Source organism: Schistocerca piceifrons, chromosome 5, assembly GCF_021461385.2.
Source record: "Schistocerca piceifrons isolate TAMUIC-IGC-003096 chromosome 5, iqSchPice1.1, whole genome shotgun sequence".
Lineage (NCBI taxonomy): Eukaryota > Metazoa > Arthropoda > Insecta > Orthoptera > Acrididae > Schistocerca > Schistocerca piceifrons.
The window spans coordinates 338,737,329-338,881,507 of NC_060142.1; the positions used below are offsets into that span (position 1 = coordinate 338,737,329).

General features: G+C 43.3%; 1 protein-coding gene across 1 annotated transcript; it reads left to right on the forward strand.

Annotated features, from left to right (window-relative positions):
* Positions 1-45,323: 45,323 nt before the first annotated feature.
* On the forward strand, positions 45,324-110,992 carry LOC124798979 (uncharacterized abhydrolase domain-containing protein DDB_G0269086-like). The gene is made up of 2 exons (XM_047262515.1): positions 45,324-46,020; positions 110,856-110,992. The coding sequence occupies exons 1-2, from the start codon at positions 45,324-45,326 to the stop codon at positions 110,990-110,992; spliced, it is 834 nt and encodes a 277-aa protein (XP_047118471.1).
* The last annotated feature ends 33,187 nt before the right edge of the window (positions 110,993-144,179 follow it).

Consider the following 144,179-nt stretch of genomic DNA (forward strand, 5'->3'; position numbering starts at 1 on the left):
CTTTGTTGGATCTTGTCTATCTCTTTTATCGGTCCTACCTGGTACGGACCCCAGACAGATGAATAGTACTCATGGATCGGTCGAACAAGCGGCTTATAAGCTACTTTCTTCGTGGAAGAATTACATTTTATTATGATCCTTCCTATGAATCTCAGCCTGGCATTTGCTTCTCCCACTGTTTGTTTTATGTGGTCATTCCATTTAGCGTCGCTACAGAGCACACTGTTTCTAGTGTAGGCGTACAGTAGAAATTTATTTTTCTGTGTATGTGCAGTATGTTACATTTATTAGCATTCGGTGTCAACATCCTGAGATATCTCTGTCCGTCAGTTCACTGGACGTTATTTTGCTTATCGTTATTATCTTCTGGCGTTGCTACTTTGTTATAGACTACCGCACCATCTGCGAACAGCCATAAAGAGAATCCAACGCTCTCTTATAGATCGTTTATGTATGCTGTAAACAGTAACGGTCCTAATACCCTTCCTTTGGGTACTCCTCGAATTACGTTACATCTGTCGATTTTGTTCTATTAAAAGTGACATGTTGAGTTCTATCTGCAAGGGTGTCTAGAATCCAGTCGCAAATCTGCTCCGATATTCGATAAACTCTTCTTTTTTCACGAAATGGCAGTGCGGGACGGTCTAAAATGCTTTCCTGAAGTCAAGAAACACGGCATCAACCTGAGCCACATTGTCTACGGCACTGTGGATCTCATGGAGGAACAAAGTGAGATGAGTTTCACAGCAGCTCTGTTTCTGGAATCCTTGATCATTTTCACAGGGGAGATTTTCATTCACCGTAAACGTCATAATTCTTAAGTATAAAACATGTTCCATTATTCTACAACACATTGACGTCAACGGTATAGTTATATAATTGTGTGCATCTGTTCTAAGACCATTTTCAAAAACGGGAATGACCTGCACTTTCTTCCAGTCGCTAGGTATCTTTCGATGCTCAAGCGATCTACGATAATTTACTGCTAGAAGCGAAATAAGTTCTGTCACATGATCTTTGCAGACTCTTATAGGTATCTCATCTGGTACTGACCCCTTAACGCTACTAAGCGACTGTAGTTAATTTTCTATTCCGCAATCGATTACCTCGATATCCGTCATTCCTAAGTTCCTACTACGATTGAAAGGAGGAATCGTTTTACTACCTTCCGCGGTGAAACAACTTCGAAAGACGAAATTCAGTATTTCAGCCTTTTCTCTGTTATCTTTCGTCTCGGTACCAGTGTAGTCACCGAGTGAATGAATACATGATTTTACGCACGACCAAAACCTCTTAGTAGTTTTATTCAGATGAGTTGACGAAATTTTACTTTTAAAGACATTTAAACCTTCTCTAATTGCTCTCCTTACGCTTGTCTTCGCTTCCTTTAGCTTTTGTTTTTCGGCTAGGTTTTTACTTCCCTTGAATATTAGATGAATTTCTCTTTGTTGGCGTAGCAGTTTTCTAACACGGCTATTAAATCATGGTGGGACCGTCCCGTCCCTTAGGACCTTACTCGAAACATACTGTCTAGGGTATTTTGTAGGATGCCTTCTAATTTTTTCTATTTGTTCTCCACATCTCCGAATATTTTACGCTGACTGTTCAGGTTCACTGAAATTTGTATTCTGTCTTTCTTGGTAAGTAAAAATATCTTCCTACCATCCGCCGAAATGAGCAGAGGATGTCCTCACCCCAAGGACTGTTTTGATAGAGGGTTCATCGAGCCTATAGAAGCCCCATGTGCAGGCAGCAAGTACACCGCTGCCCTAGTAGCCCATTCAAATGGCTCTGAGCACTATGCGACTTAACTTCTGAGGTCATCAGTCGCCTAGAACTTAGAACTAATTAAACCTAACTAACCTAAGGACATCACACACATCCATGCCCGAGGCAGGATTCGAACCTGCGACCGTAGCGGTCACGCGGTTCCAGAGTGAAGCGCCTTTAACCGCACGGCCACACCGGCCGGCTAGTAGCCCATTCCTGCGTGTAGTACACCCCTAACCTATTAAGGGGAACCATACAATTCTGCACCCAATAGCGATGGTCGAGAAATTCGCATCTGATTCCGTCGCAGAGGCGTGTGAACCTAGGGGTTAGACCTTCCATCCTGTCTAAACCGGAGGACCATGAACATCCCAGGGTACAACGATACTGTAGCGGCACCACCGTTTAGGATAGGGAAATTTTTAATTGTCGACAGTGCTAGGTTAAGAAAGTTGTGTTTATTGCACCAGTTCATATATTGTAAATTTAAGGTTAAAAGTAGTCACATAATCGGTGTTGAGTTTGAATCAAAAATAGTGAATGTCGGAGGAAAATGTGGGACACGTGCATAGTGCAATTAGTTTTAGACAGGGGGAAAGGAAAAGACTGTCCAAGGGACATCGTGGAATCAAAATTGAGTTTTCAATGTGTTGGAATGCATTGGATCTTCTCCACCTACGAGAATTTGATAGTAGCAAGTTGTTTTGAGCAAGGAGTGTTTACGGAAGCGAAACGAGTAGAGCTCGAAGAAAGTGGAATTTTAATCAATGGAACTAAGTGTAACATAATAGGACCAACCTTACATCTGCCAGCGTCAATTCCAGGAGACATAAAATTGAATGTTATGCAGCCACAGTTGTACTGGCCAGAAACCACTTTAGAGTTTTTGCCAAGGGAGAATCTGACCTTGTTAAATCAAACTCTGGAACCAGGTCTGTAGAGATCCGTAAACCAGTCTGTTATAGAGCAAGAGGGGTGCATATCAGCCGAACAGCCTGTTCAACATGTCGTGCAGTATATGTAAAGGCAATGGCAAATAACCATCATTTTGAGCACCTCTGTGCCAAATGTCATCACAGCCTTAACTTTCTTATGTGTTGTTTTCTTTCTGATCAGGCAGAGAGCCAATTCCAAAAGGAAACCAAGAGTAGTCCAAGTCCCAGTAGATTGGATACTGAGAGCATGAGACGAGTAGGTAAGGGGTTGATCGAGCAGTGGTCGTCCAGTAAGGAATTTTTACGTTTTGTTTTATGTCATGGTTTTAAGGAGGCACTAGACCACATTTAAGTTTTCTAGTAGTAAGTAAGCACGTCTTAAGTGCTAATCCCAACAAGTTTAAGAGTTAGTTAATGGATGACCCGGGGACCTGCTCTTTCTGAAGAGGGGAATAATGTAGCGGCACCACCGTTTAGGATAGGGAAAGTTTGTTTTGTGCGATATTCTGAGCACAAGTTACAGCCAGGTACGGGCCGGATTGCAGTAGGTTATGCTGACCAGCGGTTGCGAAATGGAATGGAGGCCACGGGGGCCATCGAAGCGCTGAAAAGAGTAAACGCAGCAGTTCGAATGTCGCAAGCTATAGGCAGAAGGGGTCCACTGGCGCAACCAGGGAGTGGGGCGTACATGACTCAGAGCGATGTGTTGCAGAATGGAGGCTTGCGGCCGAGTATAACTAGGTTTTGCTTTCTAACGAGATTCATTCAAGAGTGGCAGCTCTCCTGGATGGCGGGGCGTGTCACACTACCAGCGACACACGGCAACAGATGGGGCGTCAGCGTCCCAATCCACAGCTGGTCGTTGGTTCGACCCTCTGAAGCCGATGTGGGATCCACAGGCAGCCAGGGCGGGCCACTCTTCAGGTCGTCTCCCGGCACACGCCAGAGACTTACAAGGCGAGGGCCGCAGGTTCAGACGCCAGAATGGGGGCCGGTCGTTGCCGCGGCATTCCCAGCTACACCAGCTGAGGAAGAAGCAGCAGCGTGGCCGGCCTTGGCTCCCGGCGAAGCAGCGCGGAGTCAACGGGGACGTAGGCCGCTGAGTCGGCTGCTGCCGTAGCCATCCTGACGTGATTGGAACTCCGCAGCTGGCGCACAAGGCCGGCTCAACACAGTGCGTTGCACAGGCCGCTGGGGTGCTACCTCAGCAATGCGGGGCCTGTGACAGAGACTGAAGTGAATGGAGCCCTGTAAAGGAAACAAATAAATCATTTGAAAATTTTCGCTAAGTTTTAATACAACACCTCCTGGCACCCACCCACTACATTTGTTGTCAATACGTCGCATTTGGCGTGTGATAACACTACACTACGGATAGACAACGTAGCCTACACCCTGTGTGGGACGCTAGCTGCTATCTGCAAAACAGCCAATGATGAAAGGAGTCGAGGATGTTTTCAGAACCCAAGCGGCAGGCGTCATTCGTGCCGACATGTGCCACTATATGCAGCCGGTTGCATTCAGTGCGCTCGAAAGCTGCCAGCAGGGCCTCCTTTAGATCTCTGTCGTGGCTCACCAGCAAACATATCGGGTTCAAACTGACATTCCTTCCCATCTTTTCTGCTATTTACCTGAGGGGCTCCCTCCCCCGTCTAACATTGGAGCTCGAAATCACAAGCAGAAATACCCAATGCATTAGTCGCTGGCCCAACATGAGAAGCATCCCGTGATGGCTCAGAGTTGTCATCAACACTGTGTAGCACCTCGTACCCATTGCTGAGGCGTTGGGAGCCAGCCACGCGACCTGCTCTCCCCTTTGCCTTACGTCCTGCGAACGAAAAACCGTCTGCCAACCGCCCTCGAATGAGGATGGTCTGCTCAGATGTTGCGCATCAGAAGATGCAGCGACACCCAGGTCAACAGGAGATTCGGACGGCACCAAAGGTCTCGCAGGGCTCGCCACCAGCGCTCCGATTTCGCAGCAACTTCGAGCATTAGCCAGAAGCATGACGACGGTAGTCAACGCAGCTTGCAGCTGTTTACGGACAGGAGCCAATTTTCCTTGTGTCCACTCCCAACAATCACATTAACTAACCATATCACAGTGTGTAAAAAATAGATATAAGATCTCAAATGGCACTACTGAGTGTGGAATATACAGGGCGTTACAAAAAAGTACGGCCAGACTTTCAGGAAACATTTCTCACACACAAAGAAAGAAAATATGTTATGTCGACATGTGTCCGATAACGCTTACATTCCATGTTAGAGCTCATTTTATTACTTCTCTTCAAATCACATTAATCATGGAATGGAAACACACAGCAACAGAACCTACCAGCGTGACTTCAAACACTTTGTTACAGGAAATGTTCAAAATGTCCTCCGTTAGCGAAGATACATGCACCCTCCGTCGCATGGAATCCCTGATGCCCTGATGCAGCCCTGGAGAAAGGCGTATTGTATCACAGCCGTCCGCAATACGAGCACGAAGAGTCTCTATATTTGGTACCGGTGTTGCGTAGACAAGAGCTTTCAAATGCCCCCATAAATGAAAGCCAAGAGAAGAGGGTTGAGGTCAGGAGAGCGTGGAGGCCATGGAATTGGTCCTCCTCTACCAATCCATCGGTCACCGAATCTGTTGTTGAGAAGCGTACGAACACTTCGACTGAAATGTGCAGGAGCTCCATCGTGCATGAACCACATGTTGTGTCGTACTTGTAAAGGCACATGTTCTAGCAGCACAGGTAGAGTATCCCGTATGAAATCATGACATCGTGCTCCATTGAGCGTAGGTGGAAGAACAAGGGGCCCAATCAAGACATCACAAACAATGCCTGCTCAAACGTTCACAGAAAATCGGTGTTGATGACGTGATTGCACAATTGCGTGCGGATTCTCGTCAGCCCACACATGTTGATTAAGAAAATTTACAATTTGATCACGTCGGAATGAAGCCTCATCCGTAAAGAGAACATTTGCACTGAAATGAGGATTGACACATTGTTGGATGAACCATTCACAGAAGTGTACCCGTGGAGGCCAATCAGCTGCTGATAGTGCCTACACACGCTGTACATGGTACGAAAACAACTGGTTCTCCCGTAGCACTCTCCATACTGTGACGTGGTCAACGTTACCTTGTACAGCAGCAAATTCTCTGACGCTGACATTAGGGTTATCGTCAACTGCACGAAGAATTGCCTCGTCCATTGGAGGTGTCCTAGTCGTTCTAGTCATAGGCTGGAATGTTCCGTGCTCCCTAAGACGCCGATCAATTGCTTCGAACGTCCTCCTATTGGGACACCTTCGTTCTGGAAATCTGTCTCGATACAAACGTACCGCGCCACGGCTATTGCCACGTGCCAATCCATACATAAAATGGACATCTGCCAACTCCGCATTTGTAAACATTGCACTGATTGCAAAACCACGTTCGTGATGAACACTAACCTGTTGGTGGTACGTACTGATGTGCTTGATACTAGTACTGTAGAGCAATGAGTCGCATGTCAACACAAGCACGGAAGTCAACATTATCTTCCTTCAATTGGGCCAACTGGCGGTGAATCGAGGAAGCACAGTACGTACTGACGAAACTAAAATGAGCTCTAACATGGAAATTAAGCGTTTCCGGGAACATGTCCACATATCATCTTTTCTTTATTTGTGTGTGAGGAATGTTTCCTGAAAGTTTGGCCGTGCCTTTTTGTAACACCCTCTAAGTAAATAATAAAGAGGAGAATAAAGAAACACTAGAAACTGCTGTGAATATTTCTCGCTGCACCCTGAGACGGTAAGCACTTGAACAGAAAAAAATTTCTCTGCTGAAGTGGACGTATCTACAGCTACCTGTTACTAGAAACTCTGCATACCGATAAAGCTACTGCACGAAATACATATACTAACTAGAATGCAATGATCGAAACTATTTTCCCTGTACCAGCACGAGATTTGAACTTAGTGGCGTGACGTGGAGCTTTGGCGGGTGGAAAATTACAGTAGTATGCCACCTTACACAGTGATATGCACCAACATTTACGCAAAAACAGAAAGTTACCTTAATTTGCAAACCACTAGTTTACACAGTAAACTACACACATATAGACAACTTCATTGCAGAAGCACCTGAAAAAAAAAAACTAAATTACTGTGTTTCAGGCAAATGCTGCTGCTGCTGCCATCACTACTGGCGCCTCAACTCGGCTCGGCGTCTGTCGTCACGCAAGTACTTCCAAACGATTCTAGTTGCTCCACACTTCGCACACCCATTTTTGTCGCATCGGAGTGTGTTATATGTGTATCATATTACTCTGTTTTCTGTTCTCGTGAATACATTTACATCAAGTGATTGATCTTTGAAGCACTTCAGCTAATAGGTCCAACATAACATTTCATTCCATAAATTACACTTCTCATTTATGTAATTCTGTGTATGAGATTTCAGTGTCGTAACTCTGTCTGCCACTTGGACTGCAAAGAGAAGGGTGCCATTCTGGACTCCTGTCGTTAGTTGCATGTTGTACGCCTACAATCTGTGAATCATCGATATACATGCTTAGTAGTTTTGTAATTAACCGTGGTGAGATAGGATAGAATTTATTGGAAGATTAAAGTGAGGTAAAAGTAATAGAAGTCATTTCTTATTATTACGAGAGCGTGCTGGAAAGCAGTGCTTGAGGATTTCTTATGGGAATATTCTTATATATTTTTAAATAAAACATTATTAATATTTTACATCTTTGTTCTTCATGTGTATACATTCATTTCTCAGATAGTCACCCTCATGACGAACACATTTTTCCCAAAGAATGATCAGTTTTTTGATACCGTCACTGTAGAATGTTGTGATTGTTCACCGAGTCACATCACCTCTGCTTGCACCGCTTCGTCACTACACAAAATGGGGATGTCGAAGGTTTTATTTAAGTTATGGGAACAGATGAAAATCGGATGGGGCCAATTGGGGACTGTATGCAGGATGATCGATGACAGGGAACCCAAGGCGTCAAATTGATGCAGAAGTCTCAGAGGTCTCTGAAAGAGAGGTTGCTCTTGTTTCGACGAACTCTTTGAATTCGAAGTTCGATTACAGCTGGCTATTTCCCAACACAGATATAGTCCCGTTACACAGCGCCATTTAGCTCGCTACAATTTGGAGACCTCTAGTGGCAGAAGGTTGCTAATATGTATAAATGAAGAATAAAGACGTAGAATATTAATAAAATTTGTTTCATTTAGAAATCTTTAAGAGCTTTCACAAAAAAATTCGGAGGCACCACGTCATTGTATTTAGAAACCTGTACTTCATTTCTGGTTCTCTAATTAATCGCATTTTCTCCAAATATGTATAAATGAAGAATAAAGGCGTATAATGTTAATAACATTTGTTTTATTTAAAAAGCTTCAACAGTTTTCACATTAAAAGTTCGGAGGCACCGCCTCCTTTTATTTAGAAACCTTACTTCATTTCTTGTTCACTAACTGTTAGCATTTTCTGTTACGATTTACGTATACGGTGTCGTTTTAAGCGTGTTATTCAACCAAGCAATTGCGAGAACTAGTAGTGAAGGACACTGCTGAGGTGTTTTATACTCTCGGACCGTTTGTATTGTTTTGTGACGAACTGAATCTGAAAAAACAGTACGGTGTCGTGTGTTTAATTATGTATCATTGAAATTAGTTAACTAATCGATAAAGAGAATATTCTCAGATAATGGAACTATTCTTATATATGTGACTTTTATCACTTGATGATTCACTCTATTTTTTTTATATTTTATACTACAGTTGAAGTATGGAAGATAATTTTGGACATCGCCAGGTAACATTCGTTAAAAAAACTACGTGCCAGTGGCGTTCTGAGCCAACGTCATCTGATCATTCGTCTGCTGTTTGTGAAACACGGGAAATTCAAAGAAACTTGAACGAACCATCTGCCGCTACATCAATATTCTGTAAGCCACTTTATCGTGTGTGACGGAGGGTACTTGTGGTACATCTATGACTTCTCTCTTTATTTGTTCCATTCTGAAATGGAAAGGACACCCTTCGGCAAACCTATTTACTCTAAATTTTTCCTGTTTTTGTGACGCTTCTATCTGAAAAAACATATGGCGCACGACTGTTTTTCGAATGTACTCTCTCAGAAGCTCAACAGAAAACCTCTCTGTGACACACAACGACTCTTTTATAATGTCTGCCACTTCAGTTTGCTAAGTATTTCAGTTAAATCTCGCTCTTGCCAACAAACGCGTTGCTCTTCACTGCATCTTCTTTCTCTTTTCTAGCAACTGGTCGTGTTCGAATATTGTTGACAGGCCGTTGTGGTCGAGCGGTTCTAGGCGCTTCAGTCCGGAACCACGTGGCTGCTACAATCGCAGATTCGAATCCTGCCTCGGGCATGGATGTCTGTGATAACCTTAGGTTAGTTAGGTTTAAGTAGTTCTAAGTCTAGGCGACTGGTGGCCTCAGATATTAAGTCCCATATTGACCAGAGCCATTTGGACCATTTGGACCTCAGATGTTATGTCCCATAGCGCTTAGAGCCATTTCAAATACTGATGACTGACACACAGGAAATGATCATTATAATGTTCTGAAAGCCAATTCTTTCACTTATGAGTTAACGTTCTCTTCAGGTTGCTCCAACAGATCTCAACTTGTCATCTGCTGGCTATTCTCAGGTATTTTCCATCTCTTCCTGAATCCAGTGATTTATCACCAGTGGTGTAATACAAAAGTAATGGATATCTGGAATTACGCATTACATTTCTGCGTGATCAGTGTCAGTTACACCAATCTTCAATCCTTTGCAGGTCTTCCTGCATTAATTAAAATTTCCTGGTGTTGCAGCCTTTCCATAGACAACCAGCATCATCTGCAAACAGCCTCGTAGAGCTTTCGTCATTATCGACTACACCATTTATATTCAAGGTGTAACATGTGTAACTCCAGATAATTTTATATGTGATACCTTAATATGTCCACACATCAACTTTTGAGTTGTTTTTTCTCTGCATCACACAGTCTTTCCACAAACACGTAACAAACTTTACAACCTGATGTTTTCTGCTTGTAGTAACTACACCACCAAACGGACATCGCCAGTCATATAGATAAGTCGTTTCGCGTCCATGTGTCCACACTTCAACACCTAACCTGCTGCCAGAGGGAAAGAGACGTTACTGGATGGCTCTTGCCACCTGTATTTGGCGGTACTAAACAGCCTAACAACAAACAACTTGTAATATTTAGGAGAAGCGTTCAGTAAGCAATGCAACACATTTTTTACACCCTGGTTTCCTTTGAAAAAATGCAGAATTTTTTTATGGAACATTGTGGAATATTACCATTCCCATCCCCATAGTTTAGTGTATTTCCTATAGGTCGCAGAGGTATAAGCAGCCATAAAAACAGTGGGGATAACGTAGATCTATTTCAAGCAGTAAACTGTCAGGAGTTTCTTTTATTGGAATGTCAGGGCATTGCTTACAGATGTCTATGGAGACCTGCCAGTGAACAAAAGCGTGGTGAGTCGTTGGCGCGTCGGCTGTCACACAAGCCTGTCCTATCTCCCACTAGCCAGCTAGAAGCACACAGCCGGGACTCTTGCATTACTGCCATGGGTGGATACTCTCATTCGAGGAGACTGACATAGCACAATCAAACACCTCGCTACACAAGTGGACGCCTCTGTTGGTAGTGCTGAACACTCATCCACCAGTTGGGATACTGGAAGGTGTGGGGCCACCAGTTGCCTCTCTGCCAAACAGAAGACCATAAAGATCAATGAAGACCATCTGTGCAGTATTGCTTGAGCGTAATGAGACTAACACAGACAAATCTCCTTCTATTCGATCCGGAAACAAACCAGGAATCCATGGTAGGCCAGTACATCTACTATCCTCCGAAGCAAAAGTTGAAAGAAGCAACCGCAGTCGGTTGTCATGGCAACGGTCTTCTGGCACACTGAAGCGTTTATTCAGATTGATGTCCTCCCTAATTTTGCAACGTTCAACTCTTACCTGTATTGTGCTACCATCAGGAAATTGAAGAAACAACTTCAGTATATTCATCGCCACAAAAATGCAAACCATATTCTCCTTCTCTGTAACAGTACAAGGACTCAAAAAGGCCGCGCAACCAAGAGGAACTCACAACACTTCAATGTTTCATCTCATGCACCCTCCAGCGCAGATCCTGTACCTTCCAAATTGTCCCAATGTAGGATGCACTCTGGCACCCTGTGTGAAGCAGTATGTGGATGATGGGGAGGTTACAGATGCAGGAAGACGTTGATAATGGTACCATGTGTATATATAGGCCCTTGCAATGAGGTGGCATGAGGCCACCATACTGAAAGAAATTATATTGAACGCTATGATTTTTGTAGCCAAAAGAGGGAAGAATAATATGGTGTATTGAGATCAAGAATAGAAAAACTGTTTTCAGAAACAAAGAAATGCATTACTTATTAAATGTCCCTTCTGTAGTTATTATATAACTCTCATATGTTTTTTGGGGCGATCTGATATTGTAATTTATAATATTGGAAGCTAAGATCGCTTGATTTGAAATAGTTTATTTCAAGACCAGTTTTTGACAGTACGCATGCGTTATCCTCAGTTCCTCGGATCTCCCAGAAACATAATTACAAGTCATCTCATCGGTATACTGCGACATATCTCTAAATATAATGATAAAGCTATATACTGGTTTGTTTTACGTATTTTACAACCAAATGCGGAACTGTTATTGTAATTGAGCGTGTTCTCCGAACTTCGACTGAATCATGTATAGTTATATTTCTGGGAGATTCGAGAATTTCATGATGACAGCTACTTATTGTCGAGTCTGGTGATGAAATAATCTGTTTCACATCGAGCGACCTTGGCTGTTACTATTATAAACTATAATTCCTAGTCTGTAAATGATGTAAGTACTGATGTAATGCCTATCAGCGCACCGTCCACAGTCACTAATAGAAATATCAGGACTTACACTCGTTACTCCCCAAAACAACCCCCCCAACAACTTACACTCGTTACACCCTGAATACTGTAAACAGTAACGGCCCTGTAGAGCTTCCTCGGACCTTAAGCTATACGTTTGGAGCTATGTCTGCTAGCACGTGCTGCAACCAGACTTCTGGTCCGGTATTCGACAAGCTGTACTTTCTGCACTAAAGTATAGTGCTGGACTGTACCGAAGGCGAGAGACACGGCGTTTACCTGGGCACCGTGTTCTTCGGCGCTCTGGATCTCACGGACTACCATAGCGAGACGAATGTCGCTACATCTATGTTTGCGGAGTCCGTATTGATTTCTATAGGAGGGGTTCCTGATGCACAAGATGGACGTAACGCGTAACCGTAAAACATGCCCCACAATTCTAGGACGAAATAACATCAGTGATATAGACCTACAGCTACGTGAGTTTTCTTGAAAACCAGATTGATTTGCCCTTTTTTCAATCGATTAGTACCTTTCATTGCTCCATCAACCTGCGGTAGGCTGCTGTTACAAGAGGAACTATCGTCTGTACTTAACTTGTCGACTGCAGGTGTTCCCGTGTGTGATTTCTGTTCTAGAAGTATTAAAAATTTGCATGCAGTAAAGATATACCTTGGTTCCTTCCGATATGTAACTTCTCACCACTCTGCGCGGTTTTAAGAAATTGATCCAATGGGGAAGCTTATATCGAAACAGAGCGATTATATAAAACTATAAAAGTTAAATTGATTTACTGCTTCTCGAATTCTCTATTTGTTAGTAAGTTGGTAACACTAGAAATGGTTGGAGAAACAGCATCATGATGCGAAAAAGGTTAAAAAATTCGGAGTTAAGCATTGTACGTTGAATACAGAAACAAAATTATTCGTACAGAGCCTTTCGACAACATGTAGGTCGAAGCGATAAGTACGGGAATGGCAAAATTGTACGGCCCGCCCCATGAATTTCACCGGGACACGTCGTTCTCATCACGTGCTTCCCTTTATCTTCAAACAATCAAAAGCAAGGGAGATATCTGTCTACAGCGATCTGAAAGGAAAAAGTGCGTGAACTGCAAAGAATAGGGGTTGTTTCAGGACAGAACCTTCCGTCGACACGCAGCAATCATCAAAGTCATTGCGGTGCTGAGCTACAGAATTTTCGCTTTAGCTTGACTAGTACAATGATCTGTCGTAGAAAAGATAGCACCCAGGCAATACGACAGCTTAGTAATCGGCTCAACTCGAGACTTCGCTATCGCCCGTCGGGTTTCAGCTGTGATGTACTCGCGTGGCGAATGACATACTTGGTGGTTTGTTTTGTTTAGGTGTGCTAGTTGTGTCAGCTTACACCATGCTTGTAATTTGAATTGGGTTCATAGAGAGCGTTGCAAATCCTGATGGTATGGGCACGTTATGAATCTACAAGTTTAGTTAATAGAAAATGATGAGTTTACGTTTATTCAGCCACAGTCTTAACATATACAGTCACGACACTCACTGCTGAGAAAATTGTTACCATCTGAAAGTTTGTGCAACTCTACCGGTCAGGAGGCGACAAAGCAGAGGTATAATAATAGTCCGTTTTTAATCATTTTTCTGGTTAATTAGCTAAATAATTACTAAATTATTATACGACATGAATGATCATGAGGCATATGCAAAAACGACCGCATCTCCTTGATTCAGTGGCATAAGCTACAACATAATTATAAAGAAATACTTTCGAATATGTGTATTATTGTAGCTTACTCCACCGATAACAAGATCATACAAAAACACATATTTCATGCACGAGAAAAATATTTTTTTTGTCTGTTCGTAATATGACAGACACTTTCCTTGACACGTAACAACTTTTTGTGGAACCTAATGTTTTGCACAGTCTTACACTTCATCGACTTTTTAACACATAAATACCTTTGTAAATGTAATTACTTTAGTAGATGTGTTGATGATTCTTACCATTTGTGGCTCAGATACAGCAACAATTGTGGAATTTGTTTATTCTTTGTTGGGAAATAGTTTTATTGCTATTTTTTCTTTTATTATCACATGTGTGGGTTGTTTTCTCCAGCTACAGTTGTGTTAGCTTGTCTGCTACATAAAATAATGTTGGTATTGCATTTCATACTGGTTTTCTTCGTTCCATATTCGCTGATTTGACTGGAAGTGTTCACATCTGGGTGGGTTGTTTTCTCCAGCTACAGTTGTGTTAGCTTGTCTGCTACATAAAATAATGTTGGTATTGCATTTCATAGTGGTTTTCTTCGTTCCATATTCGCTGATTTGACTGGAAGTGTAGTGAAGAAAACTTACGTTTTTGAGCAAATATACGACGCCTTTCTGCAAAAAGTCAGGTCTGCTGCTGTTTACTAGCACTTTTTCGGTTCTTAAGGAACACGACATTCTCAAGTAAATACCTTTAGGTTACAAGAAAGTCGTAAATATACTGTTCTGTGACAGCGATTCATACCTACTAGGGTTGATAATGAAGGTAATACATGGCAAATATCCTGCTTTATTCTTCTTGTTGCTGCAGTTTATTGCGGTGCAGACGCTCCTGCTTGTAAAAACCACTCTACAGACCAATATAGACAGTTAAGATTAACTTTCGCTTTTACAAAATCTCGGCGAACTCTACACTATAACTTCCTCGGCGCTTGGGGCGCTGCAATCGCGGTGGGCAACAGGAAAAGAGGTGGATTGTCGCGATTGTATATGATCGACTGTGACTCTGCTTAAGCCCGGTCCACACGCAACGATCTGTCTGCGCAGACATCGGCGCAGATGTCTGTACATGCAAAAGATCGCTGCAAATGTGGTGTATTCACACGACACAAACCCCAACCTACTACTCGCCCGCCATCTGTCGGTGTAGAAAAGAAATATCAGTGGCAAGCGACTACGCTCCCCGAAAACGTCAAAATTTAATTCAGTTATTTTGAAAAATAGAAATGGAGGAAGTTCTGTTGTGGTCTGTGTTCGCAACTTGTGTTGCAAAAAACATTCAGACCAACCGCAGGAAACAGAGAAAGCGGTCAAAATGGTGCAGACAGTGGCTGCTAAAGCGAAAGCAGTTTTGTCACGTAAATTTACTGCAAGAGTTGCAGGGCGAACCTGTTTTGTTTTTCATAATCTCGTGTTCCATTTCCTCGCACATTGGCACTCCAATTTCATCTTCAATTGTACTCCTGCTTGGTCTTGGCGTTTCTTGATCACTAAGAAAGCCAAGTAGATCAAAATACCATAACGTTGGCTGGTATACTTGATCTACTCCTACACCAGATCTTCTAGATTTCTGAACTTTGGATAACTCTTTTCGGTAAACAGTTCGCTGACAGACTAATTTACTTGACTTGCCTTCATGAACTCATCCTTCAGGAAAGCGTAAAGAGCTTCACATGTGTTGGGTATTATTTCACTCAATGCTTGTTTCGATATTGCAGATGAAAATTCCAAATCATTGTAGCTCCTTCCTGTTGCTAGGAATCTTAATGTTACTGCCAGGCGTTCATGAGGAGAAATTGCCCTTCTCATACAAGTATTTTTTCTCATAATATGAGGGGTTACATGCTTTAAGAGATCCATCCGCAAATAATTTCGCCAGTTCGCAACGAAATTATTTTTTTATTACCGTTTCTCTGTTTGCTGAGGCGCCAACTGCCCGCAATTTTTCAATTAGAGCATTGTATGCTGCTGTTTTTTTTATCTCGGTCACTATATTCTTTACTTTTAATCTTCCACAAACATGGGTGGTTTCTATATATTTCAATGAATTCACTTACAAACTCTCGAGAACACTGACGAGTATCAGCCATTTTAATGCCCTGTGCACACAAATACAAACACTAGACTGAACAAACAGCTGTTTCGCTCCAGATTTGCGACGATCTCCTGTCCACACGCTCCAACTTGTCTGCGCAGATGTGGTTTGATCCGACAGATTTGAGAGGTTTCGCTCAAACCTCCAACTCCAACTTCCAGGTTTGCACACACCTCAGGTTGGTGCAAATCTTCTGTCCACATGCAACGATCTGTCTGCGCAGATGTGATGTGCGCAGACATTTGCGCAGACAGATCGTTGCGTGTGGACGGGCCTTTACATTCCCAATCAGCCAGAGCTTAAACATTATCTTTGATGTTATTATTATTATCTTAGTAACGAGAGTAAGCAATGATTAACAACATGTGTGTACTTGGAATTACTTGTAAATGCGTCTTCCTGTCGGAATTTATTCTTCTCAATTTATTTAATGAACATTAATCGTAATACCACGCAAATAAGAAAAGGTGATACTTCGATGATTACGAAATGCGTAAGTCTGCAGAAACTTAATTCTAAATAATAATTGGCTATTTTAAGGTAAGTATAAAACATGTGATATTAATAACTGAAAGTGATTTATGAAGGTGTAGGGTCTAGTGAAGCAGGGGATACAACCCGTCGGCTTTGACCAATGACGTCATACCTTAGTCATAGACAGTAATGTCTTCACTTCGAGGCATAGATAATAAAACTGTTCTGTGTTCCAATAAGCGCTATCATTAAAATAATTGATTGTGAATCTAAAAGCGATCGCTTGGTATTCCTTAAATTATTCATCGTGTGATTTAATTAAGTTAATTATTTGTTTCTTATTCAAACGGTACTTAATATTTTTCGTAATTATATTGAGGTAATTTGGAGTATTAGTTTTTTATTGTAGAACAATTTTAGTATCTTATTTTCGTTTATAGGAATGGATTTGTCTATCCCAATGAATCTTGACGATTTAAGAGAAGCCATGGGCGAAGACATGTTGACCACAACTTGCTTCTTGCAAATGTGTGGTCTCATTGCTGAATACGTCCGATGTCGTGAGTGCGGCGAACGTATGCGCCTCACCAGTGTATCAAGTCGCCGTACTCACGACTTATTTGTATGGAGGTGCAGCAGAGACCGGTTATGGCGATCTATTAGGGCAGCTGATAATATGGTAAAGAGCGATACAATAAAGTAATTCGCCATTTCCAGGTCCAGATTCGGTCATACAACTCCCCTCTAATAGATTTTGCTGTTTTAAATTGCGCTGTGTTGGTGAAGCCATGTTTTCGATATCGCGTTTTGTCCATTGCTTTGACCAGTGACGTTCTGTGTGACGTCTTGAGTTTAGGATGCAAAGGATGTGTACGGTATGGCTTTAGTGACTGGTGTAAACTGTATATTCTGTTTATTCCAAAGAAGAAGTCATGGATCAATGCCGACTGGTGGAATCAGACCATGCGCCAATCTCCAAATGTCTGGCTGCTTCTTTCCGTATGTGGCACGAGTTCCGAGGGTAAGGCTAGGCAGGAAACGAAGGGCACGGCTTAAATTGTTGCGAGAGAAATGGTTTGTAATGTTTTTTACCATGCTTCCCACAAATATTTAGTTGTTTTTTGAATTTGGTACGTCTGTCGATGGAGATGTTAGGTACGAACCTAGGAACACAGCTTAGATTGTTACGAGAGAAACAAGTAGTGATCATATTTATAAGCTTATTGTTAAAGATTTTTTTCTAATGTCACGTCGTGCAGACGCGGCACATTCGAAATGGATTATTTTTGTAAGAGACTTGTTGCAGAGGGTTACCGAGTCTTTGTGGTGGACGTTTAGGTTTGTGTTTCGGTTCATAGTAAAGGTGCAATCGAATGAGAACGAGTCTTTAGTAGTTACGGGTTACCTAATTGTTTCTGGTTTTTGAACTGTTGCTTTTAGTTTACAGTTTGGTATTCTAGAGTGAAAGTTGGGTGTTTGTGTGGAGTTTTGCCTTGGTGTTGTGTTTAAATAATTTGTTGTTTGCAGTGTGGTTTGTGATTGTGTGTGTGTTTTGGGGCCACTTTGATTAAACATTTCTGGAAGGTGACCATCAACGGCCCTCAAGTAATGTACAAAATGTTTGAACATCAACTGCTTTCATTTTAAACCCACATGGTTTAAGCCACAACGTAACATTTGTCATTACTTATATAATGGTTAGAACGTATCAGGAATATCAAAATACGACAAAGGACTTTCAGAAGCAAACATACTAAGTGAATACTGAGCAGTACTGGACTATGATTGGTAAAAACGTTTTTATGATTTTTTTGTTTAGTGTGAGATCGTGGTTTGTTTATTGAAAGGATATTTCTTCGAAATGAGGTTCTTAGGTTTGTGTTTGGTTAGTTTTATTTGAGGGGAGTGGGGCTGGGTGGGGGGGAGGGGAGATATGGAACCGATGTCTTTATTGGAGCTGTATACATATACTGAATTTCGTTATCCTTGTTAGCTTTGTTGGTGGGCGATTGTCTGCATCACTGTCTTCGTTTCAGCTATGTATATCAGGTGAAATTTCCAATACTGATCGTAATGGATTTCCTTCTTTGGCGTGGGGCGGGGGAGGGGGGGAGGTGGTAACACTGTCATCGTTTGAGCTACATAGGTCTAGAAATGCATTCTATTCCTGTTGTGTGTTTCTTATACTTCGTGAGAGCTATTTTTCTATTATGTGACTCTCTTGGAGTGATGCTAGTCTTATTGTAGTATTTTCAGTTTGCCCCGCCCAGAACTCCATAATTCCCGTGGTTGTCCCATTAGTTTCATTTCATTAAGTGACTGAAATATTTCACATCTTTCTGATGTTCGTTTGCGACCATAATGGTCTATCTTGTGGTAGTAATCTTGAAGTATGCCAGAGGCCTGCTATTAAATCTGTGGTTGTCATAATAAATAAAGTACGCTTTACATCCCCGACATAACGTCATAGGTCAAAGCAGACGTGTGGAATCGGAATGTGCGGTAATCACAAATGTTGTTCTTGTTACAGAATTTCGTCAATTTCAGCGACATTTGGCATCAATTTTTGGCTTAAATGTGAGAACCACCAGCAATGAATGTTTGCCTCTATCCCGTTCCCTGAGTACAGTTCCTTCTAATCATTGTATCATGATGGCAGGTCGCTGCCAGAAGTATGAGAATATTTCTACCTTCATACTGACCATTAGACTGAGCTACATTCTACGCATAAGGCAATCAAGGCAACTGAAACTGTTGGTATATCACTTATGCCAGAAACGTAGAGTTTCTTAAAACAAGTTGCCAAAATGTTGAATTGAAATTCCGAATGTGTCATGGATAATTATATGACAGAAAAGTAATAAACCTTGATGCAGTATAATAGAACAGAACCAGAAGACCAGCATACCATAATCAATGTGAAACTATACTGATAACTTGATAACTCTTCCATGGACGGGAGGAGATAAGAATGTTTTCTGTAACTCCTTCCATACTGTGAAAGGGTAGGAAAGCATATTGTACCGTCCATTCTTAAGATTACGTAGAACCTAGCGATAGTAGGGCGAATTAATGCACTGTCGAAAAAGGTTGCGTATTAGCTCACAATTCAAAAACGTTATAGAACAGTATTACAAGCATCATGATAACCACCCAGAGCTCAGTACAACAGAATTTACGGTTCTGAATTTCTCCCTCTCTTTATTGATTGGATAGCCACTGAATTGCTATTTATTTATTTAACGGGATAATAATAATTATTAAAAGGTGGCAATTTTATTTAAGCACCGTTTTTTACTCTTTCGATTGTTGCGAGTCAGCGATAGTGCAATGCTGCTCGCTTTGGAGAATACACATTTTATAAGAATTATTTGGTCCAGGAAACACGGTTGCGATTTAGACGGTATTCGCGTAATTGTACTGATTAAAAGTTATCGTTTCCGAAAGACGCAGGTTCGATTAAAGATGTGTGCACTTTTGCGCGTATAATGAAAATATTCATAACACGTCGCGTAACAAAAAGAAACATGCGAATCATAACCGTGATCAAACGAAGAAAATATATGATAACATAAATGTTCTTCGCTGTTATTCAGGACGGGCTCAGATTAGACCTTGCAATTTTTGGTTATAGGAAATGACAAGACGTTACACTTAGGAGATATTTGTTTTGAATAACTTGTATTTACCTTCTGTCTCTCTCTCCTTTTTACGGCCTTTGTACCTTCACATCGATTAAGGAACTTTTCCTTCTCTACCGACCAGTACGAGAACAAAATTCAGACTCAACCATATGTCTTACATCGAATTATTACATGCTTAACCCTTAACAATCATATATAGTTTCGTAGTACAAACAATGCTAATTTATTCCGTGCACTAGAAAGTCTTTGATATACTGAGCACAAAAATGAAAATAATAAAATTATAATTACATTTTTAATATCATGAGTACTTCTTTAAATCATGAAAATAAGGTTTGACATCGTCGTAATATTAATTTTCATCGTTGTAGCACTACATTGCCCCCTTTGGATGTACAGTCACACTTGCTTGACTGGACGTCCAAGCAGGCTTATTTTCCTTGTCTGTTCTGTTTAAAGTTCACTGTGTTCTTTCACTTGGAAGCATGTGCTTTGTTTACTTTTAAGTCTCAGGGATTTTGAGTTACGCTCCCCCATTCGGGCAAAGGCCAATGGGAAAAACCCCGGAAAAAAACCACGGCGGAGCGAGCACATCTTCCATACCCTCTTTTTTAATTTTCAACATTTGAATATTCACTTTTAATAATGGCACAATTTCGTGATAGTGCTGCTGGTGACGACGGCTGGCGACTTGGTGCACTGCAACACCGATGTCTCGCCCCATCAGTTAAGTCTGCGATGGACTGCGATGACGTGGCACGGTGCGGCAAGGGATGACGGATGATGTTGCTGCAGTATGCTGCCCTCACCGACACGTGTGCTCAGCATCCCAGCATATAGTCACATGAAATTCAAACAGCAGTATCAGTTCCTTAAATTAACATCTAAATTACATCATATTTCACGCACTCTTTCACTCAACAAGAAGAATGTGTGTGTGTTTTTTTTGTAAGGTGTTCGACTGTTTGTGAGTTTCTTTATCATGATGCAAGTCCATTCGTCCTTCCGACGTAACTGACTATCTGCAATTAAAGGTTCATGTAATTCCGTTCCAACATTGATACAGTTCTGCAACGGGTTTAATGATATAGTCAGTAGCAGTTCCCAACACTGTTTCGACTCACCACTGTTGCTGACTGATCGATAGAAACACTTGCTCTTGAGTTTTAGTTTGCCTGGAATGTTACGTCCACGCCATGTGGTCCCAATAACACTCTGAATATTTGGCATCACTAAACACTAGTAGCACAAAATTTGAAAACGAAATCATGGTAACACAACGCACTCATTGAGCGTCCACTTTTGTGTTAAATTTCACTCTTTGGCCAGTGAAATAAAGTTCGTGCGCGTAGAGGATAATGTTCACAGGAAGTCTTTGTTCATAGGTCATCTGTGACATGTTCACTCCACCACGTAGTCACTTGATCACAGTTATCAAGTCTGACAAGGTAAAGTCCTTGTGCTACCCATAAGAATGTCTTTACACAGTCTAGTTACATAATAGTAAATAACTGAATGATTGTACATATCAAATGAAGAACATAATTGTAGTCATTTACGATATAAAAGCAAATCCTAAGTCATATATTTTCTCGGAAAGGTGCCCCTGGACTTACAAAGAATTGTGCAGTGATAAACACAAGTCTGTATATGTTTGTCTGTGTAATGATCTGTTCAGTCATGGACAACATCTTGTTCGCCCTGGTTTATAGCTCATGCAAGTCCGAGCACTAACTTACGGTGGAAAATTTGTTAAACCTATACGTAACTCGCGTAAACTTTACATGTTGTAAGTGTATCCTGTACACAGTCTGAAAGAAAAAAAAAGAACATAACCTGCTCACCCTCGTGAGTTCAAAATAGTTAACAATCAACAAAATGAAACGTTTATTTTCTAAAGTCACTATATCCTACTGTTGTGTGAAATATGAGTTCTGTTTACTGTTCGTAGTTTCACACGCATGAGTTCCTGAAAGTTTACTATATCTCAACAAGTTTGTATTATGTTTGATTAAGTGTCTTAGGGTGGAATCATCTTGAAGCAATTCTTCTTCTCCTTGCTGCAGCTCGGCATCCTTTTCTCCGTCGAACTGGAGCTGAAATTTTCTTACAACTAATTGGTATTCTGTTACTGCTTCCCTTTTCGCGCTGGGTATTGAGTACGTTTGATGACAGTAAATTTCATGGGGAAACGCTTGCATGTCGTACACGTAACCTTTAATTAGTCCAGGTTTTTTTCAGAAATACTTTACGATAATTAGTAAGTGTGTCTAATAATTGTTTTTGTTGGAGACTGTCAAGACCAGAGGATTGTTGTACTTTTTCTACTATTTCAGAGAGGTGGATATTCTCCTCGTCCATCACATCTTCCATGACCGGGAACGTACTGCAATTGAAACTATCTTGAAACCGCCATAAACGTGCGCGAATCGGTTCTATCTTTAAAATTTGACAATGTTTGCCATGCAATTCTTTGGTCTTTACCAAGTCTAACCTGACTCTCGTGTCACCGAAACACATGCTGCATTCACCCTTTACGAGATCGATTATAGTTTCCGTCTCTCGCAAAATATCTAGTCCGAGGAAACAGTTCACGGCTAAATTCTTTACAATAAGGAAGGTGCACTCTTTGGCTCCCATTCCAAAATTAATACAAATCCGTGTCTGTTCCCGAACTAGTTGGGCTTTCTGACTAATGGCTCCTGTAATTCGACAATTAGTGACTGGAAAAACCGGAATCTTTCTAATCTTCTTTAAGTGAAGAAAGAACGATTCATTCAGCGCAGAAACAGATGCTCCAGTATCTAAAATCACCGTAGTTTGAATACCATAAATATCACAAACTATAGCTGCTTGTACAACTTCCCGTTCAAACAAATTAGACTTCTTCCGAAAATCTTGACATAATTCCTCTCGTATATCGACCCCGTCATTATATCTTAACACCTGCATAGTTGAACTACGTTGCTGAGCAACATCAACAAAATTATTCCTACACACTGCATCTTTTGCGTCGTTCGACGCGATCGCTGCTGATTCTATGCGACATACATTCTCATTGTTACTACAGCTGGTTGTCTACACGCTTGGTTGCTCGTTATTACTAACATCATTCATGCAAGTGCCCCCTAGACACCCTGCGACTGACACACGGGAGCAGAATGTCGTTGCATCTAGTTTGACTGACTGGTACTGGTTGATGGTTGCGGTTCACTTACCTCAATGATCTTGATATTTTGATTCGGTGGTTGCCATGGCTGCGCATTCATATGCTGCTGCATGTTATTTGACATATTTGTCTTGTAAGGAGGTTATACATGATTGTTGCTATGATATTGCGGTGGCCTAGGCTGTTGCCATTGCTGTTGTGCATAATTCTGTGGTGACCAGTTATGTGGTGATTGCATGTTTTGCTGATTACTTGAAAAATTACCGCTATTGTAATTGGCGTTAGCTCTAAAATCTCGTTTCCGTTTCTTTGAAAAGTTTCCGTTATTGTTTTGTCCACTATTGTTCTGTGGATAATAATTGTGATTCGGTGCATTACTGTACTGTCCATTTGTGTTCATATTGTGGTTCTGCCATCCTGAATAATTCGGACTATTCCAATGATTTTGATTCCCATAGTAGGTGTTTCTATTACTATTGTTCTTGTGGTTTCGCCCGTTGCCATTACCATTATTCGACGAATTATTCCCATAATGGTGTCTGTCCTCTTCGATAACCAAATCTAAAGAGTCCAGTACAGATAGAAAATGTTCCACGTTGTCTTCAGGAATGTGAAACAATTTCTCCTTTAGATCACGCGGTAACTTCTCCTTTAAAAGAGTCCAGTACAGATAGAAAATGTTCCACGTTGTCTTCAGGAATGTGAAACAATTTCTCCTTTAGATCACGCGGTAACTTCTCCTTTAATATCTTTAAAATATCTCACTCAAGAATTCGTGTGGATAAATACTTCACTTTATCCAGATACGTTTCGAAATATTTCCACAAAGTACTGCCTTTTCTATTAAATGGCTCCGGACTATAAACTTATTTTCCTAATCGTTCTTGTACCCCACGAGACCAATACTTGTTTAGAAAAGCTTGTTCAAATTCATCGAAGGAGCTGCATTGTTCAGCTTTCTGTGTCGCGAACAACGCTGGCTCACCTTGAATATGGGTAATGGTGAAGACAATTTTCTACCTTTCGTTCCAACTTTTTGGCACTATTCCGCGGATCCCTTTGATAAACACAATTGGATGGGGTCCGTTCTTATCATTGGTAAACCTCTGAAACTGTGAATTCTTCACTAAAGCATCCTGAGTCACCAATGATTGTGTATGGTCCTGATAAACGGATGTTACTCCACGTGTTGGATTGAAATTATTGCCCGTCTGGCCCCTACTTTCAGTTAAAGGCGTTTCATAATGATCAGGGTGTATTTCTGTGATACTAACACACTCCGGTGAACTGTTATGAGATGTTTGCATACGTGTTTCATTAAGCACTTTCTGCACGTTTTGTAATTCAGTGTGGAATGAATCTTTGTGTTGTATTCATGTATCAGTTGTGTTCCTGCTCGTTGTAACATCACAGGTAGTTCCTTCTGTATAACAGTACTAATTTGTTTGTCTTTGTCATTTAGCCATGTGTTGAATGTGGTCACAACGCGTTCTTCTTTTTCTTTGCATTTTTGTTCTATTACGTTTTGATTATCAACCGTAAGGTTTTCTATACGTGTACTTATGTTGCGTATTTCTGCTTCCAAAGAAGTGTGTGTTTGTTGTAATTTGTCCACATCCTGGGTTACTTGCTTTACATTCTGTGTCAAGTCATGGTATATTTGTTGCATACTTGAAATGTTGTTCTGTATAGCAGACAACTGGGCATCTATTTGCTGTCGCAGCTGGCGATCGTGTTCTTTTAACCGGTTTTCAAGCTTTTGATCTATCTCTTTTGAGAACTGTGAAAAGCTTAACTGCGTACGCTCGTCTAATTGACTGATGCGTTCATCCAAGGTCCTAATCCGTTCATCTACTCTGCTAATATTATTTTAATCTCAGTTGCAAGCTGTTTAGCAGTTTCCTGTTCACGCTGTATCTGTGACTGTTCCTCTATTTAAACATGGCCGCTTTTTAAGAAGTGCTACATTTATCAATAGTTTTGGTAGCTATATTTATTGATAATATTAATACAGTGATCGATTTTAATATTCAAGTGACATCACAACTCAGTCCATGTCTGAGTAGCTAATAATACTAAACAAATACTAATGTCCCATGATATACAAGATTTTTGTTTGCGCGATTGGTTATTGAAGAACTTCTGTGAGTTATGCCGAATTGTGGTTCCTGTTGTATGCAGAATATTTCAACGACCGACAGAGCCGTGTCCTTCAGGTAGTATGACATTCCCTGACTAGATGGAGTCCAGGGATCGAGTGCACATAACGGCAAAGCTCGCTGCACTCCAGTCACGGTCGTCGAAGCATTTTGCACAAATCCTAACAATTCGGCAAAACACTCGAAGCAGGGCACTAACTACTGTCACGTTCGTAAGAGAGTATCGATCTGAAAATGAAACGAATAGTACAATTTGAAAATTAATGCCATAATTCCTTATAATGAACTAATTAACACTCAGCGGAGCAACACGGATTTCTTCTTCTTCCTGCAGCCGTTTCTGCAGCAGCTCGACAAGGAACACGTCAAGTGTAAACTGACGCTCCTGTTGGAAAAGAACTTATTAGTTTTATCATAGATAGCTCTTTTATAATTCATATATACTTTTTCATATGTACAGATGTTACGGACTGTAACACTTATTAAGAATGTATGAGCCTTTAGATAGCGACAGTGAGTATACATTGTTTGGCTGCAATAGGTACTATTATGCTATGGGTGAACAGTTAAGCTGGATGGCTACAGAGGAATTGTTCCAGGTACATTGTCGCCATGACTTTTTGATTCTCTGTTCTGGTGTGTTCTTTCTCTGGAAAGGAATTAAGTGGGACTGTGACAATTTTTACTAACAGCTGCGGTTTTTCTATTCTCTGACTCCTCCGAAAGCAACATTAGGCTTCGAAGTCTGAAATTCAGGAATACATTTCCTCTTGGTCATTAGGTATTAATCCCAGTTAGCAGGCAACTCGTAGAGCAACCAGACGGTTTGCAATGTTGTCTTCAGCCAGTCACTTGTCTTGAACACATATTATGTCAATATCTGCTCTTACAAGTAATTTCAGCATAATTCTCTACAATTTATTAGGGTCTTTTCCATTCTCAAGCACATCCGTATCAGCATCATAGTCCAGGCATTCTTAACTAACGCCAGACACAACTTCCCGGTTGGTCACTGTTAATTTTAATGATCATCAATAGAGTTGATGCAACAATTTAATCGGCTTTCGGCTAGACTATCAACTTCGTATTATCTACTGCCAGAAGTGGGGATACATTTTGCTGGTAACGTGGAGGAGAGAAGCAGGAGCCTGTGGGATGTAGGGAAAAGCGCAAGCATATCATGCAGCCAAGGAGGCCTGTGAGCAGCCAACCCATTGAGACAACGTGCCATAAGCCTGCAGCTGATAAAGATATACGACTGTTGGAATAGGTGTGACTGAGCAATCATCAGACCAAGTCCGACCTTATATATATATATATATATATATATATATATATATATATATATATATATATATATATATATATATATCACTTTCACACATTGAAGCTACCCTGACTCCTACCCGAATAGGCTACATTTGTAACAAATGCCTTGTTAGTCTGGTGAGAAGACAGTTATATCTGTAATGGCTGTGGCGTAAATGTTATTATATGCCATATTTTCTGTACACGTTATCTTTTTGATCAGAAGGCAGAAGTGAATTTAAGAGGAGACCAGCCATTTATTTTACTTGAAGTCGAGACATGGTAAATTTTAAAAATTTTGTGTATCTCCGGATGGCTTTGGTGTGTTGCTGAGTGACTAGCAAATTCCATTTCCCTCCAGTGATGAAGAAATCCATCCATTCGCCAGTGACGTTCGTCTGTGGCTGCATTTTAGATACGGTCACGAAAACTAACAATGATCCCTCCATATCTGCAGCCAGTGAAGCCTATCTCTTGAGTGTGACGTGGTCTGTCAGTACCGTTGGGACCTCACAGGCTCGTTTTTACGTAATATGTTTCTTAGTTGATACTTTAGATCATTCTACTAAACTAGTGAAACGCAATCACTTATATTACCAGGTATCGAATTGGTGTTAAATTTAATGTGCTTGTGTGTGTGTGTGTGTGTGTGTGTGTGTGTGTGTGTGGGGTCGCTCGTGCTTGCGTGTGTAAATAAGGTTCTTAGACTTTTTTTTACATTTTAATTCTTCGTTGAATTTTTACTGTTTTAACACATTGAACCTCACTCTTCTCATAAACGTACTGCTTTCTTGCACGGAAACCAGCACACAGTCGTCAATGTCAATATTCTAGTAGAGGTTCCTTTCTTAAATGTATTATCCATAATGAATTGCAACATTGGATGTTTCTAGGGAACCGCAGATTCACTTACAGTAAACGGTGACAGTTTGTAATACCTTTGACCACCCTATCGACAATGAAGTAGCTCTAAATCTTAAGTGCTTTGCTTATTATGATATCAGTAATGCAACGTGAAGTGGCTCACCTCGAAGCTACCTCCAGCAGCAACCAAGGTCTTGTCCAGTCGCAGACCTTCGTCTTTCTCCCCTCCCACACACCGGGAGAAAAACGCCTTGATTCGTCGGAACATTGCTGCAACGATAACGGGCAGCACGTTAGATACGACCATACCGTGTCCACGAGTAAATCTTATTCTGATATCTCACAACTGTATCGCGAGGAAAAACTTGAGAAAGTGATGTCATGTCTTTAAATTTAATTTCTGTAGTAATAAGAGCTGTCAGTGTTACAAAGGATCTGTTACATCGAGATGGATTAAATATCATTGATTTACCTCAAAAATATTATCCATTTATGACTGATGAGGAATTGATTATTTTAATTCCCTTATACTAATTCTTATTACTTGAATTAGAATAACACTAGTTCTTCGATGACAGCCAAAGATGTGTTCATTACGAGGTACATTTATTCTGCAATGAATAATTTAGTTTCGATAGCAGTTATTTAAAGCTGTCACTATTAGACAGACAGACAGACAGTACTATTGGCAAGACAGTGAGTGCATCGCTATACTAGTTTCAGATAAACACCAAGTATAGTTATTTAAACATCGCGTTTGGACAGACATTACGTCACGATTTGGTTATTACCATCAGCTCGTTCAATATGGCACTATGAGGCAGGATCGGTAATTTAATTAGTGCCTACTTAAGGGAACATCTTGTTGGTGATATGAAGTTACTGGTTAATAAACTGTGCAACAGTGTGGTGGTTTAAATCCCAAATCTCTCCGCAGTATCTGAGGAGATTACGATTTTTACAAAAACCCGTTGTCTGAGTCAGTGTATCCTTCTTTGTGGCAGAGTCATCAACAACCTAAGTTCAACACTAAACCTAGAATCACTCTTCAGCGCCATGTGAACTATTCAACAGCATGTACGACGTAACAACCATATTTACTATTGAAATTTAACCAGCTACATTTGAATGAAGATAACGCCAGTACAGCTTATGAACTCCCAACGGAATTAACATTTAACGATGCTCAAAGATATTAATTTAATTTCTTTGAGTAACAGAAAGAGAAAATACTTTTGATATGGTGCCATGTCAACTCATTATAGCTGCACGCAGCTGGAACATGTTTAAGTATTGCCTTCTTCTTCACAGTAGCTAGAATATAACATATTTGGTGACAGAGATAGGTGATGCCGCTCTCGTTATGAAACTAAATAATAAATTAAAGAATAGACGATTCCAGTAACTAAAATTGTGAAAATCTCAGCAAAGAGATCGGTCCCTATAAGTCACGCTCTCTCGTAACCTCTGCAACTGCATGACATATTAAAACAATGCACTGGAATGTGAATGGAACTGGATTTTTTTCCATTTTGCATACCGCGAAATCACATCACACTACGTCGTAACGTTTCAGTGTACCAGTACTTCGCCGCTACACATCCAGTCATTTATAAGCTTATACGATATTGAAACTGCATCTGATTCTATACGGTAAGTAAACAGAAGACACTCAAGTCAGTAGTTCATACCTCTCCCTGATACATTGCACTTCGCTTCCGAAGCTGGGCGTTCACTTCGTTCAAAGCTTCTAGAAGTCCCCAAGAACATTAAAATGTTTCGTTATTGGAACTCGATACACAAAGTGTAACAGTACAATATATGAATCAAAACTGGAGCCTCTTTAATTCAATAACTCACACGACGAATTCGTATCGTTATTTCAAGTGCTCGTTTGAATACGCAAGTAACTGCTAGGCAACGGTCCTCTACGGTTTAGGTAACATAGCTTCGGTGTTAGCATATGCTGTGAACAAAGTTAAACAGCAACGCCAGTAGCTGCAGAGCTCTGCCCTGTTTAGCAACGTCGATAGGAATGGGTAAACGAGCAGTGTTGAAAAATTTTGAATAAATCGTTGTATGTACCACAAAATAATGGAATTTTGCGACTGGGAGGTATCCGGCAGTATCTAATGAAAAACCCTGCATAGCTAATCAACTCCCAATGGATTTAACAGCTAACTACATTCGAAGATATAATTCAATTTCCTGAAGCAACAAGAGACGAAAACTGTTTTGTTACAGGGCCAGCTCGACTAAATGTTATTCTACACAGCTGCCATCAGTTTCTAAAGCGTCTTCTTTTTCACAGACGGAAGAAAGTTGCAGCGGCACGACTGTTCAATGATCACAGCCAACATGCATGTACAACTGAGAAGCAAGGAGGTTGGTTACACTTATCATTGTGAAACTAAGTGATTAATCTGTGAAGGTATGACAAACTTATGAACCTGTATGAAAAATTAAGACAGTGATTTTTCACGTGTTACACTGTATTAATTACGTATTCCGAAACCATAACACGGTCCGTCGTAAAACTTAAACTTGTCAGTACTTCTCCACTAAATTCGTAGACATTTAAATGCTTGTACGATACACTAACTGCAGATGGCTTTGTATGGTAAATAAATAGGTTTCATTTAAGTGAATGGCTCATACCTCTTGCGGGTACAATGTACCTCGCCTCTGAAGCTGGGCGTTAGCTTACTTCAAAGCTCTTAACGCTCCGCAAGAACTTTAAAAAGTTTCCTTAGTTGTTCTTGAAACACAAACTTCGATGCTACAACACTTGAATCAAAGCTGAAGCTTCTTTTACTTAATAACTCACAGAAGGAATTCGTATAGGCACTTCTAGTACTCGAGAGAATACGGAAGTAATCGCTAGGCAACGCTCCTTGCCGTTTTAGGTGACATAGCATTGTTATTAGCATAGCCTGTGATCAACATTAAATAGCAACACCACTAATACCAATCCCAGAAAATACAGAGCACATTATTTTATAGGAACGTCGATATCAGTTGGTTATCAAGCACTGCAGTAAAATTTTTAGTAATTTAAGTGTATGTCAGACGAAATAATCATGCCTTGCTATTGAAAGATATGCAGAGGTGTCTAAAAGATGAAAACGCCCGAATAACTAATAAATTTACAATGAATTTAACAATTAAAAATACTCCAAGCACTTAATTCTATTTCTTTAACCACTAAGAAAGTTATGCTCCTTTGTTACGGTGGAAGGTCAACCCAGTATGACACAAAACAGTTGGCATTAGTTTCCAAAATGTGTTCGTTTTTACAGACGGAAGAAAATTGCAGCAGCGTGACCCTGTTATGACTACAGACACTATGTATGTCTAACCGACAAGCGAGAAAGATAGCTAATATGGTTGTCGTTGTGAATCTAAGCAGCTGAAAGGAATAGAGCATGCTACAATTATATCCGTCTGCTCCGACCCACAACGTCGTATTTGGAGTAAAGTTGATAGTTTACACGAGATATTACGACAACCACAGATAACATTTAATAAAAGCCCGATGACATTCTTCAACACGGCAACAGCGATATAGACCATTACAATGAAAAAAAAACGTAAAACATTTTGTGTAGGTGCTGCTGTACAGCTTTAATGAATGTTAAGAACTGCCATATGCAGCACACAGCTGCAACGGCATATTTTATACCAGATGATCGATTTCGGTCTAGAACCAGAAAATCATCGGGTCCAAAAACCATCTCTCCTATGCGTTTGTCTAATTGGAATAGCAATTAGCAGATGTACAAAGCTCCATCATTGATATTATCTATATATATCGAATATTGGGTAAAAACGATGTCGAGGTTAAATGGACGTAATGTTATGAATGTACAGCTAGTATCAATGACGGAACGATCTACATCTGATAAATGCGATTCCATTCACTCAGACGGATAGCTGAGACGGTTTTTGGACACGATGATGGTCTGGTCCTAGACCGAAATTCCGTTGTGTATTGTATAACGCACCTCTTAACAAACAAACAATAATGGGAACTATTCGAATCACCATATGAAATGAAATTATCGGAACAATCGCAGGAATGGGAGAGTTGTGGATGAGGAGATAGTAAAGAGGTTACGAAACCTGAGAACATTTAAGAACTTCTCTACAATAAACCGAATGAAAATATAAAGTAAACACAAAATTGGATTAGAATAATTCGTTTGACCAATACAGATGAATTGAAGACGTTGGTACTAGACTCTTCCACAAAACAACATAACTGGAAAATAGCACACACACACATTCTTTCGGAATGATGCAAACGAAAACATGAAAAAACAAGTCTAATCGCAGCGTACGCTGTACCTATACAGCTTTAACAGACAGCGATAACAGGTCTCCTACAAATGCCTCTAACATAAACAGAAAAAACTGCAAAAATGGCAGAACTGGAATCGAATTCTTCGCTTGACCTGTAGCTCAAACGAAGACAGCGATATCACGCACACCTAAAAATATAAAAAAATAACACAGAAATGGTATCGCAGTAAATACAAGACCCCCACCCAAACACACACACACACACACACACACACACACACACACACACACACACACACACACATATATATATATATATATATATATATATATATATATATACACAAACGAATCTCATTATGCAAGGATGAAGCACATGAATTTCTCCAAAATAAAGAGAACAAAAGAACCAAAAAGACATACACATGGACATTTGGTGTCATATCTCGTGTGAACTCTATTCCTAAACCGTGGACGGAGATACAAAACAACACTCACATCACATCAACTTAATCGAAAAATCATGTATACAAATTCCTTTAGAATAAACCGAAAGAAAAAAAGTACAAAAAACTGGAATCACACTACAAACGGTAATTAATAGCTCAAAAACAGAAAACATATAATTCACGAATAAATCAATTCAGCTAAACGCATACTATGAACAAAATAAAAAAAATGCAGTGCGAGAGTGTGCGACCAGTAAAAACAAATTGAGCCTCTTAGGATCAGTGGATTTCATTAGCGCAGCGTCTCGAAGAGTCACATTCGAAAAACGGTCAAATATTTGTAAATTAAAATATTATGAGTAACATTACCACCAGCAATGAAATTTCGTTAGGGCTAACGTCACTCTCGACGAACTTCCCACATTAAAAGGACAGCTGAATAACTATAAGAATCAAATGATAATCATAATCACTAATCGTTTCACTCATAAAAATTTATCTTGTTGCTCTGAAGGTCATGCCTGCCCTTACCCTGGCAAATCGTGCAATATGTAGAAAGAAACAGACAAATATTTGTCAGAAAACAGAATAAAAATATGAACGTTACTGGTTTCTTCACGGCAGTTTAATCTGTGGGCTCAGGTTCCACCCAAACCAAACCCTCGTATGTTGCAACGTATTTGGAGTAACAGCATAGTTTACAGACATCACAGATTATACTGGTAAGTAACACAACCACAGGCTAACTTTTAATAACAGTCCGTTTACATCCAATTCAACATAAAGTCATGATGTCACATAGGATGTCAAGGGTCAAAGCAAACGGGTGGAAAAGGACAATGCGCTTGACACGTTTGCCATTGAGGAACTAAGAAATTAGTTTGAGAATACAAAATGAAAGTGCATGAACTACGCCAAATAGAAAGTATAGAAATCTGTCTGAAAAAACAAGCGCTTAATATTTGAATCCCCATGAAAAATTGAAACAAAATTGTGTTTCACGTTATATACTATTAATAATATCAGGTACTGTAATCACATCATACTTTACCACATGCTTCAAACTGCTAGTATGTCTGCGCTAAGTACACAGACATTCAAAAGCTTCTACGATATTCCAACTACAGATGATTCCGAAAGGCGAATAAATAAGTGACAGATACGCGAATAGCTCATACCTCTTCCAGGTACAATGCTCCTCTGTTCTGAAGCTGGGTGTTCGCTTCGTTCAAAGCTTCTAAAGCTCCCCAAGAACTTTAAAATATTTCGATAGTTGTTCTCGAAACACAAAATTCACTCTACAACACTTGAATTAAAGCTGAAGCTTCTTTCACTCAATAACTCACACAGCGAATTCGGATAGGCACTTCTAGTACTCGAGAGAATACGGAAGTAATTGCTAGGCAACGGTCCTCGACGGTTTAGGTGATATAGCATTGTTGTTAGCATACTCTATGACCAACATAGAGACAATAGAGCACAACATTTTATAAGTACGACGACAGAAATTGTTAAACGACCACTGAAATAAAAGTTTTAATAAGTTAAATATATGTTGCGGCTTTTCTGATCATAGCATCGCTTCGAAGCGGCGTCGCACACTCGTGCCATCGATCCCGTATTCACATAATATGTTTAAATGTTTTCACAAGCTCAAAAATTAATTCTCTAGCGCAGCAAACATTCATCATTTTTCTATGTCCGTTCGTGTAATACCACAAACACATTTTCTGGTGTATTAACTTCCTATATCATTCGCTGAATCTCTCCGTCATGAAAATGGAAGATTTGTCACTGAGACGAATCACATGAGCAATAGGTACTTTTATTCTACATACACTGACGGAAAAATGCTGAAACAACCCAGTAGCGCCACTATGAGAATGCAAAACATGTTTGTTTTAGATACACACTGAAAATTTCGTGAGCGGTTGTTACCTTTCAGATTGAACGAGGTGAGTAGATGCCAGTCAAGAGACATTATCAGCTCCACAACCAGTAAGAATGAGACAGTGTAGTAGGGGTACGAAAAGCTGGATGTTCCTTCTGCGATATTGCGGTCTGGGGTGCGATTTCGTATGACAGCACGAACACTCTTGTGGTCATCCCATGAATCTTGACTGCAATACTGTACGCCAGTCATGAACAGCATTCCGGACGGTGTTATCCAACACGATAACGCTCTGCCAGTATGTGCAGCTGTTGTAACAAAAGTGCTCTAAAAATGTCGACATGTTGCTTTGGCCTGCTCGACCACCAGATCTGTCCCCAGTCGAACAATAAGAGACATGATCAGGCGACAATTTCAGCCTCATTCCACAACCAGGAGTAATCGAATGTGTAATGGCCGCCAATAGCGACCCAATAACAATTGCCTTAGCAACGCCAGATACTGAGAGATGTAACAAATATACTTTTAGGAAAGATTAGTCACTTCAAATGATGTGTCGTGTTGTGACAGTTTTTCGCCCTTTGTAGTATCTCATTTGACTAACTACTACGAACAAGGGGAACCAACTGTCAATACGACCTTCCGTCGGCTCCTGGCAAGGGGATAAGAATAAGATGAGAGAGGTGTCGACACGCAGTTAAGATAATTTTTCCATCTCTTTCAGCTAATGTAACGAAGCACCATTGCCACAGCAGTCCTAAACGCCCAACAGGGATATGTGAACTAGTGAGGGCATCACGCAAATATCTACGTCGACTGCTGCAGCAAATGCTATGCAACTGCTAAATGTAGACAATATGTACATAGATGTGTAAAGCTTTCCAATGAGATGCCGGGCAAATATAACGAAGTAATGCTGAAAAGCCAACGAAAAAAATGGAATGTGTTTTCATCTGAAAAACTCTGCGCAGAGCTTATTAACTCCAAAGCAAATTCAGTTAAGTAAGGAAAGGTGGAAATAACTTAATGTAAGGTCACTTTCTAGAAAACATCTAAAATGTGAATAGTCGATCATTAGTCGCATTCACTCAGCCTCAGTATAATTACTGCTTCATCATGTAACGACGAATTTTGAAACTTTAAGACTAAGAAATTATTAAAAACAGTAGTTGCCTACACATCTAATGCAAATCGTATCTGTAATTGGATAAGAAGAGAAAAGCCTACGTGCCTACCACAGTGGTATATAGCAAAATGTTACGACTTGTCAAGCCCAAATTCTCCTGCTCCCTCCCCATTTCGACTCTAAGGTTATCGCCCTATCTCCAGCTTATCCTTTCAAAGCAGACGTTCTACTAACAATTGCCTGCAGTGAAATGCTTCAGTCTCATCACAAAATACCTTCAGTATTTCGTTTTGAAAAATTCACGAGAGTTTTTAACTTTGTTAATGTGCGACGGTCTGTTTCAATAACTAATAAAAGTGTAAATATTATGATTTCCAATTTGCTCAGCGTACAGTGTGCATGTGTCAGATTACAAATTACGACGGTCCAAGTACCAATCCTGGATTGGTCCAAAGACTTGTTTTACACATAACTGTTCTTTCACATTCGAAAGTGATTTGTTAATATCAGTAACGCGAAGTCGAATTATGACTCGTATTCCCTGTTAAACTGCAGGGCCGCTTACAACAGACGGGACAAATGAGTTGAGAAGTCGCAAAAAGCAACGGGACCATGACTAGAAAATTACTGTGGAGTTCGAACCACTTTTGATGACAGCATTATCGTTATATCTGTACATGACATAGATTTCCTTTGTATCCTTGGGTAACATTATTTAATATTTTTGAGTGATAAACGAAATATACACTCCCATCAACCAAGCAAATGAATAAAATTACACTAAATAAATATCCTTATTTTCTGAAAAACGGATAAAATAATATAACTGGGTGGTGCATTAGATAATACCCCAGAAATATATGAAAACTTAACTGCGTGTCCTGAGGTTTATACAACACTCACCCACTTTCCCACTTGTTAAATTCTTAAAAACATAACAGACACATTAACGTTAACAAATAATAATAATAAACTCATTACTGGTGTAAAATAGACAATTGTTTGCACCAATATACACTCCTGGAAATGGAAAAAAGAACACATTGACACCGGTGTGTCAGACCCACCATACTTGCTCCGGACACTGCGAGAGGGCTGTACAAGCAATGATCACACGCACGGCACAGCGGACACACCAGGAACCGCGGTGTTGGCCGTCGAATGGCGCTAGCTGCGCAGCATTTGTGCACCGCCGCCGTCAGTGTCAGCCAGTTTGCCGTGGCATACGTAGCTCCATCGCAGTCTTTAACACTGGTAGCATGCCACGACAGCGTGGACGTGAACCGTATGTGCAGTTGACGGACTTTGAGCGAGGGCATATAGTGGGCATGCGGGAGGCCGGGTGGACGTACCGCCGAATTGCTCAACACGTGGGGCGTGAGGTCTCCACAGTACATCGATGTTGTCGCCAGTGGTCGGCGGAAGGTGCACGTGCCCGTCGACCTGGGACCGGACCGCAGCGACGCACGGATGCACGCCAAGACCGTAGGATCCTACGCAGTGCCGTAGGGGACCGCACCGCCACTTCCCAGCAAATTAGGGACACTGTTGCTCCTGGGGTATCGGCGAGGACCATTCGCAACCGTCTCCATGAAGCTGGGCTACGGTCCCGCACACCGTTAGGCCGTCTTCCGCTCACGCCCCAGCATCGTGCAGCCCGCCTCCAGTGGTGTCGCGACAGTCGTGAATGGAGGGACGAATGGAGACGTGTCGTCTTCAGCGATGAGAGTCGCTTCTGCCTTGGTGCCAATGATGGCCGTATGCGTGTTTGGCACCGTGCAGGTGAGCGCCACAATCAGGACTGCATACGACCGAGGCACACAGGGCCAACACCCGGCATCATGGTGTGGGGAGCGATCTCCTACACTGGCCGTACACCACTGGTGATCGTCGAGGGGACACTGAATAGTGCACGGTACATCCAAACCGTCATCGAACCCATCGTTCTTCCATTCCTAGACCGGCAAGGGAACTTGCTGTTCTAACAGGACAATGCACGTCCGCATGTATCCCGTGCCACCCAACGTGCTCTAGAAGGTGTAAGTCAACTACCCTGGCCAGCAAGATCTCCGGATCTGTCCGCCATTGAGCATGTTTGGGACTGGATGATGCGTCGTCTCACGCGGTCTGCACGTCCAGCACGAACGCTGGTCCAACTGAGGCGCCAGGTGGAAATGGCATGGCAAGCCGTTCCACAGGACTACATCCAGCATCTCTACGATCGTCTCCATGGGAGAATAGCAGCCTGCATTGCTGCGAAAGGTGGATATACACTGTACTAGTGCCGACATTGTGCATGCTCTGTTGCCTGTGTCTATGTGCCTGTGGTTCTGTCAGTGTGATCATGTGATGTATCTGACCCCAGGAATGTGTCAATAAAGTTTCCCCTTCCTGGGACAATGAATTCACGGTGTTCTTATTTCAATTTCCAGGAGTGTATTTACAATGAGGAGGGAAGATGAAGAGGAACGTGAGAATTGAAGGATGTCAGTAAAACCACTGATATTAATTTGACAAGGATGGTATTTTTCACTCTGTTCAGCTACATTTTAACTGGTATCATTTTTATGATTTTGCATTTTAAAACTAGATAACATATTCCGTATCGTATCTTTTCCAAACAGAAATAAATTTTATTTAATCAAGCAAGTAAATAAAAAATACTGTTGTGCTTCTATAGGTACCACACTACACATGCATGTATTACTGAGAGGGGGACTTTTATCCGTAAAGGACAAAGCAGTCACTGTAAGACTGTAAGTTTAGTATCATGAACCTCAACATATGTTACACTGAGATAAGTGAAATGGGAGGCGTGTTTATAGCGATAAAAGGTGCAATAGTATCGAAGGAAATTGACGGAGACCTGAAATGTGAGATAATTTGGGTGAAGGTCACGTTTAAAGCAGGCTCAAACATGGTAATTGCGCTCCCCACGCCCGGGTTCCCGGGTTCGATTCCCGGCGGGGTCAGGGATTTTCTCTGCCTCGTGATGACTGGGTGTTGTGTGCTCTCCTTAGGTTAGTTAGGTTTAAGTAGTTCTAAGTTCTATGGGACTGATGACCATAGATGTTAAGTCCCAAAGTGCTCAGAGCCATTTGAACCATTTGAACCATGGTAATTGGACGTGTCTATAGCCCCCTCGCTCAGAAGCTGTTGTGGCACGCCATCTGAAGGAAAATTTGGACAATATTTCGAGTAGATTTCCCAACCATGCTATAGTTTTGGCTGGAGATTTTAATTTATCAGATATAGTCTGGGAGACTCAAACGTTTATAACGAGTGGCAGGGACAAAGAATTGTGTGAAATTTTTTTAAGTGCATTATCTGAAAACTTCCTTGAGCAGTTAAACAGAGAACCGACTCGTGGTGATAATATATTAGACCTTCTGGTGACAAACAAACCCGAACTGTTTGAAACAGTTTACGCAGAACAGGGAATCATTGGTCATAAAGCGGTTACAGCATCGGTGATTTCAGCAGTAAATAGAAATATTAAAAGAGGTAGGAAGATTTCTCTGTTTAGCAAGAATGACAAAAAGCAGGTTTCAGAGTACCCGACGGCTCAACACAAAAGTTTTATCCAAAGTACAGATAGTGTTGAGGATCAGTGGACATAGTTCAGAACCATCGTACAATATGCATTAGATGAGTATGTGCCAAGCAAGATCGTGAGAGATGGAAAACAGCCACCGTGGTACAGCCACTGACTTAGAAAACTGCTACGGAAGCAAAGGGAACTTCACAGGAAACAGAAACATAGCCAAAGCCTTGCAGACAAACAAAAATTACACGAAGCGAAATTTAGTGTGAGAAGGGCTATGCGAGAGGCGTTCAACGAATTTGAAAGTAAAGTTCTATATACTGACTTGGCAGAAAATCCTAAGACATTTTGGTCTTATTTCAAAGAGGTAGGTGGACCAAAACAAAATGTCCATACACTCTGTGACCAAAATTGTACTGAAACAGAGGAAATACTATGTCCTTTTCCAAAGCTGTTTCACAGAGGAAGACTGCACTGTAGTTCCTTCTGTAGATTGACACGCAGATGAAAAAATGGTGGATATCGTAATAGATGACAGAGGGATATCAAAATCAAATGGCTCCGAGCACTTTGTGACTTAACAATTGAGATCGTCAGTCCCCTAGAACTTAGAAGTACTTAAACCGAACTAACATAAGTACGTCACACACATCCATGTCCGAGGCAGTATTCGAACCTGCAACCGTAGCGGTCGCGCGGTTACCGACTGAAGCGCCTAGAACCGCTCGGCCACTGAAGCCGGCTCAATGATCGCAACGTTCCCAATATAGAGAGGATGACATCCTACCAGCTGCCTTCATTGGCAGTCTGAAGCACAAGGACGAATATGCTCAAGCCGCACTGCGTTATGAGTGTGTCCGCAACCGTGACCGACTGGATCTTTTTGTAACCTTTACGTATAACCCTAAATGCCAGATATTGCAGTCGAGCTTATGGTAGGCCAGGCACATACCGATCGCCACGATTTAACAGCAAGGGTGTTTTAACAAAAACTTACTAAATTTATTGACGCTTTACGAAAAGCTACATGTTTGGAGACAACCATTGTTAGATGTATTCAATTGAATGGCACACCGGATAGCTTGTTTTCTCCTAGAACTTAGAACTACTTAAACCTAACTAACCTAAGGACATCACACACATCCATGTCCAAGGCAGGATTCGAACCTGATACCGTAGCGGTTGCGCGGTTCCAGACTGAAGCTCTTAGGACCCCTCGGCCACACCGGCCGGCCACTCTAGACGAACAAACGGAGAACGTTGTGTACCATCAATCTGACAGAGGGATAGAAAAACAATTAAAATCGGTCAAAAGAGGAAAGGCTGCTGGACCTGATGGGATACCAGTTCGATTTTACTCAGGGTACGCGAAGCAACTTGCCCCCCTTCTTGCAGCGGTGCACCGTAGGTCTCTAGAAGAGCGTAGTGCTCCAAAAGATGGAAAAGGGCACAGGTCAGGGACGCCGAACAGATGTGCACAAATATAGACCTATATCTCTAACGTCGATCAGTTGTAGAATTTTGGAACACGTATTATGTTCGAGTATAACGACTTTTCTGGAGACTAGAAATCTACTCTGTAGGAATCAGCATGGGTTTCGAAAAACACGATCGTGTGAAACCCAGCTCGCGCTATTCGTCCACGAGACTCAGAGGGCCATAGACACTGGTTCCCAGGTAGATGCCGTGTTTCTTGACTTCCGCAAGGCGTTCGATACAGTTCCTCATAGTCGTTTAATGAACAAAGTAAGAGCATATGAACTATCAGACCAATAATGTGATTGGATTGAAGAGTTCCTAGATAACAGAACGCAGCATGTCATTCTCAATGGAGAGAAGTCTTCCGAAGTAAGAGTCATTTCAGGTGTGCCGCAGGGGAGTGTCGTAGGACCGTTGCTATTCACAATATATATGAATGACTTTGTGGATAATATCAGAAACTGAGGCTTTTTGCGGATAATGCTGTAGTATATCGAGAGGTTGTAACAATGGGAAATTGTACTGAAATGCAGGAGGATCTGCAACGGATTGACGCATGGTGCAGGAAATGGCAATTGAATCTCAATGTAGACGAGTGTAATGTGCTGCGAATACATAGAAAGAAAGATCTTTTGTCATTTAGCTACAATACAGCAGGTCATCAACTGAAAGCAGTTAATTACATAAATTATCTGGGAGTAGGCATTAGGAGTGATTTAAAATGGAATGACCACATAAAATTAATCGTCGGTAAAGCAGATGCCAGACTGAGATTCATTGGAAGAATCCTAAGGAAATGCAGTCCGAAAACAGATGAAGCAGGTTACAGTACACTTGTTCACCCACAGCTTGAATACTGCTCACTGCTGTGGGATCCATACCAGATAGGGTTGATACAAGAGATAGAGAAGATCCAACGGAGAGCAGCGCGCTTCGTTACAGGATCATTTAATAATCGCGAAAGTGTTACGGAGATGATAGATAAACTGCAGTGGAAGACTCTGCATGAGAGACGCTCAGTACCAAGGTACGGGCTTTTGTTGAAGTTTCGAGAACATACCTTCACCGAGGAGTCAAGCAGTATATTACTCCCTCCTATGTATATCTCGCGAAGAGACCATGAGGATACAATCAGAGAGATTTAGAGCGCACACAGAGGCATACAGACACTCTTTCTTTCCACGAACAATACGAGACTGGAATAGAAGGGAGAACCGATAGAGGTACTCAAGGTACCCTCCGACAAACACCCTTCGGGGGCTTGCTGAGTATGGATGTAGATGTAGATAAGCAAATGAACATTTAATGAAAGAACGAAGGATTGTATTTATGAAATCTAACATTGTGCCAGGCAAGTGAGCACAGTAAATGTATAATCACGAGAATTAGTCGTGGATACTGTAACAATGGGATGTGGTTAAGAGCAAGAAACCGGAAAAATAAGAACGAACACCAGCAGAATCATTAAAGTGCGTGACACGAGCAACTGTACGGCTGAGAATGTTGAAATTGTGCAGTTAGTCCCTCATGGAAGTTAACTACAATCGACTTGGTGATTCTATTGAAAGCTCATTCTTACCACTCTCATACAGCATGATTGCAGTAGGCAGCGGTGGTAACAGTTGAGTCTGGCTTTACCTCTGGACTCGGAACTACAATGGAAACATCCATATGGGTGCAAGTGTTATGTGGCAGCAAGTATTTTCCTCCCAGTCGCCTGTCCAAAAGTATTTATTCTTCATTTTGTTAGCAATAAGTGTGATCTGTTTTAACCACCTGTAACTTGCCTGTTCGTACAAGTGTAGGAAAATCGCTGGCAAATTGCAGCGGACGCTGCGAGTTCAGTTCAGTAATGGTTTTGTACATAAGTTAAACAAATTCGTACTCCTGTGGATTTTGTTAACATTAATCAATAGTTCCAAGGTGTGGGGAGGAAGACAGAAACGTTCTTTCAGTTCATGACAGGATTCTGAAGCTGACTAATTGAAAGACTTACACATAGGTACACACAAGAAAGAACGTGCTCTCCAGTAACAAAATTGGTTAGAAGTGTTTTAAACTAACATTCATAAGTAGCACGTCTGCTATGACAAACGGTTGTACTAACGGTCTACCTTCTCTGAAAGCTAGAGCTGGCTTTGGTTTCAATCTTTCGTGAAATGAATTCTCCCAGTGCCTCAAGAAAGACTGTTTTTTAAGCAGATAGGCGCCCCTCCGTCGCCCGTCGAGGGGAGTTGGGACCAAATTAATTCTACATTATTTACCTGCTTTCAAGAGTAGTTTTCAGCACTGAACGAATTTATTACTCTGCTTGATCCTTCACGTAATCTCCCTTATTGTGAGCCACCTACAAAAAGCTCGCTATTACTGCCTTAATAGTAATAAAAGGATTGAAAGAGAAGATTTAAATTAGCTGTGCAGTCACTGGCAATACTGAATATTATCTGCAGTTATTAGGCAGCATTAAAGGATCGACTACATTGACCATGAGGATGTGCATATGACATAAAGCGCTCCGTAAGAGTTTATGGATAAACTGCTGTGTAACATCACCTTCTCATTGTGAATAAAATGGATGCTGATGAAATTGTGCTGATGATTCTGATGTTTGGTTTGCGGGGCGCTCAGCTGCGCAATCATCAGCGCCCTTACAAAGTCCCAGTTTTTACACAGTCCCATTTCTACACAATCCAAGCCAGCCGCTGTCACGAATGATCATGGTGACGATGGTATGATAAGGACAACACAAACACCCAGCCCGAAGGCAGAGAAAATCCCCAATCCGTCCGAGAATCGAATACGGGACTCGTGATCCAGAGGCACCAGCGCTAACCACCGCACGACGAGTTGTGGACAAATTGTGGTGAGCTTCAGCTGTAGCACATGTTCGTCAAGGACATTCTAACTGGGACATGGGTATCATTTTTGCTTTTCGTTTCACATATTCATCGTCATAAGGGTAAAGCTGGTTCCAAAGTAAACACAAAGAAAATACACAAGCGCACTTGTCTACAAGCCTCCTCACATTAGCTTTTATGTACTGGTGTACCGAGAAATTTATTTCTGGATGCATATAAAAAGAAGAAGAACACCAGCTGCACAATATTACACAGAATCTGAACGTTCTGAGAACTCATGAATGAACGCAATGGTTGATGGCCTCACACACATGGGTGGCTTGTTGTCACAATCCACAGATACTCAAATCCATCTACAATTAATTACTCCATTCACAGTCATCCTATTGCAATAACAAATCATTCACTCAGTTATAACCACAGACATAGGTTGGACGACCTCTGAAGCTTAACCTCGTTGTTTGACACATGGTTGGCACGAGGCTGTCATAAATTGGTCGAGCAAGCCATAAGCGTCTGCGGTGCAATGGGGTCTCAAGTCGAGTGGAGTGAGCTGTCACTCGTGGCAAGGAACCAGTCACGAAGGGGTGAGCTGCTACCTCAGGTAGCAGCAGGTATGAGCCGACAGATACGTGGCGCTCTCCAGGCAGCTGAGGTGAGAACGGCTGTGCTTACCGGACACAAGTTGCTCTGCGGGGTGCAGCCTCCATGGTATTTGAGTCAGTCAAGGCCATATATGTGTGTGTGTGTGTGTGTTTCTGTTCAGAACATCTGCAGATCGTGTGCCTCATATTACTTGTAAAACCTGTAACGTCTAGAGAAACAAAAACAATATATTATGTAGTAATTAGAGAATTAGATGTATCATATTGTGTCATTGTATAAAATTACGTATTTTTTTTATTATTTATTTCTGAAAACGTCTGCGTCGGCGAGTAATAAAACCGACACAGAAGATAAATGTTAAACAGAGATTAAACAAGGAACTAGTATATAATACGTGTTGAATATGAATGTCTTTGTCGTCTTAATTTGGAAGTTGTGCGAGTAAGATCTCCTGTTGTTGTCGTAGAGAACGCCAATGTAGCATTCTTTTGTCGAGACTAAGCAATGTACGCCATTACGTGTGAATTCACAAAGGTCTGTAATCACTGAGATATTTAAAGGTTTTAATAGAGTTGTTTAAATGAAAACTTGTATTATTTATTGTTAAGCTTGCTTGCATATTATCCCATCCTGTTGAGACATTTTTCAGTTATATAAATATTATCTGTGGTGCTGAGCTGCGTGGAGAACGAAGAGCCGCTGCCGCGGCGTATTTAAACGACTTACAATATAGTCGAACATACCGCAAGGAAGCGGTAAAATAATAGTAAAATAATATTATTTCTTTTAGCTCCCAGACTGGCAGTGAAGATCAGCAGATTTTATGATGTGTTGCAGATTGACGCGGGCTGCTGATAGGATATAATTTACAGTGCAAATAATTTAATGTACCTTCAGAATCTGATAGGAATCTTGCTGTGCTCCGTTCTGATCTGGCAAACTTTATAGTGACAACGTATTTTTTAATGAGAGTCTCATGTTCTTGGGCTAGTCGTGGTATGAAATAGCATTTTAACGAGAAATAAAATCCACTGCGAACTTGTGTTTTTGAACGATCACACGAACTGTAACATCAGTGTTCATAACAAAGTAATTTCAACTTTTAATCACTATGAAGTAGGGAAGATATATTGATTCTTAGCATGAGTTGCAGTTACGAAAAATCGTTCCTTAAATTGTAGGCCAGATACAGAACAATAAGACTTCCATATATACATTTTATTCCGCTAAAAGGTAATGATGATAAAGAAAAGCAAAGTACAGCATTGCTAAAAGTATTTCACGTAACTCTTTTCGTAAATGTGTTGTTACAAAGAGAATAAATAAACCAAAGAGCAACAATTTTACAATCCGCGAGAGAGTTGTACGTGAAACTGTCGCCCAAAAACGCGGGGCCCGAATTTGCAGTGGCCACAAATATAAAATTTTATGTATTTTTCTTTCAGTGTTGATTGTTATGTATGTGTAGATATATATGTATTTAGTGATAAATGTATGTATGCATATCATGATCAATGCTATGTATTAATGAATGTGTAAACACTCTTTCATGACAAAACGTACTACTGCAAACGAGTCTGAGAAGACGATCCTGATAGTACTGAGAAGCTGTAACGACTACGTAATCCGGGGGCAGCTGAACCCCGAGATAAGATAAACTAAAGGTAAGACTACAGTGTAGTTGTCCTGTTTGTAGAAGCCGAGCTCCAGTGAAGTGATCTCATTTCGCTAGTGGTGTGCATATTGTGCGTAGTTTGAGGTTAGTGTTTGTGACAGGACCAAGTTGATGGTAGATAGTAATTTTTAGTGTGCAGTTAGTGTAGATAAATTAACGTATTTTGTGTGCAAGGGGCAAAACTGTCAGACTTTGTGTTTTAGTAAGCAATTTAGGAATATGGTTAAGTTGCGTAGTCAACGTCCGAGCAATATGGATACTGAGGAACAACAATTAGTTAGTGCAGGAAATGTGGAACCGGGTACCTCAAGTAGTACTAGTACTCTCTTTGAGGATATAACATGTGAGAATGTGGGGGCAGGGGCACAGGAAGTGGTGCCACCGCCCACTAGTCCTCAAGGGGATGTAGAGAAAGAAGTTGTACCACCACCAGAAAAGCAGGAACCAGAGAGTGGTAATCTGCCTGGTGGGTATTCGCTTCAGGCTATATTAGAGCGCGTGCTGAATTATCAGGCAGAATTTGCGCAACAGCAAGTCGAGCGAGATCGCCAGCAAGCTGAGCGAGATCGTAGGCTAGCAGAAAATTTACTTGCCCAGCAAGCTGAGCGAGATCGCCAGTTAACAGAAAGTTTCCTTGCCCAGCAAGCTGAGCGAGATCGCCGGCAAGCTGAGCGGGACCAGCAACTTGTGCAATCGTTAGAAAACATGAAAAAAGAGATTGCAGATATGAAACAGAATTATGAGTCGATACCTAAGGCCGTGCAGGAGCTGACTGAACAGGTCAACAACCTGCAAGTAGCAAACACTAACAGGGTAGACGAAATAGGTGTATTAGCCAATCGAGTAGAAAAGCTAGAAATAGATTCCACGCAGCTTGTAGAGCAGAAGTGGAATGAACAAGCAACTAAAATTGAAACAGAATTCAACTCATGGCTAGAAGTGAAGGAGTGTGAGATTGACAAGAACATTAATTCCAAAGTACAAGCAGCCATAGCAAATAGAGGCTCCGAATCGTTCAGTACCGCAGTGAATAGTCAGGTACAGAACGACGTGCAAACCATCAAACAAATACTCAGTGAGGATATTCCGCTGTGGCAATGGAATATGAACAAACGGATATCCGACCTGGAGAAGGGTTTAGCACAAAGCAGAAAGCATTTGGAACAGGAACCTCTGTCGCCAACAGCCCATGGTTTTGGCAACGCACAAACTTATACGCGATACAACAATGGGGAATCTGTAGTCGATAATGCGAAGAGCTGTAGCTTCGGTTCGGAGCACACAGCATATGTCCAAGGAGCAAAACCATGTAGTTCAAAAATATTAGTGGAAGAAAGTTTAATCAAAAATAGACAATTTCAAACGTTTACTACTGAACGGAAATCAGTACACCCAGTAGTATTCATAAAAAGCTTTAAAAATATCTTGCCCAGTGTGTGGAACGAAACACAGAAAATTCAGTACGTAATGTCGTACATTCAAGGTGATGCAGCGTTGTGGGCTACAGAAGTAGCAGACAGCTGCATGACATATGAACAGTTCGAAAGGGCATTTCTATCGAAATATTGGTCGCCTTGTATACAAGAGCGGCTAAGAAAAGAAGTATATAATCCCGAACCGTACTCACCTCGTCTGGGGAATTTGAGACGGAATTTTGAAAAATATATAAACAAAACACGCTACTGGGACGAGCCTATATCACCAAGAGACATAATAAGACTACTAAAATCACATTTACCCATTCATATCAAAGAGAAATTAATACACGTACCAGAAAGCGATATGGAAAACTTCCTGTCTGTTCTAGATTCTATAGACTTGATACAGGAAGACGCAAAATCAGCGTGTGATCACTCGCGGAATAATGGGTCAGGATGTAAACATGACAGAAATAGTAGTGCACAAAACCACAACCATGGAAATGGTGGGGGTGGTAACAAGTGGCAAGAACATTCGCAAAATGGTAGTAATGGTAGAGGCCAGAACGGGTATGGACAAACAACTTATAACAAAAGGCGTCGATTTGACGACCGGTACGAATCTGGAATGTCAGGGACCAACCGCTGGAAAAATGCGCGAGGTCAGTGGCCGAGCAATTATAGTGATAGTAATCGAAATTGGCAGCAAAATCAGCGAAGAAGCCCAGAGCGACAGGGTAATGACCGGTATGACAACAATAGACCACCGCCGCAAAACGCGCCTATTGCGCAGCCGTGGCGGCCGACAAATCAGAGTGTACATATAGTGGAGGTCGCGGACAATAGCCTTCCAAGTACTTCACAAGTAACTAATTCAACAAACTAGAATCGGCCTCGATATGCTCTCCATCGATGGCCGAGGGATGGAGTGAGAGCAACACGAGTGATAATAATATACCTGGGATACGTATGCTGCGATACAACGATGGTGTCAGTATGGATAAAGATCTACTGAACGAACCACACGAATGTAAGAAAGATAATAACGAAAATGTGCAAGCTATTATCGAAGCGAAAATCAATGATGTTGCAGTGAATATAATCATCGACACAGGTGCCTCAGTAAGTGTAATGAGTATGGAGTTATTTAAGGCACTGGGAAAAGGACACAGCATTCCAACTTTCCCGGTTAATAATTGTAAGGTGTCTGGAGCCATTGGTGCAGAGAGCCAATCAGTTAAGTACCAGGTGCAGGTGGAGATTTGTAAGGAGGGCGAAGCCATAGTGAGCTCGTTCCTCGTTGTTAAAGGATTGAAGGTGGCCTGTATTCTGGGAGTAGATTTTCTCCGTGAGAGGGACGCATTGATCGACCTCTCCTTGGGGAAATTAAGCATAGTTAATAGGGGTAGGAGGATTGAGTTATCTATGATGAAATCGAAGGAGGTACTTGTGCCGTGTTGTAATCGAATCAATGTCAAGGGTAGGAACCCTTGGGTACTACACCTTGATGATTTGTCACATGCAGCAGACCTCTATTACCCGAATTTAGAGGATCGAAATTTTGAAACAAATGTTGAGGCATTTCAAACCAAAGTGCAGGAATCTGAAGGTTTAAGCGGTAAACAAAAGCAACAGTTGACGCAGCTGCTATCGGAATACACTATGGTATTTACCGACCGACCAGGAATAGTCAAAGGGTACCACTATCACATAGAGGTGATGCCCCACAAAACATACTGTCGCGCAACTTACTCCATCCCTTGGTCGAGGAGGGAATTAGTAGCTAAAGAGATTCGGAAGATGTTAGAGTGGGATATCATTGAGCCCTCCTTCTCTCCCTACAGTAGTCCTCTTGTAGCAGTGGCGAAAGCAAATGGAAAAATCAGGCTAGTGTTAGATGCGAGGGACATTAACAAAATTATCATACCTGTCCGGACTCGCCCTGAGAATTTAGATGAGCAAATACAAAAATTTCATGGAGTACGAATGTAGCTATTTGTTAGCACATCCCCATACGGGGAAGATCAAAGGATTGTATCCACGTAAAGATGTGAAGTTATTTATTCAGTGACATATCACATATAAAGAGTAATAGTTGTAAGAAGATTTTAATTGTGTTTTAGAATATAAGTATGTTAGTATTAAGAAAGAAATTTGTGTGTAATGAAACTTGGAGGAAGTGGATTCAGAAAGTAGGCAATAGCTTACACAGGAAAGATTTTGTTTACAGACAATTGGAGCCATTTAAAAATTATAGGCTCATTAAGCAACGAACAATCTTCTTGTTGATAAAGTGAGGATTAATTTCTTGAATCATTATACAAAGGATTAATTTCTTGAACCATTTTCTATGTGTAGTATGTAAGTGCAATTAATGATGCAATCTAATATAGTAAGGTAACTGTTGTAATTGTATTAGGATAAGGAACCCTGAGAGAGAGAGTCTTGACTAGCCAAACATGGACTCTGTAATATGCAACAATTATGTGATGTTTGCTGCCAGTAGTGATATGAGAACGACACTGGAGCATAAGCTAATCCAAAAACAAGCCCGTTCCGTGGAAAATCCGCTTTGTATATAACAATGCTTCAATTGAAGCCTGTGTACTTGGTACACGCCCTTGAATATTCATTACGCGATACGCGAATTAAGTCAACCAATGTGGAACCTACACTGTAATCATATAGGAAAAATCATTAAAAATAATGCTAGTGCTAAATGAAGTATTTATTGATCAATATGCCCAAGTCAAGCTGTCATGCACATGGTAAAATCTGTTTGATAGATGGGTGATAACCAGGCAAGCTACACTGATAAGAAAATTAAAAAATTTTACAAAAGGGCTATATACGCCTAGTAACAATATGAAAAGTGTGTTGTGATAAGGTAAAAACAAATAGACGCCATGTAGATGAGAGTGAGTATGCGAAGAACAGTTAAAAGGTATTAAAAAATAAACTGTGTGCATAAACAATGGAGGAAAGGACGGAATATTGTGTGTAGCAGGGACAGAAAATGACTGTTGTATCTGCACCAATATATACGTCGATAAGTCTAGTGTTGAGTGACAGACTGTCCTAGTGCAGTGCTCAACGAACAATAGACAGTGTATAAAAACAGTAGTTATTGATCCGTTCGGAGTCGAGTTAAACGAACATCGCTCGACGGGGACATTTAGTATGTGTGTTACGAAACATTTTCACGTGTTGAAAGACGCTCTGGCAGTGTACCAACCGTGGAGTGAGTGAAAATGTGTAGTACAATGTGCGTGTGACGAACCTTGAATACCAGTGTCACAATGCCACAAGAAACCTGTTATCACGCCAAACCATCCTGTGCATACCAGTGAAGCGACGGCTTACTGAACAATAAACGCTTTTAACAAGTTGCATCTTCTTCCACAGCTAGTAATCTGTGTCCTTAAAGACAGTACACCGTTGTGGAATGTTTGTTTCATGCGCTACAACGGGGAGCCATGCGGAGAAGCCGAGACGAGAGCCGTGCCGCCAGCCAGCCGGTCGCGGTAAACCACTGCCACTCGCCGACATCGGCGAATGGTTCGCCGCGGTTCGCGACTGCTTGGGCGCCACGTCAGCACGACGTCGCTGTTACTGAGAGCCGGTCGTCGAACCCAGCGGCCGTCGGCACGCGGCGTTCCAGACGACGCTACTCAACAATTGCTTCGCGCCGCCAGCTCCGTACAACATTGTTGTCATTCAAATGAACTATCAAATATGTGTTTAATGCACTAACATGAATGGGGTTTAGTGGACACGAAATGACGTGACAAACATTTGTTTTTTTTTCTTGAGTTATTCAATACGGACTCAAAATATTCATTGGTTCAGTGATATATAGATATAATATGTTTTCGTCATGTTAATGAAGTATACTCGCATGAATGCTAGACATTTTAAACCAATTGTCGCGAGTAAATGCAAGGACGATTCATGATACTACTGTAAAAATGTGTAATAAGTGACTTTCATTACAATCCAAAACACAAATATTATATGGGTAACAAAGAGACTAAAGGTTTAACATGCTCTCACAAATAGCCTTTGTTATATGTGAACATTGGATAGAATCTGAACTTTTTGTGATCAAACTGGGTATTAAAACAAACCAGACGAGATGACCATGGCTCCGGCGCAGTTTTCTCAGGTTTTCTGATCGCACGTAGCCCGAATGGGGGAGCCAGATAAATGTAATGACCCTGGGACTAGGTTGACGGTCACCTCGCAAAGTGAAAGAACAGTATAAAACCTGATGCAGCAGTACTTGAGAACATTTGACAAACAAAATTACATACATTACATACAATTATCTTGTTTAATGCGTCTACCAAATACGGCCCTTTGGCGTCATATTCAAAAATAATAAAAATGAAGTATGCATTACATTAAAATTGAAACATCTAGCTTTAGTCTTCTGGTCCTCTTAAAAAATGAAAGAAAAAATTTAACGAGCAAAATATAATACTCGCTCTATATTAATTAAACTATAATAACTCGTACCGATGAGGTTCTCTGGGAGAAAGATGACAAATCAGGGGAGCTCTCTGAGGTATCCACGGATGCTGAACGGAATTTCGTGCACGTATTTTGTGCATTCACGATATATAAATCACTGGCGCGCCATACAGCTAAGCACTGAGGTAGAACTTTGCATTTACATACTACCTGTTTATCATGATGTGCCTTCCTCTTTCTTTCTCTCCCTCTCTTTCTCTCTCTCTGTCTCTCTCTATCTCTTCTGATGCTTTCTTTTGTTTATTGTCTTTGAGTAAAAGTATTCTCTTTAATCGGCAACTCGTACCAATTTTCTGAAACACACAAAGGTATATGTGCAGAACGTTGATACTATAAAAATGCACAAGGCTTTATCGTGATATTCATTACAACTGCAAAATATTTCCTTATTCTAGTTACCATACCTGTATTTGTGAACTCAAGTTTCCTCCATTTTTCGCATTATAGTGTTTCTCGCCAAACCATTGCATCCAAGGGTGGTATTCGTATTGCTGTAAGAATCTTTTAGCATCACAAAGATGGGCTTCCACAAGATGACAGTTCCATCCCCTGTGAACAGTAGATACAAAATTGTGAGACAAGTTCTACGTCTTCCGTTTCTTGATCTCTCTTACCTTTATCTGACGTGGCAAGTTATTACACAGCAGCTTGGTGCCTCATACTACCTGTGTATCTCACACTAACGATCCACATTGGCTCGGCGCTCAGTGTATCTCACGACTGGCATGAAATATTAACTAGAACACGCAAATCGTCCTTGCAAGCCAAACTCGACCCACTTCTCAACCAATACACTCACTGTCTTTCAATACTGCCTCAACTGTTGAAAATCACTCACAAGCACTCCACATAAATTCGTCTCCTTCTTCTTCCTTCTGCACCAGCCCAGAGTTATGAAAGTGACTAACATCCATTAAACGAATCTCTTGAGGTTTTAGATGTGTAGTCGACCTTTCGATCTGCGAGCCCTGAGGGTTGAACTCTCATAACGTTATTATGAATAATTTTCCTCACTCTGCATGCACTACAGTGTACGTAAAGAATTTTTAACCTCCAAAAAAAAAGTGGTTCAAACGGCTCTGAGTACTATGGGACTTAACTTCTGAGGTCATCAGTCCCCTATAACTTAGAACTACTTAAACCTAACTAACCTAAGGACATCACACACATCCAAGCCTGAGGCAGGATTCGAACCTGCGACCGTAGCGGTCGCGCGGTTCGAGACTGTAGCGCCTAGAACCGCTCGGCCACCCCGGCCGGCCTTTTATCTTACAAATCAGCATCAGGTACGTCATTTTAATTTGTTATGTCTTTAGTATCGGCTATTTGCAACACATTTATCAGAGAGTATCCATATGTACCACTGAATGTACTGTACCTGCATTTCACATTTGGAATGGCTTATCTTACGCTTACATTAACCAGTGATCTTATAATGTACTAATCATTTATATATGTTACCTAGGCAAAAGTCAAGTAATTTCATTACTCTGCATGAATTATTTTTTGGTGTTGCGATATTTTCCGTCAGTGTAATACGGGTCCGATTAAATATCGATGTGTCTGTCCAACATATCATACTTATACCTACAAAAGAAAACGGAGAATCATATAATAACTTAATAATGTATGTGTTTCACAGATATTATCCTCTACCTACTGTGCAAATATTAAACAAATTAATTACTATAGCACCAAATATGATTTTTATATATTTTGAATCGAATGGATTATCTTTCGCTCATAATTTACAACTCTTGTACACTGTAAGTCAGTAGCAGTGTGAACTTACTTCGTTTTTTGCGTTCTCTACGCTGTTGAGATTTCCATAAATTACTTATATGTGTATATTTCTTCTTCCACCATAAGTACTTTTCATTTTTGTCGGTGAATACAATACTGATTTTTATTGGACTTCCTCTTCAGATGCAGGCAGCTACAGTGACATGACGTTAGCATAATGCGCGGAAGAAAAAAAAACTTCCGTGGTTTTGCACTAAAAAGCACTCTCACACTTCATACTTTGATAAAAATTATTATTCAGATAACACAATGTATACTACACACTGCTCACAAGAATGCGTCTTCTCCTCGCCTTCCGGTGTAACAAAATACATCTTTGTTGACGCTTACTGTGGCCGCGCTAGTTTTTATTGTCATTGGTTTTTTAACTTTTATCGTAACGTGTCGTGGCTTTTCCTTACGTAGCTGTACAATTGCCCCCACACCGTGCTGTGACATGCAATGGAGAGGCACAATGTTTTGTGCACTCGTACAGGTTAAATTTAAATTTTGCCGAAAAGGGGTACAATTACCCTTATTTATCGGCGTATCTTTCTTTGTATATTGGGTTGGAGATGTCAGCTTGTCTTGTTTACACATTACCATACACGAAATACATAACTTACATATAGAATGATAATTCATTAAGTATTTATATGAGAGCGCTGCAACAGTCGCTATTTGTCTTTTTGGCAACATTGCCAGTCTCTGCACATGCGCAAAAAAGTATATTTGTTGGCTGGCCAAGAGCCGTTCGTGTTCCACGTATTATTGCGTATGGTCGTTCGCGTTTCCACTCGCGCTTTTACCGTCATTTTCACACTGAGTGTCGTACTATCCGTCGAATACTTTGTTGTGGCGTTGTTTTCCATTGTGAGAGTGCGGTGCATGTGCGTTTGTTCTTCAAGAACCGTTGCTGTGGCAGATAATTCACCTTTGATACGGCCCGAGAAGAAATTATCTCCGTCGTATCGGCATTTTGAGTGGAGTGAATACTGCACATCAACACACGACGTCAAGATTAGCGATGCTTCCACAATTGTAGTTTGCTGATTAACATATCTGACGTTGCGTAGCATAAAATCACCAAAATTGTTTCGTTGCACTATTGCACACGCGTTTCAATACCATTCTTACCATTCACATCTAAGTCTGACATTCCACCCATTATTTGTACTAAGCGTAGAAAATTCTTAAATACTAAAACGTTACAAAATTCCTTCTTCATTTACAGTTACTGGTTAATACAATTTGTTTGTTAACTCCAAAATTCCTTCTTACACAAATACATATAACTTAATTATAGCTCTTTACATTGTTTTATTATTTATGCATTTAATGCATCTACATTTTGTTTTGCGGTCATGCATACATCAGTAATGAGAGTTACATATTTTCATAGAGCGAAATATGGAAAAACATTTACAACAGGATTCTATATTACGCTACACTTTGGCACCGTCTCCTGCGTTAGGGAGGGAATAAGGTATTCCTATTCTACTGGTTTATGGATTACTAAGGAAATGCTGTTCGTACTTTCTTAAATCACTCATCAAGAAACTCCTTTTTCATGGAAACGAAACGTATTAACGATTTACTCAGGTACTTTTTTTTATCATAGCGCTGCTTATATTTGTTTACATGTAGCTTTGTGTTCGTAACACAGAAGTTTTTGCATTTCCTCATGCTTATCTCTTAACAATTGCGTGGAAATTCCATCGTTTATATTCACATGTAACACGATAGGAACCGATAATTTTTCTGTGAGATCACGTGCGTCCGTGTTTATGTGCACTTTGTATTCAGTAGGTACGGATAAATATTTTGTAGCTGCAGTGCGACGATGTATATTCTTATTATTCATTTGCTTGATGACCAAAATATACACATAGACATACTAATAACTAAATCATTTCTTTGAGGTACGACCCGTTTTTTTTCCATTTGGTACCCATAACACTCGTCGTAAATCTCTTCTTCTGCGTCGTGTCGATGCACTGGTCGATGCAATATAAAAAATTTATAGCTAACTTAAACACTAATTGTGTTTTGTAGCTCATAGCCGCTCATATACTCGGTCATCAAATTCGTTCACAGACGTTCTTCGTATTTCATTCTTATTTGTTTAGAAATTTATTCACTTGCATTTTCATTCTTTCAAATCATTTACCCTACAGAGAAATTTACTTTGACATCTCCTACGGTACCTTTTGTTAGCTAACATGTCTTGTATGTTTCGTTGTAATATTTCCTTTTACTTCTACTTATAATGTATATATCTTAGTACTGACGTTACTTTGTATGTTGATATAATGCATGCATTGTTGAGCGCGCACAGCTGAGTCGTACATTGCTCCAGTTTGCATTTCGCTTCGCGTGAAGCTGTGTTTTTACATTTCCTTCTTGTCAAATGTTTGTCTTTGCTTACAAAACAAGAAAATTATTTAAGTCTATACACATTTCATTCAAAAATACGCATAAAAATTTTTTAACTTATAAAACTATGATATTACTTATAAATATATTTTATGACAAGAAAACTGCTGTGATATTGTGTCACTATTCATGAAAAGCTTTTAAGTGTTTGTGAGGGTTGAGACCTTTGTCTCTCCCTGTTTTTTCATGCACCAACCTATACGTTCTAGGATAAGGTATTTTTGCAATGATATATGGCCCTAAGTATAGTAATTGCCATTTTTTATTTAGCGTACCAATCTTTGTCGATTTAGGGTGTGTTCTCAAGAGGACTCGTTGCCCTTCAAAAAATGGGTAACTCGTTTTAACTTTTTGTCGTATATTCTCGTTCTGTGTTTTGCTCTCTTCTCCAGTGTGATTACAGCTTGTTTGATTTTATCCTGTAAAGTTAACTCTTTAGTAGGTAATTTTGGTATGGCTGATTTCCATTCGTCAGTTTGCTTTGTGTTAAACATCAGATCATTAGAAGTGAAACCTGTGGAAGAGTGGGGGAGATTGTTTACTATTTGCATAAATGGAGTCACGTATTCGATCCATCGTGAATGCTTATTAGGAGTGTATGTCCTTATAAATCTATTTATTCTTTAAACACCCTCTCCACGGGACTTGCTTCTGGATGAAGAGAACTTACCAAAATGTGTTTAATGCCCTGTGTATTCATGAATTGTTTCCATTTTCTTCTAAGAAATAGGCTGCGTTGTCTGTTAATATTACTTTGGGTTCCCTACTCTTCATAAGTAATCCTCTTCAATTCTCTTTGTGGTACTATACCTGTAGTGGTTTTTGTGGTGTCACCGCCAGACACCACACTTGCTAGGTGGTAGCTTTAAATCGGCCGCGGTCCATTAGTACATGTCGGACCCGCGTGTCGCCATTGTCAGTGATCGCAGACCGAGCGCCACCACACGGCAGGTCTCGAGAGACTTACTAGCACTCGCCCCAGTTGTACGGACGACTTAGCTAGCGATGCAACACTGACGAAGCCTCGTTTATTTGCAGAGAAGATAGTTAGAATAGCCTTCAGCTAAGTCAATGGCTACGACCTAGCAAGGCGCCATAGCAATTGATAGTTATCGTATGAAGCATGTCTCATCAAGAACGATGTATACAAATGATGGATTAAAGTTAAGTATTCCAGAAGCTACGTACTTTTCTTTATAACATTCATTACGCATCCTGTTTCAGACCTCATGCCATCCTGCGTGAGCTTATAGCGTGCATTTCGGCCTTCTCTAGCAATATAACAAGTGGCGACGAGCTTAAAAGAGGATTTCGCGTTCGTATTGCTCTAATTTACTTGTCATGGCTTCTCCACAATCTCCAGATGTACTGTCCGAATTTTATCGCTTGCAGAATCAGCAGACGCAGGCGTTATTGGATGCCCTTGGACAGCTCGTCCAGGGTCAACGTGCAATGCAAAACGATGCGGCAGCCGCCGCTTCACAGCTACCGCACCCACAACATGCAGTTGCACCACCTTTTAGACGCTTCAATGCGGCCCTGGAAAGTTGGACGGAGTGGTCACGCCAATTTGGATTTCATCTCGCCGCCTACAGAATTCAAGGTAACAAGCGGCAGCCTCATTTATTGTCGTGTGTAGGGATGCAGACGTGTGATAGTGAAATTATTTCCCCGACGCGACGTAGCAACTCTGTCCTACGAAGAAATTTTGTCTGCTTTAGATGCCTATTTCAAGGAATCAGTTAATGTAGTTGCAAAAAGGTATACTTTCTTTCGTACAAAACGTACGGCCGGACAGACTAATCGGGAGTGGGTTGCAACTTTGCAAGGCCTTACCAGGGATTGTGCTTTTGAGTGTGAATGTGGACTCCCTTATTCAGATACTATGGTGCGTGATGCAATTGCACAGAACGTTTCTGATGTTCGTATATGGGAGCACATTTTGAAACTCGTCAATCCCTCCCTTCAACAGCTGATAGGCATATTGGATAGGCAAGACACACTTGACTTTGCTCAGGAATCATTTGCAACTTCGCCAGCTGTGTGTCACATTAACCGGCCCGCCGGGCGAGCTGCACGGAAGTGTAAACAGCCCTCACACACGTCCGCGCGGCCACGTGTCCTGCGCAAGCACGCAAATGCAGTGAAATCATGCCCGCGGTGTGCTACTAGACATTCGCGTGAGAATTGCCCGTCACGCCAAGCTATTTGCTTTTTCTGTAATAAAAAAGGACATGTTCAGAGTGTTTGCCAGAAAAAGCTCAGATCGGACACTCAAAACCATTCCAGGCCCTTGGCTTCGTGCCGGAATCGAACCAAGAATACTCAGGCTCGTGAACCTTCGCCCATGGACATTCATGTAGTTAATTCCACTCCGCCCAGTGCCACTCTCTCTAACAGTGACTGTGTGCGTCCCACAAAAAGTGTGCGTCGACGTCGCCGGAAATCACGTCAATTAGCAAGTGATTCTGTACCAGTGTCTGTTCAAATTGCACGAGACAGTCGCTCTTGTCGTCAGCAGGACAATAAACTTTTTGTAGACTTAGACATTAATGGCAACTTGATCCCATTCCAGCTCGATACCGGAGCTGCAGTTTCATTGATCAATAAAGTCACGTACAACCAACTGGGCACTCCTCCGTTGCGTGCCGCAACTGTTAAGCTAACTACATATTCAGGTCACACGATCCCTGTGTTAGGACAGTGCAGCCTTCTTGCAACATACAAGGGACAAACAAAACTTGTGTCATTTTACGTTCTTCGTTCTTCTTCTGCAGTGAACTTGTTTGGTTTGGATCTATTTCAGGTGTTTAACTTGTCTATAGTCAATCAGGTCCTATCAGTGATACAAACTGTGCCCGGGTACATATTTTTCTAAGTTGGACCTAGCAGATGCGTACTTGGAAATACCGGTGGACGAAGAATCCCAGCGCGTATTGGGGGTTAACACGCATCTTGGTTTGTTGTTGTTGTTGTGGTCTTCAGTCCTGAGACTGGTTTGATGCAGCTCTCCATGCTACTCTATCATGTGCAAGCTTCTTCATCTCCCAGTACCTACTGCAACCTACATCCTTCTGAATCTGCTTAGTGTATTCATCTCTTGGTCTCCCCCTACGATTTTTACCCTCCACGCTGCCCTCCAATACTAAATTGGTGATCCCTTGATGCCTCAGAACATGTCCTACCAACCGATCCCTTCTTCTGGTCAAGTTGTGCCACAAACTCCTCTTCTCCCCAATCCTATTCAGTACCTCCTCATTAGTTATGTGATCTACCCATCTAATCTTCAGCATTCTTCTGTAGCACCACATTTCGAAAGCTTCTATTCTCTTCTTGTCCAAACTATTTACCGTCCATGTTTCACTTCCATACATGGCTACACTCCATACAAATACTTTCAGAAATGACTTCCTGACACTTAAATCTATACTCGATGTTAACAAATTTCTCTTCTTCAGAAACGCTTTCCTTGCCATTGCCAGTCTACATTTTATATCCTCTCTACTTCGACCATCATCAGTTATTTTGCTCCCCAAATAGCAAAACTCCTTTACTACTTTAAGTGTCTCATTTCCTAATCTAATACCCTCAACATCACCCAACTTAATTCGACTACATTCCATTATCCTCGTTTTGCTTTTGTTGATGTTCATCTTATATCCTCCCTTCAAGACACCATCCATTCCGTTCAACTGCTCTTTCAAGTCCTTTGCTGTCTATGACAGAATTACAATGTCATCGGCGAACCTCAAAGTTTTCATTTCTTCTCCATGGATTTTAATACCTACTCCGAATTTTTCTTTTGTTTCCTTTACTGCTTGCTCAATATACAGATTGAATAACATCGGGGAGAGGCTACAACCCTGTCTTACTCCCTTCCCAACCACTGCTTCCCTTTCATGTCCCTCGACTCTTATAACTGCCATCTGGTTTCTGTACAAATTGTAAATAGCCTTTCGCTCCCTGTATTTTATCCCTGCCACCTTCAGAATTTGAAAGAGAGTATTCCAGTCAACATTGTCAAAAGCTTTCTCTAAGTCTACAAATGCTAGAAACGTAGGTTTGCCTTTCCTTAATCTTTCTTCTAAGATAAGTCGTAAGGTCAGTATTGCCTCACGTGTTCCAGTATTTCTACGGAATCCAAACTGATCTTCCCCGAGGTCGGCGTCTACTAGTTTTTCCATTCGTCTGTAAAGAATTCGTGTTAGTATTTTGCAGCTGTGGCTTATTAAACTGATTGTTCGGTAATTCTCACATCTGTCAACACCTGCTTTCTTTGGGATTAGAATTATTATATTCTTCTTGAAGTCTGAGGGTATTTCGCCTGTTTCATACATCTTGCTCACCAGATGGTAGAGTTTTGTCAGGACTGGTTCTCCCAAGGCCGTCAGTAGTTCCAATGGAATGTTGTCTACTCCGGGGGCCTTGTTTCGACTCAAGTCTTTCAGTGCTCTGTCAAACTCTTCACTCTGTGCAAAATTCTACCAGGCGGCTTCCTCTTTCATTTCTTAGCCCCAATCCATATTCACCTACTACGTTTCCTTCTCTCCCTTTTCCTACACTCGAATTCCAGTCACCCATTCAAAAGACTGCCATTCGGGTGTGCGTCCGCCCCTGCATTGTTTCAGCAATATCTGCAAACTGTTTGTGCGTCGGTCCCTACTGCAGCAAACTATCTGGACGATATTGTGATCTCCGGAAAGACAGAAGACGAATATTTAGCAAACCTCCGGACATTATTTCAGGTTTTGCGACAAAATGGTCTTCGCTTGCAGAAGGACAAATGTGTGTTTTTTGCTCGTGACTTACCATATTTGGGACATGTAATCATTGCCCAAGGCATACATCCGAGTCCAGAGCACCTCCGTGCCATACAAGACTTGCCTTCGCCGCAGAATTTGAAGCAGCTACAGAGTGTGTTGGGAAAAATTAACTATTACAATAAATTTGTGCCGCGCGCTTCTTCCATTTCAGCTCCGCTTCATCGTTTACGCCGTAAAGGTGTTCCGTTTGTCTGGGCGACGGAATGCGAACGCGCCTTTCGCCAGTTGAAATCGGCGTTGCTTTCAAATACTTGCCTTACGCCATTCGATCCCCAGAAACCCCTTTTGTTGATGGTAGATGCATCGGATTTCGGGATTGGTGCTGTGCTTGCGCACATAGTTGGCTCGCATGATCGCCCTATTGCCTTTGCGTCCAAATTGCTGTCGTCTGCGCAAAGAAATTATTCACAGATCGAGAAAGAAGCTTTGGCTCTCGTGTTTGGTGTTACAAAGTTTCATGATTTCTTGTATGGTCGTCACTTTACCATCGTCACAGACGACAAACCTTTGACATCGCTTTTTCATCCGAACAAGCCTGTACCTCCACATACAGCGCAGAAATTTATTCGCTGGTCTATTTTCCTCTCGCAGTATCGCTACGATATCTTGTATCGGTCCACTGCTAAGCACGGAAACGCCGATGCGTTGTCCCGTTTGCCTGTTGCTGAGGATAGAGTATTCGATTCTTCCGAACTTGCTTGCATGTTCATTGATTCGGAAACCGATGACGTGGTCGAATCGTTTCCGATTGATTTTCGGCGTGTAGCTACAGCCACAGCTGCTGACCCTGTCCTTGCTACGGTTTTGCGTTTTGTTGCTACGCAATGGCCCTTGTCAAAGTCACGGATCGAGGATCCGTTGGTTCGCAGATTTTTTGCTCACAAGGAGAGACTTTTTGTTCGACGTGGTGTTTTGCTGTTGCGTTCTGATAATGATCAGTCCAGAGTCGTGGTCCCACGTTCGTTACAGTCCTCTGTCTTACGGCTTCTCCACCAAGGACATTGGGGTATAGTGCGAACGAAACAGCTTGCTCGTCAGCATTGTACTTGGTTCGGAATCGATGCTGCGATTACGAATATGTGCTCTTCTTGCATGGCGTGTGCCGAACACCACTCCGCACCGCCGCGGAAGTTCTTTGCATGGCCGAAAGCCACTTCCCCTTGGCAACGCTTACACATAGATTTTGCTGGTCCATTCTGGAATGCTCGATGGTTGGTTGTGGTCGATTCTTTCAGTAATTTCCCTTTTGTTGTCCGGATGTCTTCCACGACGTCATCTGCCACCATCCAAGCGTTATCTGCTATCTTTTGCATTGAAGGTCTTCCACAGACTATTGTTTCCGACAATGGCCCACAATTTAAGTCCGCAGTATTTCAGTCATTCTGCAAGGCTAATGGTATTCAACATCTGACATCCGCGCCGTTTCCGCCTCAGTCAAACGGTGCCGCTGAACAATTGGTCCGGACTTTCAAGTCACAGATGTTGAAGTTGAAAGAGTCGCATTCTCGGGAGGACGCGTTGTTGCTCTTTTTGTCTTCGTATCGCTCTCAGCCCCGAGATGGTCGCTCGCCGGCTGAGTTGCTCCACGGTCGTCCTCATCGAACCTTGATATCTTTGCTGCATCCGCCGCATCAGGTTCCTCTGCAGCGGCAGACTCCTGCTTTTGCTCCAGGCGACGTTGTATTCTATCGCAACTATCGCGGTTCACGGCGTTGGCTCGCAGGGCGCATTCTTCGCTGCCTCGGCCGCGCGATGTATTTGGTTTTGGGGGCCTCTGGTGAGGTGCGTCGGCATCTCAATCAGCTGCGCCTCTGTCGTCGCCTGGGTTTTTCCGCTCCCCGTCTGCTTTCAGCGACGGTGCCGTCCGGTCAGCGCCCTGGGGACCCATCTTCTGGCTCGCCTCATCCCCAGGTGTTACCGACGCTGCCTTCCATTTTGCCCCATGGCGACGCGCCGCCACCGCCACCTGTTATCCCGCCGACGCCGCCCGCAGTGGACGCGTCGCTGTAGCCGCCAAGCGCCTCCCTGGGTCACGCGCCGCCGATCGCTTCCCGTGACCAGCAGTCCTCCGCCATGGAACTCTTGCCCGCTCCGAACCACATGGAGTCTTCGCGCGTCGGGTACCCCGACGCGATGGAGGTCGACCCTTCGGCCCCTCCTGTCTCTTTACGGGCGCATACATCGCATGTTGGCGTGCACCCTGGACTAGGTTTTCAGGCGTTTCCTAGCTCCCCTCGGACCGAATGGCCGGGTGCGGGTGGCACAGCCTCACCTGTTGTTAGGCTCCCCACCTCATCGCATACGCCAACATGGGGTCCTCCCCACGGCGGGCGGAAGCCTTATAACACGACCGTTCGCCGATTTGCGGGGGAGGAATGTGGTGTCACCACCAGACACCACACTTGCTAGGTGGTAGCTTTAAATCGGCCGCGGTCCATTAGTACATGTCGGACCCGCGTGTCGCCACTGTCAGTGATCGCAGACCGAGCGCCACCACACGGCAGGTCTCGAGAGACTTACTAGCACTCGCCCCAGTTGTACGGACGACTTAGCTAGCGATGCAACACTGACGAAGCCTCGTTTATTTGCAGAGAAGATAGTTAGAATAGCCTCCAGCTAAGTCAATGGCTACGACCTAGCAAGGCGCCATAGCAATTGATAGTTATCGTATGAAGCATGTCTCATCAAGAACGATGTATACAAATGATGGATTAAAGTTAAGTATTCCAGAAGCTACGTACTTTTCTTTATAGCATTCATTACGTATCCTGTTTCAGACCTCACGCCATCCTGCGCGAGCTTATAGCGTGCATTTCGGCCTTCTCTAGCAATATAACAGTTTTGATAGCATAAAGTTTTATGTATTTCGTGAAGATATCATAAAGAGCTATTACGTGTCTGACACCTCCTTTTCCTCTGGAATATATCCCTGCGATACCCAGAGAAACTATTTCCAGTTGAGCTTTAGTTAATACGGGGTGTAGTTCTGCAAACATTGACTTACTGGATTGCTTTGTTCTTTGGCAAATAGCACACTATCTTAATATTTGTAAAACACATCTTCGTAAATTAGGAAACTGACAAACGTTAGAAATCTTGTTTGCACATTTTGTTACTCCATAGTATCCCCATACGTCGTGTGTATGTTGGATAAATTCGTCGATATATTCCTCCGGAAGGTATACACACCATTGGTTAGAACTTTCTTGCTTCCAGTGAAACAAAACGCCTTGGTATAACTGATACCCTTTACTTACCTTATGGTTTATATTCTGGTTAAGATTTTGTACAACCTTATTCCACCTATTGACTTGATGTTGTATTGTTCCCATCTGTTTACAAAATTTTTTGTAGTCTGATTTTTGTGTATTACTTTGCATCAATAATGTTCGGATTTCTGTATCGTGTTCAGACAGTTCACTGAATTCGTCTAGTCCCTGTGGTAATCTGGATAGTGCATCTGCGATAACATTCTGACTGCTTTTTATATATATTATTTCAAAATTGAATTCTTGTAGGTAGAGACACCTCCTCGCTAGTCTTCGGTGTGATAGCTTACATGTTAACAGACAAGATAATGATTAGTGATCACAATAGACTTTAGTGTTCTTACCCCGAAGAAAATACTCAAATTTCCTAAACGCCAAAATTACTGCTAAACTTTCCAGTTCTGATACGGAATATGATCTTTCTGCCCCTGATAGAGTTCTTCTCGCAAAGGTAATGACTTTGGGTACTGTTTTTCCTTCTTCTTCTTGTATCTGGAACAAACATGCCCCCAGCCCCTGAGACGAGGCGTCCATGCTTAAACAAAAGTCCTTAGACATGTCAGGATGACTCAAAATGTTTGCTGATATTAATGCATTTTGTATTTTCGTAAAGTCCTCCTGGCATTTCTCATCCCATAGCTAAGGCTTATTTTTTCTCAGCAGGTTAAGTAGAGCATCGGTATTCGTAAGTTTCCGTGGTATAAACTTTCGGAAAAAGGAGGTTAGTACTAGATATGCTTTCAATTGTTTTTTCTTCCTTGGGGGTGGGCAATTGCGTATGGCATCTAGATTCTTTGGGTCTGGTAATATACCCTGTTCTGATACGATATGTCATAAAAATTTTACTTGTTCTTTGCAAAAGTTGGATTTTTTAAGATTTGCTGTTATTTTGCACTCTATAAATCTCTGAAATACTTTTTCCATTAGACTGATGTGTTCTGCCCAAGTTAATGTGGCTATTAACATATCGTCAACATAAATGGTAACCTTACTGAGCAATTCTAGTCCTAAGACCTTGTCCACAGCTGATATAAATACACCTGCACTTATGTTTAAGCCAAAAGGTACAACTTGAAATTCATAACTCTGCCATTACAGACAAATGCTGTGTATTTTGTACTCTCCTCATGTGACTTCATTTGCCAGAAGGAGTTTAAGACCGAGGGTTCTGAAATATTTGGTGTTATAAAATTTTATTAACTGTTCATCTAAATTATATTGTTTTGTTCTTACTGGTACTAGGATTTTGTTTATGCCTGTAGGGTCTAAAACTAGTCGTACTGATCCATCAGGTTTGCTAACTGGTAGCACTGGACTGCAACATGGTGAAAATGATGGCTGTATGATTCCCCATTTGCTCATCTGAATGCTTTCCTGCTTAACTGCTTCACGCTTTGTCCACGGTATAGGGTAAGACATAACACAAAATGTTTCTTGCGGATAGACATTAAATTTATATTCATAATCTTTGATTACTCCTAGATTCTTATTAAAAACATTTGCATATCTAAACAGTAAGCCAGAAAGTTCTTGTCGTTGTTTAGTTTCTAGAATATTTGATTCATTCAATTTTTGTTAACTTCAGTATCGGTATCATGTTTGCTATCGCATTTGTTCAAAAACTGCATGGATATGAATACTGTACAATGAGACTGGGTTCTGGCTTTACCTTTCATATCTCTCCGGTGTTGTAATTTGGCTAATAGAAAACCTTTGGTCTTTCACAAAGAAATGGCACTTACCATTACCTATGTCTATTTGAGTTTTGTAAGTTCTAAATGTGTCCATGCCTCTCAAGCAGTTGACTATAAGTTTGCCAACTATCAAAAAATTACACGTCACAGAAACTTGTTCAATTTGCACTGTGATAAGAGCTTGGTGTTTTACTAGTTTGGTTTTGCCGCCGGTAGTGGTTTGTACTTTGCCGTTGTGTACAGGAAAAACAGGAAATTCAGCGATAATGCATCAGACGTTAAATTAGTTGTGTAACCAGTATCAAGTATTAACTGTGTGTCTATAACAAAAGTTTTCACCCTGATTACTGCTTGCACTTGTTCTTCTAGTGTATTTCTCCTCGATTCTATTTCATGTTGGTATAGATCGTCTTTTATGTCTCCTTGCTCTTCGAATCGTACGAAACATGTTTGAAAATCTGATTTGCTCCCACCTCTTAGGTCTATAGTACGGGGCTCAACTATGACTGATTCAGGTTTTCTTGTGGTGCTGTCTGATCTACTTCTGCGAACGGAACAATTTCAGTCAGTTGTACTGTGTGATTGTTTCTCCAGTTTGTATCGTCCCCAGCTCCCGACATACTTTCTCGAGTGTTCATATTGCTGTTCTGAAATGTTGCTGTATTCTGATTTTGTTGGGCAAAGTTTGGCTGCGGTACGGCGTGTGGCATGTTCTTGTTGTTGCCGCGCGCCGACCATTGGTGCGGGTGACTGTTTTTATCTACACGTGGTGCATAATTTTGAGATAAGGGATTGAAATTAGCTTGTGGATGGTAATCGTTTATGCTATACGGAAAGTTTAGTTTAAATCTTTTGTTCTTGTCATTGTCATTCCTGTATCCATTACCGCGGTTAATGTATCTTTTCGGTTGCGTGTACCACCCTTGCTGCATGTTCGCGTCTGGCTTTTTGTATTGACTGTTCGAATTGTGTTGTTGTGGTGCTTGGCTGTCTGCCGCTCTATTTGTTATTACTCTCTCCTCATATATTAGGTCTATTGAATATAAAATGGATAGAAAATATTCTGTGTCGCGCTCAGGTGTGGTAACTAATTTTTCACGAATGTGCGATGGAAAACGAATTTTTAAAATTTTTAAAACATCAACATGAGAAATAGGATTCATCCAATAACGTGTTTTGTTGAGATACTTCTCAAAATACCCTCGCAGGCTACCATATTTGCTATTAAAAGGGGTGGGGTTAAAAACCTCTCGCCTAAGTCTCTCCTGTACGTCTTCTGACCAGTATTTGTCAAGAAATGCCCGTTCAAATTGATAATACGTGGTAAAACGCTCGGCTACTTCGGTCGCCCACAAAAGTACATCGCCTTGCGTGTACCTAAAACAAACCTGATCTTTTGTGCTTTCGTCAAATTTCTAGGAGACACATGTCGAAAGGCACTAATAAACACAACAGGATTCATCTTCTTACCTTCACTCGTAAGTGGTGGAAATTGACAGTGCCTTAATAGACCTTCCTCAGCAAATATAGGGGACATGCTCTTTGCTTGTTGTGCTGTGTTTACATAGCTGTCATAATTATTTACATTTCTCATAGGTACTGGTTCTGGTGTTACGCCTTGTAAACTTACTCTCTGTGCCTGTCATTACTACTGGCATTGTTTGTAGGATTTGCAATGATCTGTGTGCATGCATTTCTTTGGTTTGCTGTGGCTGGCACTTTGTTTATGTGTGCAGCTTGTGTCTCTGTAACACTTTTACCTAAGTAGTTGCGTATCGTGTGCTCTGTAGCTTGCAAATTGGTGTTTACTTTGTCAGTAAAATAATTTTCCTTTTGCTGAGTAACTTTTTTAGCTACGTCAGTGACTAATCTACATTGATTCACTACATTTTCCGCTACAGTACTGGTTTTGTCCAAAGTACCTGCTTCAGCTTGTGAAATTATATCAGATGAATTTTCACTAATTTTGTCTCATTCCTTTTTGGCACAGACTAATTCGATTTCAAGTGATGCTACTTTTAAAGTGAGTTGTTCAATTACTATTGGTATATTTTCGTAATCCTTATGCAGTTTATTCACTACGATAGAGACGTTCTTTACTGTGGAAGTTAATTGTGTTTGTGTAGCTTCGAGGTTTGTGTGTGTGCGGCTTTTATTTGCGGCTATACTGTATCATTCTGCTCATTGAGAGTGTCTAACTTCTGTGTTATTTCCGTAATGTCATTGTTTACTTCGGAAAGTACATCTTGCTTTAACTGTTTTTCCATGTATATTTTACATTCATTTCCTCGTCAAAATTCTTTGTTAACATACTGATCTGTTGTGTGACTGTATCCTGTAAATGTTTTAAAACATGTTTCTGCTCTTGTTTTATATTTTTTATGTCTTGTATGCGTATGGTAAGGTTTTGCGACAAACTTTCAGATTTCGTATTTATGCCTGTACGCAAACTGATGTTTGATCGTTTCTCTTTGAAACGATGGGCAATATTCGTTGGTTTTCTTTGAGCCTGGCTGGTGGGTGCAGGCTTCAACTGCAGGAGCGCATCTTCCCGCCGTTTTTAAAATCAAGTCTTTTGATTGGTACTGTAGGATCGCGTGTAGAAGCTTCAAACACATTCTGGAACTTGATTGTGAAAGAACTGAGGCCAACGACAGCTTGTGCCTGAATGCATTACGTATCTGTCTCTCAAAATAACCGAGTTCAATCTATGGAGCAGAATGAAGATACGAAGACACCCACCACCTTGGCCTTCTTGCCATACTTTGGTGCCATGACGTCAAGAATCGGAAGAGTCCTCGAAAGATACGACATGAAGTGTGTTTTCGGATCATCTGCAAAACTGAGGAACCTGTTAGGTTCGGTTAAGGATGTTCTCGGTCTGAGGAAACGTTGTGTGTACAAGATTCGTTGTCAGTGTGGGGCGGCATATATATATGTCAGACATGTCGCACAGTACAAGAACGTTGCGTCATATACGCCTACGCCAACCGGAGAAGTCGCCAATTACAGAACACTGTCTGAACACAGGACATCACATGATTTATGAAAAGACGGAAGTTTTATCCCCAGCATCCTCTTTCTGGGGTTGCGTCATTAAGGAAGCAATACATATCCGTACAGCTGATGACCTTATCAACAGGGCTGCGGGATTTCAATTGAGTACCGCCTGGAACCCTGCATTGGCCGCTGTTAAATCACGACGAGAAAGCAAAGAGCTTTCGATAATAGACCCGTCATAACTTTGGCAGCATATTAGTAAACACAGCGTCAGCGCACGCGCAGAACGGCCACTCTGCGTTTCCCGGCAGAGGGCGTTTGAATCTGGCACTATCTATCTGCAAATTTTTGCGCATGCGTGGTTTCTCGCGCCTGCGCATTCTTCACGCGCGTGCTCTATATACAGTGGCATCGACATGCGGATCTTGTCAGTCGTACCTAGACACCAGCGAGGTTTAACCACCTGATGATGTCGGACAGTTGCTGCGAGGAAATATTGTGGGATTTGCACAACGTCATCCGGCGGCACACCCGTGAAGACTATTTACAACACTTCCGCCGGGAAAGCCTGAAGAGTCATATCCCAGGCATGTTAAACACGGTTCATGTCTGGAAAATATGCTGCCAAGTCTAGTCGAACGATGTTGTTATTCTGAAGGAAGTCATTCGCAAGATGTGGACGATGGCGGCGCAAATTGTCGTCCATGAAGACGAATGCCTCTCCAATATCCTGCCGATATGGTTGCGCTATCGGTCGGAGGATTGTATTCAAGTCTTGTACAGTCATTCCGGCGCTTTCCATGACCACCAGCGGCGTACGTCGGCCCCACATAGTGCCACCCCAAAACAGCGGGGAACCTCCACCTTGGTGCACTCACCGGACAGTGTGTCGAAGGTGTTCAGCCTGACCAGGTTGCCTCCAACTACGTCTCCGACGATTGTCTGGTTGAAGGCATATGCGACACTCGTCGGTGAAGAGAACGTGATGCCAATCCTGAGCGGTCCATTTGGCATGTTGTTGGGCCCATCTGTACCGCGCTGCATGGTGTCTTGGTTGCAAAGATGGACCTCGCCATGGACGTCGGGAGTGAAGTTGAGTATCATGCAGCCTATTGCGCCAAGCTTGAGTCGTAACACGACGTCCTGTGGCTACACGAAAACCATTATTCAATATGGTGGCGTTGCTGTCGGGGTTCTCTGAGCCATAATCCGTCGGTAGCGGTTATCCACTGCAGTAGTAGCCCTTGGGTGGCCTGAGCGAGGCATGTCATCGTAATTTCCTGTCTATATGTCCGAGCAACATTGATCTGGTTCGCTCCGAGACGCCTGGGCGCTTGCCGTGTTGAGAGCCCTTCCTGGGACAAAGCAAAAATGCGGACGCAATCGAACCGCAGTATTGACCGTCTAGGTACGGTTGAACTACAGATGACACGAGCCGTGTACCTCTTTCCTGGTGGAATGACTGGAACTGATCGGCTATCAGACCCCATCCGTCTAACATGCGCTGCTCATGCATGGTTGTTTACATCCTTGGGCGGGTTTAGCGAAATCTCAGTCAAAGGGACTGTGTCTGTGATACAATATCCACAGTCAGCGTCTATCCTCAGTAGTTCTGGGAACCGGGGTGATGCAAAACTTTTTTTGATGTCTGTATATATTAGGAAGCGATTCGGAGTCACGCCAAGAGGGAGTGCGTTGTATGAGAGCAAGTGATTTCTGAATGCATTACTCAAATGAAAGGCGGAAGATTCAGTTTAGTTTTCATTTACTTCGAGTCGCCGTACATTAAAAGATTCATCTAGAGTTCGCAAATCCTGGGTAAGAGTCGTTTATAAGTCGTTGTAAAATCACTAGACTGCGCCACCAAAGCTAGGTCATCGAACTAGGTAAATGATCTTGCTTTCATTTTTGTTAAGTCGACAACATATAAATTAAAAAGTGATTGGGATCGTTGTGGTAGTCTGTCACTTGAATTGTAGACCTTGCTTACTTGACCATTTAGGAGAACTTGGAATTTCCTGTTGGACAGCATGTTGTTGAGTAGTTGCACTGTTGTTTTACATGGAATTCCTCTTAAGAACTTTAGAAACAATCCTTTCCGCCACACTGTCTATGCTGGTTTTGAGTAAATAAATACGGCCGTTGTTTTCTTCTGATCTTTGAAACGCTTCTCTGCATAAGTCGGCAACGTTAGCACTTGACCGTTACAGCTTTAGTCTGGTCTAAAGTCAGCCTGTTGCAAAGGAATTCGCTTCAAGGTAGCTGGTGCTATTCTGTTGTAGAGTACCCTGTCCGACAGTTTATGGCAAACACTTAGAAGTGCAACAGGTCTATAGTCTTCTGGTTTTTTACCAGATTTTGACTCAGGATGGTAATTATTTTCTTTTTCTTAAAAAGATTTGGCAGTGTACTTATTACGAGGATTTCGTTAGACAGGGCAGCTACCCACTGCACTGCACCTTGACGAAAATGTTTCAGTAACTCAGGCTATACGCCATCAAAACCAGCCGCTTTAGCAGGTTTCAAGCTGTCAAAGTCTGAAATAACTTCTACTGTAGGATTATTTGTACAAATTTGGAAGTCTGTGCTTCATACCTCCTACTTTCTGTCTGTTTTTTCTTCTTGGCGTTCTTTCTAGATTGACAATCATAGTTACTGTTTCGTTAGGTTATTTTGTATTATTTTGGCATTACCTACTTTCTTAGTAGGTTCGATGCTTTCTTGATCGAATGTTGGAAAGACACATTGTCGGTTAGATCCCTCCATTTATTTTGCCTAGCTGAGATCAACTCATCTGCTACCTCGTTATCTTGAATCATTTTAAATTATTCATATAATTCTGCAATCTAGGACTCCTTCTGGGGATATAATATTCCCTGTAGCCCCTTGGAACATGTTTTTTGGCAGTGGAATGAATTAGTCCGTCAAAGCCGTTAATACCTAGCTATAGCTGGAGGAAGCTGAATAGTATAGTGAAAAGAACTTTTCCCAGTTAGCTTCTTGAAAGTTACATCCTGGCTTTGTTATATATTTCGCTATTTGGATTTGGAGTCCAATGTTCATCAAAACAGGTCGGCGTTGGCTTCTAGGAAACTCACTAAGCAACTTCGTGTTCTTCTCCAAAGGTTATCCTTTGTTGTAAGTTGTAATAAAACAGAGTTCTGGGTTGTAGTCTTGATCCCACGTAGCTGAGTGGAATGTCCCTTAGTCCTTCCCGTCGAATAATAAGAAAAGGTGTTCCATTTCAGCCCATTTCGTTACCTGTACACCACCTTCGTTCAAGGTTCTGTAGCCCCATTGTGTATTATGGCTTGTTCGAAATTTCTCCCCAAAGAGGATGATGTAGGGGATGAAAGCCTTTTGAAAATACAGAAGGTGTTGGAATTTGAAAAGAACATAAAATTTCGATTAAAAAAAGTGCAGATGTTACACTCTATGTGAACGATGTAGCTGACGCTAAGTTACACAACAACCATTAAAATTGCTACACCAAGAAGAAATGCAGATGATAAACGGGTATTCATTGGACAAATATATTATACCAGAACTGACATGGGATTACATTTTCACGCAATTTGGGTGCATACATCCTGAGAAATCAGTACCCAGAACAACCACCTCTGGCCGTAATAACGGCCTTGATACGTCTGGGCATTGAGTGAAACAGAGTTTGGATGTCTTGTACAGGTGCAGCTGCCCATGCAGCTTCAGCACGATACCACAGTTCATCACGAGTAGTGACTGGCGTATTGTGACGAGCCAGTTGCTTGGCCACCACTGACGAGGCGTTTTCAATTGGTGAGAGATCTGGAGAATGTGCTGGCCAGGGCAGCAGTCGAACATTTTCTGTATCCAGAAAGGCCCGTACAGGACCTGCAACATGCGGTCGTGCATTATCCTACTGAAATGTAGCGTTTCGCAGGGATCGATTGAAGGGTAGTGCCATGGGTCGTAACACATCTGAAATGTAACGTCCACTGTTCAAAGTGCCGTCAATGCGAATAAGAGGTGACCGAGACGTGTAACCAATAGCACCCCATACCATCACGCCGGGTGATACGCCAGATGGCGATGACGAATACACGCTTCCAATGTGCGTTCACCGCGATGTCGCCAAACACGGATGCGACCATCATGATGCTGTAAACAGAATCTGGATTCCCCCCTGCGGGTTCGGGGGTAAGAATAGGCCCGCGGTATTCCTGCCTGTCGTAAGAGGCGACTAAAAGGAGTCTCAAATGTTTTGGCCTTAATGTGATGGTCCCCCTTGGGGTTTGACCTCCATTTTTCAAAATTCTACAGAAGTACGAGCCTTTTGGGGAAGGACACCTTACATGGTGTACCACTGGTCCTAAGTGCACTAAGACCTTGGCACTCAGCATTGCACCGGCGTTGTCACCATACCCATTATTCCTCAAATTGGGCCTAAACGCCTGATGGGTTGTCCAAGTTACGCCCATAGTGCATCTCCATCTGCACCAGCGATCATGATGGACTTTCCATGGCACCAGAAATCCAGCATGGTAGCCAGCCCGTTGTGGTGGGGTCGTCATGTACCCTCTAGGTTGTAGCCCCCTGACAACACAGGGATCGTACTGCCGATACCTGAGCTGCACCCTCCCCACGTTGGCCAAGGAGTAGATGCCCGTCTCCTTGGGGCATCAGGACTCCCGGCAATGGTCATCCTGCCAGGTGGCCCTTGCTGCGGCTGGGTGGCGCCCGTGGGGAGAGCCCCTGGTCGGAGTGGGTGGTATCGGGGCGGACGTTTCGCACATGAAACGTCAACACGTATCAGGTCGCTCTGCGGCCGAGTCTTCCAAAAGAAAAGGAACCGTTTCTAGTTCTGGTTCTCCTGCCCTTTCCCCCTTGGCCACTCCATGGGAGGAGGGACAGGCCCGCCGGCTTGGGGCGAAGTACTTCCCCCGCTATTTGGTCTGTTCTCGAACAGATGGGGGGACGTTCGCCACCTCCAAGCCCATGTTCTTTGTTCAGCACATTGAGGACGTCTTCGGGGAAATCGAGGCTCTCAGCAAGATGCGATCAGGGTCCGTTCTTATCAAGACCACCTCTGCCACACAATCGGCGGCACTCCAGGCGTGCGACCGCCTAGGGGACATCCCAGTCTCCATTGTCCCACATCTGGCACTAAATAGGACGCAGGGGGTTATTTTTCATCGTGACCTCCTGCTCCAATCTGATGAGGAGCTCAGGGCCAACCTGGAGCGCCGCGGCGTGCATTTCGTCCGGCGAGTCCAGCGCGGCCCCAACGAGCGTCGCATCGACACCAGGGCCTTTATCCTCGCCTTCGAGGGGGACGTTCTCCCGGAGAAGGTAAAGGTGATGTGCTACCGGTGTGACGTGCGACCTTACGTCCCGCCTCCTATGCGCTGTTTTAGGTGTTTGCGCTTTGGGCACATGTCGTCCCGGTGTGAGGCTGTGCCCCTTTGTGGCGACTGTGGACGTCCTCTTCGTGAGGAACATACTTGCACCCCACCACCTCGGTACCCTAATTGTCCTGGCGTCCACTCGCCTAGGTCCCCAGACTGCCCCGCCTATCAGAAGGAGAAAAAGATACAAGAAATCAAAACTTTGGATCGGCTCTCTTATTCTGAGGCCAGGAAGAAGTACGACCGCCTTCATCCCGTGTCACTGGCCACTTCGTTTGCCTCAGTTGTGTCCACTCCTTCCGCTGTATCCTCACCTCTATCCTGTCCCCCCTCCGCCTCCTCTGCCCATCAGGGGGCTCTGCCTCCGCCTCCCAAATCCCTCCCTTCCAACTCCTCCTCCCCCACGGCCCCCACCCCCCCTGCCCCAGGGGCCACCCTTCCTCCTCCTCCTCCCCCCACGCCACCTGAGAAGCGATCCTCTTCTCAGGCGTCCATCGGGGAAACGTTCCGGACCCCAGCTTCCGAGGTCCGGCGTTCCAAAACGGACCCCGCGCGTGAGGACCTTCTTCGGGTCCAGCCCACCATCCCTGTGCCTCCTCGGCCTTCCAAGAAGGCCTCCAAGAAGAAGTCTCTATCCCCCTCTCCACCCCGGCGCGTTTCATCTGACGCTTCATCCGTGAGTCGCTGCTCCCGGCGGTCCTCAGTTTCGCTGGGACGCTCTGCTGCCAGGCGTTCCGCCGGCCTTTTGTCGGCAAATGATGCGGCCCCTCCTACACAATCAGGGACAGCGGCCGCAGCTGGCGACGAGTCGATGGAACCGGATCCGCCTGCCGTCAGTTGTAGCGTTGTTGCCTCGCAACCTGGCCCTCCGCGGCCATCGAGGTGACCAGCTCTTCCCCGTCTCGTTCCTCCAACTTTTTGACTAGCAATGGCGTTGTTTCATTGGAACATAAGAGGTATTCGATCTAATCGGGAGGAATTACAACTGCTCCTCCGCCTGCACTGTCCGCTCGTCCTTGGTCTCCAGGAAACCAAGTTGCGTCCGACTGACCGTATTGCCTTTTCCCACTATACCTCGGAGCGGTATGACCTCGCCCCTGTGGACGGTATCCCAGCTCATGGTGGGGTCATGTTGCTCGTTCGGGACGATGTCTATTACCATCCCATCCCATTGACCACCCCACTCCAAGCAATAGCTATCCGCATTACTCTTTCTGCTTTTACTTTTTCAGTTTGTACCGTCTACACTCCACCGTCATCTGCTGTTAGTCGGGCTGACATGATGCACCTGATCGATCAGCTTCCCCCGCCGTTCTTATTGTTTGGCGACTTCAATGCCCATCATCCCCTTTGGGGCTCTCCTGCATCCTGTCAAAGAGGCTCACTCTTGGCGGATGTCTTCAACCATCTCAATCTTGTCTGCCTCAATACCGGCGCCCCGACTTTCCTCTCGGACTCTACTCATACCTACTCCCACTTGGACCTCTCGATCTGTTCTACCACTCTTGCCCGTCGGTTCGAGTGGTATGTCCTTTCTGACACCTATTCGAGCGACCACTTCCCCTGTGTCGTTCGTCTCCTGCACCACACCCCATCCCCACGTCCTTCGCGCTGGAACATACTGAAAGCTGACTGGGGACTTTACTCCTCCCTGGCGACCTTTCCGGACCACGATTTTTCCAGTTGTGACAGTCAGGTCGAATACCTCACGGCTGTTATTATCCATGCTGCCGAACGTTCCATACCTCGTACTACTTCTTCTTCACGTCGCGTTTCCGTCCCCTGGTGGAACGAGGCTTGTAGGGACGCTATCCGTGCTCGACGACGTGCTTTACGCACCTTTCGCCGCCATCCTACGTTGGCGAATTGTATTGAATACAAACGACTCCGAGCGCAATGCCGTAGAGTCATCAAAGACAGCAAAAAAGCTTGCTGGGCCTCTTTCACGAGCTCCTTTACCAGTTTTACTCCCTCTTCCGTTGTTTGGGGTAGCCTGCGCCGGCTGTCGGGCATTAAGGCCCACTCCTCAGTACCTGGCCTGACCTCAGGTAATGAGGTCCTTGTTGATCCTGTGGCTGTCTCCAACGCCTTTGGCCGCTTTTTCGCGGAGGTTTCAAGCTCCGCCCATTACCATCCTGCCTTCCTTCCCAGGAAAGAGGCAGACGAGGCTCGGCGACCTTCCTTCCACTCGCTGAATCTGGAAACTTACAATGCCCCCTTTACTATGCGGGAACACGAACGTGCGCTTGCACTGTCCCGGTCCTCTGCTCCGGGGCCAGATGCCATTCACGTTCAAATGCTGGCACACCTTTCTCCGGCGGGCAAAAGCTTCCTTCTTCGTACCTACAATCGCGTCTGGACCGAAGGTCAGGTCCCCATGCGTTGGCGTGACGCCGTTGTTGTTCCTATACCCAAACCCGGGAAGGATAGACACCTTCCTTCTAGTTACCGCCCCATTTCTCTAACAAGCTGTGTCTGTAAGGTGATGGAGCGCATGGTTAATGCTCAGTTAGTTTGGATTCTTGAATCTCGACGACTACTTACTAATGTCCAATGCGGCTTTCGTCGCCGCCGCTCCGCTGTTGACCACCTTGTGACCTTGTCGACATTCATCATGAACAACTTTTTGCGAAGGCGCCAAACGGTAGCCGTGTTCTTCGACTTGGAGAAGGCTTATGATACCTGTTGGAGAGGAGGTATCCTCCGCACTATGCACAAGTGGGGCCTACGCGGTCGTCTGCCCCTTTTTATTGATTCCTTTTTAACGGATCGAAAGTTTAGGGTACGTGTGGGTTCCGTATTGTCCGACGTCTTCCTCCAGGAGAACGGAGTGCCTCAGGGCTCCGTCTTGAGCGTAGCCCTTTTTGCCATCGCGATCAATCCAATTATGGATTGCGTTCCACCTAATGTCTCAGGCTCTCTCTTTGTCGATGACTTCGCGATCTACTGCAGTGCCCAGAGAACATGCCTCCTGGAGCGCTGCCTCCAGCGTTGTCTAGACAGCCTCTACTCATGGAGCGTGGCAAATGGCTTCCGGTTCTCTGAAGAGAAGACGGTTTGTATCAACTTTTGGCGATATAAAGCGTTCCTTCCGCCATCCTTACATCTCGGTCCCGTTGTTCTCCCATTCGTGGACACAACTAAGTTTCTAGGGCTCACGTTGGACCGGAAACTGTGTTGGTCTCCACATGTCTCTTATTTGGCGGCCCGTTGTACACGTTCCCTTAATGTCCTCCGAGTTCTTAGCGGTTCATCTTGGGGAGCGGATCGCACTGTCCTGCTTCGCTTGTATCGGTCCATAGTCCGGTCGAAGCTGGATTATGGGAGCTTCGTCTACTCGTCCGCTCGGCCATCCCTCTTACGCCGGCTCAACTCCATCCACCATCGGGGGATACGTCTTGCGACCGGAGCCTTCTACACTAGTCCTGTCGAGAGTCTTTACGCTGAAGCTGCCGAGTTACCATTGACCTACCGGCGCGACATACTGCTGTGTCGGTATGCCTGCCGGCTGTTGTCTATGCCCGAACACCCCTCTTACAAGTCCTTCTTCGCCGATTCTCTCGACCGTCAGTACGGGTTGTATGTGTCTGCCCTGCTGCCCCCCGGAGTCCGCTTCCGTCGCCTGCTTCGACAATTGGATTTTGCCCTCCCTACCACCTTCAGAGAGGGTGAGAGCCCGACACCACCTTGGCTCCAGGCTCCGGTTCGTATTTATCTCGACCTCAGCTCACTCCCGAAGGAGGGTACTCCGGCTGCAGTGTATTGCTCACGGTTTGTCGAACTTCGTGCTCGACTTGCTGGTCACACCTTTATTTACACCGATGGCTCCAAAACTGACGATGGTGTCGGCTGTGCCTTTGACGTCGGGACCGCCACCTTTAAATACCGGCTCCTTGACCAATGTTCCAGCTTTACGGCCGAGCTTTTTGCTCTCCATCAGGCCATTCAGTATGCCCGCCGCCACCGCCATTCATCGTATGTACTCTGCACTGACTCACTCAGTGCTCTTCAGAGCCTTGGGGCTCCCTATCCGGTCCATCCCTTGATTCAACGAATACAGCAGTCCCTCCATTCTTTCGCTGATAATGGCGGTTCTGTCAGCTTTCTGTGGGTCCCCGGACATGTAGGAGTGCCTGGGAATGAGGCTGCGGATGCTGCAGCCAAGGCTGCAGTCCTCCAGCCTCCCATTGTGTCCCGTCATCTGACGTTTGTGGGGATGTATGTAAGAGGCTTGTGTCGTTGTGGTGGGATGCGTGGTCATCCCTCCAAGGAAACAAGCTCCAGGCAGTAAAACCGCTCCCAACTGCTTGGACAACTTCCTCCCGACCATCTCGGCGCGAGGAGGTCCTTCTGACCAGGTTGCGGATTGGGCATTGCCGGTTTAGCCACCGCTACCTGCTCTCTGGTGACCCAGCCCCGCAGTGCCCTTGTGGTCAGGCATTAACGGTGCGCCATGTTTTATTGTCGTGTCCCCGTTTTAGTCAATTTCGTGTTGTCCTGTCCCTGCCATCTACCTTACCGGATGTTTTAGCTGATGACGCTCGAGCAGCTGCTCGTCTTCTGCGTTTTATAACTTTAACTGGCTTGACCAAAGACATTTAACCTTTTTACTTATTTCATCTGCATCTTTGTCAGGTCCTTTTGATGTCCCCCCATCCCCTTGAGTTTTAGCAGGTTCCTTGTGCTCTAACACCAGTGACTGGGTGCTAATGACCTCAGCAGTTGAGCGCCCTTAAACCCTACCAAAAAAAAAAAAAAAAAAAAAAATCTGGATTGAACCGCAAAAATGACGTTTTGGCATTCGTGCACCCAGGTCCGTGCTGCTGCAAACGTCGTCGAACTGTTCGTGCAGATGACTGTTGTCTTGCAAACGTCCCGATCGAGACGTGGCTGCACTATCCGTTGCAGCCATGCGGATAAGATGCCTGTCATCTCGACTGATAGTAATACGACGCCATTGGGATCCAGCACGGCGTTCCGTATTACCCTCCTGAACCCACCGATTCCATATTCTGCTAACATTCATTGGATCTCGGCCAATACGACTAGCAATGTCGCGATACGATAAAGCGCAATCGTGACAGGCTACAATTCGACCTTTATCAAAATCGGAAACGTAATGGTATGTATTTCTCCTCCTTACACGAGGCATCACAACAATGTTTCACCAGGCAACGCCGGTCAACTGCTGTTTGTGTATGAGAAATCGGTTGGAAACTTTCCTCATGTCAGCACGTTGTAGGTGTCGCCACCGGCGCCAACCTTGTGTGAATGCTCTGAAAAGCTAATCATTTTCATATCACAGCATCTTCTTCCTGTCGGTTTAATTTCGCGTCTGTAGCACGTCGTCTTCGTGGTGTAGCAATTTTAATGGCCAGTAGTGTGATATGTAACATGTACAAAAGCCAAGAAACAGTAAAAGACCAAGAAGGAAATATTCGGATTAAAAGGGATGTAAGGGATGTAGTCTTTCATCCCCACTGTTTAATCTATACATCGAAGAAGCAATGAGGAACGTAAAGAAAAGGCTCAAGAGCTGCATTAAAATTCAAGATGAAAGCGTATCAATGAGAAGATTCATTGATGACATTGCCATCCTCAGTGAAACTGAAGAAGAATTACAAGATCTGCTGAATAGAATGAACAGTGTAATGAGTACAGAATATGAATTGAGAGAACATCAAAGAAAAAACGAAATTGATGAGAAGTTTCAGAAATGGAAACAGCGAGAAACTTAAGAACAATGTCTGTGACCACGAAGTAGATGAAGTTGAGGAATTCTGCTACATAGGCAGCAAAGTAACCCACGACAGACCGAACAAGGAGAACATAAAAGAAAGACTAGCACTAGCAAAAAGGCATTCCTGCCCAAGAGAAGTCTGCTAGTATCAAACAAAGGCCTTAATTTGGGAACGAAATTCCTGAGAATGTAGTTTTTTGGCAGAGAATTGTATGGTAGCGAAACATGGACTGTGGGAAAACCGGAAAATATGACAAAGCATTTGAGATATGGTGCTACAGAAGAATGTTGAAAATAAAGTGGATTGATAAAGTAAGGAATGAGGAGGTTCTCTGGAGAACCGGCGAGGAAAGGAATGTATGGAAACACTGAAAGGAGGAAGGGATGGGACAGTAGGACATGTGTTACGACATCATGGAATAATTTCCATGGTAGTGGAGTGAGCTGTAGAAGGTAAAAACTGTAGAGCAAAATAGAGATTGGAACACATCCAGCAAATAATTGAGGACATAACAGTTTCGAATACTTTATACGGACCAGAATATGGCCATTGAAGGGGCGATTGTGCCATCTGTAACCTACGGTTTTGTCTATGTCATGCCGAGAACCTTGTGTTTGGCAGGGCTTCGCCTTATGTTCATGCACCTATTGCGACTGAAGAACGTATGACATGTTGCTCGTCGTTTCTTCCGGTGGTGGAGCAAAAAGCACTGCCAGTAGCTGCAGTGTTTCCCTATAAACCGTGAGTACTAGAATCACCTGGGACGGGCCCAACTGAGACAGTTGTTTATGTTATACCGACAAGTATGACGGAATCCAGTACTCTCGAATCATTGCCTATAACGCGCCAATAAGAAGCTTCTCTAAATTGTAGCCGCGTGGTCTAGGGCGTCTTGTCACGGTCCACGCGGCTTCCCCCGTCGGAGGTTCGAGTCATCCCTCGGGCATGGTGTGTGTGTCGTCCTTAGCATGAGGTAGTTTAAGTTAGGTTAAGTAGTGTGTAAGCTTAGGGACCGATGACCTCAGCAGTTTGGTCCCCTAAGACCTTGCCACAAATTTAAATTTCTAAATTGTAGCAAATCCTTAACACCTTGTGCACAATGTAGCTGTAACATTCCTGAACAAAATTAAACTGAAGTGCAACGCACCTTTGATTCAGCTTAAAACAGATTACTTTATATCTGAATGAATGACCTGTGAGTTCGTCTTGTGGCTATCTTTCCCTCTTATGTCTGAGTGTGATTAGCATGGCAACACACGTACACACTCCCATGTGCTAATACAATAATAAATACAAATATATACGCACATTAATAGAAATACATACCAGAAAGTCTGTTGTCATGATAATAACTGGGAGGTTAACTGTTTGATATTGAAAATGGCGCTGAGGCCGGGTATATTAATTATATTTGATGTAGTGTTACAGCGAGAACAAGTGAACAGATATGCCCTACTAACGTGTCTTTTGAGTATTACATGGAATATTCAGATCAAAAATAATGACAGAATACTGCCTACTGAAACATCGATTGCATATAATATGGAAAAATTCACCAGAATAATGTTATTGCTGTTTAGAATGACACTTAATGCAGTAAATGACAAAAGCGCTTCTGCACTGATATGTGGAATCCGTAGTGGCTCTAAGGTAAACGTTGAACTTTGTTTCTTTACTATACATTAGTTCACTCAGAAAGCAGTTACTCCCATGATGACTTCCTTAATACTAGATAACGATTCGGTTTTTCACGCGACGTAGAACAAAACTGGCGGCTGGGTGTGACGCTTCATATTGTTGTCTACTGGCACGTCCACAATTAAGGAAGGTGTAACGTCCTTTTTCTATGCACAGCCAGTATTCTTCACCTCGTCGAGATATATGAAAGCAAGCAGACACAACACTGTCTGTCATTGCACTCAATATTTTAAATACTAAAATTATTCTTTTCTAAAAGTTTTCTTTTTGAAAAACAGTTAATACCAGTTAGCACCACAGTGAGAAATGTGGTTCAGTTGTTGTTCAGTTGTTGCAAGTTTGCTTTTGTCCACGACTGAAATTTTTCTGGGTGATAACCGCGTTTTGATAATGAGCGCCAGTCAGCGCTTTTTCGACTGTCCACGCCTGCCAATATGCTACAATAGAAACCTAATTTGATTTCAAGGTCAAGAGTTTAACTTGATTTCGCTCATACTAAGTGAGCTGGCAACCGTTCATTTACTGTAATTTCCAAAAAGAGTCAAAATTAATTCGTCATTTCGGACCAAAATTTCACTAGCTAGTTACTGTATTATTTTGTACATTTTTTATTTCTGAGGATTGTTATTGCACGAAGTAATCGGACCATAACGATGAAGTTGTGACAGAACTTGAATTCTTCCGGGTAATACTTTCACTTCGGATTCGATGCCTATCGCAAGTTAATATGAAACCATTAGCAACGCGGTAATTCTTTAATTACTATACCATCCGGAGAGGAAAGGGGGTGTTATAGGCTCATTTAACACAGTTTATTTAATATGATTTACTACGATGGATAGTCATACTTAAGCCCGATAGTAAATGTCTGAACAGGGTGGATGATCGAAAATCAAAGAAATTTACTTTTAATGAGCCCAGCTTCCAATGAAGTTAACAGTTTCACGCAGTGGTGCATGAACTTAAGAGTTATGAATATTGAAAACTACAACGGTAACGTCTCGCGCACAACATGTCGAACAATGACTCCCCGGCGCTAAGGACTCACAGACGCTAGAGACCAACAGACGCGAAAGACGTTAACAATACGTGTCTTGGGTTTATATAATAGTTATGACACAAAAGGGACGTTCTTTGGAAACTTTTTGAATAAAGCCCGTTGCTACTTTGCATATAATACTCTGTTCCATTGGCCCTTTTTATTATTTAATTTAATTTTTCTGCCTTAAAACGAGAATTCCTGATTTTATATGAAACTTGGCAATTGTGCATGGCCAGTTCCAATAAATTTTAATTTCAGAAAAGACTAGGTGTGTAACGAGGGGCTACACAGCCCCCCCCCCCCCCCCCCCCCCCAACGACGATTATTTTAATCAGGTTGACATCGTTTAACGTAACCGCGAGATATGCTAACATTACGTCTATTCATATTTTCTCTGTGAAGGTTGGGGTTCTTCGTTAACTATGTTTGACTTTGACTTAGGATTCTTTCTTTTTTTGTGGATCGGGTTTTGGATCTTTGCTTGGGACCTCGTTTTTATTCTTTTTTTCTTCTTTCCTTTTTGTGATCGAGTGGCAATATGTTACATATACGTATATGAGTGGGCGATATGACACGAGTACAAAAATTGTACAATAGTTTTAATACATTTTCCTTGTATACGAGAGTCTTTATTACGGACTAACTTAAATATTTCAAAGTATGATTCAAATGTTAAATATTTCCATTTTTTCTAGCGTTAAATATTTCATTGAGTTAATATCAGTACTGAATAAGTCAATTTAAAGTTAGCTATAAATTTCATCTTATATACTAGACACGACTTAAATATTCACTCTGCGTCTATTACTGAATAGCTCAGTTTATACTAATTACACATTCCATTCTACGTGTAATTTTAAATATTTCATTAACAATCTTGGGACTTGATTGTAGTCTTGTCTGTTGTTTTGCCCGGGGTGGTCTGCGATGTCCGTTCATCTCGCCGCCCCTGTGCGGCTGCTTCACAGAGTGGCCGTTCGGGTTCTGCGGACCGCCTGTGCGCTTGCAGCGGTGGTACGTAGGGAATGTGGGTAATCTACGTCATCTTTTGTCGTGACGCCTCTTCAGTATATAACCAACACGACTTTTTCATTGTTTGACTCGTGTTGCCTCTTATTGTGGCTTGCAGCATGAAATCAATTTTTGTGTCGCTCTTCAGCGGCTAAGCAGCACAACGATTTCATAATCTGACTCATGTTGCCTCTTATTATAGATTTCAATATGATTGTATATGTTGTGCCGCATCTTCGGCGGCTAAACAGTACAATGTTTTCATTATTCGACCCATGTTTTCTCTTTTTGTAGATTGCAAACAAACACATCGCAACAATGGCTCTTCGCCCATGCCATTGGGTGAGTGACAGGGTTTTCAGGGCCTCCTCCCGCCCTCCCCCCCCCCACCCCCCACACCCTCGGTGGGATGTGGTGGCTATTTGGACACTTCCAATGACACTGGGCATCGTTCGGCGCGTTGTTTGGCAATCAACAGGTGCAAGTTCGGCATGAGGAAATGGGCGGCTGGCGTGTTAGGAGGACACGCGTCCTCTTGGGTGGAAATGTCCATCGGAAGTTCACCGTGGTGCTGAGAGATCCCATCGGCTGGCGACTGTGTCGTGGGCTCATTGGCTGAGGTCATCTTTCGTTTCTTATCCCTCTTTGGGGACCGGTGTTTCCGAGGGTGCGTCTCTTGTGTCAGATGGCGGGAGCGAGCCCGACGTCCAGGCCCGAGCGCAGCCGTGGGCACATCCATCGCACCGACTTCCAATCCGCCATGAGGCTTCTCTTCACCTCCTCCTGGAGCCGCCTGAATCTGAGGGAGGCCTGTGTTAGCGTCGCTTGCCCCTCGTATTTCCATCTTGACGTCGCTGCTTGCGAAACATCCTGTAAGTGGTCGGGCAGTAAATTTGACTGGGACCCGTCTAGAGCGCCGCTGCATACGTGAGAAGGAAAGATGTCATAGTGGTGGGAGGCATCAGATCCGTTCTCGGAGCTGCGCAATCCGTCGCTGCAGACACGCTGAGCGTACATGGCTCTCTTTTTCGCAACCCGAGCAGGTCTTTGGCTGGCCGTCGTATATGATGATCGCCCTGCATACCCCGATGGAGAAGTAAGACGGACACCCTTACTGAGGTCAATGCGTACTTCTCGCACTCCATTCAATACAGGTTGGGTGGTAAATTGTGCCAACTTCTCTGCGACTTGGCTGTGTATCGTTACATAGGGCCTTAATACAGCCATCACATTGACGGGAGTTTAAATACGCAGATCGTATTGAGCCTGAGACCAGTATGATCCGCAGTCACTGGACCAATATTGCCGTCCGAATGTCGTAGATGAGATCGGTGAAAGTAAGCTTCACATCGTATCGAAGAAATCGTTCTATTTCAAGCGCTTTGGGACATGCATATTCTTTCGAGAAACTGAACTTCAGCGTCGATTACTATTATGAGTTGGCCATTTACTTCAAAAGAAACTCACTAGCGCTAAAGTCGCTGTAGCACGTAAACACCTCGAAAGTGCGTGCCGCGGCGAGAACGCAAACAGCCCCCTTCTCACCGCTTTGCCAGAGAAGGTAGGCTGTTAACCGCTGCACTATTGAGCAGATGTGCTGACCACTACGCCATCCGAACACAGTGGTCATCGCAAATGCACGGGCTGTCCTGGTACGCCTTACCTCAGACCCAAGGTCTCACTTTATCCACACATTACTTATGCAGTGCCTGTTGCCCATCATTCCATTAGTCGCGGCATTTCGCCTATTCCTGTAAGGGTTCGAGCGTGGTGTGTATCCGCACTGAAGTGATCAATTAGTCGTCTTCGCCTTAGTTACGTATGTGGTGTCTGTTCTTTCGGACATATTCAAAAGGACTAACACCATTTTGATACTGCAGCCACTATGATTCGAAACACAAAGAAATTAATGACATCAGCTGCCAGTGGGACTGATTTAAATCACTGTGGAAAGTTGAAAATTTGTGGCAGACTGGGATCGGACCCGGGTCTCTTGCTTATTTGGCAGAAGCACCGAGCATTGCACATCCAGATTCGGTGGTCAACACAACTGAACGGACTACGATAGCACGCCTCCCAGCAGATCCAGATACTCGAGTTATCCACACACTGCTCATGTAGTGCCCCTCCCTCATTATTTCATTACTCGCGGCGTTTCGCCGATTCATGTAAGCGTTCGAGCGTGGTGTGTGTCCGCACTGAAATGAACAGTTGTTCGTCGTTCCTTTAATGACATGTATGATGTTGTTCTTTCGAACATGTCGCCTTTGCGATGAGGCATTACAAAATATTCAATGACGTAATGCTTGTTGTTCGTTGGTCTTTCAGATACTACAGACATGTTAATTTTGCGTCAGTTATTAGATCTAGAGAGAGTATACTTTTTTAAAAATTTGAAATTTTGTTCCCCATTGCGAGCTCTGGTTAAAACTTGGACGTGAGCAGACGAAATTTACACACTTTTTTCTGGTTAGAGCATAAAACCAGTTTTATTGGCCCATTTTTTCCAGCTGTAGTACAGTCGCTGTATGGCCGAGTGAAGAGTAGAAACTTGAAAAGCGATCCATAAACGATGATCTTATAAGCGGGCTTCTGACTACAGACGAGAAGCCATTGACACCTATTGCAAACAGTTTTATACTGAGCACACTGCCTTGGGGAGCTCCATTCTCCTTAGTAAAGCGGTCACGTAGCGTATCGCCAATGCTATAGTGGAAGAACCTTTCTCCAAGGAAGGACTGAATAAAAAGTAGCATACCTCTCCACAGTAAATTATGTGCACTGTAATCTCCCCATAAGAGGATTTCCTTGAAAGGCTCTTTCAGTTCGTTTTTGTCCATCGGATGGTATGGTGGAGGGTGTAAAGAACACACTGCGATGTTACCAGTTGTGAGAACATCCACTGCCACTGCGAGTACGTCCGTCGCTAGGGCGACTGAAGAGAAATGGAATCTGACGGCCGCGCGGGATTAGCCGCGCGGTCTAGGGCGCTGCAGTCATGGACTGTGCCGCTGGTCCCGGCGGAGGTTCGAGTCCTCCCTCGGGCATGGGTGTGTGTGTTTGTCCTTAGGATAATTTAAGTAGTGTGTAAGCTTAGGAACTGATGACCTTAGCAGTTAAGTCCCATAAGATTTCACACACATTTGAACATTTGGAATCTGATAAAAACAACCGCTCCCGTCTTTAGTCCTTTCTCTGGTAAGATCGTCCTTCCTTGAGGGATTGTAGGCCCTTAACACAGGTGTCTTCACATATAAGAAATGGCAGAACAGACACAGTGACTACAGTACTGCATGTGTAAAATATGTACATTAATAACTAAGTCATTAGCACAGTTAACAGCATAATGCTTCAGTATATAGGAAACTAGGCAGTGACCATTACGAAATATTCACACATGCTGTGACACGAGAGGGGACAAGACAAGCCTAGACCAGACACTCCTAATATACAAACTAGACTGGGAGTCTGATGACTTTTAAGACAATACAAACCAAAAATTTCACTTTCCTACAGCACTAATCGATCAGACAACAAACTGAGAATGAAACCACCATTGAACGAAACGGTTCTGACACCCCACAGAAAATCTCTATCAATATGCAACGGTTAAATGAAAGGACGGTTGCAATCAAGGAAAAGGAGCCCGTGTATTACATCTTAAAGAGATGAGATGGAGGATAAAGAATCATGAAATTCACTGTCCTGATTACATTACAAATGAAAGAGTCTCCTGTTTACAAGAAAAAAACAAAGAAAAATCACATGATTTCATCGAAATGTAGCTAAATGGCAATAGCTGTGGAATGCCTTACAAATTTCTGACAGAGTGAATAACACGTCCTTGATTTTGACAACATTAACCCAGGCTGACGGTGCCACGACAAAAGAGTGGATTTATACAGTTTAATATGTAGGCCTTACTATACAGACTTCTCCCTGATGCGATCGAACGACGAATTAACCTGCGTACATTACACTATGAACCGAGGTAGAAATGTGACACACGACTGCCACTGCCGCCTGACCATACGCAAGTAGAAGTCACGTTAGCAATCGCAGCTCTGAAGCAATAGCCGGTAAAAAACAGTACTCACTCACAAGTACGACAGCACATCTCTCATACCTTATCTTCTAAATAAACAGAGGTACTAAACTAGCCTCGTGGCTGGGAAGATTTCATGAAGCCTCTAAACCGGCAACCATCGACACCAAGCAATACTTGGTTAGTAATCAGAAGGTTCTAAAATATACCAGCCGACTGCCACTTCAAATAGACTAGCTAAGGTGCAGTTCAGATCAAAGCGGTACCGTGTTTTGTGACACAACGGCCTTAACCACTGATGGCATGCGTACATGTGCGTTCACGTGTGGCCATTAACAAAGACAGTAACTCTAAGTAATTAAAAATTATACAGACTCTGGACCCATTCCTTACGACTAATATGCTAGTGAAAGTCTATTTTTGCTATTAATTTAATTTGAAGTATGTAAAAATTTATATCCAAATTGTTCCCACAGAAAAAACAGGTCACAGAAAGGGGCAACAATAGCCAAATTCCCTACGTACTGCAGAACATTGTTCCACTGATTTCTGATTGATCATTATAAGAGAGTGTACGTAATGCGTAAAAATAGTAACTGCCGTTAAGACCTGCTAGAAATTCAGCTGGTCCTTCTTCCTCAGTAGGGCCCAATGATACAAAAAACGACCATATTTACGGCGGTTGGTGCTAAGGCTGGATAAGCGACCTCTATGTATCAAAACATTGTCTGCATTGTGTATCACGGGAGGCAGAAATTGGGCATTGCCATTTCCAGCAGTTGGCCTGAAATCTAATTTTAAGGGTTTGGAACTTACCTATGAGCTGTCACTCTCAGATCATATAGCTCCAGTGAACGTTCGCATCACCGAAACTACCTCAACTTCAGTGGATACACTTGGAAGATGTTGACGGAGATTCAGATCAGCTCTTGGTACTTTCTGCTTGGGGTTATGATACAGTTTTACTGTCCAATGCCTTGGACAAAAGCTTTTAATGTTATACGCGGTTAAACCGAAATAACATTGGGCAAGGGGAGAGGGGCAATCTGTCAGATGCTGCAGACCGACATGTTCATTGACATGTTATGGTAAGGAGTGACATGGAATACTCTCGCCCACCTCCCCTTTGTCGCTTCAGTCGTTCTCTCATGCGTTCAACTCTCTCTCCCATCTCCCTGATCTACCTCGAGATTATCCGTTCATAGTGTCATTCTCAGTGTAAAAGTAGAATTTAGCCACCAGTGTAATAGCATGTGACGACTACCCAGTTTTGTACCTTATCAGTAATGACAGTTTGTTTTAACTAATTATCAATGTACTGCATTTTGTTTCCTGCTCTAACTTCTTGGTATCTTTGTTAGTGTTGAAACATGTCGGTCAGTTTGACTCTGTCGATTAACTGACCAACTGGTTTCATGTAATGCTACTTATGGCATCCTGACAGAGAAAGGATAATAATGCTCACCATAAATGACTAAGCAATTGCAAGATAGCATTCAGTAATACCTCATGCATGCTCCCACCGTGCTTTGAGGCAGTGGTACTCAATTTCAATCAAGTATGAAGAGAATTAGTTTTTATCTCTTGTTAAATTGTTTATAAGTTTTCAGCGACACACAAGCCTACGAAACAGCCAAGAGGAGACACTCTGTTCAAAATATGACCCCTAGAGTGCACCCACCTCGCCGTGGCCAAGGGTCTAGTTGGCATCGCTGGGATGCAAAATGCCCTGGAGAGACACACAGCGCTGTTCATCTCTGAGTGGTGGTATCAGAAATTGCAGTGGTCTTTTCGCAGCTTAGTGGGCCTCCAGACCGGCGCCAATTCAATAATCGCGAGGTATCTTGCCTTTAGTAGACGTGCACCTTGGTGACTCCCTCACAAGCAGAGTGAGAGAGAGGCTCTTCTATGATTGGTGTAGCTATTCTTCCCGAGCTGTTCCTCAGAATTTCACCCCGGCGCCGACCAGACTGTAGCCACACCTACTGAAGCACTTGCTGTGCAGTGACAGACGTTAGACGTTGCTCGTGGTCGCATTCCTGTGCTGAAAAAATACTGTGACAACAAACTGGCACCACATAGTAACGAAAACCATAAAATTTTCCTCTCATGGCTGTTAAAATCTGATTGGCTACTCAATAAACTTCATGTGGAAGAGGGCAGCAACTTTGAGGTTCCTTCGCCTGACTTGTGCACCGGTGGGTTTACGATTTTGATTGACGAAGCAAGCAATGCATTTTTCTAAGGAGAGGCTAGGTGAAACTGAAATGAAAGATACAAAAAACATTCTGGTCCGAAGCTGTGAGTGAGGCAGAAGGGTATTCCAGTGTTAGGCTCTGACAGGAGCAGAGAATTTGGCGCTGGCAGGCTTCAATCCTGGCGCACAACCCTGAGTGGCAGACTCCGAGTCCATGAGAGCAGAGTTTGATGGGTACTGACGCTGCGTTCACCTTACGATGGCGAGCGTTATATTTGGTACGTACGAAATTGATAAATAGCACGCTAGGCCCCAGCCAACTTTGTACAGCCTTGCGGATCTCATGGAAGCCCGGGTTTCACTTAGGTTCATTCTATTATTTAAGATTTTTGCTTCTCTTTAACTCCCAAATGAACGACAGATTCGTGATTGTTTGTACATTGCCGAGCAAATGTAATTTCACCTCAAGCACGCATAAATACCATTTGTGTAGTACAAATATGACCACAGCAACTGTTTTTGTCCTGTCGTCTTGCGTAGTTTTTGGCCTAGCTCATTCCAACGTATATACTTCGTTCTGTCCTGTGAGTTTTCTTCGTGGCTCAGCCCCAGTTTACCACAACACTTTCTCATGTTTAATTAAAGATGGCAGTCAATATTCAAATGTCTCTTTGAGATGCAAATGCACTACTGGCCATTAAAATTGCTACACCATGAAGATGACGTGCTACAGACACGAAATTTAACCGACAGGAAGAAGATGCTGTGATATGCAAATGATTAGCTTTTCAGAGCATTCGCACAACGTGCTGACGTGAGGAAAGTTTCCAACCGATTTCTCGCGCACAAACAGCAGTTGACCGGCGTTGTCTGGTGAAACGTTGTTGTGATGCCTCGTGTAAGGAGGAGAAATGCGTACCATCACGTTTCCGACTTTCATAGAGGTCGGATTGTAGCCTATCGCGATTGCGGTTTATAGCGTCGAGACATTGCTGCTCACGTTGGTCGGGATACAATGACTGTTAGCAGAATATGGAATCGGTGGGTTCAGGAGAGTAATGCGGAACGCTGTGCTAGATCCCAACGGCCTCGTATCACTAGCAGTCGAGATGACAGGCATCTTATCCGCATGGCTGTAACGGATCGTGCAGCCACGTCTCGATCCCTGAGTCAACAGATGGGGACGTTTGCAAGACAACAACCAACTGCACGAACAGTTCTACGACGATTGCAGCAGCATGGAGTATCAGCTCGGAGACCATGGCTGCGGTTACCCCTGACGCTGCATCACAGACAGGAGCACCTGCGATGCTGTACTCAACGACGAACCTGGGTGCACGAATGGCAAAACTTCATTTTTTCGGATGAATCCAGGTTCTGTTTACAGCATCATGATGGTCACATCCATCTTTGGCGACATCGCAGTGAAGACACATTGGAAGCATGTATTCGTCATCTTCATACTGGCGTATCACCCGGCGTGACGGTATGGGGTGCCATTGGTTACACGTCTCGGTCACCTCTTCTCCGCATTGACGGCACTTTGAACAGTGGACGTTACATTTCAGATGTGTTACGACTCGTGGCTCCACCCTTCGTTCGATCCCTACATATTCGAAACCCTACATATCAGCAGGATAATGCGCGACCGCATGTTGCAGGTCCTGTACGGGCCTTTCTGGACACAGAAAATGTTCGACTGCTGCCCTGGCCAGCACATTCTCCAGATCTCTCACCAATTGAAAACGTGTGGTCAATGGTGGCCGAGCAACTGGTTCATCACAATACGCCAGTCACTATTCTTGATGAACTATGGTATCTTGTTGAAGCTGCATGGGCAGCTGTACCTGTACACGCCATCCAAGCTCTGTTTGACTCAATGCCCAGGCGTATCAAGGCCGTTATCATGGTCAGAGGTGGTTGTTCTGGGTACTGTTTTCTCAGGATCTATGAACCCAAATTGCGTGAAAATGTAATCACATGCCATTTCTAGTATAATATATTTGTCCAATGAATACCCGTTTATCATCTGCATTTCTTTTTGGTGTAGCAATTTTAATGGCCAGTAGTGTAACTTGTAAAAGCCTTGCCGCTATTTTGATGTATACGAAAAATATTAAATCATTTAATGTATCGTGGACTGACAATTTACGTAATTAGAATAATTAGATCCAGTACCAATGCCATTAAAGTACACTATGTGATCAAAAGTATTCGGACATCTAGCTGAAAATGACTACGAGTTCGTGGCGCCCTCCATCGGCCAGTAGTGTAACTTGTAGAAGCCTTGCCGCTATTTTGATGTATACGAAAAATATTAAATCATTTAATGTATCGTGGACTGACAATTTACGTAATTAGAATAATTAGATCCAGTACCAATGCCATTAAAGTACACTATGTGATCAAAAGTATTCGGACATCTAGCTGAAAAAGACTACGAGTTCGTGGCGCCCTCCATCGGTAAAGCTGCAATTCAGTATGGTGTTGGCTCACGCTTAGCCCTGATGACAGCTTCCACTCTTGCAGGCATACGTTCAGTCAGGTGCTGGAAGGTTTCTTGGGGAATGGCAGCCCATTCTTCACGGAGTACTGCACTGAGGAGAGGTATCGATGTCGGTCGGTGAGGCCTGGCACGAAGAAGGCCTTCCAAATCCCAAAGGTGTTCTATTAGACACAGGTCAGGACTCTGTGCAGGTCAGTCCATTACAGGGATGTTACTGTCGTGTAACCACTCCACCACAGGCCGTGCATCATGAACAGGTGCCCGATCGTGTTGAAAGATGGAATCGCCATCCCCGAATTGCTCTTTAACAGTGGGAAGCAAGAAGGTGCTTAAAACATCAGTGTTGGCCAGTGCTCTGATAGTGACACCCAAAACAACAAGGGGTGCAAGCCCCCTCCATGAAAAACACGACCATGCCATAAAACCACCGCCTCCGAATTTTACTGTTGGTAATATACACGCTGGCAGGTGACGATCACCGGCATTCGCCATACCCACACCCTGCCATCGGATCGCCACATTGTGTACCGTGATTAGTCATTCCACACAACGTTTTTTTCACTGTTCAAGCGTCCAATGTTTATGCTCCTTACACCAAGCGAGGCGTCGTTTGGCATTTACCGGCGTAATGAGTAGCTTGTGAGCAGCCGCTAGACCATGAAATCCAAGTTTTCTCACCTCCCGCCTGACTGTGATAGAACTTGCAGCGGATCCTGATGCAATTTGGAACTCCTGTGTTATGTTCTGGATAGATGTCTGCCTATTACACATTACGACTCTCTTCAGCTTTCGGTGGTCTCTGTCAGTCAATAGACGAGGTCAGCCTGTACGTTTTTATGCTGTACGTGTTCTTTCACGTTTTCACTTCAGTATCACATCGGAAAAAGTGGACGTAGGGATGTTAAGTAGTGTGTAAATCTCGCGTACAGACGTATGACACAAGTGACACCCAATCAGCTGACCAAGTTCGAAGACCGTGACTTCTGCGGAGTGCCCCATTCCGCTGTCTCACGATGTCTAATGACTACTGAGGTCGCTGATATGGAGTACCTGGCAGTAGATGGCAACACAATGCACCTAATACGAAAAACGTATTATTGGGGGGGGGGGTTTCCGGATAGTTTTGATCACATAGTGTACCTCTCTCTTGTGCAAGTACGATCAGTACATCGGTGAACTGCTCCCAGAAATTTGAGTGAACTTTATTTCAGTATATGCAAATTTAATGACGTAACCTACTGTTCTGTTTTGTGAACTCTGTCTACGGACCTCAGTCCCCTGAGTAGCTATATTGCAGCCCACTGCAAGCAGGTGTGAAAGCGATAGCTTGCCACCGCCGAGAGTGACAATGATATTGAATACAGCTTCTTACTTCCCGTGTTCAGCCGACAATAGGTTAAACGAGGCTAATATAACATTATGAGAGTCAGCTGGGATAGCTGTTCCCGAAAGAAGCGAAAAAAGACGCCCTACATTGTCTATATCGCTGGGGAAGCGTCCTGCTGTCGGAACACAAGCAGCCGTCTCTCTCTGAACGGGCGGTCTTACAATTGACTTACCAAAAGTCCTACGTCCGGGGTCCAATCCCAGCCACTGCTTATATTTTGAATAAAAATTATTCCCCGTAGCTGCCGAACATTTACAGCATAAGGAGTCAGCCACTTTCTATCACCTGCTTCCTCAAAACAGACAAGAGGAAGGGATAGAGATTCAAGATATCTTCATGCCCTCCGGGTGGAACTGCCCAAAGACGGGAGAATAAACACTGGTCGTTGACGTAGTATGCAGAAGAGAACAGAAATCAAAGCGTTAAAGACAAGCAAAGTGGCCTCGAACTGAGGAAGGGACTTTTCAGTGGAAAAATGTACCGAAACAGTCGTCCAGTCAGGTCTCCGTGAGGGGAGTATGAAGTAGTAATGGGATAAAGAACTCAAACCCAACGGAAAGGTAACGCTGTATCCCGTGAACTACGGCACGTTAAATTGCTGTTCACGATGATGCGCGTCTCCAGCATTGTTGCGGTCACGCAGAGGCCGCCTGGCACGCGGTACTCAGCCGAGGACAAGAGAGCAGCGGGGAAGAGTGTGAGCAGCACGGACAGAGCTGCAAGGTCGCTGTGGGGCAGCCTGTTGTATTCCGAGCCTGGGATAGCAGAGAAAGGAACCTATCAACCTCCAGATGTCAGCTCCTGTTCTGACTGGGTGGACGTGACTGGAGTCTCTAGGGGAGGCCGTGATGACGAGACACACGTGGTAGCTACTCGTGGTGTGCTCTTGAGCGCTGCTGCAGAAATAGTGTCGTGCCAGTGGTGGTTGACGAAAATATCTGCAGTGCAGTCGCTTGCATTCTGGTTATCACCTTTATGCTGTGCTAAGAGTTGGAGTCTTCAGTATTTTCGTGTTTACTGTTGTCCTAACGGTGGGGCCACTGCAAGATCCAAGTGTGTTAGGCTGAGGTATGCATCAGATGTTGAAGATGTGTGTGAATTAGACCCTTGTGTATCCTCTTATACTACTGTTACGTCGTGATTAAACGAGTGGTCTCCTTGCAGATGGTTAGCCCAGTAATTGATTTTTCTGGACCTGCCTATCTCACTATAGTCTATATTCCATCACAGTGCAGACCTGTTTTCTGTGTTTTTTTAGTTGTCTATTTTGTGCTGTCTTTCGTATGCATCTGTGAATTGTATCCTGAACTAGTGCCCAGTTACCCTATTCTATTGTTGTTTCTTACAGTTTGTGGATTTACGTTGCGTTCTCCTGTTCTTGTAAAATAACATTTGTGGTGAGGTCAAGAATTTTGCCGAGATGGCGTTTCATGATAGGTTGTTGGTCTTCAGCGCGAGAAATATTACCTGCTTGTGTTTTTTATTGTGCCAATGAGCTCTGATTTTCTGCGTTGTCTTACTAATGAATTTTTTTTTAAATTTCATGAGTATTAACGTGCCCAGCAACTCCAGCTACTTACCACCACCAACGTTTGCCGCGCCACATTTATATGAATGGCTGAGAGTGGCAAGACAGCTAGAACATACGGGCAGAGAAACTTAATAGTTAAAACAGAAATATTAGAGATTAATGAAGCTAACCCCCCCCCCCCCATGAACCATGGACCTTGCCGTTGGTGGGGAGGCTTGCGTGCCTCAGCGATACAGATAGCCGTACCGTAGGTTCAACCACAACGGAGGGGTATCTGTTGAGAGGCCAGACAAACGTGTGGTTCCTGAAGAGGGGCAGCAGCCTTTTCAGTAGTTGCAAGGGCAACAGTCTGGATGATTGACTGATCTGGCCTTGTAACAATAACCAAAACGGCCTTGCTGTGCTGGTACTGCGAACGGCTGAAAGCAAGGGGAAACTACAGCCGTAATTTTTCCCGAGGGCATGCAGCTTTACTGTATGATTAAATGATGATGGCGTCCTCTTGGGTGAAATATTCCGGAGGTAAAATAGTCCCCCATTCGGATCTCCGGGCGGGGACTACTCAGGAGGATGTCGTTATCAGGAGAAAGAAAACTGGCGTTCTACGGATCGGAGCGTGGAATGTCAGATCCCTTAATCGGGCAGGTAGGTTAGAAAATTTAAAAAGGGAAATGGATAGGTTGAAGTTAGATATAGTGGGAATTAGTGAAGTTCGGTGGCAGGAGGAACAAGACTTCTGGTCAGGTGACTACATGGTTATAAACACAAAATGAAATAGGGGTAATGCAGGAGTAGGTTTAATAATGAATAGGAAAATAGGAATGCGGGTAAGCTACTACAAACAGCATAGTGAACGCATTATTGTGGCCAAGATAGATACGAAACCCACACCTACTACAGTAGTACAAGTTTATATGCCAACTAGCTCTGCAGATGACGAAGAAATTGAAGAAATGTATGATAAAATAAAAGAAATTATTCAGATTGTGAAGGGAGACGAAAATTTAATAGTCATGGGTGACTGGAATTCGAGTGTAGGAAAAGGGAGAGAAGGAAACATAGTAGGTGAATATGGATTGGGGCTAAGAAATGAAAGAGGAAGCCGCCTGGTAGAATTTTGCACAGAGCACAACATAATCATAGCTAACACTTGGTTTAAGAATCATGAAAGAAGGTTGTATACATGGAAGAACCCTGGAGATACTAAAAGGTATCAGATAGATTATATAATGGTAAGACAGAGATTTAGGAACCAGGTTTTAAATTGTAAGATATTTCCAGGGGCAGATGTGAACTCTGACCACAACCTATTGGTTATGACCTATAGACTAAAACTGAAGAAACTGCAAAAAGGTGGGAATTTAAGGAGATGGGACCTGGATAAACTGAAAGAACCAGAGGTTGTAGAGAGTTTCAGGGAGAGCATAAGGGAGCAATTGACAGGAATGGGGGAAAGAAATACGGTAGAAGAAGAATGGGTAGCTTTGAGGGATGAAGTAGTGAAGGCAGCAGAGGATCAAGTAGGTAAAAAGACGAGGGCTGGTAGAAATCCTTGGGTAACAGAAGAAATATTGAATTTAATTGATGAAAGGAGAAAATATAAAAATGCAGTAAATGAGGCAGGCAAAAAGGAATACAAACGTCTCAAAAATGAGATCGACAGGAAACGCAAAATGGCTAAGCAGCGATGGCTAGAGGACAAATGTAAGGATGTAGAGGCTTATCTCACTAGGGGTAAGATAGATAGTGCCTACAGGAAAATTAAAGAGACCTTTGGAGATAAGAGAACCACTTGTATGAATATCAAGAGCTCAGTTGGAAACCCAGTTCTAAGCAAAGAAGGGAAAGCAGAAAGGTGGAAGGAGTATATAGAGGGTCTATACAACTGCGATGTGCTTGAGGACAATATTATGGAAATGGAAGAGGATGTAGATGAAGATGAAATGGGAGATACAATACTGCGTGAAGAGTTTGACAGAGCACTGAAAGACCTGAGTCGAAACAAGGCCCCCGGAGTAGACAACATTCCATTGGAACTACTGACGGCCTTGGGAGAGCCAGTCCTGACAAAACTCTACCAACTGGTGAGCAAGATGTATGAAACAGGCGAAATACCCTCAGACTTCAAGAAGAATATAATAATTCCAATCCCAAAGAAAGCAGGTGTTGACAGATGTGAAAATTACCGAACTATCAGTTTAATAAGTCACAGCTGCAAAATACTAACACGAATTCTTTACAGACGAATGGAAAAACTAGTAGAAGCCAACCTCGGGGAAGATCAGTTTGGATTCCGTAGAAACACTGGAACACGTGAGGCAATACTGACCTTACGACTTATCTTAGAAGAAAGATTAAGGAAAGGCAAACCTACATTTCTAGCATTTGTAGACTTAGAGAAAGCTTTTGACAATGTTGACTGGAATACTCTCTTTCAAATTCTAAAGGTGGCAGGGGTAAAATACAGGGAGCGAAAGGCTATTTACAATTTGTACAGAAACCAGATGGCAGTTGTAAGAGTCGAGGGACATGAAAGGGAAGCAGTGGTTGGGAAGGGAGTAAGACAGGGTTGTAGCCTCTCCCCGATGTTGTTCGATCTGTACATTGAGCAAGCAGTAAAAGAAACAAAAGAAAAATTCGGAGTGGGTATTAAAATCCATGGAGAAGAAATAAAAACTTTGAGGTTCGCCGATGATATTGTAATTCTGTCAGAGACAGCAAAGGACTTGGAAGAGCAGTTGAATGGAATGGACAGTGTCTTGAAAGGAGGATATAAGATGAACATCAACAAAAGCAAAACGAGGATAATGGAATGTAGTCGAATTAAGTCGGGTGATGCTGAGGAAATTAGATTAGGAAATGAGACACTTAAAGTAGTAAAGGAGTTTAGCTATTTGGGGAGCAAAATAACTGATGATAGTCGAAGTAGAGACGATATAAAATGGAGACTGGCAATGGCAAGGAAAGCTTTTCTGAAGAAGAGAAATTTGTTAACATCGAGTATAGATTTAAGTATCAGGAAATCATTTCTGAAAGTATTTGTATGGAGTGTAGCCATATATGGAAGTGAAACATGGACGATAAATAGTTTGGACAAGAAGAGAATAGACGCATTCGAAATGTGGTGCTACAGAAGAATGCTGAAGATTAGATGGGTAGATCACATAACTAATGAGGAAGTATTGAACAGGATTGGGGAGAAGAGAAGTTTGTGGCACAACTTGACCAGAAGACTGGATCGGTTGGTAGGACATGTTCTGAGGCATCAAGGGATCACCAATTTAGTATTGGAGGGCAGCGTGGAGGGTAAAAATCGTAGGGGGAGACCAAGAGATGAATACACTAAGCAGATTCAGAAGGATGTAGATTGCAGTAGGTACTGGGAGATGAAGAAGCTTGCACATGATAGAGTAGCATGGAGAGCTGCATCAAACCAGTCTCAGTACTGAAGACCACAGCAACAACAACAATGAAGCTAAACTGAAAGACAAAGATAGCTGATCATTTGTGTTGTATCGGTAGCTGGACCGACACTGTGAAGTGGATTGCTGCAAAAGAAAGCTTGACTAACGCGGTAGCCGATAGTGCACGCATTAAGCATACGGGCGTGAAGTCTGGAACATGAGAACTTATTAATGAATAAGAAGAAAAGTATGTAGATGCTTTGTACTTATCTTTTATTTCTCTTGAATACTCGTAAGCTATAGGCACTGATACAAATGGCTCCTTGCTAGTTCGTAGCCATTAACTTCTGATGGCTATTCTGTCTCTCGGCTAATGAGAGAGAAAGGCTTCATACAACTGGGCGATAGCTAGGTTCGCGTACAACTGGTCGGTAGCTAGTGCTCTCGTACAACTGGGGGTGAGTCCACTCTCGTATCACGAGACCTGCCTTGGTGGTGGCGCTAGGTCTGCGATACAGTGGCGACACGCGGGTCCGACATGTACTACCTGGACCGCGGCCGATTGAAACTACCACCTAGCAAGTGTGGTGTCTGGCGGTGACACCACAATTTGCACATAGGATAACAATATCATCAGAAAATAGTTTAAACGGAGTAAAATTCGTTATGAATAGGAAGACAGGGCAGTGAGTTACTGCGAACAGTATAGAGAAATAATTCTTTTCGTCAGAATTGACAGAAAACTAACGCCAACAACAACAGTTGAGATGTACGTGCCGACATCACAGGCAGAAGGCGGAGAGATTGAGTATGTGAGTGAACTGGACGGGTAACTCAGAGTGTAATGGAACAGAGAAATGTAATAATCACGTGGGATTGGTACCTTGCAGTAGGGGCAGCAATATAAGACAGAGTTGTCGAGGAATATAGTCTTGGCAATGAGAATGAGAGAGAAGAATGGCTCCTTGGGTTTTGCAAATAATTTTAGCGAGTAATAGCAAAAACACTGTTCGAAAATCACCAGAGGAGAAGGCAGCATAATTTTAAAAGGCCAGGAGAAAATGGAATAAACCACCTGGATTACATCATGGTGATACAGAAATTCCTAAATAAGATATTAAGTTGTAATGGGTACCCAGGGGCTAATGTAGGATCAGATTACAATTTAGTAATGATGAAGAGTTGACTGAAGTTCAAGATAATCGCCAGGAATAACCAACGTACTAGGAAGTGAGATACTGGACTGAGGAATGATGTGAGTACGAAGTTCTCTGAAGCTATAGATACAGCAGTAATAAATACCATAGCAGGTGGTTCAGTTGGGGAGGAATAGACACCTCTAAAACTGAAAATCACGGAAGTTGGACATACATATAAAGATATGAGGAAGGTAAATGTAGAGAAACAGCTGATCAGCGATGGAAGAAAATATGAAAATGTTCACGAAAAGAACGGAACCCCTCAGTACAGGTCATCTATAAATCAAGTACATATGAAATCCTAACTTGACCCATAAACCCTTGCCTTGTTTTGACAACTGTGAAGCTGAAGCTATGCTTCAGAGGTTGAAGGATGAGTGTTACATGTTAATATTACGATGCTAGTCAAACAAGTAGTTTGGAAGAGCGAGAAGGTCATAAAAGTTAATATCACTGCCTAGGAAATACGGAACTATCGGCGTCTGATAGGTGTGTTACGGGAATTGCGTGAAACTCTGTGGGAGAGAACCTCATAATCAACCGCAATTATTTCGATTAAATTTACTGCTACTGTTTCATTCAGTAAATTTGAAGCCATACGCTTTTAAAGGCAATTATTTCGCACTAATTAATTTTGTACAATTATTTTACGTGTGACCTTAAACCAAAGCGTCTGCGTTGAAAGCTAACAGCTATGAATATTACGTCGGCGTCTGTATCGTGCCAGGGCTATGTACACCATAAAGTATTAAGTGCGTGATAGCACGTTTTCTCTAAGTTACGTGTGAACGGATAAACTTAATTTTCAGTCATTAGTGTGTGTTTCACTTCGCAGGATTTTGGTTTTTGTGTAGTGTTCTGACAAACATCTACAGAACCTTCGAAATACTTGCCTCGGTTTTCAATGTAAAAGCAGTCGATCTGTTCCAAATTGTCTTGTTTTTACCGGTAACGAGACATATAATTACCCAGCAAACTTTTTCTATTAAGCACCAAACCAATAATGAATATCGTTATCAATTATAACTAATCTTCTAAGTAATTGTTCTTCGGGAATGTATATGAAAGACATAAGTGTCTACCAGCGAATGTTTTTAAGTTCCAGTTTTAGTCATAACCGTGGAGTAATTCAGTAGTACCGTTCATTATAAACAAAGAATCTCTTAGAATTTTCTTAAAAGATGGATCAGTTTTCTGAAGCAGCATGGCGCGTCAAACTGACGTAGTGAATAAGAAAGTTGCAATATGGAGAAAGGAAAGATGCCTGAAGCTGACAATGTTTCAGCTAAACTGATTAAGGCAGAAGGAAATCTAATACAGGCTGAATTTACATAATATCTATAGACGAAAACAGTAACTGTTCTTCTTCACAAAGTAGAAGGCAGAAAAGACTGACATAATTATGGCACCAACGTAGCAATGCCCACTCTCCCTAAGGCGATAGACTCTAGAATAATGTTTGAGTCAGTTTTCCTTTCTTCCCTTGAGAAACCGGGCATTAATCTACTCTATGTTAGTACACTGAATAATTAATACGTCAGTGCTACATATTCAATTAGACTCCATCAGAGAAGTGGGAAATAAAGAAGAAAATCAGAACATTCACAACTATTCTCTTAACCCAAGAAGACTTCTTCGTATTTCTAAGCTGCGAGAAGAAAAACAGTTCATTTTTAGTTTGGTATAGCTGAATCAGCTCTGTTTCATGATCACATTGTAGTATTGGCCTCTAATGCAGATCAACTTCAAAACTCAACAGAAGACCATAATGAAATATTTTACAAGTATGTGTGAACATAAATTATAATAAGATTAAAATGTTATCTCTATATATAAAAGGTAACGTCATGACTGACTGACTGACTGACTGACTGACTGACTCTTCGTCAACCGCTAAGGACAGAAGCTTGAAGCTTGGAGAGGGCGAGGATCTTATATTGTCGGCATCGTTTATGAAAGGATTGTCCGAAATTCCACTCCTAAGTGGATCTTTTTGTAAGTATCTCACCATTAAGGGAATTTGAAGTTAGAACTACAAAAACTGCTGTTTGGAGTCTTAATCAGAAAATAAAAAAAACATGTTTCAGTATTTTTGGAAAATCAGCTACTGTGGGGGTAAAATAGAAGGTAAAATTTTTTTAAAGATAAATAATTACTAAAGAATTACTGAAGTATTTTTAAGGCTGCATTTATGATAACTGGGATTTGGCTTCTTGGTTAGAAATAAAAGAAACTTGTTTCAGTATTCGTGTAAATTCAACACCTAAGGGAGTGCAATAGCGAATGAAAATCTTTAAGAAAATATTTTGTTACATTAAAGAAAATTTTAAAGCTAAATTTATGAAAAATTGGTATTTCACTTCTTGGTTTGATATAAAGAAATATTTGTTAGAGGATCAAAGATGGTCTGGAAATATACGCACAGGAACGCAAAAGGCATGATTAACAAAAATTTTGGACACCATCTACCGGAATAGCTTTTTGGTCAGAAGTACATTCTGAAAAGACCATGCTTATATCGCCTTAATTAGCGTGAAAAACGTAGCAGGTGTCGCAATTTGTAAAAAAAAAAGTTAAATAAAAACAAAATAATCTCTGCAGGCCGTACAGTCTACGCGAGCGAAGCAGCGGTCGCTAATCAACAGACACAATGAAAACAAAACAGTACAAACCAACAATAAAGTCGTGTCGGAAGTCAAGGTAGGAAGACCTCTACTGTTGCTATGTGAGCTCGAGTGATAAGCAATGAGTGATAAATGTGCTATAAATGTTGTGCTGTCGAGCTGCAAGGTGAACGGATTCCCGCGGACCCCTTGTTAAACTATGGTGGATACTTTCGACGTCTGTGTCATTCACTCGGGGACGGCTCGGTGACTTGCTTAACACAAACAACCTGTTTCTTGGAATTGTTCATGCCATCGTCTGATGTGCTGTGCTGTAGGAGGTTCAACACCGTACCTAGTACGGAAGTCACGCTGAACAGTTATTACTTGCCTGTACTGTGAAAAACTGAGAACACATAATGCTTTCCGATGTCCCAACATCACTTTTCATACAACTGAAGAGGGCGCACAGTGCTGCCACCTAGCGGGAAACATGTAAAACTTGAGAATTTGCTCTTTCTAACAGTACGTTATTCATGCACATATCTGAAATAACATAATAGTTAAGATTTTTTAATCAGATGTTTCTGTTTAATAGACCCTGTATTTTCGGAGCTAGGATCAAGGCACGGGGTTGAATATCAAAGATAAATTTAACATACTCTCTGGAGTATTTTTGCGTGAAACAGCACAGACTCAGCCACACATGTGCGCTAGATACGTCACAGTCACATATGTTTATCTCGTCCTAAGTCCCTGGACCGATTTCAACCAGTCTTGATACACATAAAACTCACTATTTGGAAAGAAATATTGTGGGCTTGGGATCGACAGAGAAGGAGGACGGACGGAGAAGGTGGACAGAGAGGAAGAATGAGAAAATGGTAGAGGGGGGGGGGAGGTGGACAGAGGGAGGAGGAGGAGGAGATGGACAGAGAGTTGGGGGAGGTGGGGATGGACGGAGAGAGGAGGACTAGAGCGGAATAAGTAAATACCCAGAGAACGCTTGGTTTCTCGGCTAATTACTACGGACGGAGAACGTGGCCCACACACTGAACATTCTCATTCATACTGACATCTTATATTCACTGTAGTCCACGAGGCGGGAATTGTTATGATGTCATACAGATTCGATCCAGACTTTCTCTTGGCGCTACTTATCTCAGAGACTGCTCCAAAGAATCATTACTGTAGTACGACAGTCACATTGTAAGTTTACTTAACGGTGTTTTTATTCAAAAACTTGTGAGTTAATAAACATAAACTGACGCACATACAAAACTGTACTTTCATACTACTCGTTGTAAGCTGTCGATAGTCAGTAATTAGCGTAGCGTTTGTTCTTTCGCATGCGATTGGTCGGAATTGACTCGCAAATCCAGAGAGTTTAGGGATCCCCGGATATAGAGATATGGAGAAGTTTGGCTCGCTTGTCGTAGCAAGGGGTGGAACGTGATGTTAAACAGTTTATTTAAGCCAATAAAGGGCAATTTCTTGATTGTGGATTGTGTGTGTTTATGTGACAATTATTGGTGTAAGCAGTACAATTCACTGCACGATTTAAGACAATTTATGCGTATTATATCTAACATTCGCGTACCTCTGATGTGCAATGCTTATTAAACGATGTGTTTGAACTGAACTGTATCGTAAGAATTAACTGTGAAAATACCACAATGAGGGCTATAAGATGACTAGGAAAGTGTCGTTGAGATATTTAGAAACGAATTAATTGATTATTGATAATGCACACGAGAAAGTAATCGATAGAATTGTGTGGTGTGGCTGTTGAAGTTATGCAGCCCGACGAAAGAAGAGTTTTCAAAATATTGTTGATATTTCCGTATCTGTGTTACTTCAACTGGTATAGCAACACCCGTTCCCTCCGTATCGAGCTTTTGTGTGGTGTTCAAACATTTTAGCTTCTCTACGAACGATAGTGACGTGGGTGAAGGAGCATCCAGTGATGAAAGTAAAGGTTAGTGGTTTGACCCACGGTCCTTAAACAAAATTTGCTGACACCTACCTGAGCAGTATCGAGAAAAGAGTACTAAAGAAGATAATATAAAATAATATCAGCGGCAGTGACCTTTCCTTTTATTCTTCCGACTGGGTGATTCTCAATTAGTGCTAGACAAACTGATAGCAATGAATCCAGCGCTAGCAAAAAACTTGAAACTGCAACAGCATCAATAGTAGCCGTACAACATCAAAATTAACAGCAGTAGCAGCCACAGGAAAAGCAGGACAAGTGCCACAACAAACGTACCTTCTGCTAACATCGTAATTACGGCAGAAACAAGAATGGGGCCTGCATCAGAAACAACAACAAACACCGTCGAATTTAACGGCTTTAGAACGTCTGCATGTTGTTCTGTCCGCAGAGTTTCCAAATTCCGAGGAGTCGAAAGAAGATTGGGCCCTTGTTTCGACGACTGTACTTTATGGCCTTCTAGATCAAAGAACAAAACTTTCAAAGATAACTTTTCTCATATTGGTCGAAACGAGATGTTTTTCACGTAACCTTTCTTCTCTAATGAACTGTGCCTTGAACGTCACAACGTGGAATATTTAAAGTGTCTGGATGTGTTCTTGTATTATTTCCCATCAGACAGTTTTTATGTGAATCTACAAAGCTTCAACAGTGGTAGATGAAGTATTGCGGCCACTGGAGGACTGTGATGAAAAACTGGTTCGTCTAACAAATCCATGCATTTTCCGTAGGCTACTTGTTAGGTGGCTGTGCTGTCCAGGTAAGCAGAAATACCGGAAGAACGATTGAACGTTTGTTATCTTACATAGGTGGGCATTGTGCTGAGCAAAATACTGTATGAAATTGCCTAAGTAGGGAGGTAATAACCGGGCTCTAAACTTATTCGATGCGTTTCTATGACATTCAAATTACACTCAACACTTAGGTTACAAGTGGCACATTGTATAAATTCTAGAATGAAACTATGATATCTGGTGTTTACTACTATACTACTCAACAATCGAGATTGCCAGAGCCGCACGGGATTAGCTGAGCGGTCTAGGGCGCTGCAGTCATGGCCTGTGCGGTTGGTCCCGGTGGAGGTTCGAGTCCTCCCTCGGATATAGGTGTGTGTGTTTGTCTTTAGGATAATTTAGGTTAAGCAGTGTGTAAGCTTAGGGACTGATGACCTTAGCAGTGAAGTTCCGTAAGATTTCACACACATTTGAACATTTTGTTGAGATTGCCAGAGTGTGATAGCTGCAGTAGTGTCTAATTAAGAGGTAAGTGGCCATCATTTCAGTGCAAACTGTAGAGGGCACGTTATAAACACTGCATTTGGCCACCCACTCGGCTTCTCGACAATGACTCTGATCGATCTGCTGTCTCTAGGCAGTGAAAGCCAATGAGACGTTGTGAATACTATCGAGCCATCTTTATTGTCGTACGAAACCCAAATCCCTTGCCAATGCCTACGTTTGTTGTCCACCCACTAGCTTTGCAATGGTGTGAATAGGAAAAGAACAACATGAAATATGCTTGTGTATTACGAACTTCCTAGAGGCCTAAAATCTCTCTTAGGCTATTTCACCACTGGGAAGGACCCACAACTCCCTCGCGGGAAGACCCAGTTAGTAGAGAGTACCCGCCAGGTAGCTGCATTGCACGCGTTCTGCGCATGTGTGAACCGCGAACCACTTGTCCCACGGGCGTGACTCCAGGATAGCTAGGAGCGTACGCCTGATTGTCCGCGCTGCCCGCAGCAGCCTTGGACGTCCTGCTTCCGGCGAGCGGGCATTCGAGCTGAACAGTCTATTCCGCATGCAGTGATCCTATGAAACCCAGCTCGCTCTGATCGTCCGCGAGATCCAGAAGGCAGTAAGCAATGGATAATGCCGTACTTCTAGAGCTCTAAAAGGCGTTCGATGAAGCCTCACGCTGCCATCCCATGTATAATATGTGTACAGAATATTTGACCAGATTTGTGATTGGATTGCTTAGTTCCCCTCGTAACTAGAACACAGCACATCGGCCTTGACGGAGGGAAATCTTCTTCAGAACTAAAAGTAACTTCAGTGACTTTCGAGAGATATGAGGCTCCAGATATCATTGCACAGGTTGCAAAATTCTCTTAAATTATGGACCTGTTGTGTAAGTGCACAAATGTAGCGCCTGATGGCATTCAAGTTGTATTGTATTGGGTTGGGAGTATTGTGGTGGTAAGTTCTTTTGGGACCAAACTGCTGAGATCATAGGTCTGTAGGCTTACACATTACTTAGACTGACTTAAACTGACTTACGCTGACGACAACATACACACCCATGCCCGAGGGAGGGCTCGAACCTCCCACAGGGGGAACTGTGCGAACAGTGGTAAGGCGCCCTAGACCGTGCGGCTTTCCCGCGCGGTTTTGCAGTATGGTAGCCAAGACATCAAGGTGAGTTCACAATCACGCACTTCAATCTACTGTACCACGATTTGGCCCTTTTTACAAGCACAGTTTTCCTCCTGGGATTACCACTCACATCAGGAAAGGCATCGAGCATGAATGGCGAGGTGCTCCACAATAACGTTGACGTAGCCCACAGTTATGGTGCCCTCGGTAACTGCCACTGGTTCCATGATAGGCTAGGTGAGTGTTCCCATAGCATAATACTGCTGCCACAGTACGAGGGTCACTTGAAAAGAAATGCGCACTATTTTTGTAAAAATACGGTTTTTATTCTGCATGTGTGAAAGTTTTACAGTGTGTAGATATATCCTTCCTGATTGCTTTCAAACTTAGGTCAACCTGTTCCCTTGAGTGGCGCCGTCACAGCATGTCTTCAAGATGGCTGCTACACTTGACGTTCATCAGAAGCAACGTTCTGTCATAGAATTCCTGTGCTGTGAAAACGAGGCAGTGGGAAACATCCACAAGAGGTAAGAGGTTGAAAAAGGTGTATGGAGATGCTGCTGTCGATCGCAGTACAGTTAGTCGGTGGGCAAGCAGTTTACGTGATGAAAGCGGGCACGGCAATGTTGAGGATTGTCCTCGCAGCGGCAGGCCTCGTACTGCACACACTCCAGACAATGTGCATAGAGTTTCTGATGCATATGTGACGACAATGAAGAAACTTCAAGCTCGACTGAGTCGTGTTCGACCACATCGGCAAAAGAAGGATGTTTTGCTGGCTTACTTTTTCTCTACAAGATTTGGCCCTTTTTCTCTGTGGATACAACAACGTAGACGTCTTTTGCAGTAGAGCCACATGTTAAACTATGTGTGCTATACAAATCGTGTAAATCCCCCACCACCACGTTCTATGATGAGGCGTGGATGTCGAGCAGCTTACTGCGAAAAGTGCGTACCACCCCTGTCGTGGGCTGTGCTGAACCGTCTAAAAACCACATTCAAGCTGTCCCATTCGCTCCCGTCGTTGCAGAACATTTGTATTTGATATCTGCACTTGGCTCCGTACTGTCCGTAAAGTATTCTCTAAATTAGGTACTCATTCCCAGTTCGCCCCTACTTCAGGTTTCACTACCTCGAATAGCGACGGCGTTTTCCGTCCCTACTTTATCTCATAGAGTGATAGATCCGTACTCTCATGAATCTTCGAATTGTAAACTGCAACCTAAGGTAACACCGTATCATGGCAGTCTGCATACGGAGCGGCTTCAAATATAACGACCACATAAAATGAATCATAGGACAGATGGATGCTAGACTGAGATAAACTGGGAAACTCCACTGGAAGTGTGATCCACCCAGAAAGGAGAAGGCTTACAAATCCCATGTTCCACCGATACCTGAATTTTACTAGTCATTACGCGACCTGTACGAATTAGTAGAGTGAATGGAGAAGTTCCGGATAAGAGCCGCGCGTTTCATCACAGACTCATTTAGTAAGGACCAGAACGTCATGGAGATGCTCTTCCAGATTCAATACCAGACGTTACAAAAGAGACGTTTTGCGTCATTGGGTGTTTATTGTTAATACCCCAAGAGCGTACTTTGCTAGATGAACAGCCAACATATTGCTTCCCGCCACGTAAATCTCGTGGCAAGCCCATGAAAGTAAGATTTGAGATGTTGGAACTCACACGTAGACTTACCATCGTTCCTTTCAAGCACCATTTCCGACTGGAATAGGAAAGAGGGAAGTGATAGTAGTACACAAAGTACCCTCTGCCTCATCAGAATTTGGCTTATGGAGTGTGAATAAGTATTTAGATATCTAGTTCGATGGCTATTTAGCATTGGGGGTGCTGCGTTAGCGGTTAAATTTCCTATAACTGCTCTTCAGTGTCTGCGTTCGGCATTATGTTGCTGCAGAAGGTCGTTGAGGTTTTACATAAGTTTCAATTAAAACAGCAGATACACGTAACTGAGACTTAAGCCATTACTGATATATTCTCATTCGCCATTTGCAACTGTTTGCCAACGCTGGGATGAAATTTCGATACCGCGACTGTAGAGACGATGTGGTCTTGAGGCGAAGAACTCTTGGCGCATTTTCATCCGGAAAGGAAGTTCCTTGAAGGTTGTTCGATAGGGAGCGGAAAAGTTGAAAATCTGAGGGCACAAGATCAGTTAAATAAAGTGGATGCGGAATGACTTCTTAACCCAACTCCTGTATAGTGTTTTTTGTCGTTGTAGCAGAATGCGACCAGGCGTAATCGTGGAGTAGCATTACTTCACGCAGTCTTGGTGGTCCTTATTCTTAGACTCCGTTTTCAAGAAGTCTCAGTTGTTGGCAGTAAATGTCAGCAGTGATGGTTACACCTCGGGGAAGCAATTAGAAGTAAACCGCACCGTCGCTGCTCCACCAGATACATTTTTATTTCCTGTGAGTCATCGGTCTTCTGACAGGTTTGATGCGGGACGCAACCCTCCACGAATTCCTCTCTCGGAGTATAACCCACAAATTACGTCCTCAATTTTTTGCTGGATGTATTCCAATCTCTGCCTTGCTCTACAGTTTCTACCCTCTACAGCTCCCTCTAGTACCATGAAAGTCATTCCCTCATTTCTTAACAGATGTCCTATCATCCTGCCCCTACTCCTTGTCAATATTTTCCACAAACCCCTTTCCTTTCTGGTTCTGCGCAGAATTTCCCCATTCCTTACGCCATCAGTCGACCTAATTTTCAACATTCTTCTGTAGCACCACATCTCAAATGATTCGATTCTCTTCTCTTCCGATTTTCCCAAAGTTCATGTTTCACTAACAAACAATGCTGTGCTCAAAATGTACATTCGCAAAAATTTCTTTCTCACATTAAGAGATACGTATGTTTAATACTAACAGATTTCTCTTGGCCAGGAATGACCTTTTCACAAGTGCTAGTCTGCTTTTGAAGTCCTCCTTGCTCCGTCAGTCATGTGTTATTTTGCTGCCTAGGAAGCAGAATTTCTTAACTTCATCTACATCGTGACTATCAGTCGTGATGTTAAATTTCTCGCTGTTCTCATTACTGCTAATTCTCACTACTTTCGTCTTTCTTCGAAGTACTCTCAGTCCATGTTCTGTACTCATTAGTGCGTACGTTCCATTTATCGCTGATATCCTTTCATTTTTAATATTAATTCCACTTCTGAACCTTTCTTTTATTTGCATCCCTCTTCGATTATAAACTGAACAGTAGGGGCGAAAGACTACATCCCTGTCTCACACCCTTTTTAATCCGACGGCTTTTTTCTTACATAACATTATGTTTTGTGGATTCCTGTAGGTCTTTGTTAGAGGATCTGATGCTTTGCTTAGGCTCAGGGATTTCTTTCTTTTCCTTATGTTAGCAAAAAGTCACCATTTCCCGTCTCTGTAGTGGTACAGGATAGGAATAGTCGGTTTGTTCACTAGCCAATTGATGACGAGCAAGCAGAATGCATATGGTCAGCCGCTTATTATTTGCCGGCCGCTGTGGCCGAGCGATTATAGCCGCTTCAGTCCGGAACCGCGCTGCTGCTACGGTCGCAGGTTCGAATCCTGTCTCGGTCATGGATGAGTGTGATGTCCTTAGATTAGTTAGGTGTAAGGATTTCTAAGTCTAGGGAACTGATGACCTGAGATGTTAAGTCACATACTGCTTAGAGCTATTTGAACCATTTTGAACCCGCTGATTTTTTCGATTGTGGCATAGAACACGCGGTACCTATACACCCGATTTTTGAACCTTTGTAAATGTCACACAGTGTTGAAATGATTGCAATTCATCACATTTACCAGCTCTGGAATACAATGACGTGGATCATTGTGGATTAATGCGTTTGAAAGATCTTCATCAAACTCCGAAAGTCTTCCTGGACGTGGAGAGTCACTAATATGGAAACGAGTCTCTTTAAGACAAGGAAAACAGTTTGTTGACGTGCTCTGTCCAGTGGCATTATCCTTTTACACGGTGTAAATGTTTCCTGCTAACTCTGCTGCTGCCATCTCTCTATTGAAGTCAAACAGAAGAATATGTCGGAAATGTTCCAATCTCTCCACTTGGCACTGCATATTCTAGTGTAAACAGCTCCACTCACTACATCAAAAATGGTTCAAATGGCTCTGAGCACTATGCGACTTAACTTCTGAGGTCATCTGTCGCCTAGAACTTAGAACTAATTAAACCTAACTAACCTAAGGACATCACACACATCCATGCCCGAGGCAGGATTCGAACCTGCGACCGTAGCGGACGCTCGGCTCCAGACTGTAGCGCCTAGAATCGCACGGCCACTCCGGCCGGCCTCACTACATCCAGAGTACAAAATTACAGTATGTAAACTCGCATAGCAACAGTGAACTACAAACAAAAAGTGACAGTCTATAAATGAGCCCATAGCAGCCGGAATACCAACATGCAAAACAAAAACACTACGAGCTTAGCACCAACCTAATACAAACTTCGGCATTTAGTGACGTTAAGAATGAATTGGAAAGATTTCTCATTGGCTTTACCGCGACCGTATCTTCTCGTGTTACGAACGGCGTCAGAAAGAAGCCTGCAGACGTGGGGGAAAGCAACGTTTGGCCCCCCGCGTGCCAGACACAGGTTGGGACAGGTGAGGGCGCGAGGAGCGCTGGGGGCATGCCGGACACGTACGGCACTCGCCGGCGCCCTTAATCTCAATTAGGGGCGGCCGGCGCGCCCTGGCGGCCAGATAGCGGCGCGTTACGGCGGCGCCTGATCTCGCCGCCGTGCGTCACGGCCGCCGCTCACCCGCACAGCACTGCGCGGGCGCGCGCGGCCGTCTCCGAGGACGACGCGTGAGGCGCCAGGGTTCTTTCTTCATCTGCATCTACATCCATACTCTGCAACCACTGTTCGGTGCATGGCAGAGGGTGCTTCCTATTATGCCAGTCCTTAGGGCTGCTTCCCGTGCCATTCGCGTATGAAACGCGGAAAGAATGTCTGTTTAAAGGCCTATGTGCGCGCTGTAGTTAGTCTAATCGTGGCATCTCCATTTCTACGGGAGTGATACAGAATTACACTTCTGGAAATGGAAAAAAGAACACATTGACACCGGTGTGTCAGACCCACCATACTTGCTCCGGACACTGCGAGAGGGCTGTACAAGCAATGATCACACGCACGGCACAGCGGACACACCAGGAACCGCGGTGTTGGCCGTCGAATGGTGCTAGCTGCGCAGCATTTGTGCACCGCTGCCGTCAGTGTCAGCCAGTTTGCCGTGGCATACGGAGCTCCATCGCAGTCTTTAACACTGGTAGCATGCCGCGACAGCGTGGACGTGAACCGTATGTGCAGTTGACGGACTTTGAGCGAGGGCGTATAGTGGGCATGCGGGAGGCCGGGTGGACGTACCGCCGAATTGCTCAACACGTGGGGCGTGAGGTCTCCACAGTACATCGATGTTGTCGCCAGTGGTCGGCGGAAGGTGCACGTGCCCGTCGACCTGGGACCGGACCGCAGCGACGCACGGATGCACGCCAAGACCGTAGGATCCTACGCAGTGCCGTAGGGGACCACACCGCCACTTCCCAGCAAATTAGGGACACTGTTGCTCCTGGGGTATCGGCGAGGACCATTCGCAACCGTCTCCATGAAGCTGGGCTACGGTCCCGCACACCGTTAGGCCGTCTTCCGCTCACGCCCCAACATCGTGCAGCCCGCCTCCAGTGGTGTCGCGACAGGCGTGAATGGAGGGACGAATGGAGACGTGTCGTCTTCAGCGATGAGAGTCGCTTCTGCCTTGGTGCCAATGATGGTCGTATGCGTGTTTGGCGCCGTGCAGGTGAGCGCCACAATCAGGACTGCATACGACCGGGGCACACAGGGCCAACACCCGGCATCATGGTGTGGGGAGCGATCTCCTACACTGGCCGTACACCACTGGTGATCGTCGAGGGGACACTGAATAGTGCACGGTACATCCAAACCGTCATCGAACCCATCGTTCTTCCATTCCTAGACCGCCAAGGGAACTTGCTGTTCCGACAGGACAATGCACGTCCGCATGTATCCCGTGCCACCCAACGTGCTCTAGAAGGTGTAAGTCAACTACCCTGGCCAGCAAGATCTCCGGATCTATCCCCCATTGAGCATGTTTGGGACTGGATGAAGCGTCGTCTCACGCGGTCTGCACGTCCAGCACGAACGCTGGTCCAACTGAGGCGCCAGGTGGAAATGGTATGGCAAGCCGTTCCACAGGACTACATCCAGCATCTCTACGATCGTCTCCATGGGAGAATAGCAGCCTGCATTGCTGCGAAAGGTGGATATACACTGTACTAGTGCCGACATTGTGCATGCTCTGTTGCCTGTGTCTATGTGCCTGTGGTTCTGTCAGTGTGATCATGTGATGTATCTGACCCCAGGAATGTGTCAATAAAGTTTCCCCTTCCTGGGACAATGAATTCACGGTGTTCTTATTTCAATTTCCAGGAGTGTAGTTGATGTTATGAATGGCTGTTTGCTATAAATGCACAAAAATTGAAGTAAATGCAGATGAATAGGAAAAACAGTCTCGCAATTTTCGACAAAACATCAGTAATGTGCTGCCTGACACAGTCACGTCTACTAAACGTCTAAGTGACGTTGCAAAATGATGTGAAATGAAAGAGCACTTAAGGGTGTAGTAGAGAAGGACAATGGTCTACTTAGGTTTATTGGGAGAATTTTAGGAAAGTGTGATTCATATGTAAAAGAGGTCGGTGTAGAACACAAGCGGGACCCACCAAGTCGGATTAAAAGAAGACAGAAGAAATTCAGAGATGACCTGCCACATTTGTTACAGGTAGGTTCGATCAACACGCGAGTCTTACGAAGATGCGTCTTGAACTGAAATGTGAATTCCTGGAGCGAAGACGATTTTCTTATCGGGGTCACTTTTTAGAAAATTTAGAGAACCGGCATTTTAAATGGAATGCAGGACTGTTCTATTGATATAAACGTATATTTCGCGTAAGAACGACGAAGATAAGACAAGAGAAATTAGGTCTCGTTCGGAGACGTACAGACAGCCGTTATTTCCTCGACTTGTTAGTGGAACGAGAAAGGAAATGTTTACGAGTAATAGTTTACAAGGTATCGTCCCGCCTTGCACAACACGCCGGCTTGCGGAGTGTGTATGTAGATGTAGACAGTTCACATCTTCTTCAAAAGCCTACCAATTCAGTTTCTTCAACATCTCCGCGACGCTCTCCTACGAGTCAGACAAACATGTGACGATTCGTGCTGCCTTTTCTGTGATATTTTCGTGCTTTCGCACGTCCCGCGCTCAAGTGACGTCTGATGGTATTATCTCCAAGATGGGTATGGCCACTGCAATTTATTCTCGGTGTAGGAATTACAGATAGTTTACCACGACACATTTCGTTTGTTACGCATTTAATTTTTCCTCAATTTTCTTCATTGTTTCAACTCATTGTAGGAATGTAAAGTAAATCGGACAAGAACTTTGAAATAATTCGGTCAAGTACTTTTCGAGATGTTTGGTAACAACATCCCTCCTTTATCATAATGTACATTAGGGGATCATGTAAAGTAGATATTTTTCGTAACAACCTTTCCTCTTTAAGCAAGGTGAGCATTAATAAAAATCGACAATCTACAGGCGCGCATTCCTGACTGCAAATGGAGGAAAAACATCCTATGAACATGTGTCCGGAGATGCATCGTTGCCACGGTAGAATGAAAGTTCTTCTGACCACGTACCGTGTGTCACTTGTGTGTTACATGTTGTGCGATTGACGCAGCGTACTGTAAGCAGCAGAATGGTCCGGTATAAATTTCGGGAACAAGCATTACCCTCACAGACACCATCCACCTCACACAAAATTCCAAGCCCTTTTTGAAAGTTTGTGTTATCATGGGTGCTTTTACAGACAGACGAACGTGCAGGGAGGCGGCGGACTGTGCGTACACCAGATTTGGAGGACTAGGTTCTGTAAGATATTGAAACGAACCCTAGTAAAAGCTCCAGCCAAGTGGTCCTCAATATGGTGTTAGCCGAAGTGCGATTATTTCTATCTTGCGTGAGAACTGCTACTACCCCAGTCACCTGTCAACAAGTACAATATTATCGGCAGCGGTTTTCCCTCTACAGGAAGGATTTTTTCCATGGTCTTTGCATCATATAATCACAATTATGGTCGAACATGTAACATGTCAGCCTCAGTTGCAAATAGAAACCAATATTTACCCAGGTTTCAGCCAGAATAATTTAGCCTTCTTAAGAAGTGTCACTGGCTTCTGAAGAAGGCCAAATTATTTTGGCTAAAACCTGGGTAAAGATTGGTTTCTATTTGCAACTGAGGCTGACATGTTACATGTCCAATTATCACAGTTGCTGACAGGAATGCACAATGTTAAAAATTCACAATTATGGTATTTCTGTCATCAGTCTGCTTTATCGTCGAAGCAGCCTTTACCAGAACAGGCATCATCAGTCTGCATAATAACCATCTGTGGTCTACAGACAATCATCAGAGAATGGCTTAGGCGTCTCAATCAGCATCGGTTCGACATCAGTGTGTGGACAGGGATTCCTGGCAACCACTACTTCGACCGGCAACTATTCCACAACGCCTCGACGGAGGAATGGACCAAGACGTCCTGCGGAGTGATCTACCTGGGCTGGTTAAGAATGTGCCTCTGACAATAGAACAGGTTATGTGGTTTATGTATGATGGAGTATCACCCTTTTCCGCATTAGCGTTCGCCAACACCTCAACATCATCTTCCCCAGACGTTGGATAGGACCCGGAGGCTCTGTAGCACGGTGGGCTACATCACCGGACTTAAACTCTCTGGATGTTTACCCCTGGGGCCATAAGAAAAGCATTATATCTGTTGACAATTACCTGATGTGCCGACCCTTCAACAGGCACTGCAATTGCTTACTTCAACAGCGTGTTCACGACGCCTGTGATGCTATTGGGAAAGAGACAGGAAGGTGCGAAAGAGTGTGGGAATCCATGATGAGACGTGTGAACGCGTGCATTGCATACCGTGGAGAACACTTTGAATATTGTGACGTGGATAAAATGCGAGTCTGCACTGTGTTCCGTTTCACAGGACATTTTTCTCCTCCATTTCCAATCAGGAATCCGTCCCTCCAATTTGTCGGTTTTATTAATGTTCACCCTGTATGTTACATACATATATGTTTCAATTCAGGTTACGAACTCTTACTTAGAAACGGACACTCTTCTTTATACATATATATATACGGGGTCGTCCACTGATCGTGACCGGACCAAATATCTCACGAAATAAGCGTCAAACGAAAAAACTACAATGAACGAAACTTGTCTAGCTTGAAGGGGGAAACCAGATAGCGCTATGGTTGGCCCGCTAGATGGCGCTGCCATAGGTCAAACGGATTTCAACTGCGTTGTTTTAAAATAGGAACCCCCATTTTTTGTTAGATATTCGTGTAGTACGTAAAGAAATATGAATGTTTTAGTTGGACCACTTTTTTTGCTTTGTGATAGATGGCGCTGTAACAGTAACAAACATATGGCTCACAATTTTAGACGAACAGTTGGTAACAGGTAGGTTTTTTAAATTAAAATACAGAACGTAGGTACGTTTGTACATTTTATTTCGGTTGTTCCAATGTGATACAAGTACCTTTGTGAACTTATCATTTCTGAGAACGCATGCTGTTACAGCGCGATTACCTGTAAATACCGCATTAATGCAATAAATGCTCAAAACGATGTCCGTCAACCTCAGCCGCATTTGGCAATACGTGTAACGACATTCCTCTCAACAGCGAGTAGTTCGCCTTCCGTAATGTTCGCACATGCATTGACAATGCGCTGACGCATGTTTTCAGGCGTTGTCGGTGGATCACGATAGCAAACTTTCTGTAACTTGCCCCATAGAAAGAAATCATGAAATATGCTATTCAATACCGCTTCAACCGCACGCGAGCTATGTGCCGGATATCCATCATGTTGGAAGTACATCGCCATTCTGTCATGCAGTGAAACATCTTTTAGTAACATCGGTAGAACATTACGTAGGAAATCAGCATACACTGCACCATTTAGATTGCCATCGATAATATGGGGGCCAATTATCCTTCCTTCCATAATGCCGCACCATACATTAACCCTCCAAGGTCGCTGATGTTCCACTTGTCGGAGCCATTGTGGATTTTCCGTTGCCCAATAGTGCGTATTATGCCGGTGTACGTTACCGCTGTTGGTGAATGACGCTTCGTCGCTAAATAGAACGCGTCCAAAAAATCTGTCACCATCCCGTAATTTCTCTTGTGTCCAGTGGCACAACTGTAGACGACGTTCCAAGTCGTCACCATGCAGTTCCTGGCGAATAGATATATGGTACGGGTGCAATCGATGTTGATATAGAATTCTCAACACCGACGTTTTTGAGATTCCCGATTCTCGCGAAATTTGTATGCTACTGATGTGCGGATTAGCTGCGCCAGCAGCTAAAACACCTACTTCTGCATCATCATTTCTTGCAGGTCGTGGTTGACGTTTCACATGTGGCTGAACACTTCTTGTTTCCTTAAATAACGTAACTATTCGGCGAACGGTCCAGACACTTGGATGGTCTCGTCCAGGATACCGAGCAGCATACATAGCAGACGCCCGTTGGGCATTTTGATCACGATAGCCATACATCAACACGATATCGACCTTTTCCGCAATTGGTAAACGGTCCATTTTAACACGAGTATTGTACCACGAAGCAAATACCGTGATACCACGTACATACACGTATGTGAATATTACAGCCCCATCTATCACAAAGCGAAAAAAGTAGTCCAGCTAAAACATTCAAATTTCTTTACGTACTACACTAATAAAAAACAATAAAAAATGGGGGTTCCTATTTTAAAAAAAAACGCAGTTGATATCCGTTTGACCTATGGCAGCGCCATCTAGCGGGCCAACCATTGTGCCATCTGGTTTCCCCCTACAAGCTAGACAAGTTTCGGGTCTTTGTAGTTTCTTCGTTTGACGCTTATTTCGTGAGATATTTGGTCCGGTCACGATAAATGGACCACCCTGCATAGAAGATCTGTTAGCAAACTATCTTTCCAAAAACAGTTTTTTTTCTTTTAATCTTACGTACTACGTGGGCATGTTATTCTTACAGGTTGCTTGAGGGTATATAATAATAATTATTGTCACTGGTTCATTTTCATTTAGTGTACATAGATAGTAGTATTGCTGTTTATTTATTTTATTTAATCGTTTGGCTAGGGTCCCCTGTCGGGCAGACCGTTCGCCGGGTGCCGGTCTTTCAATTTGACGCCATTTCGGCAACCTGCAGTCGTTGAGGATGATAGGATGATGATGAGGACAGCACAACACCCAGTCTCTGGGCGGCGAAAATTCCCCGACCCAGCTGGGAATCGAACCCAGTCCCAGAGGATTGACAGTCCGTCACGCTGACCTTTTTTTTTTTTTTTTTTTTTTTAAGAAATCGGTATAGTGTATAGTGGGGGCTCGGGGGCGCTAAAGTGGGCAGGGGTCGAAACCCGAGGCCTCGTCACAGTGTACCCCTCACCAACGCCGAGCCTGTGGGGCATAGGGAAGTGGGAGACACAGGAATCGACAGAAGAGGAAGGCGTTGTTGTTGTTTATTTATTTGCATAGTGTTTTTGTAGTATTCACTATTATCATGAAAATATGTGTAACACATCTGCGACAGAGAAAATAATATAAATGCTGGGTAAAGACAAATGAAAGAAAAAAGAAAATCCGATCAATCTGCTACGCGCCCTCCCATCCGCGGAGGTCTGAGGTAGAATCGATCATAGACGGCTTAGACACCGCCGAGGGAGGAGGGGTAGGTGCCTGCTGGGCCAGGCACGCCCCCCCCCCCCCCTTAGTGGAGGTCTAACAAAAACGGTTCCAAGAAAGTTAGCAAATAGTGTTCGGTAACGTGACGTGTTTCCGAGAGCTGCATGGGCTGTTCGTAAATAGGTCCAGAAGTCGAGGCGTGATTTAGGTCCCTCATGAATGAGATAAGCGACCACCCACCCTGGACCCACGTAACAGCACTACATTTGGCGGCGGGAAAATGTTTGTCCTCTGGGTATAAAAACATTCGAGGTTCGATTTTGTCTGGTGGCACTCGGAGATAGATGGCAATGATTTACTGCACGAAGCGCCAGACATCTTGCGAAGAGGCGGATGTCAGACGGTGGTCATCAGTGTCCAATTGGTTTCAAAGGAGACAAAGAGGGGAATCTGACAAGCCAATGTCGTGCAGTTGCTGTTTCGTGGCAAATTTTCTGTTGACTATGTGATACCACAGTGCCCAGTCGTTCGTAGGGAGGAAGGATTACCACAGTGGCCGGACGTTTGCAGGGAGGAAGGGCTCGTGGACGGTAGTCCACACTATGGGCCACTGGATGGAGGGATGTTTGGTCTCCATCACGTTCCGGGGAACACAGAGCAGTAGCAGGCTGTAAAAATCCTTAGTCCTGGTAGGGCGCGTATCTGGGAGACTGGTATGTATGTAATTGTAGTCGACGAAAAAGGTCGAAATATGAGACAAATGAGGCACGACATGGCCGACAGACACCGGTGGTGAGGTGAAAGCAGGCAGGAGGACCTCAAGCAAGCTGCGTGTTAGAGATGTGCCCCGGCCGATCCACTGTTTTCTCATGGTACTCATATACAGGGTGTTTCAGAAATGACCGGTATATTTGAAACGGCAAGAAAAACTAAACGAGCAGCGATAGAAATACACCGTTTGTTGCAATATGCTTGGGACAACAGTACATTTTCAGGCAGACAAACTTTCGAAATTACAGTAGTTACAATTTTCAACAACAGATGGCGCTGCGGTCTGGGAAACTCTATAGTACGATATTTTCCACATATCCACCATGCGTAGCAATAATATGGCGTAGTCTCTGAATGAAATTACCCGAAGCCTTTGACAACGTGTCTGGCGGAATGGCTTCACATGCAGATGAGATGTACTGCTTCAGCTGTTCAATTGTTTCTGGATTCTGGCGGTACACCTGGTCTTTGAAGTGTCCCCACAGAAAGAAGTCACAGGGGTTCATGTCTGGCGAATAGGGAGGCCAATCCACGCCGCCTCCTGTATGTTTCGGATAGCCCAAAGCAATCACACGATCATCGAAATATTCATTCAGGAAATTAAAGACGTCGGCCGTGCGATGTGCCGGGCACCATCTTGCATAAATCACGAGGTGTTCGCAGTGTCGTCTAAGGCAGTTTGTACCGCCACAAATTCACGAAGAATGTCCAGATAGCGTGATGCAGTAATCGTTTCGGATCTGAAAAATGGGCCAATGATTCCTTTGGAAGAAATGGCGGCCCAGACCAGTACTTTTTGAGGATGCAGGGACGATGGGACTGCAACATGGGGCTTTTCGGTTCCCCATATGCGCCAGTTCTGTTTATTGACGAAGCCGTCCAGGTAAAAATAAGCTTCGTCAGTAAACCAAATGCTGCCCACATGCATATCGCCGTCATCAATCCTGTGCACTATATCGTTAGCGAATGTCTCTCGTGCAGCAATGGTAGTGGCGCTGAGGGGTTGCCGCGTTTGAATTTTGTATGGCTAGAGGTGTAAACTCTGGCGCATGACACTATACGTGGACGTTGGCGTCATTTGGACCGCAGCTGCAACACGGCGAACGGAAACCCGAGGCCGCTGTTGGATCACCTGCTGCACTAGCTGCGCATTGCCCTCTGTGGTTGCCGTACGCGGTCGCCCTACCTTTCCAGCACGTTCATCCGTCACGTTCCCAGTCTGTTGAAATTTTTCAAACAGATCCTTTATTTTATCGCTTTTCGGTCCTTTGGTTACATTAAACCTCCGTTGAAAACTTCGTCTTGTTGCAACAACACTGTGTTCTAGGCGGTGGAATTCCAACACCAGAAAAATCCTCTGTTCTAAGGAATAAACCATGTTGTCTACAGCACACTTGCACGTTGTGAACAGCACACGCTTACAGCAGAAAGACGACGTACAGAATGGCGCACCCACAGACTGCATTGTCTTCTATATCTTTCACATCACTTGCAGCGCCATCTGTTGTTGAAAATTGTAACTACTGTAATTTCGAAAGTTTGTCCGCCTGGAAATGTACTGTTGTCCCAAGCATATTGCAACAAACGGTGTATTTCTATCGCTGCTCGTTTAGTTTTTATTGCCGTTTCAAATATACCGGTCTTTTTGAAACACCCTGTACAAGGCTGCAGCTGGGGGCAGGGTAAGTGTCTCATAACGGACTTTAAACATGGAACTAGCCATGAGATAATAACCAAGGTTGCGACAGATTGCAGTTGGCAGAGGGCGAACTTGCGCTATGTGGACCAGTTTTGATGCCACACAAAGAATAAGAAACTCAACGCGCTGAAGTGTGTCCTGGCGGCGTAAGAGGTTCTGCGGACGTCATTACTGATGACGTGTAGCAGGCGACGGAAATTCGTTGCCGCTGTGCGTGAGACCGTGGGGGTAGAGGTAATGCCCAGGTACCGGAAAGTCCGCACAGGTGGCAGGGGTGCCAGTTCACCTTCCTGGAGGCCTCGTCCAATGCGCATTGCAGAAGATTTGGTGACATTCATGGCACTGCCAGCAGCAGCCCCATAACGGGTAACCAATTCGAGGACTGCTCAAATCTCAGAGCCGGAGTGAATGAGGAGGAGGAGGTCATCAGCATATGCTCGACAGCGAAAAGTGTGCTGGCGTAGGGTGAGGCCAGAGAGCTTGGTTGTCAAGCCCCCGATGAGGGGCTCAAGGGCAGTGGCATACAGGAGGGTAGAAGAGGGCACCTTTGCCGTATGGAACGGCAGATGGGTACCAGCCCTGCTAAATGTTCATTTACTTGGACACGTGAACTGGCACTGTTGTAAAGACGCCAGAGGAGGTCGAGGAACGGAGGGGGGATGCCCATTCGGGCCGCCACCAAAAACAGGAAACGATGGCGCACTTTATCGAAGGCGCTGTCGAAGTCTATAGCGACGACCTCTGCACGGAGTCTGCAGGCTGCCGCCATCGCAATTAAGTCACGAAATTCCCCTGTGGCAGTCTGTATGTTAACCTGTCCCCCAGGAGTCGTTTGCTCTTGAGAGAGGATAGGAGGGAGTATTGTTCGGAGCCGCATTACCAGTAAGCGAGCGAAAACTTAGTAATCGGTATTGAGTAGGGTGAGCGGTCTGTAACTCGTGACCATCGAACCACGGGCTGGTCTGTGGACCGGAATGATGATGTCCTCAGCAAAGGTGGGTGGGATTGCTTGGTCAGATGTCATCAGTTCTTGATACACAGTCGTCCACCGCTGTGCCATGAGGTCCCGGAGGCGTGATCAGTGTTGATGATCTGCCGACGACGCTGTCGTTCGTCGGACACTATATGATGCATGGATAGAATTTCTAAACCCGCGTGATCGAGCGCCGTGTCCGTATCACCACCTCTTGCAATTTCCGGCGTGCCAGCGCAATTATCTTCGCCTTAGTTCAAAAAATGGTTCAAATGGCTCTGAGCACTATGGGACTTAACTTCTAAGGTCATCAATCCCCTAGAACTTAGAACTAGTTAAACCTAACTAACCTAAGGACATCACACACATCCATGCCCGAGGCAGGATTCGAACCTGCGACCGTAGCTCGCCTTAGTCTGTGGTTGGAGGCTGAGTGTCCAGATCTCGGAGAATCGCATAATAGAAGTCAACAGTGTTACGATGCCAGTCGGCTATGTCCTTCCCGTATCTCATCAGTGTCCTCCGGACCGCTGGTTTGGCGCAGTCCATCCACCATGTCAATGGCGAGCGGTAGCGGGGAAGGCGTCGTTCGCAGGCTGTCCACGTCTCCATGACTTGTTGGCGACATGCCAGGTGATGCAGATGAGAAGTATTTAGTTTCCATGGCGCACGGCTGCGCTATACAGATTGCGGCGGCAGGATGACCGTACAGATGTAAGCGCAATGGTCGGAAAAGGCCAGTGGCCAGCGTTCGGCGCTCCGTATCGCAGATCTAAGAGTTTGTGAGGGTTATATCCTGTCTAGTCGGCTTACGGAGTGACTGGTAAGAAAGGTATGGCCAGAACGGTCGCCGTGTTCAACTTCCCAGGTATCGTGAAACAGGAGGTCTCGAACCACTATACGTAGTTCCTGGCATGTAGTATAGTGTGGAACCCGATCTTTGGGGTGCAGAACGTGGTTAAAATCATCTCCAAGTAGGCAGCGGTCATAGCGCCCTAAAAACAGGGGGGCGATTTCCTCGGAATAAAACTGGGCCCTTTCATGCCGTCTGTCGGTGCCTGAGGTAGCGTAGACATTAATGATGCGTGTCCCCATGGCAGTGAGTGCTATGCCCGGAGCTGATGGAAGGAAGGATACGTCGGTCACAGAAATCCCGTTGCGGACTTACATGGCCACTCCGTGGCCCATAAGATCATTCCCGGAGGCGTTGGCGGTATAGCCATTGATATCCGGGGGACTGTCCAAGTGAACTTCCTGCACAAGGGCGAAATCAGTATCAGAAGCCCATAGGCGGATTTTCACCCTGGAACGGATGTTGTTGGTGTTGATGGTTGCTATCCGGTAGGCCTGGTGGCAGTCTGCTGGAGGCTGGTCTACTTTGCCGTCCACGCAAGGGCGTGAGCGTCGCAGTGTAACGTTATCCCGCACTCCCGCAGGGGATTCTGGGGAGAGTATGATTAGTGGTTCGGCCCCGACGGCTCAGGGTCACGTAACGGGTCCTGCTCCTCGACCTCCTCCTCGTGCCACGACGTGGAAGCTGGCACCGGTGTATCGTCCTTTTGGTTTGCATAAGATGATGTAATGGTGCGTGGTGTAGTGTCGCCTGTGATACGTCCATGAATTAGTTCAGCGTCCGCATGTGGCATCTAGGACATGGGGGCAGGCACTCCGGTGGATGTCTCCGTGCTCATAACGTCGTCGTCAGCAGTAGCGGGTTCTGGGGCGTCGTGCTGATCGACGGTTGTGTCATCCTCGACTTGCAACGACTCCTCTTGGCAAAAAACGGTGCGGCGCCATCGCTTGCGAAGTTCGGAGAACGTTGTTTCCGTGTTCGACCCTCCGTGTCGATGGAAGGGAGTCGCGTCGCACTGGCACTGAGGCCGCCGTAGGGACGATGAGCGAGTCGATCTCCATCGTGTTGTCGAGTGTAGGGTCAGCGTCCGGTTGCGTCAGCATCGTCGGAGCGGCGTCGATGGCCAGCCTAGGCGGCGGGCCGTCCGAGGCGTTCTCCGTCAGTGTCTGGTCGGGCTCATTGGTGGCGTCGTTGGTGGCGTCCGGGCGGCGTGCAAAGCGGTAGGAGAAGCTAGAGCAGCGGCGTGGGTCACCGGTGACACCGTGGGATGCGACGTGGGTGGTCCTTCGGCTGCTGGAAGTTGCGTTATACGCCGCTGCAGGCATTCGGATCTAATGTGGTCTTCTTTGCCGCACCCGTCGTATATAATTATTGCACGGTAACTACCGATCTGTAAGCAGGACGAGACGTGGCTTCGGAGATCAATGGTGACCTGTCGGACGCCGTTTAGGACAGGATATGTCCGAAACTGTATCCACTTCTCCGCAGTGTGGCCATGGTCTGTGCTGTATGGTCGGAGTGCCCCGACGACTTCCTCACCAATAAGATCTAATGGCAATTCGAAAATGCATATCGTGGGCATACCTAAGCCCGCGTGGTCGACGGTTACCGTCCCCACATTGCCATCAGCATGACAGAAGCGGAGCCCCTGTTTGGTCTCACGTAGGATGATTTCGCACTCCGCGTCGTTAATGATTTTAACATAGACCGTGCTGCTCACGATCGACAAATGTATGCCGATAATATCGGTCGCCGGGATCTTCACTTCCTCTCTCAGAAAATGCTCCACCTCGAGTGCTTTTAGTCGGGCATAATCGTTGCAGAAAGTAAATCAGAGTGTAGATTTACGGTAACGGTTCGCCATGGATCGCATACGGTAAGCCGGCACTTAAGCAACGGCCGTCAGAATGTAAACAAGGCGAGCTCGCGCTCCGCACGCGGTGAACACGGACGCGTCCGCTCTTGTTGTCCTGCCAAAGGCAGACTCACCATTCAGCTATCGGGGATGGACATTATTGCTGTTATTTCATTTGATAAAAACTGTCAATGTTTCGCCACCTGCACGTTAAGTGGCTATTTCCTTATTGTGCAGTAAAGCGTATGAGGGAAACCACATGGGGCTGTACTCGCCTCAAACCGCACGTAATCTTCTCTTTCTTCTCCCCATATCCCTGAGTGCGGTCTGTGAGATGCATAGCCAAGGACGGTAATAAGGCGCAAGTGACACAAGCCGCCGCATGGGGCGCCTAGAGCACTGCTGCAAGTTTCGTATACGGTGGGTATCATTATAGGTAGCGAAAACGAGACAGTAGATAGTGGTGATGGAGAATGGTGGGCAGGGGCACAAGATAAGTCTCTTGAGTAGAAAAATGTTCTCGAACCGATCCGTGCACAGCTGCAGATTTCTTCAAAAAGGATCAAAAGGCTCTGAGCACTATGTGACTTAACTTCCGAGGTCATCAGTCCCATAGAACTTAGAACTACTTAAACCTAGCTAACCTAAGGACATCACACACATCCATGCCCGAGGCAGGATTCGAACCTGCGACCGTAGCGGTCGCGCGGTTCCAGACTGTAGGGCCTAGAGCCGCTCGGCCACTCCGACTGGTCAGATTTATTCACTGGCTGAAGTTACATGTATGCGTGAACACTTCAGCTTTTGTCGGCAACATTCGTATATTATCAAATGTACTTTCATGTGCAGGTATAGCTCACCCTCTCTCCTCCTTTCCTACTTATAGCGAATCCTACTCCCGTTATACCATTTTCTGCTGCTGACCACAAATCCTTGTCTTCTTTCCATTTCACTTTACTGGTCCTAATTATATCTAGACTAAGCTTTTGTATTTACCCTTCCAGATTTTCTAGGTATCGTACTACGTTCGAACTTCTGACATTCCATGCTCCGAGTCGTAGAATGTTATCTATGAGTTAGTTTTTCCTTGCCTTTTCTCTCGGTCACCTCCACCTTGACAGTCGCCTGCCGGAGATCCGAATGAGGGACTAATCGGGAATCTTTTGCCAATAGAAAGATTGTCAGGCTACTTTTTCAATTACAGGCCACCTGTCCTGTGGATAATCATATGGGCCCCATTGCCTTCCGCATCCTCATGTGGTTGATAACTGCTGATTCTCCTGTCTTTTAGGGTCAGTTTACCGCCCCAAGCACAAGAATGTGCTCCTTCGTTCACTCTGACAAGGCCGTTGGCGGAAGAGGGTGACTAATTATGTCGAAAGTCTTCGGCCACCAGTCCTGTGATTTTTATTCAGAATTTAAGCAGCGGCTGGGTTGGAACCGGGATGCAGGACAGACAAAGTACAGGGTGCGGCGCTTAAATCCGGACAATTTCAATTTGAATTACCCACCAAATCGTAGATCGGCCGGAGGTCGCTACTGGCATTCTTGAAACCTGTTTGCATCTAATAAACAGTCAGGACGTCAAAATGTCCAAGATGTTACGGACAAGTGCGAAGTACAACCGAAGAGCGGCGATTATCAAAAGTCTTCGCGCTGGACGTTCGCCCACTAAGTATTTCAATTCTTTGGGTACCCGAGGTCAACTGTTTACGATTTTGTGGCCAAGTATAATGCCTCCGAGAAGTTTGGAGTTCACGTCCTAGGTCTTGTGTCCAGTGTGGGTGATATCATGCCGCCACATTTCTTTAAAAACGGACAAACCGTCACAAAAGAAGTTATCTGCAAGTTTTGACGAATGTCGTGAAACGGTGGATGATAACTGTGGCGTCCGGGAGACAATATGTGTTCTAAAAGGCCGTTGCATCGGTTCATACGAGACATTTAGTCCAAAACTGGCTCTCGGATAACGTTGAAATGTCTGGTCTGGCCTGACTATTCCGGTTTTGAGCCTCTCCACTACTATGGTTGGAGCGTAGTCGAAGAGTTACCAATGAGACAATGTCGCATCTATATGCACTGTTATCGAAGCAACTTTCGTGAATATGGACAGCACTGTTTTAAAAAGTGCGTGTGATCGCTTCAGAACAAGATTGGAGGCGATCATTGCGCTTTTATGTTACTGTTGAAAGATGCCACTATTTAAATGTAAAAGGACTTTCAATTTATTTCTATTTTGTTTTAATAAATTTGCTTTTGATAAAGTTTCATTTGTCCGGATTAAGCGCAGCATCCTGTATACGAATGTGTAAGATGATTCTTATGATTTTTTTATGTTTGAATTAAATTACCTAGAAAGTATAAACATGCTTACTCATTTATGAGGGACGGCAGGCGTGAGGGTACAGAATTTTTTCGGAGTTAAATTCGGAAACTTTCACTTAAAAGTGGAAGGCGCGAAGTTTTCTGTACCCTCATCATCCGTAAATAGGTAAACCACTTCTTAACTAATCTTATGTTGTAGATTATGTTCGTTCTTTAATATTACGCTACCGTATGCTGTCTCCATTGCGTACTTTTGTATTTGTGGCATTATGTGTCGATGCAAATAAACCCTAAGAAAATATACGAAAAAAAGGAGGCACCACACAGGAATTATCCGTATTGATCACAAATCGGTAGATGTGATGTACATGTACAAACAAACAAGTGGTTAAAATTTCAGGAAAAATGAATTATTTATTCAAGAGAGAGCTTCACAGATAGAGCAAGTCAATAACGAATTGGTCCACCTGTGGCCTTTACACAAGCCGTTATTCGGCTTGTCATTGATTCACAGAGATTTTGGACGTCCTACTGCGGGATATCCTGTCAATTGCTGTTCAATTGGTGCCCTAAATGGTCAATATGTGGAGCTGGTTGGAGGGCCCTACCCAATACGTTCCAGACACTCTCAGTTGGGGAAGGATTCGGCGATCTTGGTGACCAAGGTGGGATTTGGCAAGCACGAAGGTAACGAAATGGGTCCAGCTATGAAATAGCAACCCAGACCATCCCTTCTGGTTGTCGGGCTGCATGGCAGGCGACATTCGGGTTGGTATCCCAGGGCTATCCGTGGGGTTTCTAGGAGGTCTTCGTCCCGAAATCTCGTTGACTGGAGTACTGGCCCCATAGATGAGTCCCGCTTCTAATTGAGCACACGATCAACGAAGACGTGACTGGAGACGTACCAGATAGTGGTACGTCGACGATATTCTGCGCCCAGTTTTGTTCATGGGAAACCATCTTGGGCTTACATTTCAGCAAGATAATGCCCATCCGCACAGGGCGAGAGTTTCCTCTGCCTGTCTTCGTGCTTATCAGATCCTATCTTGCCTAGAAAGGTCACCGGGCCGGTCTCAGTGGCCGAGCGGTTCTAGGCGCTTCATTCTGGAACCGCGCGACCGCTACGGTCGCAGGTTCGAATCCTGCCTCAGGCATGGATCTGTGTGATGTCCTTTGGTTAGTTACGTTTAAGTAGTTCTAAGTTCTTGGGGACTGATGACCTCAGATGTTGAGTCCCATAGTGCTTAGAGCCATTTTTGAAAGGTCACCGGATCTCTCCCAAACTGAGGACGCTTGAAGCATTATGGTCAGGGGCCATCAACCAGCTCAGAATTTTGACGATTGGTCAGAATTTGGCACGATATCCTTCAGGAGGACATTAAACAGCTCTGCCAACCAGCGCCAAGCTCAGTAACCGTTTGCATAAGGACCAGGGGTGGACCAACCTTGCTCAGTTTATGAAGTTCTTTCTCTTGAATGAATCATCCATTTCTTCTGAAACTGTAATCACTTGTTTGTCTGTACATGTATATCACATCTACCGATTTCCGTCCCATTCGGATAAATCTTTCTTCGTGCGTCATGTTTTTTTTTTTTTGTCTTGGTTGTCTTACTGTCTGCTGAATGTTGAAGCCAACCATAGCGTGTTGTGTTGTGTGACTTTAGTAGCAGCTCGCATTAATTAAACAGTTGAAAGGACTTATCAGTGTAGCTACACGAGCATCTCATTGAAAAGCAGATGAGAGGATAAGCTTCGTTATATCGATCCACATTACTACTACTTCTGCGAGAAATATGGTATAGACTTATTTTACTGATGTCTTACAGACGTCCATCATTGTCATTGAAACCTTTCCACATTTACAGAACATTTAAAACACCATAACCACCATCCTACAAACATGGAGCAAAAAATGTAGATAATGAGAATAAGCAAACACGACAAATACCTATACAAATGTAAGAAAACTTCCACATCCAGAAATCCATTGCTGAAAACAAACATGTGATAAATAAGCAAACACACATCAGTACAGACTTCCTACTAAGTTTAATAAAAGAAATGGTAAGATAAAAATGACACAAGCAGTCGCAAAAAAAGAATCTCTCCCTCCCGTCCTCCCTCCCGCGGGCACACACACACACACACACACACACACACACACACACACACACACACTTTCACACAAAATGCTCGTCAAAGCAAATACTATTTCACACAAAAACACCATACACACAATAGTGTACACAAACAGATCACAGGCATCCTGAAAATTACACTCGAAAGTTGACAATAACATTCGATGTTTGGCAATAACGTCCGACAGTCTGCAACACAAACCAGATCATTACATCAAAACGAAGTGCTGTGAAATGTGGAAAACAAAAACCCCAAATGGCAATTATACGAAGAGGAACAGCACCAAAAATGAAACAGAAAGATAATAAGTAGAAAACTGTCCACGCAACCTGTTAGTAGAATTTAAAATAATACTACATCACAGAAAAAAAACAACCACCAGAACTGTTTATACCCTATAGGTACATTGCCCCAAAATGTAAACTAAATAGTAAAAATATGTACATTTTTCTGGCCACTGAAAATACCTTGCAAAGAATAAAGGTGAAACACGTATCGCATGAAAATTGTATTTCATTCAGTTGTAGTTAGACGGTTCAAAATTAAAAATTATCAATATACCGTAATATTTTAAACGCACTTCCCATGTCTGAATCAAAAATGGTATCATCCTTTTTTAAAATTAAAAGTTTGTTTATGATTAATATTGTTAGTCTATCAAGCAAGTTAGCCCGTATGGTGGTGCATCAAAGCGGAAATTAGTATGAAAGTTGTGAGGCAAAATTTTTTCGGGAACTTAGATTTTCTTTTTTTTCCAATAACAGCATTTCACTTACACTATATAGGGGGTAAAGAATCGCAGTGCTTTTACCTATACAATGTAGGTAACTAATGGAATTTATTTCTTATCTTATTCTCAATAAATAAACACATCCACCATTGATTTTGTTCACAAATAAAACATGTGTCCTAAACGCAAAACAGTTCTTTACTTATTTTAGTTCAATATACGACACTGATCGTCAATCACTGCTTACTTTTCTAATATTAACCGTTTTTAAACAATGAATCACACTCATTCTCACAAACAGACCCAACAGAATTACAAAATAATATTAAATAAAGACGGAGGATGGCATGACTGCTTGCGGCACTCTGACTGGCTCTCTGGCACTGAGAAGCGTCAACGGAGATACAACCTGTCCATTTCACAATTGCCGTATCAGCTGGAAGCGCTGGGGATTTTTGACGTGTTTTACTGTTGGTTGATTCAAATAACGCAGGAGCGGTATGATCGCTCTCAGTCCAAATGGGATATCGGTCCTAAACTGGTTGCATTGTGCGTGCAGAATATAAAACAAACTAAAACTGCATTCGCTATTAGTATATTGTTCTATAGAAAAGCGTGAAAAAATGAAACTTGTTTTTCAAACAACTGCGGCGGGAGTGCACCAGATAGAACTACTTCGCTGTTAATACATGCTTCGGCAGAAAATACGAAGGCAACGAAAATAGGACAGTAAAACTGATCACACAATACAAGTATATTGTCCCGCTGCACCAGTAACGACTTTTTATTTCTAGGTTTTTTAAAAACAAAGTTCTATTTCCCCCAACATTTTCCAGAAAGTGTTTCATTTACCTTTGAAGTTAATGTCTGGATCTTTAATGACAATGCTCACCTCACGAACCACCCTTACACTACTTCATTTGTTGCTACTGCTCTCGACAAAGCTGTCACTAATGGTATTAGCAAACATTCTTCAACACAGAAATAATCTACGCCGTTTGTTAAGATTTACTATCGGCTCGTATTCTTCCATCACATATATATGCACTTTGACCATCCATTTCAGAAGATGCTGATTATAGACAGTACAATGAAAATTAACGTGCTGTACAGTGCTGAGCTGTGTGACTCAGTTATGTTTCATGGTCCCGTCCTTATGTAAACAAAGTTTAGTTCTGCATTCTGCCGTAAGCAAATGTCTAATTGACAGATACAGCACGATTGTGGAAAGAAGATGGCTTGTGCCAGGCGCGGGTGGAGAGAGAACAGAAGTGACTAGGCCCTCACTGTCGGCCACTGGGGGCAACCCACTGAGTCGCGCACGTCATACCTAGCTGTAGCTATGGTGTGATTTACATATGGAAATATCAAGAATTTACATAAGCAGATCATAGTGACACTGAGAGATGGGATGCCACTCTCTCATTTTAACAACACTGTCAGCCAGAATAACAATCATATTTTAGGGTGTGATCTTGTTGTTTGCCAGTACTACTTTTGCTATGTGTGGTTAATGACTTTTTCTACACGAGGAAATCGTTGACAGAATGTTCTTGTAAATGCACATGTAACCCGCAGAAAACTTGTACCTGGGAGGCCGAAGTTGAGAAGAAAGTGAGATGCTATGCTGCTCAGGGAACTTCCTTTCGGTAGCCACACATTTGTTTTGTGGTACAGATTCCCGAAACCAGCACTGAACCTGATGTTTTTGCAACTTCAATATTCAGGACTTGTGTTGTCACACATCAGCGTTCAGTTCCCAAAAGCCTATTATATTCTCCAGTATCACAATATCGATTTATCCGCCGTCACGCAGTCCATTCAGAAATGCCACATCGTGGCCCAGTCTCCGATGCCCTCAAATACTCCACGAGAAAAAAATCACGAAGAGCTTGTTCACGATGAGGCAAGGCTCTTGAAACAGCTGGCCCAAAGAGTGGTGGCTGACACATCTAACGCTGAATCGCCTACTGCCATCGGCTGTAAGAGGACGCACAACGCAATGAGAGGCGTAGCTCACAGCGTAAATCTGTCAGTGCAGCAGAATACTGCGGCCACATGCGCGGATAAGGTCTAACGTGGTTAATTAATGAAGAATGACGTTGGAGTAAAGCGATTCTATAATGACGTTCAGCAACTGAGTCTTTCTAAATGTGTCCTTACAGTGTTTAGGTCACTAGGCCTTACTTTTGTAAAAGAACTGACATCAATCGTCGTAATGCTTGAGCGCTTTACTACTTCTAACTGGAGAGCTGGAGCAGCGCTTACAGCGTTTACCTACCGGCCAGTACGTTTTATTATTTTTCACGTCGACGGTTGAAACTATTTAACAAGACTAAAGATTTATTTTACGTCCTGTATTAATTGTATTATAATATAACAAAATAGGTAAGAATAACACAATGGTCTGTTACAGATAATCATAACGCTTACCTTTACCTTTTCTTTCTTGAGACCACAATCACGTAGAATTTTTAAATGAAATTTCCGCCATTCGACTGTAAATTACTATCTATTTCAAATTTGACGTTTGTACATGTATGATGTCGCGTTCGGAACTACCGTATCCGCTGCTCATTCTTGGATATACATTGACGGAAAAAACTGCAACAGTAAGAAGGAGTTTGCGACATAAAGGAAAGTTAGTACGCGTGTTTCTACGTACGAAACATGATGTCTATTACAATTTCGTGCCAGTCGCGTAAGAGTGACGCCAGTAGCGTCACTATGAGGATGCAAATTAAGTTTGCCGGCCGGGGTGGCCGCGCGGTTCTAGGCGCTACAGTCTGGAACCGCGCGACCGCTACGGTCGCAGGTTCGAATCCTGCCTTGGGCATAGATGTGTGTGATGTCCTTAGGTTAGTTAGGTTTAAGTAGTTCTAAGTTCTAGGGGACTGATGACCTCAGAAGTTAAGTCCCATAGTGTTCAGAGCCCCCTTGCAAATCAAGTTTACCTCAAATCGACGCAGTAACGTTCGTGAGTGTTAGTTACCTTTGCGATTGGACGTAGTGAGTTGAAGCTAGTCAAAAATGCCTTTAAGGTGACAAAGGCATCATTACGAACGCCTCACTAAGTATGAACAGGTCATGTAATAGAACTACGAGAAGCTGGATGTTCGTTATGCGATTCTGCAGAAAAATTTCGCAGGAATGTAGCCACTGTGCATGATTGCTGGCAGCTGTGGTCACGGGAATGTACGGTTACAAGAAGACCGGACTCCGAACGACCACGTGACTGTAAAGAGACGGAAGACCATCGTTTTCGGTGTATGGCTCCGGCACATATTAATGCATCTGCAGCAGCAATTTGAGCAGCAATTGGCACTCCAGTGATACAACGAACTGTTAGAAATCGGTTACTTCAAGGAGATCTCCGAGCCAGACGTCGTGTGGCGTGCATTTCACTGACCCCAAACCACCGCCATATGAGGCCAGTGGTGTCAAGCGAGAGCTCTTTGGAGGGCAGGGCGGAGGTCTATCGTGATTTCCGATGAAAGGTTGTTCTCCATCGCAGCCAACGATGGCCGTGTTTGGATTAGAATGAGATCAGTTGACAGCCTGCAATCAACCTGTCTGCATGTTAGACACACAGGACCTAAACCTGGAATTATGGCCTGGGGTAAGAATTCGTGTAATAGCAGGAGAACTTTCGTGGTTGTCCCACGTACCCTGACTGCAAATTCGTACGTCACTCCAGTGATTGGACGGGTTGCGCTGCCACTGATAAACATCGTTCCAGAGGGTGTTTTCTAACACGACAACACTCGCCCATTGATCACTTTTGTGACCCAACATGCTCTACAAAGTGTCGACATATCGCCTTGGCCTGCTCGATCACCAGGTTTGTCTTCAAAAAAATGGTTCAAATGGCTCTGAGCACTATGGGACTTAACATCTATGGTCATCAGTCCCCTAGAACTTAGAACTACTTAAACCTAACTAACCTAAGGACATCACACACATCCATTCCCGAGGCAGGATTCGAACCTGCGACCGTAGCAGTCGTGCGGCTCCGGACTGAGCGCCTAGAACCGCTAGACCACCGCGGTCGGCCAGGTTTGTCTTCAATGGAGTGCATATGTGACGTCATCCGGCGACAACTCCAGCGTCATCCACAACCAACACTAACAGTGCAGTCCATGTATTGACCGACCAAGTAGAACAGGCATGGAACTCTGTACGACAAAATGACATTCGGCACCTGAACAACACAATGCATTTACGTTTGCATTCAAGATTGTGGCGGTTACACCGGTTATTAATGAATCAGCATTTCATATTTGCAACAATGTATCTCGCGCTTTCATTAACCTGTGATCTTGCAATGTGTAAGCAATATGTAACTGATTAACATTACGTACGTTATCTATAGAAATGCATTCCCGAAATTTCATTTTCTTCTTGAGTCGTCAGTCTTGTGACAGGTTTCAGGCGGCCCTGCACCAACCTCTTCATCTCATAGCAGCACTTGCAACTTACTTCCTCCATTATTTGCCAGATGTATTCCAATCTCTGTCTTCCTCTACAGTTTTTTCCCCTCTGCAGCTCCCTGTAATACCGTGGAAGTTATTCCCTGATGTCTTAACAGATGTCCTGTCATCCTGTTTCTTCTTCTTGTCGGTGTCTTCCATATACTCCTTTCCTCCCCAATTCTGCGCGGAACTTCCTTATTCCTTACCTTATAAGTGCACCTAATTTTGAGCATTCCTCTGTAGCACCACATCTCAAATGCTTCGATTCTCTTCTGTTCCGGTTTTCCCACAGTCCATGTTTCACTACCATACAAAGAAATGCTCCAAACATACATTCTCAGAAAATACTTTCTGAGCTTAAGGCCTATGTTTGATACTAGTAGATATCTCTTGGCCAGGAATGCTCTTCTTTGCCACTGCTAGTCTGCTTTTGATGTCCTCCTTGCTCCGTCCTTCTTTGGTTATTTTGCTGCGTAGGTAGTACAATTGCTTAAATTCATCTACTTCGTGACCATAAATTCTGATGTTAAGTGCCTCAGTGCTCTCATTTCTGCTACTTATCATACTTTCGTCTTTCTTCGATTTACTGTACAGTAATTAATTTTTGGTGTTGGTATTTTTTCCGTCACTGTGTTACGACATATTGGTGATAGCTAAAGCCCTTATAACGCCGAAATTGGCCAATCGTGCGAAATGTAGTAAAGTGATTACTGTGAATGGAGAAACCACAGCGGTTTCATTTATGGAAAATTCATTTGCACATTCATCTCGAGTGAGAGCTTGACTACATTTTCATCTCGTTCTCTCTCCTACTACCTTTAGGGCCAAACTGCGTTGATGGAAATTTCTTCCACAGCCAGGCCTCATAAGAAAAAAAGTTCTCTATTGCTGCTAAAGTATAAAAGCTGTGGATGTCTAAGAAGCCAGTTTGAAATCTGAACTCTGAGAATGCTGCACAGTTTCTGTATTTCTTACATTGGTTCTTCAGCTCTACGGTGTTCGGTGTGAGGAGAAGGTATTGTCCATCGCCTAACGGTCGGTACCATGAGCCTCTTGCTCGCACTGATAAATGGAGCGCTTTATCTCGTTTCGTACTTCTCGCCTCTCTCTCACGCTGTGTGTGTGTGTGTCGGTTCTCTCCAGCACAGAGAGTCGCGGTGGTCCCGTTCCGAGAAGAACGGCCGGCGCTCCTTAATCACGGCCATTGAGGCGCGCTCGCACGCGCACCCAGGCCAGAGCGGGCGTGCTTAATTCGGGCGCGGCGCAGGTAATTATTGCTGATTTAGTGCCGACCATTCAGCAGCAGTCACTGAAGGAGCGCGGCCCGGCGCGGCCGCCGCCTACGGCACCCTGGCCGGCCGTGTCCGCCGCCGCCGCCGCTGGCCCCGCCTGAAACCCAGTACCGCTCCGCTGGCGCTGCAGAGCTCCGACCGCCACCTCGCTTCTCATGAGAGATTCGTGTAGTTAGCGCAGCACATTGGATTTCTATTAACGACAAAAAAACTGTGGGTATTATTTGCTACATCTCTTAAAATCTACTGATATAACATAATGGCCGATTGCATTTAGAAAATGGGAAGGAAACCACGCCTAGTTGCCTAAATGAGTCCCCTCGCGAGTAGGACACATCCCATGATGGGATCAAATCCCGAATTTAAGTTGGAGACGTAATCGTAAAATTAGACGTGAGGAACTCACAGGATAAACAAGAAAGTGATATTTGACATACTAGTAAGCAATATGGCCACCCACTCTTAGAAGTTGTAATGTTGAGCTGGAGACATTTATGATGATTAAATTTAGTAACTATAAAAATGACACTTCAATGGAGCATTGACAATAAATCTACACAGTAGTCGGAGATCCCAGTTACAAACTTCTAGCACTTGCAGAGAGGAATGAGTACATGATGTTCCGAACAGAAACGCATGTCCGGAAGCGTACCGTTTCCTTTCTACGACGGTTTCAATTCAAATGTACACTGAACAGCCAAAGAAACTGGAACACCTCCCTAATATCGTGTAGGGCCCCCGAGAGCACGCAGAAGCACCGCAACATGGACTCAACTAATGTCCGAAACAGTACTGGAGGGAAGTGACACCATGAATCCTGCAGAGCTGCCCATGAATCCGCAAGAGTATAAGAGAGTGGAGATCTCTTCTGCACAGCACGTCGCAAGGCATCGCAGATACGCTCAGTAATGTTCATGTCTGGGGAGTTTGGTGGCCAGCGGAAGTGTTTAAACTCAAAAGAGAGTGCAATTTTGTCACATGATGACAATGTTCGAGGCCGTGGTTGTTATTTGAAGACAAATGTTGATGGTGTTGAGACAGCAACTAGCCACAAATTTATTTTCAGTTCCTTTACTCAAAGGGTATCGTTACCGGTTTCGAATCGTTATGATTCACCTTCAGACGGTATTCATGCTTTCATTACAACGTTTTTTTACAGATTAATTGTCCTAAAATATAAATAATATATAATTATAAGCACGATATGCAGTGGGAATGTATTCACATCTGTTGGACGAATGTAATGAATACAAACACTACAAACCGACATTTCACGTAATTTACAACCAATTAAAATCCGTAACGCAACCATCTGTGTGGCGTGCTAATAATTATGTATTATTTACATTTTAGGACAGTTAATCTCTAAAAAAAACGTTGTAATGAAAGCATGAAAACCGCCTGAAGATAAGTCATAACGATTCGAAACCGGTAACGGTACCCTTTGAATAAAGGAACTGAAAATAAATTTGTGGCTGGTTGCTGTCTCAACACAATTAATATTTGTCAGAAGAGAGTTCCTGGAGCCACTCTCTGTCAATTCTGGATGTGTAGGTTGTAGCATTGTCCTGCTGGAATTGCTCAAGTCCGTCGGAATTCACAATGGACATGAATGGATACAGGTGACCAGAGAGGCTGCTTACGTATGTGTCATCTGTAACAGTCGTATCTAGATGCGTCAAGGTTCCCATACCACTCCAGTTGCACATGCACAACACCATTACAGAACTTCCACCAGCTTAAACAGTCCCCTGCTGACATGCAGGGTCCATGGATTCATGAGGTTGTCTACATACTCGTACACGTGCATCCTCTCGATACAATTTGAAACGAGACTCGTCCGACCAGGCAACATGATTCCAGTCATCAACAGTCCAATGTCCGTGCTGATAAACCCAGGCGAGGCGTAAATCTTTGTGTCGTGCAGTCATCAAGGGTACAAAGGTGGACCCTCGGCTCCGAAAGCCCACATCGATGATATTTCGTTGAGTGGTTCGCACTATAACACTTGTTGATAGTCCAGCACTGAAATCTGCAGCAATTTTAGGAAGGGTTGCACTTCTGTCACGTTGAACGATTATCTTCAGTCGTCGTTGGTCCCGTTCTAGCAGGATATTTTTCCGGCCGCAGCGATATCGGAGATTTGATGTTTTATCGAATTTCTGGTATTCAGGGTACACTCGTGAAATGGTCGTACGGGAGAAGTGTCCCATCACTCGTGCGCTGGATGTAACATCACCTTCAAACTGACTTTAATCTTGATAAACTGCCATTGTAGCAGCAGTAACCGATCTAACAAATGCGCCAGACACTGATTGTCTTATATAGGCGTTTCCGACCCCAGCACCACATTCTCCCTGTTTACATATCTCTCTATTTGAAAACGCACGCCTGTACCAGTTTCTATGGCGCTTCACAGTGTATAATGGGTCCACGTCTGCTGAGGAAAGAGGATAGTCTCAGAACTGCCTGTCCTGGTATGCACTAGAGTAGACCTGATGTCTCTTAACGTCTGCCCTACTGCGAGACCTATAGAATGGCTGTGCATATCAGGTACAGTAAACACGTTTGGGTACACGTTTACGGAATACACAGATAAACAAATGTGCTTAAGTGATAAATGGATGATTCTTTATGTTTCCTTTCGAGTTGTTACCTAATAGCTGTACTGCGTCACGGCTAATTAAATTCGTGATGCAGAAGTGGATGAGCTAAACGTTTGAACTGAAACCGTCTTAGAACGGAAACCGCACATTTCCGGACAAGGGGTTCTATTTAAAATATAATTTACTCACACTCCTCTTAAGTCCTAGAATTTTCTAATGTGAATTTCCGAGCATCCTGGATACCTCTATAAAAATCATTTTATATATGTACGTATCTTGTGCCTCCTAAATCACTGGATGGTGTTACACATATAACTCACTACCTGTGTTAGTATGAACCACCTACTTCCCACAGATGTATCAGTTGGGCGTAAAAGAGAGTGTGACTCAGAAGCATAATTTAGGAACCTCTGGAGCCATTTCAACCAATAATTGTATATGCGTTACCCATCATTTGTATTTTCTGTATAAAAATACCGTGGAGTTAGTGCACCCCAGTTACCTCTATGAGTGGAGAAGGGAATGAAAATCTGTTAGACCTAAAAGTATTCTTCGACGATCGATGTCAGTACCGAATTCTTAGTTATCATGGTCGTTAGGCTCATTTTGTGACAGTCCCGAAGACTTTACACCACGAGGGTCGTGGCACTCGAGGTGTTGCAAATTTAGCAACATATTAGCTTAATTATACGCTGGTATACAGAACGTAAGGGCGAAAGTAACTTTGGGTGCATGATGTGTCACTGCCAAGTAAAATAGCTCGCTGCAACTTGCACCATACATAGAACAGTATAGTACAGATGGTAACTTACAGAAATACGCATTGAGAGGAACTGAAATGACACTTCATGCAAAGACGATAATTACAGACAACTCAGCACGATTCATGATGACCATCTGTACATTACAAAAGGCAGGAAATGGCTCATAATAGGGTGTGTGATCACCAAGTACGGCAATGCATGCTCTGCAACATGCTCTTGTGGTAGCAAGATTGCTAAGGACTTCGTGTGGTGGGCCGTTCCTTTCCTTTCCATCCCTCCACCAGCGCGGTTGACAACTGCTGGATGGCTGTGGTGCTTTTGCTTTTGGACGCGCTACAATACGTTTCCCTAACGCATCCCACATGCGCTCGATGGAATATAAGTCTGGGGGGGGGGGGGGGTAGGAAGGACCGGCCAATCCATTCTCTCTTGTGCTAAGAGGTCCTCCACCTCTTCGTGGTCGTCAATTTGCATCCATTAAAGTGAAGTCAGGGCCGAATGAACCTCAGAAAAAAAGCACATAGGGAAGGAGTACAGTGTCACAACATCGTTGACCAGTGAGTGTCCAGTGTTAAAAGGTTTGATGTTCAGTGCATCCATGCAATGTTATACATCCCCACAACATAACACCTGGCGCACAAAACCAATTGTTCTCGACAATGTTCGTGGATGCATTCAATTTTCCTGCCTCTCGCCTTGTGAGGGTACATCAAGCATTTGCTTGACCTTATATAGAAGTGTGATTACAAATCTCCGATCGCGAACGACAAAATTCGATCTTGCGATCAAAATAAAATTGTCTGCATTGTCTTTACTGCAAGAAATAAGATATCAAGTACAAAACACAAGTAAAATTACTATCATACAAGGTGCTTACACGGAACTACCCAAGCTTCTGTTGCAAATTCTGATTACTTCCTCTGTGTACCGTGTTTTCAAGTACATCTGCTGTATGTATGAATGAGTAGAATATTAGTAAGGTGAGAATTGTAAAGGATTCTGATATATGGGTGTAGGTGGTACGAAATCCCACAGTTGCTATGTTACTCTACAAGAGGTGGCGAATTATAAATGATATCTTATGGAGGGTTTGTGTGTAGACAGCATGGTAATCTTTGGTTAGCGCGTCGTACACATTCACAGCTCTCGTAAAGTTAATTGTTTAATTGAGTAATAACAATTAATTAAGACGATATTACATCATAATTGAGTAAATTAATACCCATTGTAAGCTATCATTTAAGGGTTTCACATTTTTCTGCGTATTTTCTGAAAAAATAGTACATTTCGTAGGCGCGAATTTTGAGCTAGGATTTGTTTACATTGTGATGTACTGTAAGTTACGTGATTATTTCAATAAAGTAAAGTTTGTGTTGTTAGTGTATTCTTATACGCTATCCATGTGATACTCTAGTAAGTAGCCGAAGTTAAAAGTTCCAAAATAAGTGAAAAGTTTATGTAGTGTAGGCTCAGTTCTCTGTTTACTTTTTGTTTCGTCACGTAAAAAATACAGGTTATATCGTTTTCGTTTCTCCAGAGTTTTTGAATTAGTATCCGAACTTTCTAAGAAATTTAATACATTAATTGAGTAGTCTATGAAGTTATTCATGTTTTAACTCAGACTAAAGCTGAAATTTGTTTGCCATGAGTGAGAAGTGTATGACTTGCCGTGGGATTGTTAGTTCTGGGGTGTAGTGTGTGGGTTCCTGCAGTTACTTTCATGTGGGTGACTGTAGAGGCGTGGGAATTGGACAAATAAACAAGGCTCATTGCTTGTGTAAGATTCGCTGTAGAGATGGGAGGATAGTGGAACAGGAGGAGAAGATTTCTGTCCTTTAGGGGGAACTAGATAAAGCGAAACAAGATATGGAAAAGTTAAGGGGGCAGAAGGGAAAAGAGAGGTGGGAAGTGAAAACAGGTTATAGAAGAAGTAGGAATAAGACGTTCTCAGACAGTGTGGTTATGAATGGGAAAACAGGTTTGATCCGTTGTCACAGCTGTAAACGGATGAGCCACAAATAGATGTAGGAGTACACAGGACACAACAAACCTTCAAAAAGTGTTTGATAAGTAAGAAGTCAGAAAAAGCTGCGAAAAAGAAGAAAGTTTTGTTATTAGGTAGTTCACATGGTAGAGGTGTTGGCGAACTGTTGCAGGATGAAATAGGGTCAGATTGCCAGGTCACAAGTTTTTTTAAAGCTCGTTCAAGTCTGGGTCGGGTGACAGAAAATGTAGGTCCACTTTGCAAAGACTTCAAAACGGAAGACACTGTGGTAATAGCGGATGGGGGTGGGCAACAGCATAGATAGGAACCCTAATTACTCAACTGAGAGTGACCTGGTAAAGATAGCTTCAGCAAAGAGACATACTGCTGTAGGACTTGTGTGTGGTCTGAAGCGCCATTACCGGCCTCATTTAAACTCTTCTCTTAATAGAGTTAATTTAGAGGTGGAACAGCTGCTTGGATCAGATATGGGGTCTCATATCAGTGTGGTTCCTGTTGGCTCTGTCAGCAGATGGGACTATACTAGGCATGGCCTTCACCTCAACAGGAAGGGAAGGGGAAAATGTTTGGGCTAATAGCAAATAGCTTAAGGGGGGGGGGGGGGGCACTGTTACAAGTGACACATCAGCAATTTTCCTAGGGTAGGGAGGGCAGAAACAAAACAAGTTCAGAGACAGGCTGAAGATGACATTCACATTGATAAAAATGGCAACCAGAAAGCAAATTTTAATGTACACAATTTTTGCAGACAGCCTCTGATTGAAACTAGAGATACTCAAAAATTGGCAGGAAAATTAGGTTCATCCAGTTTTAATTCAGCCCTGCACAAAATCAGTTATCGTTATTGCATTAGAATATCAGAGGACTGAGGGGTAAGTTTAATGAGTTGCTTATATGTGTTGAAGAATTAGAGTTCAGCAAACCAGTTGATATCATCTGCCTCTCTGAACATTGTGTTACCACTGGTTTATATAAGTTAGATATTACAGGTTTCAAGTTAGCTTCTTACTTCTGTAGAGAAAATATGAGGGAAGGAGGAGTTGCTACATTTGTCAGAAACTGTTTTGATTTCAAGAATACTGATATTAATAAGTTTTGCTCAAATCAGCACTTAGAAGTTTGTCCAATGGAAGTAGTATTTCATAATAAGTCCTTTATAATAGTAGGTATAAACAGATCACCTTCAGGAAATTTTAACCTCTTCATAAAAATCTGGAAGCCCTGCTGTCCCATCTCATAGTAGAAAACAAGGAAATAGTGACTGCTGGTGATTTTAATGTGGATTTGTTGAACAGTTATTGTAGTCAGTAACACTATCATTCAATTTAGTTTCTACTGTGAACTTCCCTATTAGGATATGTAAATGCTGTGAGACTGCTATTGATAATATCTTTGTAGACAAATCTATGGAAAAAAGCCATATCACAAAACCAATAGTAAATGGGCTATCTGATCATGATATGCAGCATCTTATGTTAAATGTTGAAACGTGTCAGAATAAAAAATCTATTAAATTTCAGTACAGGAGGGTAATAAATAAGTCAAAATTGAGAAATTCAAGAAATTTCTCAAAGATATGAACAGGGTAGATGGTTACAATTCTTCTGACTCAAATGGAAAATACAAACCATTCAGTAATAAAGTTACCTCTACTTTTGAAAATTGTTTTCTCCTAAAGGTAACTACAATCACACAGAAGTAAAAAAATAAACTGCGGATTACACAAGGAATTAATATTTCATGTGGGACAGGAAGGAGACTGTATCTAATATTTAGGAACAGCTCTCATGTTAGAATTTAATGAATTACAAAGAATACAGCAAAATATTGAAGCAAGTAATCCAAAAAAAATCAGTCAGATTTATTATGAGAAAAGATAATTACAGCAGGCAAAAAAATAAAAATTGTATGGGTTATAGTGAAGACAGACACAGCTGGGGCCAAAAAGGAAGAGGAACAGGTAGCTCTAAAAATAAATGAGACTTTGATAACAAGTACATGTAGTGTTGGAAACCTCTAAAAAAAGTACTTCATTTCTGTTTCTGACAGCTTGGGGTTATCAGGTTCAGTGAACAGTGCAATGGAGTATCTTTAAAAATAACTTCAGTAAAATGGAAATGACACTCACGTCTCCAAAAGAAGTAGCATCCACCATAAAATCCTTAAAATCTAAGCAGTCCAGTGGGTATGATAACATTTCAATGAAGTTAATCAAAGAGTGCTATGTGAGTTGTGTTCTATCTTAAGTTCTTTGTATAAACAATGTCTCATCAGTGGAACATTTCAGACTGGCTAAAATACGCTGAAGTTAAGCTTCTTTACGAGAAAGGGGATAAAGAGATACCATCAAACTATCATCCAGTTTCACTTTCGCTGGCTTTCTCAAAAATATATGAAAAGGTTCTGTTCAAGCGTCTCCTTAAGCATCTGACTGCAAATAATATATTGTCCAAGTCACAATTTGAGTTTCTTAAGGGTTCTTATGTAGAAAAAGCTATTTACACTTATAGTGGGAGCATACTTAATTCAATAGACAATAAATTAGAGGCTACAGGCATTTTCTGTGACCTTTCATTAGCCTTTGACAATGTGAACCACAAAATTCTCTCAAGTAAATTAGAATATTATGGCGTCACCAGCAATGCTACGAAATCGTTTGAGTATTATCTATCTATCAGGAAACAAAGGGTGTTGTTGCGAAATATGTGTGCAGTAAGCAGTCAGTCTTCATCTGACTGGGGAATAATTACATGTGGTGTTCCTCAAGGTTCCATCTGGTCGCCTTATTACTGATAGCCGGAATAGTATTCAGGTACTGAATTTCAGAAGTAGAGGTAATACCCTTTATGTTTTAGAAGAAGTCGAGATTTACTGTGTTCTAAAGTTTCGCGCAAAAGGGCGCTTAGTGCGGACTTTGAGCTGAATCGTTGATATGCTGTCGAAAGCGGGTTCCGAAGTTTCCCCCGTCTGAACTATCCATTTAGTATTACAGTTATCACAAGTGATTCTATATATCCCTGATTATTAAATTTATCTCGTGTTGCAGCCACCCTACACCTGAAGTTTTGGTCATTTTTCTTTGGGATGCAAAAATGGGGAGTTACGTCTTCGGAAGTCAAACATTTGCCGGATCTGCTGGACATATTACCATAGAATGGTACTTTTTTATTTTTTATTACCTACAAATGATCTGTAACTTGCTGGGATAAGGAGGGTCAAAGCTCCGGGTGTCGGTGGTCAATGAGCAGTGTTATGTTTCGCATTCAAATTTTGTAGCATATTTTTGTGAATTTCACCAAGAAAATCAGTGTCGCGCCAATTTTAATTTGCTATGAACTGTAGTATTCTGAATTCCTCGTCATGAGCTTAACAGAGTAATGGTACACTAGGCAGTCTGTGGAGCAGGGCCCTGAATGCTGCTTCTTTAATCTGGTCTTTTCACGAAATCATTGACCATAAGCCCCCCGTGGCCTTATTTCGCCATCAGCCCAGTTACCCATGAGGACTTCCCACCGCCTGCAGCGATGGGCCCTGTTCCTTTCTCGTTTTCGGTACAACATCCATTTCTGGCCCACCTCCCCCCAACTCCCAGCATGCCAATGCCAATGTCTTGTCTCGGCTCCCCTCTGGCGAGGATTCGGCATTCGATTCGTCGGACCTCCTAATTTTTCAGGTCCATGACGATTTACAAGATGCGATGGCTGCATTCCCATTCACAGCTG

Coding starts and splice junctions, on each gene's coding strand:
- LOC124798979 (XM_047262515.1), top strand. CDS start 45,324: ATGGATACTGAGGAACAACAATTAGTTAGTGCAGGAAATGTGGAACCG. Junction 46,021..110,855: donor ATGGCTAGAAGTGAAGGAGT/GTGAGATTGACA, acceptor AATCTCAATTAG/GGGCGGCCGGCGCGCCCTGG.